At 46.3% G+C, this 104,617-nt stretch overlaps 5 protein-coding genes across 15 annotated transcripts; 3 read left to right on the plus strand and 2 right to left on the minus strand.

Annotated features, from left to right (window-relative positions):
* Positions 1-15,970: 15,970 nt before the first annotated feature.
* pcgf3 (polycomb group ring finger 3) lies at positions 15,971-50,264 on the minus strand. 6 transcript variants are annotated; one of them, XM_029252256.1, is made up of 10 exons: positions 50,138-50,264; positions 36,073-36,132; positions 29,171-29,288; positions 26,742-26,838; positions 23,716-23,771; positions 23,153-23,263; positions 21,497-21,585; positions 19,069-19,206; positions 17,164-17,244; positions 15,971-16,577 (listed from the first exon to the last, which is right to left on the minus strand). In XM_029252256.1, exons 2-10 carry the CDS (start codon positions 36,127-36,129, stop codon positions 16,530-16,532), a joined length of 795 nt encoding a protein of 264 aa, XP_029108089.1. In that variant the 5' UTR covers positions 36,130-36,132; positions 50,138-50,264; the 3' UTR covers positions 15,971-16,529. The 6 variants fall into 6 exon arrangements, with proteins under 6 accessions (XP_029108089.1, XP_029108090.1, XP_029108093.1 ...); XM_029252257.1 differs by lacking the exon at positions 36,073-36,132; XM_029252260.1 differs by lacking the exons at positions 36,073-36,132; positions 50,138-50,264 and adding an exon at positions 45,823-45,850.
* A 2,417-nt stretch (positions 50,265-52,681) lies between these two features.
* Positions 52,682-62,178, plus strand: slc49a3 (solute carrier family 49 member 3). 2 transcript variants are annotated; one of them, XM_018759526.2, is made up of 10 exons: positions 52,683-53,320; positions 56,473-56,631; positions 56,911-57,130; positions 57,465-57,541; positions 58,193-58,330; positions 58,702-58,818; positions 58,924-59,076; positions 59,170-59,327; positions 59,939-60,036; positions 60,687-62,178. In XM_018759526.2, exons 1-10 carry the CDS (start codon positions 53,078-53,080, stop codon positions 60,821-60,823), a joined length of 1,500 nt encoding a protein of 499 aa, XP_018615042.1. In that variant the 5' UTR covers positions 52,683-53,077; the 3' UTR covers positions 60,824-62,178. The 2 variants fall into 2 exon arrangements, with proteins under 2 accessions (XP_018615043.1, XP_018615042.1); XM_018759527.2 differs by lacking the exons at positions 58,702-58,818; positions 58,924-59,076 and having other exon boundaries at positions 52,682-53,320.
* Positions 62,179-62,374: 196 nt separating this feature from the next.
* ncbp1 (nuclear cap binding protein subunit 1) lies at positions 62,375-74,910 on the minus strand. 2 transcript variants are annotated; one of them, XM_029252539.1, is made up of 23 exons: positions 74,703-74,910; positions 74,296-74,384; positions 73,324-73,424; positions 72,522-72,678; positions 72,215-72,322; positions 70,822-70,943; positions 70,650-70,719; positions 69,507-69,722; positions 69,042-69,139; positions 68,817-68,880; positions 68,564-68,674; positions 68,358-68,422; positions 68,169-68,231; positions 67,844-67,918; positions 67,604-67,707; positions 67,332-67,454; positions 66,873-66,975; positions 66,602-66,695; positions 66,300-66,403; positions 66,084-66,198; positions 65,827-65,949; positions 65,303-65,416; positions 62,375-64,314 (listed from the first exon to the last, which is right to left on the minus strand). In XM_029252539.1, the coding sequence occupies exons 1-23, from the start codon at positions 74,734-74,736 to the stop codon at positions 64,201-64,203; spliced, it is 2,367 nt and encodes a 788-aa protein (XP_029108372.1). In that variant the 5' UTR covers positions 74,737-74,910; the 3' UTR covers positions 62,375-64,200. The 2 variants fall into 2 exon arrangements, with proteins under 2 accessions (XP_029108372.1, XP_029108371.1); XM_029252538.1 differs by having other exon boundaries at positions 65,827-65,952.
* A 65-nt stretch (positions 74,911-74,975) lies between these two features.
* Positions 74,976-80,662, plus strand: tstd2 (thiosulfate sulfurtransferase like domain containing 2). Its single transcript, XM_018759585.1, has 10 exons — positions 74,976-75,026; positions 76,065-76,252; positions 76,674-76,966; positions 77,121-77,229; positions 77,739-77,861; positions 78,115-78,220; positions 78,506-78,621; positions 78,890-79,048; positions 79,170-79,308; positions 80,140-80,662. The coding sequence occupies exons 2-10, from the start codon at positions 76,103-76,105 to the stop codon at positions 80,364-80,366; spliced, it is 1,422 nt and encodes a 473-aa protein (XP_018615101.1). The 5' UTR covers positions 74,976-75,026; positions 76,065-76,102; the 3' UTR covers positions 80,367-80,662.
* A 606-nt stretch (positions 80,663-81,268) lies between these two features.
* On the plus strand, positions 81,269-99,493 carry sec24b (SEC24 homolog B, COPII coat complex component). 4 transcript variants are annotated; one of them, XM_018759762.2, is made up of 24 exons: positions 81,269-81,510; positions 83,045-83,605; positions 86,109-86,264; positions 87,753-87,860; positions 89,854-89,934; positions 90,190-90,356; positions 90,543-90,727; positions 90,997-91,099; positions 91,228-91,354; positions 91,744-91,853; positions 92,074-92,186; positions 92,651-92,769; positions 93,032-93,087; positions 93,170-93,376; positions 94,372-94,495; positions 94,874-95,032; positions 95,235-95,408; positions 96,143-96,253; positions 97,024-97,199; positions 97,646-97,783; positions 98,016-98,123; positions 98,216-98,308; positions 98,392-98,495; positions 98,611-99,493. In XM_018759762.2, exons 1-24 carry the CDS (start codon positions 81,381-81,383, stop codon positions 98,723-98,725), a joined length of 3,525 nt encoding a protein of 1,174 aa, XP_018615278.1. In that variant the 5' UTR covers positions 81,269-81,380; the 3' UTR covers positions 98,726-99,493. The 4 variants fall into 4 exon arrangements, with proteins under 4 accessions (XP_018615278.1, XP_018615279.1, XP_018615280.1 ...); XM_018759763.2 differs by having other exon boundaries at positions 98,019-98,123; XM_018759764.2 differs by having other exon boundaries at positions 90,202-90,356.
* The last annotated feature ends 5,124 nt before the right edge of the window (positions 99,494-104,617 follow it).

The raw sequence follows: 104,617 nt of genomic DNA on the forward strand, positions 1-104,617 counted from the left end.
GGGTACAGGTGGTGAACTGAAGACGGAGAACACCGTAAATCTTAAAATCTCTCATTTGTTTAATTGTATTTGTCACGGAAATAGCAGTCGACAGCAACGTGGCGGCTCGGGTGTGCGCAGGCCTCTTGTCGCATTGTGTGTGATGAATGTTGCGGCGTATATAGGAGTGTGTGCAGCAGCATTATGAATGAGGCTCCTTCTCCTTTTATTGTAAGGAAATATGTTGCAGCGGCGGAATAAATACACACTGCGAAACGGAAAGAAACGCCGTCATTTTGCAGGTCCATTGAAGAGAGCCAGGCAGCTCGTTTCATGATGAACAGAAGAGCAGATCCTCTCCAGAAACTGCACTCAAGAAATATATTTTGTTTATTAGATAATGAAAGCATGCATTGCAGAAGAGAGTATGATATTCATATAGTGTTACTGCTCACTGTTATCCCTGTTATTTTCAGTCAGCCTGAACACAAATTCATTTAACTATCATAATTTTTTACATGTTTTTTCAGTTTTTTCCATCTTCCAGAGATAAAAGGCATGAATAAATCAGGCGAAAGCATCATTTTGAGTTGGGAAAAACAGAAAGTGGGGACAAGTGGGATGGTTGATAAAAATGCGGGTCACATTAATTAACCTTTAATTTGAGCCCTTGAAGTGAATAGTGAGAAACACGTTTGAGAGCTGGTGCTGTTTTAGCACGCGATAAAAACACAGACTTGTGGACGCTGAGATCAGTTACAGTTTTTCTGAAGGGAAATTAATGCTGCAGAAATTTACGTCTTTGGGATTATCAGACAGTTTGTTATCTTTCACAATCCTGTGTCTGCATCTAAACCTTTTTGTATGTTGTCGATGCACTTTGTTTACTCTGTTTTTTTTTTTAGGAAAAACAAATGTATGAATCTAGATTTGAATGTATTTTATAACACAGAGTTTGGAAAACAGGTGTCATACGGTTTGAATGTATCATTTCTTTTGCGGTCAGTATAAAATTATTCTTCAATCTCACCAGTCATTTCATTAACAACAAATTGTGGGACTATTTATTTATCGCTTTCTTAAGCCAATTCCTGTGTCCAAAGTGACTTACAGTGTTAAACCATTAGTTTTACAATGATTTCCCCATTTATGATGATGATTTAACTGTTCAGTCGAGGTCACTTTATGAATAATCATTCTCTATGCTGGGAATGTGGTGGTGCAGTGGGTTAGCCCGGGTCCTGCTCTCCAGTGGGTCTGGGGTTCGAGTCCCACTTGGGATGCCTTGTGACAGACTGGCGTCCCGTCCTGGGTGTGTCCCCTCCCCCTCCGACCTTATGCCCTGTGTTGCCGGGTTAGGCTCTGGCTCCCCGCGACCCTGAATGGGACAGGCGGTTCGGATGCTGACGTGACATTCTCCGTGCTTTAGGATCTTTGACCGCTCCTTCAATTCTTTCATGGGCATGTTCGTGTCGGCCTTGATTATGTCCAGCCATCATGTTCTTAAACGTCCTCTTCTTCTCATCCCACTAACTATGCCAATCATTAATGTTGTTTCCAAGGAATTAGCTCGCATGATATGACCAAAGTATGAGAGCCGCTGCTTGGTGATTTTGCCCTCCGGCGATATCTTTGCTTTGACTCGCTCTAGGATCGTCTTGTTTGTGACCTTTATGTCCATGGCATGCGCAGCATTCGCCTCCAACATCATAGTTCGAAAGCATCGATTTTCCTTCTGCCCACCTTCTTGAGTGTCCAGCTTTCACATGCGTACGTGGAGATCGGGAAAATGATTGCGCTGATTATTCGAATATTGCGTTGATTAATCGAATTCCCCATTTATACAACAGACTATTTTCTACTTTCTGAATTCAGGGTAAGGTCCTTGATCAAAGGCACTACAGCGGGAATGCCAGTTCGAACCCAGGACCGCCGAGCTACTGTACCGCACAAATAACGTATTGAGTTAAAGATTAAAATGGTACTTTTCCTGGTTCCTATTCCAGCCCCTTAGTGACTGATGTAGCCAAGGCTGATGCACCCAGCTGTGTTTCTCTAAAACAGCCCCCTTTCTACTTTTTACCGTAAAAGACTATGCAAAGGTCAAATACGAACGGTAGCCCCTCATTTGGCTCCTGAAGCAGAACATATTGTGTGTTGAATATTACTATTAAGTAAAGCTCTGAAGCTTTGATAAAATTAAGTAAATAAAATAAAATGAATAAAAATGGAGTATAATAAAATGAAGTAAAATGATGGGAAACAGACGTGTGTACTGTTCCTGGTTGAGAACGGTTGTGTTGGGCAGAGATGCAGCCCACCGAACTCAATACTTCAAAGAGGCGAGGTCAAAAATCCCCCGGCTATAGGCCAGCGGATCAAACGACCCAAATGTGCAAAAAGCACGGTCCAGGGAAGACGGGCACCGGGGTTCGAGACTTCAAAGAACGAGGTGTTGATAGAAAGGGAAAGAAAGCGCCCTAGCTAGTGCACAAAGTAGCTGGACCCTCAACTGACCGCTAATTGCACCGAAACCAGCTGGGGGACATAAAGACCTATTAGGTCCAGAAGTATGGACAGGTTTCTGCCAACTACACATACCTGTGGAATACACAGGAACGCTTCGGAATGATCCGGAAACACGCAGAACAATCAAAGTGAAGATGCATCACACAAATCTGAACCAGACAATACATTAATCACTTGTAATTTCCCAGGATAAACTCACTTTTTTGCAGGGAAAGGTTGAAATTTTTCCTTTTTGGAATAATTTCCACATTTATATGTTGCAAATGACATTAAAACTTGTCTTCAGCACCTGCGTGTGACTAAAAAGCACTAAACTTTCGAGAGAATTTAAAGTACTCCTGCCATTCTCAGTATATTAAATGAAACTTCTGGTTGCCAGTGACAAGAAACAATTATGACTGCTAACAGGTGCCCATTAACTGAAATTTGAAACCATTCTGAAGTTGACGGGAGAATAGCTTCTTTAAAAAAAACTTGCATTCAACTCAGTTCGGCTCGAATTATTTTGGTTCAGCACCCTTGTCAACAGGTTGTCTCAGAAGGCTCCGCACACAATAACAGACCTTTATTTCATAGCTGAGAGATACGCATTAAAAAAACAATATTGGGGAAAAAAACTAATGTGGAAGAAAGTAATATTGTCACGGAAGAACGGCTTTTCCTAAAATGTCCTAAAGGACGAAGTGATGCTACATGTAAAGTGCGCAAAGGAGCAGGTGGAGAAGCTCCAGGTGACGTTGTGCGGAAAATAAACACCTTAAACGTAATCCAAATCCAGGAGAAGCTAAAGCTGATGCTGCTTTTTGAAATTCCACTAGCAGTTAATGAGATGGAAGCGAAACGCATTAAGTATTCAGATGGGAATGCGGGGAAGGATTAAAAACGATGCAGAAACAGCAAACCCACAGCATTAGAAATGCCTTTACGAGTCATGTTTGCAGTTTCCTCCAGCACGGGATCACACGGCGACTCTTTTTCGTGACAGGCCTTTGCAACGAAATGCATCACGGAGGACCGTACTTCCTAAAAATAGAACGCATCTCTATTTTGTGTGCATATATTCGTCGTCAAGGTGCCTGCAGGTTCCCTATAAATGACCTAACCTAGCAATTCTCTAACAGCTTGGGTAATTTTGTAGGTGTTTTCATGTGTAAATACGTACAATGTTTACTCGTGAAAACAGCAAGCGTTGCATTAATTCTGCAGTTTAACAAGTATAACAGCATCTTCTGATCATTCACATCTCTCATTATTTTTGATTAACTTTCCCTGCTCTGTAAAATAATTGTTTGGATAAATGTATCTTTAATGTGTCATCTTTAATAGCCAAGCTGCAGTTAATGAAATGTCAACATAGTATGCATCAGATCACCTCTGGGGTTCATTAGTAATCTAAATTAAAAGGAGAAGAGAAAAAAAACTGTTTTCCCATCCTCATAATATGTATGTGAAGTACATGCACTCTGCTCCATGTTTAAATATGCTTGCATCCTCAGGAAAAAATAACAATGCAAGGCAGCACAGGGCCTAAAGGTGTTGACTCTCATCAGTTCCAGGGATGAACCTGCTGTTGTACCTCTGAGCTGTTTTCTTCTACTCAGGTACAAGTGTTGGAAATTACAGTATTTTCTTATTTTAAAAAGCTAAGTAATAACAATGTCGTATGGATATATGGGGGTATGAATTATACCCTTTTCGTGTGCATGTCTTTCTGGCCAAGACCACTGCTGTGGTCCACGGGAAGCAGCCAGGTCGAGTAAAGGCAGAGACCACCAGCTGCTTGTCTGGCAGGTGGGGGTGGCTGAGTCTACATCATCCATGCCATTTCCCTTCTCTCCCCACATCATGTTCACCTTGCCCCCACTGACAGACACAAAAAACGACATCCGCATGTCTCACTTCAGTCCTGCTTCCAGCCGCCAGAAACACCACCGGTGTCCCTTCCAGGGAAACATTAAGCAACAATACGCTTTGGCGGTAATCCTGCCAAATCCAGGCGGTGCACCTGAGTGAGCAGCCTGGTAAACAGCAACAGGCAGTGCATCTCTCTGGAGGCGACTCAAAGGTCTTTGTGAGTCCAAGACGAGATTAGGAGGGAAACTACGTAATGACATGAACTGGAAAATCATCATCGCCCGTGTGCAAGAGGAGTCGTGCTGTATCAAATGTGCAGCACACACTCATCGTGGACCTCACTGTAGGGCTCTTTTTAGAGCTTGTGGTAAATGACATTATAGCGCTACTTGTAGAACTCCTTGTAGGGCTTGTCGTAGACCTCAGTGTAGAGCTCATTGTAGACTTCAGTTTAGAGCTTGCAGTAGAGCTAATTATAGACCTTAGTATGGGTGTTATTGGGGACCTTGGGGTAGACCTCATTCTAGGGCTCATAGTAGACCTCATTGTCCCATTGTAGTCATGGCTCATTGTACCACTACTGGAGACCTTGGGGTAGACCTCATTGTCCCTTTGTAGTCATGGCTCACTGTACCACTATTGGAGACCTTGGGGTAGACCTCATTCTAGGGCTCATAGTAGACCTCATTGTCCCATTGTAGTCATGGCTCATTGTACCACTACTGGAGACCTTGGGGTAGACCTCATTGTCCCTTTGTAGTCATGGCTCACTGTACCACTATTGGAGACCTTGGGGTAGACCTCATTCTAGGGCTCATAGTAGACCTCATTGTCCCATTGTAGTCATGGCTTACTGTACCACTATTGGAGACCTTGGGGTAGACCTCATTCTAGGGCTCATAGTAGACCTCATTGTCCCATTGTAGTCATGGCTCACTGTACCACTCACTGCAACTCTCTCGGTTCCTTTAGAAATAGATTATTTTGGCTGTTTGACTTGTAGAGCTAAGAAGCCAAGCTCCTGTGAGACTGTAAAATAATATTCTGTGGGTTTTTTCTCTCATTCCTCATGTTGCACTGACTGTATTAAGAGCTGCAGCCAAAAAGGTGAAACACAGCCCATGATTCAGTGGCACCATTCCAAAGCCTTGGAATATTTGCAGCTTATTTTTTACTGACTTCTAAATTGAAAAAGTGACACTTAAATACATTAACATGTTACAGTCATAGCACAAACATCAGTACATTATAACATTACATAAGGATTTGAAACCTTAATCTTAATTGCATTTTTGGTTTCTGGTAAAGACGATAACAAAATTTTTACACTCTCCATCATGTGAAAAAACACACAGCTGCATAATAAGTTTGTCCATTTACTCTGCTCAGGCCACTTATCTTGTAACCATAGAAATTACATTTGCTCAGGCAGACCATTATGTGTGGGATATTCCGAGAAATCTTGAGTCAGTCCGCCACAGCTCACAAAACTTGTTTCCCAGGGCTGACCTTATGATTTTTCATATTCTAATAAAGACAAAATCTCACAAACAATTCGGGATTTTCATGAGGTATTTTGAGTCATATCTTAATAATTTATAACACTGGTGCCCATTCTCATGTCATACCATTAAAAGGAAACACAGACATTGATTTGCTTGGTTAACTTTCAACAACTTCTGTTTTAAAGTACAAGAGCAGGACCAGGTCACAACGTCTACATGCATGAATCCAGTATAGGAGGTTATCAAGGTTTGTCTAAGCATAACATCATATTCTGATTTCCTTGTCTATGGTGACAGTCTAGGACAAAGCAGGTTCACACACACCTTCACCTTTCTGAGTGGCAGAAACAGATTTTCACTTTCACAGAATCCTCAATGAGTTTCTGAGTAAGAAAGTGGAGGGTTCGCTGAAGGTGAGCTGAGTTCCAGCATCTTGTTGCTCATATGCTGGTAACTTTGTGTTCTTCCATGTTTTATTGCATGCTCATTGCATAAAAATGGTACTGTTTTCGTTCGGTACATTATAGCTATGATGTTCTGCAACATTCAAAAGGAAAACACATTCATTGTCTTCTATAAATGTCTCATTAGGAGTTTGCCCATGAGAGACCATACTTCCTTATGGAGAATTACATACCTCAAAACAAATGAAAACACGGAACATCCCTGACCTTTTTAGTTTTTATGATGAAATTTGTATTTGTACTTGTTAATTAAAAAGAGTCCATGAAAAAGTGAACATGCTAAATTATTAGAAGAATCCTTGCTCAAGAAATCTTTCCAGCAGTGTAAAAGTCTTTTTGATCTACAGTTGAAGAGCTTCTTACACATGAAAGACAGATAATGTAACTAGCTGTAAAAAATGTGATTTACAGCTGTCTTCCTATGAACAATATGTTATGCCAAAGCTATAAATCAGATGATCTCAGGAAAAAATGAAATATATAATAATCGGCATCTTTATAAGAAAGATTTGTTTGCAGTAGTTCATTGTATGGGAGAAAATTGGAGAATGCTGTTAATTCCCTGAAATGGTACTGTTATAACAAACAAAGCTGGAGAAAACTGTGGATGGATGGATGGATGATAGGGGTCTCGAATAAAATGAGGTTCTGGCATAGAACTGATTGCTCCAGGTTGGACCAGAAGTCTTAAATACCTGTAAAGTTAAGATTTTGTAGGACAGATTGGATGTGAAGGCCCCAAGGTGGGGTCTCATCCCATCTGATCAGTAGGAAAATGATAAGAGCAGAAAATTCATAATCTGAATCTTGTGATAGCAAGTCAGTGGTCTTCACCACTATGCTACCTGCTGAACATTAACTTAACAGGGGCAGCAGGTGCCGTAATAGTTGAAGCTGTCAAGCAGTTGAGAGGTCCCAGGTTCAAACCCCACTCCTGCTGTGGTACCCTTGATCAAGGAACTCACTGAACTGACACAGTAAAAATAACCCAGCTGCATAAAAAGGTAAATCAGTGTGAGTACCTTAGTGTACAAGCCTCACATTGTACATCACTTTGGAGAAAAGCATCAGAAAAATTAATAATAATTAAGTTAATTAATGTGAGGCTGAAAATTCATCATGTAAAATCATTTGTGAAATAGAATGCCACTCTGCACTGCATTCCCTTGCAGGTTACAAGCCGACTGCAGCGGTCCATGTTCTGCTTACCTAAAACCACATCTGATGGAATAAATTATGTTCGGAGTGCTCATTAGACTGCAACTCGAGGAAACCCCGACGCTCCACGCTTATTCAAAAAAACGTTGTGTAACCGAGGCCACTTCTTCATCAGACCACAGCAATTCATGCCCATTTTTATGTCAAATAAGAGTGACAGCTGCGCGGACCAATTGTGCCACATCACCGAGTCTTGCACCGCTCTCCCTGTTCAGAGGTAAGTGCTTTTGATGGCTGGTGAGTGCGGTGCTGGGATGCCACCCCCCACCTGCATCTCCGCCCACACACCAGAACTGCCTGTGAAATATTTGTGCCCCGGGCTCTGATGCTGAGCGGGGGTCCCCAGGGTCCCCGTGTGCTGGCGGGAAGAAGATTGACTGCTCAGCGTGGAGGTTCACATGTCACACATCCACTTGAAGAAGAGACCGCTCCCCCACCCCACCGGTGCCAGTGCAAGGCTGTCACCCCCCCATTGTGCTCCAGGGTGACCGCTCATCCTCCTCATCCCAGCACACCTGGATGATGGCGTTCTATGTTCACAGCAACCAATGACAACTGGTCGAAAAAACAGAAAGGGCCTGCTGTAAAACACTCCCCCATCCGCCGCCACAAGAGCAGCCCCTGGGGAGGAAGGCACCTCAGGCCCATCACACGTCTCACACTCACCTGATCTCCTTCTCCACGTCAGGCAGGCAGCACATACACGAAGGAGAACGTTTAACGAGGATGTACAACTCACCTTTCCTAATCTGTTCTCACCCGGGGTTGTATGCCAGCCTGTGGAGAACACGTGGACTGATTCCAGCAAACTAAACGACGAAAGCATCGCCGGGCCCAGTACCGTTTTTATTCCATTATTTGTCAGTACTATTGTACACACTGCAGCATCATTCCCTTTGTTTGACTTGCAAAAGCCATGCCGAGGAAAGTAAGCAATGATGATTCTGCAACTTTCTTCCGCATTAATAAAGTGATTTTTCTATCTATCGATCTACCCACCTACCTACCTGCCGGTCTATCACCTTCAGGTGCAGTACAGCTGCAGTCTTCAATGCCATTCCAATTATATTATAAATGAATACATAGCACGTTACCTTACAAGTGTGGAGCACAGCACTAACCATACACAGCAACATTTACATATGCAATGCGCCGCGTAATGGTTGGAGCTGTTGCCTTGCGCTCAACGCCCCCAGGTTTGATACCTTGTTCCTGCTGTAATTCCCTTGATGGTAAGTAGCATGGTGCTTACTCTGAATTGAAAAAATACTGAATTAAAAATGACATTATAAATGTCAGAAGCAAGCACAAACATATAAACATTCTTTAGCTCACCACTTACAAAGTGTATATGTGGATGTATACTGTATATATAGAGCTTATATATAAAATCTCCCAGGTGGGGAGGTGTGTGTGTCTTTCTGAAGCATGGGTCCTCCACCAGAGGCCTTGGAGTTTGAGGGTTCTGCGCAGTATCTTAGCTGCTCCTAGGACTGCACTTTTCTGGAGAGAAACTTCAGATGTTGTTCCCGGAATCTGCTGGAGCCACTTTCTCAGTTTAGGGGTCACAGTCCCGAGCGCTCCTATTACCACTGGGACCACTCTGGCTTGACTTCATCTTCCACATCCATTCCAGTTCTTCTTTCAAGCCCTTGGTACTTCTCATCTTCTAGTGCTCCTTATTTCTGATATTGCTGTCACTTGGGATTGCTACATACGTCACAATTATGCTACATTATGTGATGTAGCAATCCCAAGTGATGGTGATATACCTGCATATATATGCCCACATCTACAGACACACACACACTTTTTATGTTTGCTTTGACAAAGGTGTCACCTAAATAATAATTGCATAAGTTAACATGCAGCTTTTTATGGCTTAGAGGGGGTGCGGTGGTGCAGTGGGTTTGGCTGGGTCCTGCTCTCTGGTGGGTGTGGGGTTCGAGTCCCGCTTGGGTGCCTTGCGACGAACTGGCGTCCCGTGCTGGGTGTGTCCCCTCCCTCTCCAGCCTGGCGCCCTGTGTTGCCAGGTTAGGCGCCGGTTCGCTGCGACCCCACTTGGGATAAGCGGTTTTGGACAGTGTGTGTGTACCTACGGCTTTCAGATGACTAACCAAAAGATGCATTTTTTTTTTTCGTGTTCGACCCCGAGAATCCACGCGCTCTGCCCAACATATAATATTTCATACACCAAAAGATCTGTAGAACCTGCAACACGTCTGCGTGGTTTACGCCAGAGAGCCCCCCGGCTGCCCGCGGTCGACCTCGCGTGCCGAATCCGACGCCTTTAAGGCGGGGGGCAGGCGAGGCCTTGCAGCGCTTCCTTCTTCGCGGGCCATTCAGGGGACTGAGATGGAATGGAGGCCATGTTTCAGAAACACCTCGTTGCCTTTTTTTTTTTTCTCTGAAAGCAGAGGCTTTAAAGCAGAATGAGATTACGGCGTGCTGGAAGTAAACCAAATTACGGTCCCGGAGAGCTCGGCGTGCATCACTAAAAGCAAAGTTAGAGAGTAAATGATTTTAAATTAGAGTACATTGAATCAGGGGCTGCAGCATCCAACTGGAACAAAGGGCCTCTGGCCCATTGTCTACTTGCTCATGGTGCACCATTCTCTTGTACCATTTCAAACGTGCCTTAGAGGTGGTCTTCTTTCTCCAAGTTCAAATTCTGAATCACTGTTTCCAGAAATGAGAAGCCGCCCCCCCCCCCCCCCCCCCCCCCCGATCAACCGAATGGAGACGCTTTGTCAAAGGCAGAAGATGTATGGGGGGAAATATTATAAAACCATGGTGTTAATATTGAAAGCCTCATCGTTCAAAACATTTCTCGCATGATTACTTTTTTTTTTTTTTACGCATTCCATTACAGAGCATTATTATGATTATGTCGGCGGCGGAATCTCAGCTACAATATGCATGTGCGGGATTTTATGAAAATTGATTTTTTAATTTATGCCATAACTTTGAGAGGTTAAGTTACGGAGCAGCGTGCGTCAGCGCCTGGATTATTTATGTAAATACCGTCTCTCGAGTTGACGATCGAAACTCCGGTTCTGCAGAAAGTCGCAAGCGTCCTCGGTCCTGCTGCTCATTGATGGAAAGAGACAGCGGCGTAGCGAAGAACCTGAGGAGGAGCGTCGCACATTTGTTCCGACACCCGCTTCCTCTCACCTGCGAGTTGCTCGGTCGATGTTAGCGACCTGGCAGGACCGAATTCAAAGCAGGTGGGAGAGTAGTTCATTACCCTGCAGTGCCCCTGTTAAACGTCTGCTGCCTGTTGAAACCACTCAGAAAACTGTCACTTTAAAACATTCATGACAGTCTGGGAAACGGTGGCGCACTCCATATAAAAAGTGTGCGGGTTGCCGGGGTTACAGCAGGCCCCCGTTCGGGTTCGTCAATCATCCTTCGTTGTTTATGACACGGCAGAAATATTAAAAATTCAGATTCTTCTGGGCCAGAAGGTGGCACGGTGGTTAGAACCACTGGCTAACAGCTGGAGAACCTGCATTTGAGTCCCACCTCCTGCTGCAGTACCCTCGAACTGATACAGCAAAAATTTTAACCTTGCTGTATACATGGGCAAATCAGTGCACAAACATAGCCCGTGCACAAAGCTCACATTCTAAGTCACTTTGGGGAAAGGAGTCCGATTAAAATTAAAAAATGAGCCATCCAGTACCAAGAGTGAGCAAACGTTCATAACCTAGTCTTTCTGAGACACAACACAAAGGCAGATGATTCTTTTAAAGGCATTTATTAATGAAATACACACTCTTGAGATTTTCAATAAAATGCTTCCTTATTTGTCAAAAAAAAAAAAAAAAAAAAACAACCCAATTCTCTCATCTCGACTTAGTTTGGACTAAACTCTCATGGCAATGAAAACAAAAATATTTTTTTCTTATTACATGTGCAATAAATAATCATAATACAAATGAGAAAATACACTAAAGAAAATGACACTTCAATAAGTGTCCATGATAACAATAGCAACAAAAGAAAAACAACAATAATAATAATAATAATAATAATAATAATAATAATAATAACAATAATAATAATAATAAACTCACAACGTGGCACAAAAACACTTTGAAGGAAGAAGGAAAAAAAAATAATAATACCGAGAGAACCCCACCGACCTGACATCGGTGCAAATTAGAGTGATGTGAGACTGCCGTCAGCCCAAGGTCCGGGCCCAGGGAGGCAGCGTGTGACCTGAGACAACGGGGAACCCAAAGGAGCCTGGAGGTTTCGCCTGCAATGTGATGGCCATCTAAGCATATATTGCACATTTTTTTTTCTTCTCCCTCCCCCCCTCCCCGCCACCGCACCTAGACGAAATACACCAAAGCACGATGCCACATAAACTTTAAGACCTTCACCGAAAACTTGAGGACGCGTTCAAGGGTTTTTGTTTCACACAAGAGAGCAATTATGCAAAATATGATCACATTCACAGCAATACAGCAGGGCTAATAGAGAGCGCATGCCGAATGCAAGAAAGGGGAAAATTGAGGGTTGCAGTTATGTTTTATGGAAGGATCTCTGTCCAGTATGTTTGTGATTGCGGATGCAGCGGCTAATCCAAAGGGAATTACTACAAAGTGAAACGAAACGCACAGAAAAACAAGCCACGAAGCTCAGAGGATGACAGCAGGGAGATGGAAAAAAAGTGACCGAGATGGTTGAAACGCTGCACAGCCCCCTCTCCATGGGAACTCCCACCTGTCCTGGGGAAAAAATGGATGCCAGCAATTATACCCTGCGTGGCTGCTGGCGGGAGAGCTAGATGGTGCAGCTTGAAACCACCACAACCAGTCGACGCGAAAAACCGTCCACACGCCGATTTGGCATAGAGGCTCACAGTTAAAGCGCCACATGTCACACCTCTCATCTGCCAATCTGTGTCCCACGTCATTCATAACAGTAGCTTCAGTCAGAATGACACTTCCAGGCGCCCGGCTGCCAGGGAGGGGCACTGCTGCCCCCGAGACCTATATCACGATGGGCGCCACTTGCTCCGTTTCACACAATCAGAAACGCTGTCGCGCATGAGAAAGCACCTCTATGACAGCACGCGGACATCCAAAAAGTCAGTGCAAACAGCGGACTGGCGGGGACACCAATTCTGGCACAGAAAAAATCGAACATTTCACAAGGACCCGGTGTCCCAGTCTACGAGCAAGCACGGTCATGCTGGTGGTCACAGAACCTCACGCTCAGTAGATCTGTTCAGCTGTTTACGGATTGGGGGTTGGGGGGGGGGAGTCGGGACAACAAGAGAGCACAAACCAAGGCTGCCTGAAATGTCTTCCTTCTTCTCTCTGCCTCGTCGCCGGTTCAAAGCAATACACGGGCCTAGATCCTCTACAATAAAACGAGTTTCAAACAAATGCTACTCCCAGGTCACCGTTTAACACAGTCCCTGCCACATGATCCCAGGGAGCAACTGTGACGGTGCAGACGGACAGGACCGTTACGAGTTCTGCCTTCTGAGCCCTCGACCTCCGCCATGGTTTATTGTGCCAAGACGCTTCAGCGGCTCCAATAAAGAACACCACATCGACAGGTGACAAACAGCCAATCGGCACTCTGCGAAAACTCCTCCACCAACTGCCGAACCCCGCAAAATCTCAAGAGCTCCTTCGAAGTGCAACAACGCCCGGCCTCTCGAGGGATTCCCGTAATTTCTTCGATCCGTGTCTCCTGAACCTCCAGCCCCCCTCCGTGCCAATAAATCAGACCACCTAGGAGAGATTGAGGACATATTTTACAGAGAAGACAGGAGTACGGTTCCTTTACGCAGTCTGCTGCGGGGCTAAACGGTCGCAGATTTAAGGATAAACACGTCAGATACAGCTGAGAAATATTCCATTTCTACAGTTGAGTTTTTTTTTTTTTTGAGAAAGTAAAACTTGCTCTAATGATAAGCACTCCGACGCAAGGCTCCCGGTCTCATAAGGGCCACAGGGAAAACAAAGAGATCAAAAATACCCATGTCACTGTCATCATGAGGTGCAAAGTGTACGACGAAGCGAGACAAAGTGAGAACACTGAAGGTCTCCACGGTGATGACGTGTCAAAGATGTGGGTGGCAGCGAGGGGCCATCCGCACCGTTCGCGGTTAGCACCATCCTCGGATGTGGAGGCGTAGAAAAGCACCGAGCCGTCGCCGTGGCGGCGTCGCACCGAGAAGTGTCCCTCCCACCACCACCCAATGCGCCCCAGAGCTAAACACAAAGTGTTCCACACGCTGGAAAATGAGCCCAAAGAAACTCAAATACAACTTGTGCCTCCACTTAACTGTACCAGTTCATAAATGCCACATGACGGCTCAGCTATTATTGTTATTACCAATGTTAATAATAACCTCGACTGTCATTTTTATATATTGCATCAATGCAAAATGGCTATAAAAAGGTTACCAAGGAATCCCATTAGAAATGTGTAAAAGGCACTGAGCTCACAGGTAAACTCAGTAGTAAACCCACTTCGGGGGTGTCAAAGAGACTTCGTGTGGCTCTTCTCAGTGTACAGCAGCACGGCGGAGGGAAATAGTCACAGTTTGGGGCTTGTGGGGTAAGTCAGCATTTGGAAAGCACTCGGGATTGGGACCCTGCGCCTGGATCCCTGGACCGTTTTCGGCTCGACTGACCCTTTGCAACAGGATGTGAGAATAGCAAACAGCACCTATATGAGTTTCCAGAATATCTGTGGGCAGCAGCCATGCTTTAAATCATTTAAATTTAAAAAAAAAAAAAAACACACTCTTTCAATTTTTAAACCTGACTGTTCTGGAATATTCAGTAAGCAGAGCTGTTGTGAGAATAACGGGGCAAAGCAAGGAAAAAGGGTCCAAAAATCAGCCTGTTTACTCTGCTGAAACACCGTGGGATTCAATCAAAATGGTGTGGAGACTTTTTTAATAAACATTTCTCATCTGAAAGAGATCATTTTAAATAAAACACATTAATGCCCTGATGCACTGAAATAAGTTTCCAAGAAAATCTGTGCGAACCACCCCAAAATACTGTAAATCCAGATTACAGCATAAACATCGACATATGCACCTTGTTTGAAAAAATGCCCAATTTGTAGACTAAACAGTTTGATTCCATTGGAAATGTTTTTGTAAAAAAAAAAAAAAAAAAACTACCTTCAGTGATGTTTAATCCATTAAAATGACAGCTATGCTTGTTCCATCTCAGATCTGAACATATCACAATTCAAAAAGTAAATTTAAAACACAACGTTCATTTAATGCTGTATATGTGAAGTTAGGGATTAATTTTGGGTCTAATCCCTGCATATTACGGTGAATTATGGTAATTTCACATCAAGTTACATATACCAAAAACATTCATAAACAATTATCTGACTCCCAAAACAGTTTGTGAAACAGTCAATATAAAAATCCTGGAACATATTCCGGAAGCTTCATTTATGCAAAAAAGGAAAGAGAAACGGGTTTCATCCTTAATCTATATAATTTAATAATTTAAAACGACTTTCTACATAAGGCCTTATGCTTCTTTGAAATTCTTCAATATTTACATTCAGACAACGAGCCAAATAGATTGAAGAGAAAAGGTGGGGGGGCTGGGGGGGTGTTGAGCCTTTGTTACCTTCCGGAGCAGTGACTTCAGAAATTATGCTCAACGTGGAAATCACCTTGAAATACACGTTTGAGTGGTGTATGAGGAGAGGGGTACTAATGCTATGATAAGCCTCTTCCTACTGAGGCCTTGTGCATCGAGTGGGCGAAGCCACCATTCGCCCACAACCGAAACACCCGTGGAAACAAAGAGAAAAAAAAATTTTTTAAAAAAAGAGATGAGATGGAAAGAAAAGGGAATGAGAACTTCCTCCGAAATGTGAGATCGAAAAACCTCCAGCAAACACAGGTCTATTGGAAAACACGAGGCCAAACAGAAATGCATATACAATGAGCGAAAAAAAAAAAAGTGAAAATTGAGATATTCCTCAGATGATAATAATGCAAAATTATGACGGGGCACCTGAAGTACTTTCCATTTCTCTGAGTCGCTTCCAATAACACACAACTCATCACAGGACTCCGCACAGTCGTCGAACCCGCACACCGCTGATCATCTCCCCACTTTTACGGGTAAATAAGCCAATGAAATAAGTTCCGATCCATTTTTTACGTTTATCCAATAGTTTTCCTTTTCTTCCCACAACTATTTGCACGAAACTCTGATTATAGCACTTCTGGAAACCATACCTAAATCTTTCTCATACTTTCTTTTTTATATACAATATTGGTATATAGAACATAAATTACTACACAGAAATTCAGATTCGTCCTATTCACAATCGACTCAAACAAACCAAACCCCGAAAAACAAAAAAAAAAAAAAAAAAAACAAAAAAAAAAAAAAAATTCCCCAGAGACGATACAAAACTCGATAAACTGTTTAGAAATCGTGTTTATATATAACTATATATATGTACTTTCTGCGCTCCCAAGATGTGTGACCTGAAAGGAGTGGACTGTGGAGTGTGTGTGTCCGCCACCCCGCACCGCTGGTGTCACAACTCACGAAAACGCGACGGCAGGCGGGTTTGCAGGGGAGGTCAGAGGTCATGTCCGCAGGTACAGAAGCAGTGGCGCCCTGCCCACCGTCCTCCTCCTCCTGTCCAAGTGTAAACAGAGTACCAGTAGTGTCTGGGTTGCTTCACTAATCTCTCTTCTGTACAAAAGTATAAATATCTTTTCTCTCTCTCTTTTTCCAATGTTCACATGTGTAGGACTTAGCAGATCAAAAGGCTGCGTCTCAGGAACCCCCCCCTCCCCGGTTACAGGGGTGCCTCCTGGTGGCCGGGTGGTCTTCGGGTGAGCTGGTGGTCGACGTGGGGTCGCGTTAACGCCGGGACGGTGACATCGCCGCAGCAGGAGCTGAGCGTGACGCCCTGAACCTGGGGGGGGTCCTGCAGCTGCTCTGTCCCACTACAGCAAATCCATCTTGGGTCTGTAATGCAGGAGAAGTGGAGATTTCTGCACAGGAGAGAGGGGAAAAACATACAGGTGGTGTGTGTGCTTTCGTTTGGGAAACATGGAAATGAGCCACGCGTTTCAAACCTCCGTGCAAAAAAAAAAAAAAAAAAACATAAGTAAACCGAATTATAAAAGGCCCTGTAATTAACATTTGTTATTATTAATTAAAAATAACTATGTATCCATTATAATCAATAATTTTATTATTATTATGCGATGGACTGACATCCTGTGTAAAGCGAACAACTTCCCAACATATCTTGAATTAATCAATGAACGAGTGATAGTCATCATAATGACAATAATAATAACAACAAACTCATTACTGCTTTTTTTTGTTTATAAAATTATTATATCTACTCCGAGGTTTATTTTTGTAAAAATCAGCCCACAGTATAAGAGTTACATGACTGACTTAATTTTTGGAACATATGGCAAAGTGAGCGCCACTGAACAACATCACTGCGTCAATCAGTGCAAGTTTGGCTATAATAACCATATGGCTCTTAAATGTCTCAGGCAGCGTGTGCCATTTAACCGCCCCCTCGGCATTCTCGTTTGTAGTTATGGAGTGTCCAGTTATTACCTTAAATCTCCATCTTGTCACGACTACGAATTTCAGCGTGTGGTCCTTGCCCAGGATTTCTTCGTTGCATAAAATGTCCAGCTGATTAAAATAAAAGGGCAAAATTAAGAAAAAGGAAATGCGCAAAATGCCTGACAGAGACCATACTGAGCCAAACACGGGGGTATGAATCACACATTACTCGCCTATAGGAGCAAAACAAACAAACAAACAGACAGACCGAGGCAGGACAGATCGCACTTCAGAGGAATGACTTGAGTTCCTTTTCTCCGAGCTTCAAAAAACTATATTAGTCACGGCCAAAAGCGAAGAACGACGCCCAAAGCGGCGGCAGATCCTCTAATGTTCCTCGAGCACTTGGCTGTTTAACATCTCAGAAACATGCTTTATACATTTAGAAATATTTGAGTACGTCGACCAGTTTGCAAGCACAGTAACCCCTTGCAAAACCGTACTTCTTCAAAGGATCATCTCTCCATCAGCAATGGCTGGAGGGACATGGGGCCACCGCTCTTCTCCTCCCCAAGAGCCAGGTGTGCAAAGACACCTTCACGCTACAAACAGGTGGACTTTAGAAGCGGCCCCCGAAAACAGCCTCCTCAAGTCATCGGCGTGGCGTCCACGAGCATAGGGCAACCAGTTGGCGCAGCTCAAAGAGGCACTGATAACAACGATCGTGATTTTTGCGAAGAAAAACATCTGCACGTCTCCTGCAATGAAACACGGGATGGGGTCAGAGCCAGAGCCTAGTGTAGGAAGAGCGTTGAGCTCAAGCTGCTGGTCAACGTCCCCAACGCATCAACATATCGATAAAAACCCGGCCACGCTGAGCTAAAGGCCCGTTGCAAGAGCCAAAGGGTGTATAGTGTCATATACTGGGATTAGGCTGAATTTTCACCATGCTTTGGTGAGACGTTCAGTGTGGTCCACTTCAGCACCAGAGCAGGAAAAATTTCTAGGCAAAATCCTGAGTGCCAAAGAGAGCGAAAGAGGACAATAGGAATTCCGAACGGTTCCATCACAGTGCCCAACCGTGGTACTCTCCCTCAAGGAACTTACCCTGCACTGATCCAGTAAAAATTACCCAACTGTATAAATGAGACAATCAGTTGAAGCATCTCGTTGTACAAACCTTGCATGGTAAATGACTCTGGGGAAAGGAGTCTGACAAATAACACCAAAGCAATCAAGAGCAACATCGACCAAACGTTCAGTCAAATTTTGGAGAAAAACAGCAGATAAATAAATGAAGAAGAAAGTCCGGTACACTAAGGTGCGCGTTCACCTGTGGAAATACTTCCTATCGCGGACACAAACGCGGAGGAGCAGCAGCGGGCGCGGTCGTAACGAAAGCGCGTTCCGCGACACGAGACGAGGAGCGCGGCGACGGCGTCAACGACTTCCTGCGGATGGGCCGCGGCGCGACCGCAACGCCACGGCACTCTCCGCACGCCTCCTCTCCAAAATCCGCGCGCCCGTGATCAACACGGAGCCGAACGCCACGGGTTCATCCTACAGAGGAACGCCCACGCGCATATAATGAAGGAGATAATTTGTCGTGCTCCGCAGACACGCGGCGACTTGCCGCCATGTGGCTCTGAGAATCCCCGCGGAACACGAGAGAAGGTGGGAGGTGTTACAGGAGCTCATTTCCTGAAGAACAAATGGAGAAGGGCAAGCGGCCTCGGGGTGCCAGTGTACCGGGGCGAGAGGGGCGGGAGGGAGTGCCCTGCCCCGGGTTTGTGGACGAACCTCTGATTGACGGGGTACCGCTGTCAATCACAAGAGGTTGAGGATTTGGGCCAAATATAGAAATACGAATAAAGGTCGAGACCCCCCGCCGCGACACGCCGCGCCGCAATCGGTCCGCCGAGGTCCCGGAGGGGGCGGGTAGAGAAGCGGTACCTCGTTGAATGACGTCAGGTTGAGCTTCTTGGCGATGAACTTCTTGAGGTGCAGGACGGTGGCCTGGGCCGAGCAGCGGATCCACTTGCGCTTGAGGCCTCGCAGTTTGCTGCTGTTGCACTCGAGGCAGATGCTCACCTGCAGGAGGCACACGGGCCGGCGGGCCGCGATTAAGGACCGCGCGCGTCTCCCACGCGCCCAAGGTGGCGTTCTCAGCCGCCCGCGTCCTACATACAGTCTGTCCCGGGCGCTCGCAGCTCCCGCCCGCGCTGAAGTCCACCCACAGTTAGAGTTACACAATGTTTCCCCTGTTGCGTGTTTACAGTTGGCTGCTCGCACAGCCCTCGAAATTTTCAAGTCATTTTTTGGAAACTGCGCTCCATCTCGAGCAAGAGGGAGGGAAAACGGCCAGCGATCCCGATGAGGGGGAGGAAGGAGGCTGGTGCAAAAAAAATGTGGCGGTTCTTTCCAATTCTGCGTTTCCAAAAATATATTCTATGTTATGTAGTGACAGCGTTTTTAAACGCATTTGGGTTTCATTTTGCTTAATGATCGACAACTTTTTGACAAAAAAATAATTTTTTAAAATTCTCGAATATATGTGTGCGTGGATATGCATACATATATAAACATATGTGATTATCTATACATATAAAACACACATATACAACATATATAATAACATTATATTTACATATACGTTTCTATACACGCACACATACAGATGCTCCTCGACTTATGATGGTCCGACTTAGGATTTTTCGACTTTACGATGATGCGATAGCGATACGCATTCGGTAAAAAGCGTACTTCGGATTTTGAATCTCGATTTTTTTCCTGGGCAAGCGACGTGCGGCGCGATATGCGGCGCGATACTCTCTCGTGATGCTGGGCGGCAGCAGCAATCCGCATCTCCCAGTCTGCCACGCGGTCGCTATACAGATACGCCCCCGAATCTCCATCACGTCATAGAAAAGCCCATCTATGTCTCCTGCTACAGGTGAGGGGAAGAAGAGGAAGGCAATTACTCTCGAGGAGAAACTCAAGATAACTGCCCCGCATAAGGGGGCAAGCCCATAACGGCCATCGCACGTGTGCTAGGCTATGATGCTCAGTAGGTCAGGTGCATTAGATGCATTTCCGACTTATATTTTCGACATACGATGGGTTTCGCGGAAGGTAACCCCGTTGTAAGTCGGGGACCACTTGTACGTGTGTATATACATATGTATATAAATGAGGTAATATTGTGATGCTCTGAACCATCCCGTCATTCCAATATCTGGTCACCAAGGTCCAGCCAAGCGTGGCGCCGCACGCCTTCCTGGCTGACGGCCGAACGACTTTCTTCACCCCGCCGAGTCGCCGGGCCGTTTCTCCGCCGCTCAGCCTCTTTAGAAACCGACGGAGGCCGAGGGGAGAGCGATCTCACGTCGAGAGGAATTCATTATTTAAACAAGAGCTCTTTACGAGGGACATTTGAGTTAATGGCGGAACAGCCCGGCCAACAATGGCATCAAATTACCGAGCCGCACGCCTGCATTAGCCTAACTAAATTCATAAATGAATAATATAATTGCAAAGCAAGCAAATAAAGTCTGAATGCGAACCAGCACGGCGGGCTTCATTTTTACACCAAAAAACGTGCGGGGATGTGAAACACAAAAAGAAAAAGGGAAGATATAGCCACGTTACTGGTTCATGCCTCGTTCGACGTGACATCATTTACTCTTCGCCTCGCATGCAAACGAGCTCATGGACGCAGCGGCTTGAAATTCTCCCTCTTGGAATATTATCAAGATGAAACAAGATTGCAAAATCCAACGTTTTATTAATACAAATACCTGTTGCCCTTCAGATGGCTTCGGCGCTGTCCGGCAGCGAAACGGTCCATTTTAGCCTCGATCGGGGCTGCGGGGGTCGAACCGCCGTTTAAAAAGGTCCCTCGACACGAGGTCAACCGATCGCTGCCGTCTCATTGGCTCATTCCGTTTTCTCATTTTGTTGCATTTGGCCACCGTCTCCAGGCCAAGGTCACAGTGGGGGGGGGTTGTCAAGCAGACACAGTGGGGGGGCCACCCATCCGTGGAAGCAGGCCAGAATCCCCCCGTGCCCCCGCATCCTCTTCCATTATCAATAACCCAGCAGGTTGTTCATTACAGAGCGCTGCGCTGCGACTCGCACGATTAGGCCGCGTTTGCGAACAACGGAACCTCTGCATTAACGACGAGAGCCCGCGCTATCGATAACGTTCTGCACGAGCTCAAGAATTAAAAATTATTCCCAACAAATTAAATGCTAATCATCTGCTTACATGCATGCTGTTTATGGGATTAAAACTGACAAAACGTTTGAATAGCATGGAATTTGCAGGAAGCGTTTCTCAGAGTGTGTAAGTGTGTGTGTGTGTGTTTCCAGGGACAGGCACCTGTTCATCGCTCCTGTGGTAGTCATTGTCCTCCTCCTGCTTGTCCTCTGGAGACTCCTTATTGGCCCCATCCTCAGGCTTTACGTCCCCTGCGGCACAGGGACGAGAGATGCGGAAAGGTCAGGTGTCACTCTCAGACATGGTAAAAAAGGTCACTATGAGCTCCAGCCCAGCCTGGGAACTCAACAAAGTGCTGGAGGACAGTTTACCATGATACTGTGTACATCACACATGATACACCCTGGACTTAACCGCATCAAGAATACCGCAGGGCTGCACTGTACCCACACAAACACCAGATTATGACATGATTTCCAATTTCTGATAGCCGGTCGCAGGTTCGAGGGACAGCCCGATCCCTGATGGAGACCGAGGCAGCAAAATAACTTCTCAAAAGGTCATGTAATTTAATTCAATACCCTGAGCGCACTGCTTCGCTTAGCGTCGAGAGCAGAAAACCGGGGATCGAGTGGGAGGGGTCTGTTGGGGATCAGGTGGAGGGGGCCTGCTGGGAATTGTGTAGTAGAAGCCTGCTGTGGATCGAAGGGGAGGGGCTTGCGGCGGATCGAAGGGAGGGGCTTGCGGTGGATCGAGGGGGAGGGGCCTGCTGTTTGTGGCGTACGAGGGGCTTGACGCTGACGGCCTCATCTCTCTCGACAAAGACCACTCGTGTTCACGCGCGCTCGGCAGGCAGGGCATGTGGGGGCACAGCAACTTCAGCAGAGAGAGCCTCTCTAATCATCGCTGAAATACCTGCGAGCAAGAACACACATTTATGTCTAAGCAGGGAGTTTTGAGATTTTACTGAACAAAAGCAAAGGACGGAGTGATCTGGGGACACCACGAAGCACGATGCTGCAGATACCGTAACGCACCAGGAGATTTTAACCCCCCCAATTCTGCTCATCTACGCGAACACCGTGATCGCGAGTCTTATGACACCAATCCTGATATCACAACATAATGATATATCAAAATCGAACGTTCGATAGTGGATCAGCTGCTCAAGATAAGAAGAAAAAACATAATTTTTTGATAGCAACATAAAATGCACTTTTCCACTTGAGCACAATGACCTCCACTTAATTAGAGCACTTAAAGCAGGATCATCGTGCTGTTCGTGAACTTCCCACCAGCCCCGGCAAGTGCCATCAGCGGCGCTGTCCATCAGCGATAGGCCACTTCACACTAAACACCGGAAAGCGCGCATGTCAAGAGCGATCAACCGCGGGCCTCTGCCGTCATCCTCGGCACAAGTCCGCTGCATATTCTCATCCTGAAGGTACGGTACAAGAACGCCCCGCGGCACGGAGTAAACGAAGAAGACGTGTAGAGGTGTAGGAACCGTCCGTAACAAGCGGCGTGATAGACACAGCCTGTGAAACCTTGAACCCCAAACATCCTGCAGTCACCCAGGTGGAGAAGAGAGGACAGGAATAACACCAATTACCATGTGGGTCCAACAGGGTACAACCTGGGAGCACGCAAGTCTACAGGGGTATGGTCATGGTTTTTTAACATCAAGGCTACCAAGATGGGGGTAGTAGCCTGGTAAAGGAAAGTGAAGTGGGCTAAGGCCGGATTAGGGTTGGGCAAAGTGGAATTTGGGCGGGGCAAGGGCGGGGCAATGAGAAGACAAAGGCGGGGCAAAGGTACCGTTGTGTTGGCCATCGAGGTGCAACTTCGTATTACACAGCTCTCCCTTGGCGTCTCCGGGGACCTCCAAACCCAGCCTCTGGTAGAACTCCCTCTGCTTCTTCATCTCGGCTGCGGAAAAGAAAGCGAGAGAGAGAGAGCGCGTGAGCCACGCCGAACCCCTGACCCGAGGCCAAGACGGACATGGACGTCCAGTCACGTGGCCTAGAGACAGCGGACACAAATTTTCTGACAAGTGGAGAAAAAAAAAAAAAAAAACACAAGACGCCCACAGGAGAAAGCAGACGAGGCGAACACATTAAACGGCTCGGCCGCACATCGCCCCGTCTCCCAGCCAGGTGCCCGGTAACGCCGTGGAGTTGCGCGTGTCCACCCGTTAGCGTTACGCTACAAGCGCGAGCCAACCTCGGCAAGACGGGAGACGCAGAGAAGGGGACGGCGGCATTCCCTGTACGCCCTGCGCAATATAGTCATAGTCTTTTATAATAGTGGTCAAGCAGGACGGCACCAGCAGCGGAGAACCCCCCCAACCCCCGCTCCCCCACCCCCCTTCGAGGACATACCTTCCTGTAGGCCGGGGACCAGCTTATAGACGATATCCTGCATCGTTCGGTCATGGCTGCGGGAGGGGAGAGACAGAGAACACGGTGTTTGAGACGCGATGGATCTCGGTGCAACGCAGAAGAGTACTCTCAAAAGAGGACGAACACACGAGAGCATAACGCCACACCGACACCCACCCGTCTTGTCAGCGTTACCCCGTTATACTCAGTATTGCCACATTATGCTGTGGAGAAAAGCGACAGCGGAACGCAAAAATGTTAACGTACCCGTACTTATAAAGGCCAAGCTGTGCTTTAAGAGTGCGCCGCCGCCTCCTCTTGTTACAAACACCTGAGTTATGAGTTTTCCAAGATACATTTCCCTGTATGTTTAATTTTACCTGTATTGTCTCCATTTTTCCACGAGGATCCGTCAATAAGCGGTTTTTCCACCGAACTCATCAGAGTCAGACACTAGGGTCCACTTATTTGTTGACCAAAATAATAATATTTTCTAATTATAATTAATCATGTGGGAGGGGCCTGTTAGACATTGAGTGGGAGGAGCCTGTGAAGGACCCCCCTGGTTAATTTCTTCCCACGTGCTCTTCCTGTTTTCGGCCCACCTGCACACTCCTCTCGCCCGAACGGGAGCGCACGAGAAAGTTTCGCCCGTTTCTAGGGAGGCGACGCCCCTCGAGCCGAGCGCGGGCCTTCCGGACCGTTCCGAGAACGAGGAGCCTGCGACCGCGAGAAGGGCTCGTTGCGCCGCGGCAGCGTTGAACGCACACCGTTCCCATTTCGAGAGGTCGGCGGGGCCGCGGCAACACGGTGCCACCGTTACGCACGCAAGATTACTATTCCTGGTTGCCGAGTGGTTCATTTAAACGCCGCAGGATTTGGACCTCCGACAGCAAATTACTGTCCAGCCCTGCTCTTTATCACCCTACAAATTAAACAGATGAGCTCAGCTGCTGCTCCGCCTGCAGGGGGCGATCCACAAAAAAGTATGGCAACGCTGCCTCCGGGCAAGGGGCGGGGGGGGGGGTGTTAGTGTTGCCGTACATTTACGTTCTCATAATTAAACCTTTGCCTTCTCATATGGATTGAATGAAACGGTCTGTACCACTGTTACGGGGAGGATCGCTGTGCAGCAGTAACTGCGGCAGAAGCCGTTTCATTCAATTCACGCGAGAAGAAAAAGATTTAATAATCACCGCTGACTGCATCAATCTGTGCAACAGACTCTTTTGGGGGTTACGGAGGAGGGGCTACTAATATTATAACTGCCCCATGCTGGTTACACTGCTGCTTGGTTCTCTTCAGGTTTCTGAAATTTTTTCCCCCACTCAGTGATTCAAATGACACAAAATGCAAACAGTAAAGACTATCTGTTAATGTCTCTGTCAACATTATTATTACTACTATTATTATATAGCGTGCAAACGGTGGTTGGTGACACTGCGCCTTCTCGATAACAGCGAGCGCTTTGTGTAAAGTCCTTCATAGACAGAGTGCATGCTGGGAAGGCCATCATGTCGCACCCCACCCTCACACCCCCACACCCAGGGAAAGGGTGACAGTGAGCCAATTAAGCCCTCACCCGAGGGGGGCTCATGTTACCTTGTTACTCCTTCCTCACCTTCTCCGAGCACAGTGCGAGTAAGGCACTGTGTGTGTGTGTGTGTGTGTGTGTGTGTGTGTGTGTGTGTGTGTGTGTGTGTGTGTGTTCAGGTTTCCATTCCAACACACACCCCCTGGTTTAACCTGCTCCAGCTACTAGCAAACAATGATTTGTTTCATACCCACACCTCTAGGAATTAATAGAGCAAAAAGACCATCTCACTGTTATTGCTACTGCTATTATTAATATTAATAATTAATAAACATACACTGCTAGGTTTGTAATCTAACTTATTTCCAATGAGACTCCCCGTTCAGAACACAGGGTAACTTTTACTGTATCGAGTTCAGGGTGAGTACCTTGATCAAGGATACTACAGCAGGTGCGATTCGAACCTGGGTCCCTGGATTTTAAAGCAATGGATCTAAACGCTACGCCACCTGCTGATTTGCTTATGAAGTAGTGGATGCGGAGCCAATCGCTGCAGTCCTCATATGCACTAAATAATCGGGAGAAAAAGGATATATAGTGTATTTTTTAGTGAATTCCATTTACTAATTTGTTATAAGGAGCAGCTGGAACAAAGAGGAAGAGGCGGGTCATTATGGGATTCCTCGCCTCTTCCGGGGAGCCCCTCCGGGACCCGTGTCGTTGCGCGGCCGCAGATGTCCGACGGCCCAGTTCGAACCCCTGTTGACCTCGGTGAGCTGGCTGGTTAAGGCTGGGGGAAGGGCTTCCCGTGGGGAGGGACGGCGAACGTGGAAGGAGAGCCTGGAGCGCAGCTCTGATCGCATTAATCCCTCTGAGTGAAGAACTGCAGTGGTGTGTGTGTGTGTGTGTGTGTGTGTGTGTGACACGAAGGCGCCATTACTGCACCGGACAGCAGCCCATCGACAAGGACTTGTTCCCGAAATTAACGTCCAGCTAAACAATTCAGAAGAAGAGAGACAAAGGGACATGAGCATACGATGAGTATCGGGGACGAGGGACCGCGGTACCACCGCTGGGACTCGTTCCACCCTCCCCCCCGGGCCCCGTCACGGGGTAACGGTCGCACTTGGCGGCGCCGCTAATGACCGCCATGGCACCCCCAACAAAGCCTCCACTGTGCTGACGAATCAAAGCCTGGACATGTAGATAATAAGGCTCCAGAAGTTTCCGCACAACCTTTGAAGCGGGTTCAAACAGCCCTGCGTTGGCGGGGGATCGGGGGGGGTTGGTGCCACGCGGACGGCTTGCGGGGGGGGCGCGCCGAGTGGACGTTCCCTCCGAGAGCGGCTACCCGCCTCCGCTCAGGCCGCTCCGCCCACACAGGGACGAGCTCGCCGGGACGGGACGGCGGCCCGCGCTACCGGCGCCCCCTGCTGGCTGCTTCCCGAACTGCGGCCCGAAGCGTCGCCGCAGCCCGACCCGCGCCGCTCACCCGATGTACTGCAGGGGGTGGCTCTGATGGATGACGATCCGGCAGGTGGGACAGGTGTTGTTCTCCTCCAGGTACTTCACCAGGCAGCTCCTGCAGACTGCGGAGAAGACAGAGCAGCCGTGTGAGACGGGAGCCTGAGGGCCGAGCGACTCGAACCCTCGGCGGACGCAAGTCTCTTACTCGCGACCGCGTCGGCGGCCGGAGAAATCGCGCATTAATGGCCTCGTAATGACCTTTGACAGAGCAGCGAGCGGGAGAGAAGCAGTCCGCTCTAGAGACGTCTCGTGACGGAAACTCCTCGGCGCAGCGCCGGGAGGCAGCTGTCCATTCCTGACCCAAGAGCGCCGCCTACAGCCTAGTGACAGTACTGCAGGAAGGACCCTCTGCGGGTGTTTCGCAAGACGAGCCCAAGTTCTGGACTTATAGCGGGGTTCCAATCCAATAACAGGGCCTTAAGTCGCAAATCCCCTTATGCTGCATTATATAAAACATAAGGACGCATAACAATTAATATGTATAAATCCTATGTTGTATAACAGATCTCTGCTATATGTGTCACTAATTTCACACAATATTCATGTTAAAATAACACTAATACAGAAAAATACCATTACTTTACAGTATTTAAATTTTATTTTCAGTTCTCTTTCCCCTTTTCTATTCCACCCCATGACAGGATTCACTTTATCACTTGCTGACCATTTGAATGAGAAAATAATAATTGCAAATTAAACATTCGATAAATGAAACAGCGTTTTTGTCCACAAAACACAGTGTTAGTATTAGACAATATGACCAAACAAAAATAATATAATAAGGTAAATGAGACAGTTGTGGTAAGTCGAGGACCAGGTGTCTGGGATCTCGCTTTTTTTTCTTACCCATCCACTCATTAACAGTAACCACTTGTCCAGAACAGGGTCACGGTGGTCCAGAGCCTATCCTGGGTGCATAGGGTGAAGTAGGGTATACTGGATGGGGTGCCAGTCCATCACAGGGTAATCTCTCTCTCACACACACACACACACACACAGGAATGTTTGGACTTATAGATCTGGTGTATTACCAAAATAATTATTTCAATAATGAAATTACCAGCAGCTTCAGCTCAGTTTTGATAGTCGGAGGTTCGCAGCCTACCTAGATCTCAGGAGACAGGGCTAAACATAGAAGCAAGAACTCCAGTTCCACCCCAACATTCGAACCTGCTCCCTTCCCTCCCGTTTCCTGGGTTTGAGTGCCATACACACATCGAAGAGCACCACACTGATACACACAGTCAGAATCCAGCTGCGTGTTAAAACCAGAAACACTGACAGTTTGTATAAAACAATCCAGGAACACACACTGCGATGATGGTGTAATATAGACCATCTTTAACCACCCACCCACCCACACACACACACACACACACCCCTGCCATCATCACTTTGAGAGCACATCACTTCTGGAACGCCGGCTCCCCACACGCACCACTGCAGTTGATTCACAGCCACCAGGGGGCGCTATAGAGCACACGCGCCACACTGACCTCGACTGAACCGCCGCGTCCTTGGGATGGCGGCAGACGGGGACACGACGGCAAACCTCACGGGAAGAGGTCTCGCAGAGAGGGCGGAACAGAGGGACGGAAGGCGTGGCGACACGGCCGCGTTTGTTAAACGCACAGCGAGTCACCTTCGATACCCAGCTTTACACTGATTTACCCGAAAACAGAAGGTAGGTAGTATACCCTAATACATTTTAACTGCATCAATTCAGAGCAAGTAGCTTGAGTGCAGGTACTGCAGTAGGAAGAGGGGTCCGAAACAAGGTTCTTCAGCTCTGAATGCGAAAGCTCTAACCGCTGCGCCACCTGCTGGCCCAAACTGTGCGGTGCGTTCAGTGTCCCCAGTGCTCTTCCCCTCCCCCATGAGGTACAGTTACAGCTTTAACGGTTTTATTTTCCCTCCTGTATACGACTCTGCTCAGTATTGATACCTGCTGCGCGCCCTCCTCTATTTACACACTGACTTCTGCTGGGAAGAACTTTTCAAAACCACCAACTACATTTCTTTTTCTCAACGGCGGAATGAGAACATCCACAGCTTGTGTGTGTGTGTTTCGTTTCTTTCCATCTCTGGATATCAAAACCATTGCTATATTTTTAGACGGGGCCGTATATGACGAGCCTAACTACTTTAACCTTTGCTTACGCTCACGGGTATTTGTATTTTCCACATATCTTTTGACTGTGTCTATTTATTGTTCTCTCATATTTATTCCCACTTCTGTTCTGCTAATGCTAAAAGGCTCTGACGGGACACTTTCGGAACGGCGCTATATACAAAAGTACAGAATTTTAATGGGCCAAGTATGTAGCGCTCAACATGACCAAAATGAGTGCCTCTGTGTATCCACGGCAACGCAGGGACGCGACGGTCACTCACAGGTGTGCAGGCACTCGGTGACCGTGGTGGCGTCGATCAGGTAGCCCTCGCAGAGGCGGCAGGTGATGTGAGCGTTGATGTCCCACAGCTTGATCCTCCTAGTCAGCATCTCGGGGTTCTGCAGGGGCACAGGGACATGGGACGCATGAGACCAACCACCGCTGGGGGCAGCAGGGAGCAAAGTGACTTTACACACCACAGGAAGGCAGCACAGAGTACATAGGGGGCAGCTTGTAGTACATTTACATTTATTTATTTAGCAGATGCTTTTCTCCAAAGCGACTTCCAATGAACTCTAGGTAGTGTTATCAGCCCACACCCCTTATTCACCAAGGTAACTTACACTGCTAGATACACTACTTACACTGGGTCACTCATCCATACATCAGTGGAACACACACACACTCTCCCTGTCACTCACACACTATGGGGGAACCTGAACAACATGTCTTTTGACTGTGGGAGGAAACCAGAGCACCCGGAGGAAACCCACGCAGACACGGGGAGAACATGCAAACTCCACACAGACCAAGTGGGCATCGAACCCACGTCCTCTCACACCACCCAGGCGCTGTGAGTAAGTAGTGGTAGTAATGGTTCAAGCTATTGCCTTGTAATAGTGGAGGATTCAGGTTTGAATCCCAACCCCAGCTGCAGTACCCTTACTTACTCTGAATTGATCCAGTGAAAATTTCCCTGCAGTGAGAATGGATAAATCACTGTATGCAACTTAGTATTTTAAATTACTTTGGGGCAGCAGAGAGTGGTGAGACAGCCACTAGGGGGCAGCAGTGAGTAATGAGTCAACCACAAGGGGGCAATAGAGAGCACTGACAGCCACCCACAAAGGGGGCACTATTGAGCACTGAGAGTCAGCCATAAGGGGGTAATGGAGAGCAATGACAGTCGGCCACAAGGGGGCAATAAAGAGCAGTGACATTCGGCCATAAAGGGGCAACAGAGAGCAGTGACAGTTGGCCACAAGGGGGCAATAGAGCTCAGCAATTACGTTCAAATGTAACTGAAGCCTATGAATGTGGCATTTCATAAAACAATCTGCTTGTCCTCCAAACGTCCACCAGGGCGCTATCCGCGCTTATGTACGGAGGGGGCGGAGCTCCGGGATTAGCTGCGACCGGCGCCTCGTCCAGAAAGAGCGTCTCGCTAACAGCTCCTGACAGACAGGATTACGCTCCACACGATGCAGCAGCTGAGTTCATTACCACAAATCGCTCTCCTGCAGGTGCGTTTGGCAGGACTCCCAGGCAGAGAATAACGGCGCCCCGAGGCCTAACTCGTCATCCGTTGCGACTACTACGTTACCCGCTACTTCGACACCGAGAGGACCGGAGAGCGTAAGGCGCGACCAGAGGGCGTGACCTTGGACCCAAACCCGCCAATCTCGACGCTTAAACGAACCATAGTTTGCAGCGATCGCCATGGGAAAAATCAGGAGCGCTTCATGAAAATGATGCCGGCGTTCCGAGAAGGCAGATCACACCAGACCTGGCTGAGCTGGGGGTGGTCCGGCAGCCCCCTCTCAAGTGGGGTCAGCTCGCAGTTGGGTAAAGACAAGCGAGGGCGGGTCGGTCAAAGCCATCGCAGCCGGGGGATCAAACCAACAACCTTCCGTTTACAGGGTTGTGACCTCGATCTCCTTCTAAAAAAGAATAACCACACCGAGTGCCACTCGTCGCCAAGGTAAAGGTAAACAGCTGGACCTCGTGGAAAATTATTTCCAAGTAGTTATTCATTAATTAGCTGACACTTTACTCCAAGGCAATTGACAGTGATAAACTACCTACACTGATTTACCTCATTACAGAGCAGGGACATTTTTACTGTATCAATTTTGGGTAAGTACTTTGATCAAAGTTACTACAGAAAGAGGTGGGATCCGAACCCGGGTCCTTCAGCTGCAAGGCAGCCTCTCGACCTCACCGCCCATCTGAGCACCTCCCTTCCAGATGGCCCCACCCCCTCGCGATGAAAGCGCCCTTATTTACATAAATCCCAAGAGTCGCCGCGCCGGAGAACGCTGCTTTTTATTGCGCTTCTTCGGCCCCAATCGGGCACCCCATGTGTCCCGGCACTCTCGACGGAAAAGTCTAGAAGATGCGCGCAAAAGCGCCTCTCGCTAAGGGGCCTTACGCAGCGAGTCCAACGGCAACCCGCAATCACTGCGCAGTACTCGAAAACACAACACTTACGATTAAAACATATTAAACGTTCAATGAACTTAGCGGCGCATTATGTATGTGTCGTGTCGAATAATAATTAAGGCAGAAACACTCCTAGTGAATGTCTCAATTTTAATGAATTACTAGGCATCGTTTATTAATGTAGTTCAAATATGACTTATCTGCTTATTATAATGAAATATAGGTTTCATCGAAAGGCTCGTCACGCCCCAGCGCTGCCCCCGCGCTTCTCGTCATAATCGGCACCCTTGTGTGACGCTGCTCACCCACCGAGCAGAGACGTGGCAGTAATGACCCCCCCCCCCCCTCCAGACAGCACAGCGTTAGACCACCTTCATTCAACTCGCCTCCACAGTGTTTACAGCTCATGTCAGTGATCAATAAGGACAAGAGGAACGTTGAATTTGTCAAGAATTTAGGACTGAACAGGAGGTTGTGAAAATGACGTTCATTGTCAGTTATCCTCGAGTCGTATTGATTTTAACATTGCTCAAAGTCCATGCAAATACTGAATTTTCAGCATTTTTTTTTTTTTAATTAGAAATCCATCCCAGATTGATACTGAGCACAACCCGACAAATAAATCACGGGACGTCCGCGTCGTCGAGCTTTTGTCGTCATCTCCAGGCGGCGGAAGTGACTTTGGAATTACGAACAAATCGACGTGTGAACAGACATCCGGTCCCTGCTGCGTTTGTAAGAGGAGTCGCAGTACACTAATTCACCACAGTACTCTACTAAGACACAAGTCGGATGAGCTCATGTTGTGTCCGTGAGACACGAACGTTCGCAGCTGGCTGCGCACTGCATAACAGGAACTTACTATGATTTTTACCATACTGCCCCATTACGAATTCGCTCTGGAGCGCCGTGTTTCACGCCTCCGTCCCTGCTCCAACGCAGATTCCCCGGTGGTTTTCGGACCTCTCGATCTTCAGGAACCAGGGAACGCTCACGATCCGTTGAACGCCCTGCTTCAGAGATGCAGAGACGACAACGGCTGAACGGTTGCCATAACAACGCAACCTGTGACTGAGCCCGGTGTCTCGGGTTGGAAGAACCCCAGCGGAACACCGTGCGCTTGGGGATCTGCAACCGGTTCTGGTTCCGCTGAGCCGGACACTTCGACTCAAGGCGGGCACCAACCTTCTTCACTGCGTCCAACCGGCGCCCCATCTCCACATCCCAAATCGCCAAAGGAACGCGTGACCCCCCCGATCGTACCGCAACGCCTCCGACCTCCGCCGGACCACCTCGCAACATCTTTTTCTCAGGCATCGCAAGCTAGAGCGGTTAAGGATCGGGACTCGACCCCCCCGGAAAGCAGCAGATCCACAGCGTCAAGCGTTCCGTGACGTGACCGATTGCACGAATGGGCCACGTGTAAAAACGACAGAACGAACACAGTAACACCACTGTCCTCCAGTCGGAACGACCGTCGCTGCCGCTTGTAACGCAGCTGGACGCGGCGCGGCAGCGGACAAAAGATAAACGTCCGTTGTCTTGATGTCCGGCACCGAGCTCTTCTCGCGGCCAGCCCGCCGATGCCGGAACGTTCTCCCGCCGCAGCTGTGCTTGCTGGGAGCAGGCGGGGCCGGTTAAGGTGCGAGACGCAGAGCTGTGCGCGAGGGGGTCGGCCAACGGTCTACTACGCAACAGGGTAATTTTTACTGTACCGGTTCAGGGTAGGGTACTGCACCAGGGGGCGGGATACAAACCCAAGTCTTATGATTGAGACTTTCGAGTAAATTTTCAACAACTCTAACTACTACGCCACCTGCTGCTTGTTTTACTTTCACGGATGTGCTTTAAAATAGTATTAATTATCCTGGGTATAGTAATTAGGGTTATTATTATTATTATTGGATTAGGATTGTTATGTATTTGAGTTGGGCTGCCACCGGGGGCCAGTTTTTGTTTTTTTTTTTTTTTTTTTTTAATTTTTAAAAAAAAATGGGGGTTATGCAAGGAACTGAAATGCGCAGGTCCGTTTCACAAATTCATTTTGAGGAAGGCCATGCGATGTGACCTGTTTAAAAAAAAAAAAAAAAAAAAAAAAAAAAACCGTAAGACTTCTTTTATATTATTTTAAAATAAAAGTGACGTGTGGCTTGTGTCCAAGGAGTTTTTAAACAAGTACGGTTTTAGTGTTTTATGACAAATTTATCCTTCGCTCCGAGTTTCCCATGAGGAATTTGGGATCACGAGCTGTGCAGGGCGTACCGACAAAAGAGGTTTTAACGCATGACGGCTCTTTTGTGGGGATCCATTAAGCTATATTTAATAAAGTTACGCATGGCAAAAAGGGTGTATAATTCCAGGTGCGACGGATACGAACCTGGATGCTGCCAGCGGGACTCATTATAAGGCTGAGTGGATGACAGCGCGGTCAGCGCCCAGGACCGCGGGGCCTGCCGTTTAATCCTCCTGGTGCACTTTGTTTTCCTGCCCCGATTTAGCAGCTCTAGTCCCCACATCCCATCGGGGGGGGGTGCAGACGAGCGCTGGGGCCGAGTCGCTCAACCACATCTGATCCCAGCAAACCGTGTTTTGACTGACAGCAAGGAGAGCCAATGAGAGAGCGGGATTCCTCGCGCTCTGCAGACCGATAAGCCCGAGAAGCGTTATTGACGCAAAACATCACATTTCCACAGACACGCAGGCTAAGAGATGTGGATGAGTGTTAAATTTCACTAACTTACATACTACGTGTTTTTGGAATCTGACAGCTGGTAGTGTAGGTTAGGGTTGCTGCTTTTGGACCCGAAGGTCGCGGGTTCGAATCTCACCTCTAGCTTTAGTGTCCCTGAGCAAGGTACTCCAGTAACATTACCCAGCTGTAGAAATGGGTAAATAATTGTAAGATTGTTGCTGTAATGATTGGAAGTTACTTTGGAGAAAAGCATGAGCAAAATGAATAAAAGCAATGTGTTTCACTCTACGACCGGCAAGTTTCGCTTTAGGGTTTTCTGAATTAATTCGATAGCGATTAATAGAAACTGCGAGCGTGGGAACTTCGAAAGCAGATGGAGAATTAAAATGTAAACTCTAACGGATGAGCAACAGGCGGCCGCGGGTTGGGAATTGCTGGAGTGACCGGTCGACCAGTTCCCAGGCTGCACCGCAAAGAGGAAACGTGTCAACGTAAGCGATGCGGTGGAGGAACGGTGACTGACGACTGAAACACAGTATGGCGCTCATATGCCCCTCCGTGACAAACCACACAACCGTTCTTTTCATAAGTCAAACTACACGGGAAACCGTACACATAACCCCTAGTGCTTCATCCCATCCATCCATCCATCCATCCATCCATCCATCCATCCATCCATCCATCCATTTTCTTGCCCGCTTGTCCTTCTAGGGTTACAGCGGCAACAGGGAGAGCGGAGATGCCCAGCCACCCCTGTCCCCCGCAACTTCCTCCGGCTCGGCCCGGGGGATCCCGGCCACTCCCAGGCCGAGCGGGAGATACGATCCCTCCGGCGGGTCCCGGGCCGACCTCGGGGCCTCGTCCCGGTCGGCCGTGCCTAGCGTACCTCCAAAGGGAGGCGGCCGGGGGGCATCCTTACCAGATGCCCGAACCACCTCAACCGGCTCCTCTCGATGCGGAGGAGCAGCGGTTCTACTCCGAGTTCCTCCCGGACGGCCGAACTCCTCACCCTGTCACGGAGAGCGAGTCCCAGCACCCTGCGGAGAAAACTCGTTACAGCCGCTCGTATCCGCGATCTTATTCTTTCGGTCGTTACCCGGAGTTCACGGCCATAGGTGAGGGTGGGGACGTAGACCGACCGGTAAATAGAGAGCCTTGCCTTATGGCTCGGCTCCCTCTTCACCGTTACGGTCCGGTACGGCGACCGCATTACCGCCGTCGCTGCTCCCAGTCTGCGGCCGATCTCACGCTCCCTTCTCCCCTCATTCTTGATAGTGCTTCATCCCCATTATTATTGTTGTTATTTTTATTATTAACCATTATTTATCTGATCCATTGGAACAAAGCAAATTACAATGGTTGGTTTCTATATTATGTTACTTAGCATGATATACCCATGCAGGTGGCGCAGGGGGTTGGACCAGGTGCTGCTCTCCGGTGGGTCTGGGGTTCGAGTCCCACGGACTGGGGTCCCGTCCTGGGCGTGTCCCATCCTCCTCCAGCCTTACGCCCTGAGTTGCCGGGTTAGGCTCCGGCTCCCCGCGACCCCGTATGGGACAAGCGGTTCAGACAATGTACAGCTGGGTAATTTTAACTGCTCTGGGTCAAAGTCAGTTCCTCGATGAAGGTTACTACCATAGGAGGGGGATTTGAACCCAGGTGCTCCTATTTTAATGTGACAACCCTAGCCATTACTCCACCTACTGGTACAATTTTGTTTGTTCTCTCCCAGAAAAACTACCAGAGAGCGACACACCGAGTGAACCAAAGCTGAACCATGAGTCAGGGGGGTTGAGGGGGTCCGTAAATCGTACTAGTTTACGGCCGAGGCATCCGCCAGCGGACCGCCTCATCGCTGGGGGGGGAGGGCAGCCCACCCTCAACTTGGCGCCTTAAAGCTGGTTCGAGCTCACAGTCTGGAATGTTCCATGACCTCCTTTCTACAGCCAGATGGCATGAACACACAGCAAATGCATTTACTGCCTGCACTGCATTTTTACTATAGTAAGATACAGTCAAAATCTTGAAACAAAAAGGCTGCAAGTTACCATGTAACCCGGTGAGCACTGATTTGGGTTCCTGTAGGTCTCCTTGGACAAAGACATCAGCTAAAGGAATAAAACAAATATATAAATACAGAAAAAAGCAAACCAACAAACTTACTTCATAATTAAACAAGATTATTACTATTTCTTTCAGTTGGGCTGCAGCTGCAAATTATTATTATTTTTTTATTTTTTTTTTTAAGCGGGGTCATGCAGGAAACTGAAATATGCAGGTCTGTCTAGATTTTTAGCATGGCCATAAGAAATGACCTGTGACATTATTATTATTATTATTATTATTATTATTATTATTAATAACAATAATAAAAATTTATAAAATAATATATAAAAGGATTTTTTATTATTAAATTTAATATTATTATATATTATTATTATGTAAAGATAATAATAACAATAATAATAACAATGCTAATAATAATAATAATAAGAAGAAGAAGAAGAAGAAGAAGAAGAATAATAATGGATGTCATATGCATGGAAAGCATGGACTTTTAAGTTCTCCAGCACCCATATTATCCGAGCTGAGTTTTTGTTTTGGATTCACTTATCAATTAACAAATGTGCAGCTGCTCCATCAGAACCAACACTAGTTTGTTTAAGGGACTCAACAGACATTCATGTCACATAAATTGTGGTGCAGCTAGAAATGAACCACTAATGTCCCGTCCGCTCGGGAAACGGCTCCTGGGAGATGCGGGTTCGATACAGGAGGTGGTATAATTAACGCATCAGATGTCCCTGTGCGACCCCCCGCCTCCCCCAAGGGCCTATCAGATAGCCTCCCAGTAGGTGGTGTGGTCTTGCCCCGAGATGCATGGGGAAACACAGAGAGGGACACACACACACACACACACACACACACACACACACACACACACACACACACACACACACACAGAGAGAGAGCGCGCGCCGCTGCTGTCTCTTCCCTCGAACCCTTGAGCAAGAAAGCCAAAAGTGCATAAAAGCCAAAAAACAGAACTTCTGCCGCTCCAGATGATGAGAACACAGACTTCAACAAATCCACAAAGCAGCACGAACTCCGTTCACCTGGAGCAGCAAAGAAACCCGCCGACCTGCTCGGTCTAACCCGGTCGCAAGTGCAGTCAGCGTCCCGCAAGGTCAAGGATCACAGCTGGGGACAAAGCAGGATGAAAAGGGTCACTGGTTTCTTTAAACCGCGTTTTTACTCTGCGCTGCATTCAGCCGCCTCTGCTGCCGTCACGCCCAGAATAATTAAGAAGAAGAGTCACTTCTGAACCGCTCCCTAAGCACCCTTCCTCCCCCGGCCCACCTGACGCAGAGCTCCGAAAGCCAGGCTGCAGTTTGAGTGGCAAAGCCCAGCCCGATCCGGAGAGGACCACGTGGGATCGAGAGCCTCCGGAGCGTTCGCCAGACCCTAACCCTAAGCATCAGGGTCAACCAGGAGAACAGCGACCTTCAGCGACCTTCAACGACCAATGTACAACCACCGGTTCATTCATCCAACAGATTCTTTTCCAGGTTTGGAGAGAAGAGTGATTACAAATCCTACAGCGTGAGGGGAGGGGGGGGCCCTCATGGTCACAGATTACGGGTCAAAAGTGATTGTAAACATGGCCTGATTTGCAGAACAATTAGGCAGGTAATTAAAACTCGTTTCAAACATCGGCGTCATAATTGAGACGGAAAACCCGGACGTCACTCAGGCAGAGCCCCGACGGCACCGTTTTATTACTAAACACTGGACAAAAGATTAAAAACATTCAGCTTGAGTCTGATAGGAAGAACAAAGACTGCATCCCACCCTATTTGTTTTTACCAGCTATCCATACATTTTGCGGTGGTCCGGAGTCTATCCTGGAAGCACAGGGTGTGAACAGGGTACACCCTGGACAGGAACCGGGTCCATCACAGAGCAACCACACACACACACACACACACACACACACACACACACACACACACACACACACACTCGTTCACAAAGACATGCACAGACACACCCAAAGCAATTAGTCTCTACTTCAACTGAAACGCGTATCTGTCAGCTATGAGAGGAAACCAGAGCGCCCGGAGGAAACCTAAAACGTACGTAAAAAGACCGCGCGACCTCCGCAGACGGAGCCGGATTTGCACCCACATCCGAACCCACAACCCCGGAGGTGAAATCGTTCGTGAGAACTTGACTGAAATGAATTATTGACAAACAAAGTATACTGACGAGAGCCGATCTTCGGAAAACAGAAAAATGCGGTAAATCTACAGCAAACGCTGGCTTACAGTTGGACGCAAATCTGCGGCAGACATACGACGCTGATGCTAAATCTGCCGTCAGCGATGTCTCTATCGATAGAAGCTTCTGGAAACGGACAAAGCACGGGCATGGTGGGCACACGATGACACCGAAACAATGACATGAATTAAGGCAAATTAGCGGCGCGTTATCGAAGGCCCTCGGCGTCTGCGTCTTCGTGGGCATCCAAGTCCAAGTCCATACAAGTACGTAAATCGGCCGGAGCCCCCGCGGGTCTCGAACCCGAGCCAAACGGAGGGAAGCCCTCGCTGCGCCTCTGCCACAAGCACCATCCGCAGAACTGAGGGCAAAGCGTCCCTTCCGCTCGGCGCGCCGGTGCCATTTCCGCCGTAATTACCGCGGTGACGCCCCTGGGAAATACAACGTATCAGTTTACAGCGATCAGTCAGAAACAGCTCCGAGGTGCCAACGGGAATCAGCGTGAACTCGAACCGAAACCCTCAGCACCGCCTCGCTAAGGGGGGACACGAGCGAAACGTGAAACGGGGCCAGCAGGCGGCAGAGCGACTAGAGATGGACTTTGGTTCAAATCCCACTTCCTGCTGTACTACCCTTCATTAAGGTCCGTACCCTGAATTGACGTAGTAAAAAATACCCTGCTGTGCAAATGGCTAAGTGGCTTAACATTGTAAGTCGTTTCGGAGAAAAGCGGCAGATTAATCAGTCCTCTAAGTCCAAGGGCAGGGGCTCTGACCAGTACACCACCCGCTACTGATTCACTTTCAGTTGAGGAGGTTCAACGGTTCAACGAAAGACACTGAGTCTTAGACAGCGAAATCAAGAACCTGTTGAACGGGATCGAAAAAGCGAGAGTGCCGGCAGGAAACACAGGTGGAACAGGTTGGACCCGCATTCCCTGGTGGTGGGGGTTGGGGGTGTGGGGGGGTGTGTGTGTGTGTGTGTTTCCCGGCGGGGGAACGGAATCTACCAAATGGGTACCACTTTTCACCGCCACTTAAATTTACATTGAATTATTGATATGATACTTTTCTCCAAAGCGATTTACGTTGTAAATGCTACCCATTTATTCAGCACGGTAATTTTATTGCATCAATTAAGGGCAAAAATCTTCATCAACGGTACCACACTAAGGGAAGTGGGATTCAAACCCAGGCCCTTTCAATTCATGGCCTAAACCACATTACCCGTTACCCTTCCCTCAGTTGCAAAAATATTACTTACACGTTGGACATTCCAAATTCCCACTGTCTGAAAAATATACAGAGTGGCAAAGCAACGGTATCAGTACTACAGTCCATCACACTGGTATCAGGTACCGGGATTTACGTGCGCCACCCTGACTTCACCACACCCACTCTGTCGACACATGCTTACATTATATTTAATATTTACATTTATTTATCGCACACTTTTTTTTCCCAAAGCAACTCATTTATTTAATAATATAATTATTTACCCATTTATACAGCTGGGTAATTTTATTGGACCAATTAGGGTAAGTACCTTGCTCAAGGGTACTACAGCTGGAAGTGGGATTCGAAACAAAAAGTTTTGGGTCCAATGGCACAAGCTGTAACTACTACACTACCAGCTGTGCCCACCCACACACACACACACACAGTAGGCAGGACCACTCCCCTCTACCATTAATAATGGTTTCCTTCATTCATTCAAAAGCACATAGAGAATAAGATCGTTTATTTTACGCGGTAAACGGATCGTTCAAAACGAGAGCCCAAAATGCCCGTCAACGCGCTCTCTTACGGCACATGGCGGTCCCGTGTTTGCGGTCGACGCGTTTTGCAGCACCGGGGGTCGGAGCGCACGCTTAGGAAATCAATGGCCATTCAGCCGAGGGCTTTCACGGGGGTTCGCTGCGAAAACAGCGACGCGACAGACTGCGGAGCTGCTCGACTCGGAGAGCATTTGCCCGTCTTCACCCCCACGCTCCCCTAGAAAAGCCCAAACATCGACGGCCGGTTCTGTCCGCGGTCCAACTTCTGGGAGCCCACAAAGAGGCGCTTGTCTCTGGGACAGGCCCGGCTTTGTGGCGGGCCGCGAGGCGAGCGTCGAGGAGGCCTGCTGGTACCGGCCCGGTCCAAAAGCTCGGCTCTGGCGGTCGCCCAGGAAGGAGCCGGGTCTCGTTCCAAGGGTCACCCGGGTCACGATACCATCAACGAGGCTGAAGGTCTCCCCTTCGTCCCCAACAGCGAGGACCCCTCGTGGCCGGGGGTGCCTCTGCCTGCACTCGTTCGTACAACCTTTGGTAACCCTTGGTAACCCGGTACGGAAGCGGTTCCGAACCCACCGGTCACAACCCACCCGAGGTATCCCTGAAGGTCATGGGTTGGTCTCAAAAACAGAAATATTACTGTAATAAGGGGATTGCTTTAGTTCGCTGGGAAATTATGGAGGATTATTGATGTAGTATATATTCATAAATAACGTCCCAGCCTCATAGTCGTGTGCCAGGCAGGCTGCTGAGGAGCCTCTTCTCGCTCTGAGCCGAACGCGATGATATCGACGGAGCCGTAATTTTACTGAATTTAGAGGCCCGTCCACAAAGCGAGACTCAAATTGTGCGATAAAGTGTCTTTGTCATCTAAACTTGTCTTTCACTTCACCCAGTTAAAAAACCCTTTCAAAATCATCGTGCTGGTAATTAATTCAACGAAACTGTAAGAATAAAGGGAACGTATCGGAACGCGGCACACCGAAGCTCGACCTCGACGTCCCGACCGCGGCCACGGTCTCAAAGGCGACGGCGCTCACTCGTTTACTTTAAGGGACAAGTCAACTTTTCATCCAGGAACGGCCCCGCAATTTGGCGATTTCACTCTCTGCCTGTTGACGTTCAGTAGAAGCTCTCTTATCTGAAGGACGTGCGTCCAGAAAAAATGTTTTTTAGCCGTTAACAGCTGTGTCGTTCCACTGATCCCCTCCTGCCCTGCAGGACGGTCAGCCGTGGTCCACCTGGATTACCCACCACCCAGAGAGGTGCCTTCCTGGAGTCACAACCGCTAATCTCGGAAATAAAGGCACGACCCATCCCCAGGGTAAACAATCGTAGCGTCGCAGCTGAGCGGAAAAGCGCCCGCTCACAGCTCCAGGATACGCTCCCCAACACCGAGAGTGCCTGATCGCTCCTGACGCGCTCTGCTCCTCCACCTCTGGTCACGCTCACATCAGGTCCGAAACCAAAAGTTTGAAGGTTCTCGGGTTTGGCCTGCACGTGTCAGACGTAACTCCCTCCGTCCCTCAGGGGTGCTGAATCCTTCCCGGAATTCAGGATGGCACCTCTACGAGAGCCAGCTCTCTGCTGATCTCCTAAGAGCGACACACATTTGAGTCACAGCATCTGTCACGATCGCCTCCGTACTTCCCAACGATTTTATAAGCGGCTGTTCGCGTAACGCGTGCGGCGGTATAGAAGAAACTCGCCGTGCTCCTACCGTCGCGTCTGCGTCTGAAGCCCTTCATCTGAGCACTTCTGTTTACTCTGAGCTGTAGAGCACCCGGGAGAAGCGTCCGCTAAATTAATAAACGCAAATGCAACGCAGAGCTGTACGCTGGGGAGGAGGAGGAGGAGGTAAGGAAGGGTACATTGAGATGATGGTAATATTCGGGAGCAGAGCTCAACCTCTGGAACAGCTCTCAGCCCTGCATCAAACAGTCTGCTTAACCTCCACAGATCCAACAGCCGGTCCCACGACTCATCACCGTGTCGGTCTGATGCCGGAGACGATGGCCGCCGTCGGACGCGAAGGAGATCCGAGGTTGCGGCAAGAAGACGGAAACATAAGGGTGGGATATAGATGAAGAGGTGCAATCAATACACGGAGAAGTTTGATCCTGGGAACTGGATGTCGGCCTATTTGACATTCCGTCGGCATGCGCATGATTGCATAGTTGTCTGCGCGGGCAGGTTGCAGCAACCTCCTGAAAGTGTCACGCTCAGCTGCCTTTAGGAGCGCACAGCTGACTCACGAAACCCTGGTATACACCGGTAAAGAAGTCGAGGGGAGAACGATGAGGGACGTATCTGCTTTCTTGTACAGCTACAGTCTTCCACGAGGTTCGACCTCGACGAACCCCAAAGGATCCCCTAAAAGGGTCCGCGCGGTCCCACGGGTGGATCAACTCACAGGTTCCGAGATGAACAAACCCCCGTTGTTCGGTCTGCCGGTATCCAGTTTTTTCCACCAACTTGGTCCACGATTACTGACGGCGCTTCTCGCGAACCGGCCCGGATCTTCATTCGTCCGGTCCGCAACGGTCGTCCGTCCAACGCGGTAAACCGAGACCGCATCTGAAAAGCGCGCCACGCCAAGCAAGACCGTGAGACGCACTGCATTGTGGGAATCAGGAACCCACACTCTCGGTTGTGCTCCGGCACAGTGCGTGCGCATCCTCCGTGCTTTCGTTTCCTCTTTATTCATTTATCTGAACGTGACATACAGCCCGTGTCGAAAGGTTGCTTCGCGAAATAACATTTCTCAAATTATTTTATATGTAATGTTAACCGTTGCTTGTTCTACTTTAATGCGATGCACCAATTTCTCCTCATGATGTTCAGCATTATTTAGAGTTATTCCTGCTTGAACTTAGGATGAGTTTGGAAAAAATTTGATTTTTAACCAAAAGGACGGAAGGAATTAAAAATGGTTCAATATTTGGTCTGTTTTAGTAACGAATCAGGACTGGTTAATGGGGACTGAGCATTCTCGTCTCCAAAGCGAACATGTGATGGTCCAGGGGTCTTTTCCTCCGCAGGGCATAGGGGTCCGTTCCCGACGTCACAGTTCCTCGGCCGTCCGATCAAAACTTTCCACTGACAAAAACAGCAAGTCTCGGAATTCTCATTCGGTTAGCGCACAACTACGTTTAATTACCCTGTCGCCTAAAGCTTAGGAGCTAAATTAAATAAAATAAAATAAGCTTTTCCACCATGTTTTCTGGCAGCAGATAATTGGATTACGAGGCTAGAAATGGATCATCTTTCCGTACTTGTGACCCACATATTATACCACCAGGAACAATTATACAGATGAACACGGGATCACGTCCATTTACAACCTGTGCAACAGCCTGCAATATAATATAAGAGGTCAATGTCAGGGGTCGCTACATCGCCGGCTTTAGATGCTCAGAAACTGCAGCATCGCATTTCACAAGGACATCCTTCCGGAAGGCCACAAATATACCTCACCCCTCTCTTTGACCTAGGCAACACTAAAGGGCGTATACTCCGAAGAATCGTTAGGTGGAATTTAATTTCAGATTTAAAAATGTTGCGTACACAAGCGTGGTTGTAAAATGTGCCAAGTGTCCTTTTCCTAAACTACATCAGCTACTGGGCAAGAGTGTGTGCAGATACCCCTTCTTATTTTCCACCTCCAGTCGCACAACTAGGACGAAATTCAAAGTCAATTCTTTATCGGTTTCGGCCCTGATGTGGTGCGATGAGCTCCCTCTGTCCCTCAGAGCTGCTGAATCCCTTTCAACATTCAAGAAATACCCGAAATCCATCTCTTTCCAGACCCGCTTCGCTCCCGATCTGCTGAGAGTTACTGAAATATGTGTCAAGTCTTCTGTCACAATCACTTTTGTATTTCCAAGGAGACTCACCTCTACATGCAGCTACTTGTGTAGCTTGTACCGGCAAAAACAGCGGTGTTGGGTGCGCTTCGGTAAACCCGTGTCTGTACCTTTAGCTCTTCACCTGTTGTTGATGCACTTCTCTTTACTTTGCGGTGTGAGGCGCTTTGGAGGAAAGTGTCTGCTCAGTGAAAAAAATGGATGTGAAAATGTTTTGAGAGAAATATCCATCATTTCACACAGCATTTCTGTTCAAATTATTATTTTTTTTAAATAAATCCAAACAAGCTCAAATTCACATTTAAGGGTCTGAAAATGAAGCGGAAGGACACGTGTTTTAACGCAGGGGGAGGAAAAGGGGAACTTTCATCCACACTTTGCGGCCACGCTTTGGACAAGTACCAAACCTTCCCACCTGGTAACCATCAAAAACCGGGAAACACCACGTTGCGGATTCATCAGCCGCGGTTCCTTTTTCGAAACATGCCGAACAATTTGCTCGAGCTGGAGGGCAGACCCCCTTCAGACAGCGCTGACAAAACTAATTATTTGGGAGAACAAATTATTTATTTGTATACGAAGCCGCAGGTGGCATAGTGGCTACAGCTGCTGCCTTACGTGCAAAGAACCCAGGTTCAAATCCTACCTCCTGCAGCAGTACCCTTGATCAAGGTACTTACCCTGAATAGACACGGTAAAAATTACCCAGCTGCATAAATGCATAAATGGGAAAATATTTCAAATTAGCAGCATTTTAGGTCACTTTCAAGAAAACTGTCAAATAAATAAATAATAGCATAGTCACATTTATTTATTTATTTCTGTTCAGTATCAGTGGTTCTGATGGGTCAATGTGGACCAAAGTATTCATTACCTAGATTGACCTAAACCACCTCTCTGACATCTCAGGTTGTTTGTGGTTTAAAGGCCGCTATGAAAACACAGTGAGGCTACCAGGGCCGTGGTTTAGAACCAGTGTCCAACAGCAGTGAAACCACCACCTGGGGCCTTAAATCAGCGGCTGCAGGACGTGTTCTCCGGCTCTCTGGTATGTCATCGTGTCACCGGCAGAGCGGAGAGCGGGAGAACACATCGAGCCCTGGAGGACACGTGCCCAGAGGGCTAGCAAATGAGACCTGGAACAAAGAGGTCCCGGGGGGGGGGTCCATGGGTTATGAACAGCGCTTCTGAAAGAACCACAAGGTGCAGACAAATAGCACGAGGAGAACTGCTACAGCGGCAGTCAGAACCCAGAAACCCTGGGACCGCATACTGTCCGGTTCAGGGGCGGGTTACGAACCCATCGCTGTTACGCTCTGGTGTTAAAATGCTTCTCTGTAGTACGAATGCCGGAGCGAACCATGTGACGAACACCGCCGGTGTTCCGTGGGTGTAAACCGCCACGACGGTCCTGGACACCGAGGACACCGGCTGATGCCCCAGCCGCAACACCTAACGTGACAGGGGAAGGCGAATGTCAGACAAGATCACGGGCACAAGTCCCAGACGTCTGAGTACCCGGAAGGGGGTTTTGTCCCCCAAGTCAACCAACAGAGACACGGGTTCGAACTGATCGGCGACAAAGGCGGAATCCCGGCTCAGACACATCAATATAACGTGGGCAGCAGGTGGCGTACTGGCTTGGGACACTGTCTTACCCTGAAGGAAGCTGAGTTTAAATCCACCTCCTGCTGTAGCACCCATGACCAAAGCATTTGCCCTGAACAGAGTAAAAATTATGTTGCTGTACAAGTCGGTAAATCAGTGCAAGGAGGTTCACACGGTCTAACATTTTGGTGAAAAGCGTCAAGATATTAATTATATTGATGCAAAAGCGAACCCGTGCGCAACGCAGCCCCGCCAACTTGAAGCAATACCAGAAGTTACGAAGAACGCGACGCGACGCGCTGGCTCCGCGGCATTTCCAGAATTCGAACGAAATTCGACGAAGCGGCGAGGCGGAAATCTGTTCCGAGCTGTTGCGGCGGGGCGACTCCGCGAGGCGAAGCCTCGCCCACCCTGCGCGTTCCAGCCGACGTGCGGACGACGGTCCCTCGCCTTCACAATCGCTTCCTTGCATCATCTCGAAAGCGCCCGGCGAGCGCACAGGCCTTCGAGCTTGGCTTCTGCAAGCCCTCAGTGAGTTACACCCACAGGGGCGACACAATAAAATAAAATGAAATAAAATAAAATGAAAAGGGGTTGATCTATAAATAAACAGATAAAGAATTAGAAGCACATACATACATACATAATGACAGGCAAGTAAATCTGTTGGCATACAGATAAATAGATAATAGAGAAAAAGAAAGAGATAGATAAAGAGACAGAGGGACAGAGAAGACAAACAAGCGGTGTTTACTCCTCGAGACAGAGGAGGACCCACCCTCGGTACCGAGGCCAAATTCCGTTATCGCAGCCTAAAAGCGTGTAGGACAGGCCGCCACCACCGCATTCCAAAACCGGCGCAAACTGCGTTTCGGACCCGAGGCTCGCGGCCTCCGCGGTCGCCGTGGAGATGGTATGCGCAAAAGTCAGCTTTTCCTCCCCATGTTAAAAAAAAAAAAAAAAAAGTATTCATTCAGGTCGGAAAAATGCTTTCCAGAGCACGTGGACGGAGGGGGGAGGGGATGTTCGAGGTGCACGCGCGAACCCCGCTCGAGGCTTTGGCCACGGGGTGAAAACCCCGAAAGGATCTTGAAGGAAACAGAAAAGGAAAGAAGGTGCAAATGTATTGTTCCCAAACAAAGGACATAAAAATATGACTTTATGCAAGAGCAGAAGCACTGCTTGGTGTTCTTTTACACTTCGGTCATATTTATAGAAATCCAGGCCAACGTGCTTCATTCAGGGCCTGTGATCCTCACACACACACACGGCGCTGTGTTTAATTACTACACACAGGCTAAAGATGCAAACTGTCATACTTGGTGAGGGGGACATGAAGGCATTCATAACTGTATGCGCAAAGGGAGGTGCCCTGGAGCGGCCAGACGTCACCAATTTGGAGAGTAAGTATCGGGGGGCCTCCCGACGCGCCAGTTGGGCAACGATGCAAATGACGGTTACAAAAATCGCTGGGATTACATAGATCCTCGCACGAGACTCACGGCAAGACGGCGCGTCGCAAGCCCTGCTTCTCGGATAATTCGACTACACCTTGAACAACAGGTTGCCCCACTGTAAATGCTGTTATTACTATTACTTAATACTGTAATTTCTCATATGTCACACCTCTCAAAAGTAACTTGCCAAGCGACTTAAAATGATTTATCCATTTAAACAGCTCGGGAAATTTTTATTGCACTCATTGAGGACGAGGACCTTGATGAAAGAATACTAGAGCAGGAAGTGGGATTTGAACCCGTGTCTGTCTAGCGCAAGGCGGCAGCTCTAGCCACTGCGCCACCTGCAGCCCAAACACAGCTGGCGGCATGAAGAGAAACCCAACTACAAAACAGCGCGGCACAATGACCTTTCTCATAAACCGGCGCACCTTTCGAAACACTTGAAGAAGTCGGAACCGTGGCGACCGTCAGCGGATCGTACCGAGAGACGACGTGTCGTTTTTACACCTTGTCGACCTCTTGCATCATCACAGCATACTCATCCGACAGCGTTCCTCGAGCTGAACGTCCGTCAACGTCGGGATCATCGTCTGACCCCTATTATCGACACTCCGTCTGTTCGTCACATTTGTTGAAGGCAACCGGTTTAGGGCGGTCAGGGTGGAGAAGGGGTGAAAGGTCACCCTTAACTTTGGGATGAGGGAGGGCCGGTCAACCACACCGCAACCCCATCCCGCACTGAGTTGGTATCCTCATCAAAAGCGACTTACAGCTACAGGGTATTTACAGTGTTTCACCCATTTATACAGTTGGGTCATTTTTACTGCATCATCTAAGGCTAAGTACCTTGATCAAGTACAGTAGGATTTGACCCCAGGTCCTTCAACTGGAAGATGACGGCTTTAATGAGCCGAGAAGCGAAACGATGATAACGCCAACAAAGAAACAGCAGTAAGAGGATAAAGAGCTGTTTCGAACGGGTTCGGGGACCAAGCTGAGCATCAAACGGGACACTCAAGCCCAAATCTTGGACAGGGTCCCCTTAGAACCTCTTCTGCCCCCAACACTGATCACAAATGGGAGGGGGGGGGGGACTTTCCCTTCTCTCTGTCACATTGCTAAGTTACTGTTTGCCCCTCCCCTTAACATGTTACACACATTTCCTCTCTTTTCTGAGAAAATGAGACCCCCCAGACTGCAACCGTGATGGGGGGAGGGGGTCGCATCTAAAATTAGAATCGGCTGCGGTGCGAACAGGAACCCCGGACATTAACACGCCACGCGGGTCCAGTGCGATCAGCTAAACACTGAAAGAAATATATGAGTCTACAGTGAGCCATCTAGTTATGATTAAAATGTTACACATTGATATAACAACAATAAAGGAAGCAGAAGCAGCCGAATCATTTGAAAATATCAGAAGCGCCGTGTAACGCCACTCACGGTACTCATTCGAAGGTGTCCAGCAGGTGGAGCAGCGGTTAGAGCCGGCGCCTTCAAATTGAAAAACTCAGCTGGATTCCACCTTCTGCAGCTGTACCCCTTGATCATAGTACTTACCCTGAACTGATAGAGTAAAAATTATCTGGCTGAATAAATTTGCAAATAAATTTTAAGGAGCTTAATGCTGCGCCGTCAGTTGCTTTCGGAGAAGAGCGTCAACAAAGAGAATAAATGATAAGAGGAAAGGAATAAACAATAGTCAGCGATGTTCCGACCGCTTCCCAGCGATGATCTTAAAGTCAAATTCATCTCTGTTTCAGTAAAGCGACATTGTAAAGAGGTCTTATTTCTATGCGAGTTCTACACGTGTCCCGTGACGCCGTGGATGTCGAGCTTCCTTCTGGGTTCATCGGAGGCTGGGAGGAGAAAGTGAGAAGTGCCTCGGCAGAGCGGGACACCCCAGGGCCTCCCGTGCGTGATGTCACCTCAGCAAAAAGCCCACGCTTTCGGGGATGCAAAGTCAACAGCGTCCAAGTGGAAAATTATGTCTTGATTTCAAAAACACACTGCAGCCAATCGGCGGCGTTTTGGAGCGACCCGGGGTTTACGTCCCTAAGCGGGAGAGCAAAACTAGAGAGAGAGTGTGTGTGTGTGTGTGTGTGTGTGCGTGCACACAATCAAAGTAACAGCGCACGATGGGTGTGTAGCAGTCCCTCACCAGCACACACACTTTCACACTCCTCTGGTCTGGTGGTGTGTGAGGCTCAGAGCGAAGGTCGACCTTGGCTCTCCAACACCTGGCCGTTCATCAACAGGCAACCCGAGCAGCTCTCCATGTGTCCCTTTAACATGGTGTCACATCCTCAGGCTTCTCGCACACGTACACGCGACACACACTGCTTTTGGGGTGTGCAGGTTATTTTGCATCATTTCATGGCAGTGAGAGCAAGGGATTTCCAGGGTAAAGCTTGGTTTCGGATATCCACGCAGCTGAATGTCACTCGTGGTGGTGTGTGTGGCCAAGATCTCCACATGCCCACCTTCCAGCACCGCAGACTGCAGGAATACCCTGGTAAATACTACCTGATGGGGGGGGGTGATCACTTGTAGAAGCGATTTTAAGGAACTAAGGGCGGCCGCCCTCCTCGCACCCGGAACCAGGTGGGCTCCTAGAGCCCCAACTTTCTTTTGTCCCCCGTTAAGGGGCCCACACTCCCACGCACCCCCAACTTCCAGCTGCTGGGGGGTCCGTGCGTGCGCGCGCATCGGGGGCTGCTGGGACTGAGTCGGGGCTCAATGCGTGTGCATGTGGACACGGAGCCGAGTGTGAGCGCGCACGATCGCATTCCCACACTGCAGCACGAGCCCCCCAGGACACCCCCCCCAGGACGCCCCCCCAAAACTAAGTGCACTTCTGGGCCCCAAAAGGACGAGGCCGGTGTGGACGCGCAGGGCCCGGCGGTGTCGCCATACACATACTGATACTCTCACACACACACGCGCGCGCGCGCGCGCGCCATACAACAACACACACACAGACACACACACACACAGCGTGCAGCACATAGCGAGCGGAAAAGACACACACAATGGAGATCCGAACGCCACCCCGATCCCCGCGACCCGGCGGCGAGAACAGAACCCCCGTAGCCCTCGGGATCGCGACTGCCACAACACTGACCTGCTCGGGGGGACGACGGTCGGCTGGATATGGGCTCGGATCCGAGTTAAAGCTACTTTCTATAAAACAAAGAGGCGAAAATGTCCGGCCAGTGCCGAAAGACACCGAACGGGGAGTCGGGGAGAGCGGCCGCGCATGCGCAGACAGAGCGGTATCGGAGGAGGGAGGGGTGCGGGAAGGGAAGGGAAGGGTAGGTAGGAGGAGGGGGGTGAGGGAGACGAAACGCTTAGTAGTGTGTGTCTCGCGCCCGTCGCTCGTGTCCCGTCACACTTTACACTGCTTATTCCTCCCCTCAGTTACACTCTGTGTCACTTCATTCATTATGTTTTGTGACTGAATACGGTTTTCATATAGTGCCATTGACAAAGTGACAGCACATGTGTTCACAAGTGTCGAGAAAGGAAGGCGAAGGCTAAAAAAACTACACGGAAACAGTAACTATACTGACCGAGGAAAGAAAACATACAGACCAAGGACCTGGATGCTGGAAATTTCTCTTTATACATAATAAAGTATGATGATATGTTTATATTTACTTATTAAATAAATAAACACGTACAGGTTGCTGCTCCTTAGGCCGGTGCAGTTTAAGTGTGCGGTGTTCGCTCTTCGAGAAAGTCTGTACACCAGATGTTTTCTACTTACTGCGGAGTGTGTCTCACACACACACATTCTCCATTTAGACACTTTTCATGCCCCATTCATGCAAATGTACTGTGATCATGTGGCTTTCCTCTCAATAAAATACCATTTTAACGTTCCTAGAGCTGAGAAGAGTGTAGCTGCTGAAACCTTCGTTTAAAAAATATACAAGACATGCTTAGGCTCTTCAAAGTAACAACGATCAACGAGACAAATATATTTGCCTTTGAAAATGTCATTCTTTCTCTGGGGAATTTAGTTTATTTTGAATTTCTCAATGAAACAGCATCCTTTATAGTAAAATATTTCTTTCACTGGTGGGAAGACAGCACCTGGCAGTGAAACACAGCAGGGGAGCAAGTGAGGTAAAAAACACATTATATTATGGTAATCTTGGGTGAAACCTGAACAAATATTCCCTTAATGTACACGATCAAGGAGTCGGCTTCTTTGCGCTACGTTGATTGCAACGAATGGCGCTCGCGGTGTCTTTACAGCACAGCCCATCTGCATGTGTTACTGACCTCACCCTGAGGGCAAAGGTCCAGTCCTGGTAGGTACCACGGTACCTCCAAAACCCCGCCCCCAAGATTACAGTCACCTCAGATAGGAGGCCTGTCAGTGGGGGCTGAATGTAATGGACCCTTGAGTGAGCTGGCCATCTGCTTGGGAGAAAGAGGAATTCCATTTAACCTCTCTGTATTTGTGGTAAAATCATGGTCATTATGTGACAGGAGTGAGGTGCATAAGCGCTGTGTCCAGGTTCCGTGGGATGGTGGTGTTCTCTCCAACGGTTCCTTATTTATTCTTTTATCTGGCACTCTTCTCCGAAGCAACTTACAATGTGAGGTTTGTACACTCGGCTGCTTACACCGATTCACCCTTTTATACAGTCTGGTCATGTTTACTATATCGGTTTGGGTAAGGACCTTGATCAAGTGTACTACAGCAGGATTTGGACACAAGGCTTTCAGCTGCAAGAGGACAGCGCTAACCACTGGACCAACAGGAGGAACATTCTGGAGAGGCTCCTCTCCACTGTACACAGGTTGGGTTCAAATGGGTCATGTTACCATGGTCTTGTGTGACTTTCCATTTGGCACTATAATCATCTGTGAGTCACCACCTCAAAAGCTCGACAGGGCAGGGCTCATATCAGGTTAAGGCTGGACTCGAACCTACAGCCAAAAGAGGTGGTTCTTACTGCAAACAAGTCTACTGGTTACTGTCACCTTGTAATCTGCAAGTATCAGGTGTCATCAAAGGTGAAGGAGAAGGTGTCATCAAATATAAAAATTATATTAATAATGTTTAATAATCTCACACACACTTTCAGAACCGCTTGTCCCATACGGGGTCGCGGGGAACCGGAGCCTACCCGGCAACACAGGGCGTAAGGCCGGAGGGGGAGGGAACACACCCAGGACGGGACGCCAGTCCGTCGCAAGGCACCCCAAGAGGGACTCGAACCCCAGACCCACCGGAGAGCAGAACTGCGGTCCAACCCACTGCGCCCCCGGCGTTTAATAATCATTATTGGCTTATTCAAGGTGGTAAGAATACATTGTACTTTGATTGTACAGCTTTCTCATGCTGTATGAAAAAGGTAAATTATTGTAAAGTTCAAAGAGGGGTCGGATAAAAGTGAATCACAGCGACACCGGATTTGATTGTAATGATCAGTAAATTAATTAAGTAAAAGAAAACACGTGATCCAAGATGTACAGAGTGTAAGTCATTAGTATAGACGTTATGTCGTTTTTCGCTCTCTCGCACACACAACAAACATTAACTGAGCGAGAGCACGTATACAGTTGTTTTCTTTATTCTCCAATAAAAATGTACACTGCTTTTCAGTAGGACTTTTAATTATGCCATGTTTCTAATTGTTTTGTAACTTTATATATATGATGTATCTAAATAATGCAATGTATTATAATGTATTTATGAATTTTTTTAAAAAATCCTATGTATTTATTATCTTAATATATAATGCATAATATTATAAAGAAACAGAAGTCAAACCCCAGGCAGCGTGACTCTGTCACAGTCTGTGTCTTTAACGCGGGAGTGGTTGAGGCACCGGGGCGGTGTCCTCGTGATTCACGGGCTCTTGAGTGCTTATGAATTGTTTTGAGTGGTTACTGTAATACGCCGGTTGGATCTCGGAGAGCCGCTCAGTCAAATCGCCGGTTCCCTTTCCCTCGGGAAACACCGGGGACTCCGCGTCCCGCTGCTACTTCACCCGCAATCTGCCGGTTAGCGTTATTAGGGAAGCGCGCGCGAGTCGGAGGGATCATGGGAGAGCACCCAGGGACTTGCTCGGACGGAGTTCGGCTCATGTCCGAAACGCGTGCCGGAACCGATCAGGACGAGGACGGCGACGGCGACGACAACGATGATAACGATGATGATCATAAAGATGATGAAGACCGCCGGCGGGATGAGGAAGGTGTGCCGCACGCGCCGCAGTTCCAGGTGTTCCGGCGCAGGTGGTTCGTCCTGTCCGTGCTGTGTCTGCTGAACTGTTCCAACGCCATGGTAGGTGGGCGTTTCTTTTTTTTTTAACTTTTACGCACACGCAGGGCTTGAAGTTCAAGAAACGCGCTGGTCACGTGACTCACTCATGCAAATAAGTCCTGGGGAAAGTCTTCCTGTGTTACGGGCAGACCTCGCTCTAATATGCTTTGTAGCGCTGATGCTTACTATCTTTTCGAAGTCATATTATGTATCACAGTTATCATTAGTGTGACAATTTTATTTAAAAAAAAAAAAAAAAAAAAAAACCACACGTCCGGTGTCGTAAGGTGACGTAGGCGCTCCCCGTTCGAACACCACCTGTAGGTACTTACCGAAATTGAGCCAGTAAAATTTCCCAGCGATATATAAATCATGCCATGGGTAAATCATTTTAAAGTTATTTTTCTCCAATTGTGAATCGTCTCCGACAAAGTTGACAGCTAAATAGGCTAATAATAATGCTCTTTCGTAAGGAAAATTCGAGACGCTGCCAGAGCAGTTGGCAAAAATGTGTGTAAAATAAGCAGGCTGCGAAAGTCCATTATTTCTTATTTCTTTGCGGGCTCCCCTGGGGTTCGTGTGGACAGCATCTCCGTTTAAAAAGACTGCGAGGGTCCAAGTGTGAGAAATCCCTATGAATGCTCATCCAACACTGACACCTTGCTGTATGTCCAGAGCTTCAGTTTAGGTAGTTAGGGTTGTGTGTGTGTGTTCATCACTGGAAGACCAGCAGCAGCGGAGCAAGGATGTCCTGCTGGACACGTGAAACCCCTCGACACCCCGTGTCAGATTCTGTCATCACAGTTACAATAATTTCCACAGCTCTCTGCCCAACAGTTCCTTAGTAGTTCTACATAGAGCCTCCCTGGGACCCTGCAGCTCCATCACCTGCACACCAGGTCATCCTCAATATACTCAAAACACACGGCTCCCCGTGGAGACGTCCGGAAACAACGCTCTGACGGGGGGATCCTCGTTTCCTGGATGTCCTGGAGTCGTGCGAAGTGGACCACTTTCTTTACAAACTGTCCTGCAAGATTCATCCATACTGAGGATGAACATCTTCCTGGTGGAACCACACAAGAGCCCACCTCTTACTGGATTATTCTACATTATTACTTACATATTCGTATAGCTCATGTTTTTCTCCAAAGCAAATTAGTGTTAGGTTTGTATACTAAGAGACTTAGAACTATTAACCCATTTATACACTGGAGTAATTTTTACTGGATTAGTACCTTAATTAGGGGGGCGCAGTGGGTTGGACCAGGTCCTGCTCTTTGGTGGGTCTGGGGTTCGAGTCCCGCTTGGGGTGCCTTGCGGCAGACTGGCGTCCCGTCCTGGGTGTGTCCCCTCCCCCTTCGGCCTTGCGCCCTGAGTTGCCGGGTTAGGCTCCGGTTCCCCGCGACCCCGTATGGGACTAGCAGTTCAGAAAATGTGTGTGTGTGTGTGTGTGTGTGTGTGGTACCTTGATCAATGGTACTATGGCAGAGTGGACTTCAAATCTGGTTTCTTTGATTATAAGTCAACAGCTGAATCCGACATAATGAGAGGCTCGCTGTTGCTGTATCCTCTTTCCCTTAATCCATGGATTGTATAGAAACTGCTAGAAGCCTGGTGCTGTTCACTGACATTGTGTCATGTTGGGAAGAGGACGCTCCCCAAAGCCTGTGTTCCAGCATCTTATCCAAGTACATCACCCCATTCCGTCTTCCTGCAGAAAACCCACCGTTTTACGGCTCCTGGAAGCTCCCCATGTGTTTTGAACATCGAGGGTGAGAACGAAGCCACCTGGGAGATGATCAGCACAAGAGAATGCTGGATTTCTAAATGATGGCCTCAAAGCGTCATTTTCAAATGACATAATCTTTTATTGCACGTTCAGCAAAAATTATGAAATACAGATGTGGTGCGGAGGAGAGGCAGATCACACGTGAGATGAGGCGTCCAGAGAAGATGTGGTGAATGAGAGATTGGAGTAGAAATGAGGTCATCAGTCAGGTGGCGGAAACCACAGTGCGGCACCATGATATTATCATCCGCAGTTCTCCGCTGCATCAGCTCTGCTCCGCAAACTCAAAATTTCTGCCTCTTCCTGCTGGTTGTAGTTACGTTTCCTTTTTCAGAGGGGGATGTTGGGTGTCGTGAATAATTCTGTTTTTTCTAGGCTCACATTTGTTTTGGGCTTAGTCGATGCCGGAACACCTCCCCAGTGCCTCGTGCCAAAGGTTATTCTCCATACATTGATAAATTTTATCTCCCTACACAAAATGAGAAGTGCTCTCACCCACAGGGTCAGCTGAGAAACACTCAACTTTTCTGCTGACTGGTGTTCATTCTCCATCTTTCTGCCTGTCAGAGTCATGTGATTGTCAAGGAAGATGTTTCACTTCCTTCCCCTTCTCTCTGGCAGGGCCAGATTGTGCCGTGGCTCAATGGAAAGATCTCAGCACAGAAATTACCATCATTTCAAAGTGGGAAGCTGCATAGAAAATTTAACTGCTAATTAAATTACCTCCTCGTTGACAAGATGTCATGATGAACATCAGAGATGGTTACCTGAATATCGGAACACTGTTTTGTCTACACCCAAAGGAACAATGTCAGTCTATTGATTAGTTATTGATTGGACCTAACAATGAGTTGCCATCTATGTTGAGGTTGTGTTTTTTCCCATGTTCTCATAGACTGAAGGTTGTTTTGCTGTTTGAGTTTGTCTATTTTGGTTCCTACCCTGTGTCCAATGTTGATGGGATTGGTCTCCCAAGGCCTTTAGTGGGTGAGCTGGTTCTGATGATCCTTTATCAATAACCACTTGTTCAGGGTGGACCCACAGTAGTTCTGTCCTGGAGCCATAGGGTGTGAGGCAGGGTACACTGGACAGGATGCCAGTCCATCACAGGGCAATCTCTCACACACTTACACACACTAAGGGCTATCTAGAGCCACCAATCCATCTTGAACACATCTTTGAATTGTGGGAGGAAACCAGAGTACCTAGAGGAAACCCACACAAACACAACAAGAATGTGTAAACTCCACACAGACTGAGCCGGATTTGAACCCACGCCACACTCACAGCCCAGGAGCTCTGAGCCACCATGCAGCCCACAGTAGTTAAGATCTCTCATCGGCTAACATTAGCAGGGCTTTGCCTGTGTTTGAATCCACAGCTGTGGCTGAGTTTTGCTCCGGTGGCAGATCAGACAGCCCAGTATCTGCGGGTCTCTGTGGACCAGGTCAACTGGCTCTCCATCGTCTACATGGTGGTGGCCATCCCTGTGAGCTTCATGACCACGTGGATGTTGGACACATGGGGACTGCGTGTTTCGGTAGGCTGGGGTCTCGGGGGGGGATGAGAAATTGATACCGATGGCTAAAACGGATAGATGTCGAGAACAAATGAGAAACGTCATGTAAAAAGGTGGTAATTGTGGTGTCTCAAGCAAGGCTACCGTGTTGTTCCTAGGGTAGAGCATATCTGTTAAATGCGGATTAAATATCCATAATTTCCTTATGCTCAGCAGTGTCCATCTTGCTGGTTCTGTATGGGAAATTAGAAAGGGGTGCAGAAGGAGCTCTTGAGTGATCACCGTTCCCCCTCTGCACAGCTCGTCCTGGGTTCCTGGCTCAACATGGTGGGGGGCATCCTGCGCTACATAAGCATCCTGAAGCCAGTGCCAGCGGTCATGTGGGGCTTCCCTGTGCTCATGTTCGGCCAGACCCTGTGTGCTCTGGCCCAACCGCTGGTCATCTTCTCCCCCACAAAGCTGGCTGCACTCTGGTTCCCAGTGCACCAGAGGGCCACCGCCAACATGCTCGCCTCCATGGGTGAGTCCATGAGCGCCGTCCTCCTGGACTCCCCGGGGTCAAGGGTCAAGGAAGGCGGTTGCTAGAAATAAGGGATATTTGGCATGGTGCCGGGTGGCCAGCAGCCTTCAGTCATAACATGAAATGAAAGGGAAAAGTGTCAGGTAGTGGAGAAATAAAGCATGTCAGAATCATGTGACAATGAAGAGAGTCCATCAGAGTCATCGCTATAGTCTGCTTGCTTATTCTGCAGTTGTCCATGTGCTCCAAAGTCGCTCTTTCAGAACGCGAGGCTCTATAATCACTGACTCTTAAAGAGGGTAATTTGATTGACGTTTTTCCTTCTGATCCGCAGCCAACCCCGTGGGACTGCTGTGTGCCAACATCCTCTCTCCCCTCATAGTTGAGAGCACCAACAACCTGCCGCTCATGGTAAGGCGGCAGGAAAGGGGTTCAAGGTCCAGCACTGGGCTGCGCTGCTACGCGCCACTCAGGGCTTCACATTAATTTTTGGTGTCTGGTCAACTGCAGAACAAGTGCTTTTTACATTTTAGCTGCCCCATCAAATTTTGCAGCCAACCAGTTTTGGAACATACCGGAATGACCAAAAGAAACAAATCTCGAGGTACAGATATGTGTAAATTGTAATGAAAGCGAGGCAATTGGGTTTTTTATGTGAAAGGAAGCGTACTTACAAAAAAGACTGTAACACAAAGAAATAACCTAAAATAACAAGATTTTGGGACTTCTTTGCATTATTTTTTTGACAAATTTGGACACATTCTAGTTTTGCAGTATATTTCTGGATACTTCTTCACATCATCATCAGTTTAGCTGATCCGTCTCTCCAAAGTGACTTACGGTGTTACGTTTGTACACTAACCTATTCATACAGCAGGGTAATTTTTACTGTATCAGTTCAGAGTAAGCGTCTCAACCAAGGTACTACGGAGTAAGTTGCTGTAGTTGTGAGTCTGGACAAAACTAAAAGAAGATGCTAAGAAAGACTGGACACCGCAACCTTGTGACCACCCTCTGAAATCCACCGTACGCCTCACTTGCTGTGTCTCTTTTGCTCCGCAGCTGGGAATTTATGCCGTACCAGCGGCCGTCGCTTGTCTCCTAGCAACGCTGGGTATCCAGAGGAGCGTTCCCCCGTCACCTCCCTCTGCCAGCGCCGAGACCTCCACTTCGGAGCCCTTCTTCCAGGGAATGAAGCTGGTGAGGAGTCTGGGGTAACGTGTCACACAGCAGGCAGGAGGTGGCATAGTGGTTAGATCCATTACTTTTGGATGCAGGACCCTGAATTGTTACACTAAAAATTACTTTGCTGTATAAATGGGTGGATCGGTGAGAGCAGCTGAGGATTCCAAGTTGTCTTGAAGAAAAGCATCCAGATAAATGATCTTTGCACACATCCCTCTATCACTGGCCGCTTGGCAAAATATGTCCTTGCTGGTTGAACTGTGACATCATGCTCCTTGGTAAGGCGAAAGACCCCGGTAACCCAGCGCCGTGTGACGGTCTGTGTTTGGTGTGGCCGTGACCCCCCCTGTCCATTGTCCTTCCCTGTCCGTCCCCTTGCTGTCCAGCTGCTCAGGAACCGGCCGTACATGATTCTGCTGCTGTGCTTTGGTGGCGGGACCGGCGCCTTCACCGCCTTCTCCACGCTCCTGGAGCAGATCCTGTGCGTTAAGGGATACACAGACGTGAGTCCCCCGTCCCTCACACGCGTGCTGGGGCTCGGTTTTGGTTCCTGAGGCGACCGACAGTGGTTCATGCTCCATATTCTGGGTTTTGGCCTCCCGCTCCAGGACTTTGCAGGACTGTGTGGGGCGCTCTTCATTTTCTGCGGTGTGCTGGGCGCTGCGATCGTGGGGCTCTGCGTAGACCGAACAAAGCAGTTCACCGAGGCCACCAAGGTCAACATGTCCCTGTCGGCGCTGGCGCTGACCGCGTTCGCAGTGGTGAGCGGCGGCGACCGAGGGAGACTCTGAAATGTAGGCAAAGGATGTTTTGGTTTGGATGCAGTGGCCCCCTTCCTTTGCTCCGTCCTCCAGGTATCCCAGATGCAGGACCAGAGGGTCGCTGTGGCAACCGTCTGCTCGCTCCTCGGCTTCTTCGGCTTTGCCGTGTATCCGATTGCCATGGAGCTGTCGGTCGAGTGTTCCTACCCTGTCGGGGAGGCATCTTCTTCTGGTCTGATCTTCGTATCTGGGTACATCACGTTCCGCCTGAATAGCGTTCCCCTCTGAGCACCAGCTGCTGTTTTTATAGACATTGTCTGACAGTGACCATGATCCCACATGGACCAAGTGGCTATTTAGGGATTTACTTTATTTGTTTAGCTGATGCCTTTCTTCAAAAAGACGTACAGTGATCTGTCATTCACATATCTGGTTATTTATCCATCCATCCATCGTGTATGAATTTGTTTGACAATGATTGAATATTTCATAATGGTAAGAATTCAAGACCATTCATTTAGGTGAAGAACCGAATGATTTCAAAAAAATTATATTCTATTATTAGTATGAGCTCCAGCAAGTGATGTAGTGGATTGAACTGCCCAGTTGTATAAATGGGCAAATCACTGTAAGTAGCTTAGCGTACAAACCTAACATTTTAAGCTAAATGAATGATGATGATGATAATTTCCTGAGATGGTGAAGTAAGTAAACAGGGTGAATACCTCAGGTAAGTCAGGGGTACTTAATGACCCTGCTGGTTTTTAATCATTTATTGCTTTCCAATATAGCTCTGTTAATATTCCACATCTTGACCTTCTCCGAAAATCTTGAACTTCTTTGAATTTAAATGACTCATCAGACAGGTCCAGTCCATCATCTACACGATGGTCCTCCAGGCTTTGACCCAGGAGTTGGCAGATTCCCCCTTTTCCACCTGTGAGGCCTTGAGCTGGAGAGGTACAAAGGGTCCCTGGGGAGGGGGATTCATTGGGGGGGGCGGGGGGGGACAGGAATGGGGGACAGGGCACTTCAGTGGGAAATGCATGCAGGCCAAGTGCAACAGAGCTGATGGAGACAGGGTTCCAGAGCAGTGCAGACCATGATGGAATAAGTATAGTGCCAAACAGAGCCATGCCATGTTACGCCATGCGGGCTAATCGTTAAGGACACACCTCCTCCTATTAAGTTGTTTCCGATGAGTTGGTTGCACCGCGAACTGAGACCTCTGCTGATCGGACTTATTTTCTGTGTGATTAGTGGGCAGCTCTGCTTATATTCTTCTCGTAAGGAACGTGCTGTGGCTCGCTAGCGTAAACCAGTAGCCCCTTCTCCGGAGTGGCTGCTAAAAATACCCCCATGCGTCTGTCAGGGAGATGTAGGTTCTTAGCATCATCGACTTCCCGCGCTGACGACGGGGGATGCTGCAGGGTTGTCTCTGTCCCGCACAGAGCGGCCCTTCTGTTCACAGGCTCTAGCTGACAGACAAACAGCGACCGTGTCTTGGTGGGGTTTCGGGAAATCTGAATGGTAAATGCTGAACTGCCCACGCGGGGGCCGCAGTCTTAGGGTTCATTCGCCGATGTTTCCCCTTTACACCCGCCTCGCAGTTCCTGTGCTGGTGATGGCCGGTCTCTGCAGCCTGGGCTCCTGCTGCTTCCTGCTCCTCTTCCGCACGGACTACAGGAGGCTCCGCGCCGAGGGGACCAATGAACAGGGACCGCAATACGGCCTTCTGACTGCCTGATCGCCATGGTGACACTCTGGCGTGAGACGAAAGGCCGTAGCGTAACCTGAACATCTAACAGGGCACATGGACCGGTTAGTGATACACACTCCTCTGTCGTCAAGTGGCAAAGTTTATACTCTGATTCACAGGAAGGAACTTGACCATAAACTTAAAGGTTTCCCACATCTCGCAAGGTTGCCTTTTTGTTTGTTTATAATTCTGGACCATGAACATGATACGAAAATCCGGGTACCGTCAGCCTTCATTTATTACTTTTTACTTACTTTACTTAATTAATTACTTACTTTTTCCAGCAGGGAATTGAGATTTTTTTCTTTTTCTCTTCATGAGTGTGTGTGTGTTTGAGTCCCTGCTCTTCGGTACTCCAGGGTGCTGCACGGAAAATACAACCTGTCAGAGTTCCCCAATAGGAAGCCTGTGTACTAAATAAGTTGAAGAACTGAGCAGCAACCTTGAAAGTGAAATATGCATCCGTCAGTGTTTTGTGTGCCATGCTGTTTCTCCTTTGAAGTAAAAAATTCCTGTGTTATTTTATGTTATACATTACATGTTATGTATGTTTTGTAGAATAGAAATGGACAAGCATTGGGCATGAACATCAGGGATATGGGGATGGGCGAGGCAAATGTTTTTTGCACTTTATGCTGTGAAAATGGCTATAAAATATGTCCAGATGTGGTTGTTTCAGGGCGAGTAGTTTTTTCCCCCCCAAAGAGGCTTTTACAGAACAGGGTAATGCAATTTACTTGGTATTATTTTTGTGGTGTGTACCGAAGATAGCAAATGGCACTGTGAGCTGTACAAAAATGAAGATAAGGTGCATGAAGAGAGTTTTTGCATCTGGTTCATTTAGGAAATTTAGTTTGGTAAAATCAGGACCGATTGGTTAAGAAAACTACTGTTGTATTACGATGGACACATCTCAGCAGGATGCCTTCATCAGCACACATATATGTTCATATTTTCCAAAGGGTTCTGAGTACCCAAGCCCTTAAACCCCCCCCTTATACTAAGAGACATCTGTTTTTTTCCCCCAAAATATGTTTGATTGTTAAAAAGCATTTTCAGTACAGATACAGAAGTCAATACCAAATGAGGGAAGGTGAAAAATGATTAAAGTGTTATTTCTAAACTTTAAATTCTTACCTGAAACACCAAATGTTACTCAAATATTTTAAGTTTACTTGAAAGCCACCTGGAGCTACTGCATTATGCAAATATTAAAGTTAATATTGAACACTTCAATCACAGGACTGAAAAACACTGACAAAACTTTATTATTGTGCATCATTGTCTTCTACGCAGACCTCAGCCAGAAACTGAGCTGCTAAAACAGCTCTCAACAAGTCAAGCAGTTCTTCAAAACAAATTATTGACATTTGACTTAATTTATACAAAGTAATTAAGAATTTCTGTAAAATATTTGTCAATAAATGTTTTTCTAATACACAGTGTAATGGGTGTGTGCTTTTCTTCACAAAAAAAAAAAAAAAAAAAGGAATATTTCTAGTAAACAGAAAAAAGCTGTTTTTACCACTTCCTGTTTAGTTGTGACACAAACTCAGAATTTAGAGAGATGAATAATGGTGACAGGTGGCTGTGCGTCTTTACCAGGGTTTTACTTCAGCTCTGTTCTTCCACGTCTCCTTTTCAGCTTCAGGTCCCACAGCTATATCTGACCACCAGCTCTTTGTTGGCAGTGCCCTGTGTGTGGGCTGCAACCTTTCCCCACCCAGAAAGGAGGCATACAGCCCTTGTTGAAGAAAGCAAATCGACTGTAGTCTGTACTTTGGTAACTGGCTATGGCTTGGATGGTATGAATCCAGCCACCTATCCTCCCCCATACAATATTATGGTTAACAAAATGAAAGTAAGAAACTACATATGATGGAATACACTACAGTGCTGTAACCAACTCACCTCCCCCCAAAAATAAAGCAGATCTGAATTAAGAGGTCTTACTGCTTTAGTCCTATTTCCAGTGGTTTTAGAAGATCATTCACTCATTCAAACCCAATCTGTGTCCAAAATGATTTATTTGCATGTGCAAGCTGGTTATAATGTTATTGCAGGTTTATAACTAACATTTAGAAGGCAGGTTAGACATGTAAGGCCTCATCATGTTGAGCAAGTTTCTCATTAGTGCAGATATTAAGACAATGACTGCTGGGTAAACCCATTCAGTTCAGTGGGATAGCAATGCGTCTACAGCCAGTGAACACTTTGTGGAACAGACCAAGACAGCCCTATAGAAGTCTAGAAATGTCTTAAAAGGAAGATGAGACTAAGTTACTAAAAAGGCAAATTGTTACAAGGGCAGGGAGAAAAAAGAGAAGAGGTACAAAAAATAGAGTAGCATAAAGATGGCTGTTGCTGTGTGTCTCGAGACTATGACAGGTATGCCATGGGTATTCGCTCCTTTTCTTCTTCCACTGGCATCCTGGAGCTGCCTATATCATGTTCAGTACTGGTTACGGCCTACAAGACAGTCAAAGGATATGTACCCTGATGCCTACAGGACTTGATCATTCTCTACACCCCAGTAAAGTGTACTCCTCCATCTCTGACCACTTCATGGACACATTCACAAGGGGTCTAAAATCAAGAGTCTGTTGATTCTTGGTTTTAACCCCGGTGTGGTGGAACATACTCCTCCTCTTCCACAGAGCCACTGAATCCCTCCCAGGTATTCAAGAAGGGTCTCAAACCCATCTCTACGAGACCATTTCTCTCCTGATCGCCTGTCAGCTACATAAGTCTTTGAACACCATGTGCTTTGTTTATCTATGTACTGTATTTGCTATTTGATACTTTTAGTTGTGGCTGAAACTCAAAAAGACCAGAAAGATGCACATACTCCATTAAAAAAAAAAAAAAACACTCCAGTCTATTTCATCACTAGCACAAAGGCAATGACAGTTTAGAAAAGACTTTAAACAACACACACGAATCCACCTTGCTGGGAAAGATGCATATCATCGCACTTTATTTTAGTTCCGCAGTTTAACTCAAATAAAACTTTTAAAACATACTACATTTTGAAAGTCTACCCATTTATAAAGAACAAAAGTACTAGTCTTCGTTGGAACGGGGAAATGAACACACTGGTTAGAAAAATCCAGTTTCAAACAACAATGGGGATTCTGCAAAGCGTCCAGCTACAAAACCAAAGTAAATTGTATTCCAAATTTATGCATCTATGATATTGCTTTGAAAAATGCCAACCCCAGTTTTTCCTTCTTTTTAAGTTAAGACCTGTTATGGCGCATAAAAAAATAAAAAATGAATGCCTGCCATCTAATAGAAATCTTGATACAAGAAATTCCTCCTTTTCTGTGGTGGACTGGGTTCTCCATCTACCTGGGGGGTGGTGATCATGCCTGTAGGGAGCAGAACTGCTGGTACACTGCAAGGATATGATGATCCAGCTCTGCGGTGAACAACAGGTTCTCCAGGGTTCCCATGTACTGCTGGATGGTTGCGTGGTGCTGTACATGTACAGGAAGCTGTGATCAGTTACTCAAATGGCACACATTCTCCATAAATATGCAGGTATCTGCTCAATAAACCAAGTATTTACTTTGAGCTAAAAAGTACACTGGCTCCTTGTGACATGACCAGTGTTATAGATGTATTAAGTCAATTTTCAAAGATGGAAAGTTCCTAGTTTATTTGTAATTACCTTTTCTTTGCTTACCTATTTTTTAAAACTCTGTAGTGGAGCAAATGCAACTTGTTTATGCACAATAGATAGTAGTAACACACATCCGAAGAAAACAGGAGTGTAAAACAGAGTTAATCCAACTAACTCCAACATTTGTTTTTTTTTTTTTTTTTTAACTGCTTGCGCTTCGTGTTCCTGAGGACTGCTGTGGTTAGTAAAAAGATAAGTAACATCTTTGTATTTTTTGTCATTTTAAATTACTTTCAATTTTAATGTATCTTAAAGCTAATAAATATATTAAAAGACACACCCTGCAGGAGTCGAATGCCACTTCATTCTCCAGTAATTAAACAATTAAGATGAGGGATTCCAGACCTGACCAGTAAATAAACTATTATTCACCGTTTACGGATTGTTACTTAATAGCAAAACAAGATAAATTATCATCACAGAAAGTCCCTGTTGTGTCATAAGGAGAGGAGCCAGTGTACTTCTGAGTGATATTACACATTAGCATTAAATCTGAGAAAATACACATCAAATATATGATTCCAAAGCATAAATCTAGTAAAAGTGAGAAATTCTGCCCAGAAGATGGAGTCAACCAGTTAAGATGTCCTAAAAAAGGGATTAGTCAAAGAAATTAATGAAAATATGCAAGTAAGAACTTGGCAATACTATACGTGAGCCAACAAAGTGGATAAGGTTTAAATGAGGGCATTCGTGTTCTTCTCCCCCGCTCTGGTAAGCAGCCCCGACTATGCATGGCACAGTATGCTGGTTGTCTTGTTAGAGTAACGGACGAGAGGTACCATGAGGAAGATCTGCTGCAGTCTCTCGATGCAGTTCTTGTACCAGGGTGTGTTGAGGTCTGTGCCGCCCGTCTCGCAGCGTGCCAGATGCTCCGTCAGCATCATAATGAAGCGCTGCTCAGAAGAAGCAGAAAGGGGCATCTTAGAGTCCAAAAACATACCCATACATCCTCAAAGATAAAGGACCACCTCATAAATTATGCCATTAGTTGGGATTAATATTGATATGTGAAAAACTCTTGTAATTCTTATTACCCTGGCTTTACACGGTTTCATTTATTCTCTGAATACGAGTCTCCTCATTACCTTTAATTTACCCAGGGATTTTACTGTTGTTGATACTGATAATTACGGCTTCTAGTCCCTTACATATTTCTTTGTAGCTTCCTGATCAAAGCTCATTTTCATAGATAAAAACTTTCATTTCACCCAAGTGGCTGTCCGCTTGCTCCTTTCCTCAAAGGATGACCTAGTTTGGTCCTGGGAGCAAACAAAGTGAACGTGGACCACAGGGCTCTGCTGACCTGGAAGATGACAAGAAAGAGGTTCTTCTGCTCGCTCTGTGCAGACTCAACCTTCTCCTGCAGCCGTTCAATCTGCTCCTCCAGCTGGCTGTCCTCCTCCATGTCTTCCTCATCCCCGCTGTCCTTCTACAGCAAATTATATGCATGCATTCAACAGCCACTACCAATTTGCCAAAATTATACCAGTTCCTTCAGAAGCCTCTAGGGGGCACAACACCTGCATGGGGCCCAATATTATAAAAGCAAGGTCTGAATACCTTCTGATGCTGCTTCTCCAACTTCTCTTTGGAATCCTCCAGCTCCTTCTGAATCTTCTGAACATGCTTGTTCATCTTCCTGATGGTGGAATGCAGAATTTCCCACACGTAGAACCTGTTGAGCAAAAACGACTAAGGAAAAGTTTCTCCTTCTGAAGCAGATCTTTTTTTCCCCATCAATAATGCTGTCAGAGGTGCATTCAGTGATGGACTCACCTAGTGAATTCATGAGTCATGTCTTGAGAGAAGATCCAGTTCGCCACAGCCACGCAGTCTACAATCTGGGTGCGGATCATCTTGTCCACAAGTACAGAAATCATCTGTTCAAGAGATTGCACTAGATTAAGTTGTGCTTGAAAGGGAAGACTGTATTTTACTACTACAATTTAGAGGTATGGTTTTATATTCAGCGTTTAGAGGTGAAATCTGACTCTGCATTACTTAATCTGAGGAACATAAAGAAAAAGTTACAGCCCGCTACGGCTTTTCATCTCATTTCATATTGCCGCCTTCTGCACCTGTGGGTGGTTCTTCCACACGTCGCACACCACCCGTAAGATGTGCAGCTTGCCCTCATCACTCTCCGTCAGGGTCTTGAGCACTTCATGAAACCTGCAGGTAGTAGCAGCAACCCTGTTTGTCATGTGCTCATCGATCATCAACAGGGAAAAGAACGGGTTGCCACATAAGGTGACAAATGCACAATAAAATGAAGAGCCGCTTTTTGGTTATTAAGCTATTAGCACAACACAAGCATTAAAAGACTAAGCAACTGATCAGTGGACTTACTTTGCCAAGGCGCTGAAAGAATGACTGAAGGACTTGGCAGCCAAACTGAGCAGAGTTTGTAGAAACACATCTATCTTGAGGGGGTTAAAGCTCTCACCCTCATCTGAAGGAAAAGAGGAGACCTGTGTAAGAACAAGATGCACCCTGCAGGGGTCGAGTGCCACTTTGCCCTCGAGAAATGTAACAATGAGGGGTTTCTAAACCCAAGGCACTCTGACATGGTTGCCAAAACATTTAGAGGCATATTTCCATTGTTAGAACATATCACCTATTTCATAAGTATCAGAGGTCAACATGCTGATCCTGTACAATAAATCACTGCAACACTTTTAGAAGCAAGAATGCTAATCAGTGCCAATGCTATGAATATGCATGACTGTCACTCAAGTGCCCTGCATTTTTGCATCATATTTTAAACAGACTCTCGCAGGAAGAGAGCCTTTTCTCGGCTGGACGAACCATCATCATCCTCGTGGTTGGGGTTTGGTACATCCTTCAGGAGAGTCAGGATCTCCTCGTTGGAGGCTCGGTTTTTAATGGCATTGCCGACAGTGATAGCTGCATTGTAGCCAGGCAATGTACCTATGGAACATGCCAAGGTTCTGGAGGTCAGAGCAGACCTTAATATATGTTATAATAAATATGTCAAAATACAGGATTTACAGAGCTAATACATGTCATTTCTATTATGACAAATTAAGACTTTTTGATCAGTGAAATTCCATACTTACTGCTATTTTCATCTTCATATTTATATATAAAAAGAGGATTGGCTGGGATCAGAGGAGCAAAAGAAGGTGGTACAATGTCCACTATCCGCTGGTGGTAAGAAAGCCTGCAATGAAGACACAATCAGCTAGATTTCAGACCATTTCACCCCAAATGGGCAGAACATGAGCTGAAAGAGGGTGTTTCTTTGCAGTACATTGAGTTGTGTGCTTCCAAACTGAGTTTGTTAATCAGACTGGTACCTCATGCACTTCTCTAGAACTTCCCTGACAAATTTCGCCTTCGGTTTTTCAGGATCTGCTGTCAAACAGTCAGCCCTGGAGCAAAAAACAGACAATTAAAATAAGAAAACATTTCTGCCAGGCAGTGACATTGGCAGCTACGGTAAAGCAACATTTGAGTCACTGGCTTTTTTTAATATTACAAAATGCAATTTGCATATTTTAGTATTTTAGTTACCAGTTTTAACACATCATAGAAATGAATAGACTAAAGAAATGTTTCAATTATTTGCCTGAAAAAAAGCTCAGAAAGTAGTTTGAACTTAAGGGCTATTTCTGCTCTTACCAATCATCCCAGCTCCACCTAAACTGAAAATTGCTCAGATGGTGGGAAAACCAGTTGACAAGCCTATAAGCAACAACAGAGGTGACAAATGAATAAAACATTCACACAGTCAGAAAAAAAAATTTTGGTTGATGCGTTGAAATAAACATGAATCTTGTGCCTATCCAGCCCAACATTTCATAGGCATACCGGTCTACACAGGTGATGTTCATGGTGTCCAGACGCATGTACATCATCTCTGTGGCTTGAGCCAGCTAGTAGAAAATAGTTAAGGATGACCTGCTACAGAAGAGACACACTGAAACTGTGTTTAAAAAAACAGTAAATGCCATGGAGGGGCCTGCTCGCTGGCCTCTGGAGACTAGGAATGTCAGGGTTCAGACAGCCAAGGATACGACTTGGGGCAGGGAACCCGGCTGCAGCTTGCACAATTCAATGAGCAGGGTGGTGTACATGACTTCCACATGAGGGGGACAGGGCAGCTGGAAGAGTTCCCCAAAAATGACCTGGCCAGAAGGAAAGGTGCACATTCCAGTGGGCGGTGGGAGACCACATTGATTCTCAACACAAAATCCTTCCACTACAGCTGGAAACAACTAATGAGATGCTTTTGGACATACATCCAAATTGGTGCCCTCTTTCACCTACCTCCACAATGTGATAGTTCAGGGGGATCTTGCTTTTGCCTGGATAGCTCAGGAGCTGAGCAGCACTGCAGTAAAAATACAAAAAAGCATGCTCCTTCAGTTACACTTGTTAAATTATTAATTATTATTTAACTGGCACCTTTATTCAATGTGACTTACAATCTTACAATATATTTTCCCATTTAACAATTCATCAAAGTCCATCAGAGGGCAACAGGTGGCTCACCATGTCTTCCTTTCTTTCCAGTGGGTCCGGATGATGCAATGGAGGTTCTCCTCGATAACGAACCTCTCAACGGAGTGACTTCCAGGCATTACGGGGCCCTGGGAAAGGGTCGGCCCATGTCAGTTACAGGCACATGCAGAGAAAATAACAAGTACAAAGACTGTCAACCTGCATGCACCATACTATGTTAAATAAACACAATGAATACCTGTGTCATGGGAACACTGAAAAATCTTGGTAGTCTTACTATTACTACTTTATCGCAAGGACCATAACTCAGATTCAGTTGTAAATCTGGTCATCTGACATCTGAAAATTTAGCAGAAAAACTGGCAGAAAGAATACAGACATAAGAATTATTTCTCCTGGCTAGTTTTTTTGTCAGCATGTCTAGGAAACTACCCAGCTAACAGGGATAACATTGCTTTGTGACCCTCTACCACCCCAGTCGGTTGTGCAGCACACCTCAGGGGCGTCCGTGTAGTCAAACATTCGGAAGATGACATGGGGCATCGGGTAGACGGCACTGTCCGAGTGAGGTGGTGGTGTGAAGGGGGGCAGGTTGTGCTGCAGTGCCTCGCACAAAACGCTGTCGAAGGCGACATAGGGCCGCAGGATGTGGCGCTCCTGCCAGCGATCCTTCTTCAGCTTTTGAATCTGGGCCCATAGACAGTCCAGGTACTGCAGGGGAGAACGGTGATGAGGTCTTACTTTCAGCATCACGCATGATTACAAATAAGGTACCATTTCACAAACGCCTCACAGCTGAAGGCTGACACACACACTACATAATCCACCTGGGCTGTGTGACTGGCAATGAACATGAACCAGAGAATTACCAGTTAATTCCATGAACACTCTAGCATAGTTAAAGACAGGCAATACTAAAATACTAAATCCGTAGTTTTATTTTTTAAAATCAATATTGATCTTATCAATGTTTATTAAAAAAGTCCTCCAATACCCCAAAGTGCATTTTGGGTGAAGTGGTGTGTGTGTGTGTGTGTGTGTGTGTGTGTGTGTGTGTGTGTGAGAGAGAGAGATTCTCCTGTGTTGGACTGATGTTCCATCCAGGGTGGAACTTGCCTCACACACTATGCTTTTGATATAGACTCCAGATCACCGTAAGAACCTTCACTGGACAAGTGGTTATTAAAAATGAATGAATAAATCAATTAAATATGCCTTTGCTTCTGGACTAGATCAAAAGCAGCACTTTCTGGCAATCCAATCAAGTACTGAAAAAAAATCCTTACTTCATTCATGTCTACTTCATTATGACAGAGGAAGTTTAATTAAAGATCCCTCTTATCGGTTTGTAAATAAAAGTAATGTCTCACAACACGCAGAATTTCATCTGCTCAGTAACAGCAGATGAAACACTTAATTAAGTGGAACCTGACGCAGGGCACCGCTGGGCCGCTCAATAATATCAGTTCCCACGTAGCGCTAACATGCTCATTGCTCTCTTTCGCAGTGTGCGTTCACCATTAGGATAGAGGATTTATTTTGAAATCCTAACATAATGAAGACGCGTGTGCCTCCTTGTGGAGGGAAATAAAGCATAGGGTCCTGAGGAATGAAAGAGCTTGAGATTTCACTTCCTACCTCCTCCTGTGGATGGGGCTTCTCCGCTGACCATATCTGCAGCATCGCGACGTGGGTCTTTTGCCGTCTCCTGAACCAAAGACACGTGGCTGTTACTGCACCCACCCTAGACGGACAGTATTTAGACAACTGCTTAAGGAACAAAAGAGAATGAACGCGGCAATCAACGTACTTCAGGTAGCCATCGATCTGGCTGAGCAGTCGATCCATCTCAACATCCTTCTTCTCATAAAGCTCCTTCCCCACCCAAGGCAGCGAGGACAGGACGGCATAGACGTACCAGTCGCAGCGCACCTGCAGTGCAGAACGTTTGGTCAAAGACTGGTGTGGGATCTTACTGTCATTCTTAAGTATGCCAATTCCTCCTGTTACGAATTGTCAAGTTACATATTTTTAAGCTGCTAAAATGTTTTAGTTTATTCATTTTTAATTGTATTTTCTTTAGTCTTCCATTTAATAAAATGTGTCTGTAGCAAAGCAAACACAAGCTGTGCTCACCCAGTGAGGCACAAATGGCATTAAAAAAATACCCAATCAAGACAGGGACCTTCTTAGATCTATTCATTTAGCTAATACTTTTCTACAAAGCAACTTACAATGTTAAGGTTACAATTATTATTAATTACAAACTTACCACTATTTACTCATTTATACACCTGGGTTTTTTTTTTTTTTACTGGAGAAATTTAGGGTAAGTACCTTGCCCAAGGGTACTATAACCGGAGGTGGGGACCAAACCTGCAACTTTTGGATCCAGAAGCAGTAGCTCTAACCACTACGCTACCGGCTGTCCCGATGAAATGAAATGACAATGAAACTCCTTTCAGCTCATACCTGGTGCACCTGAGCGCTAGCAATCAGTAACAAGAAGAAGGTGGGACATGGTGCATAAACGGGACAAATCAGTCAAAAATCTGTACTGATTAAGTTTGTAATTTAAAATTAGTTTATCACAGTATAAAGTCAAATTTTATTATTAGAAGGTACTGCTTATGTATTCGTCCCATCCTGGGTGTGTCCTCTTTCCCTCTAGTCTTGTGCCCCGTGTGCCAGGTTAGGCTCCGGTTCGCCACAACCCCGCTTGATGGGACAAGCGGCTTCAGGCAACGTGTGTGTGCGTGCGTATTTATGTATTATAGCTATATCCAAGACTTTTACAGAACCAAATGTGAAAATAAACCCAGGGACGTCTGCTTTTACTGCTTATGAGTTAGTCGTAAAAAGTGACTGAGGTCATGAAAAACATTTATTCATTTAGCTGACGCTTTCTCCAAAGTGACTTAGAATGTTAAGTCATTTAAAATGATTTATCCATTTACACAGCTGGGTATTTTTACTGGAGCAGTTTAGGGGAAGTACCTTGCTTACACCTAGTACAGTAGGTGAGATTTGAACTGGCAACCTTCAAATCCAAAGGCAGCTGAGTTAAGAATAAGCATCTCACCCCAATTGCATTCATCAGCTAGGAAGCCAGTGAATTGTACACCTTACATACAGCTGCATGTAAAAGTACAATCATTATTAATTATATCTTGCTTCAATCACTTCATATGGTTTCTGATCACCTGTGGAACGTCATCTTCCTGGGTGACGCACACAAAGTTCTCAAACAAGGCCACCACGGAGGGCGCAGCAATCACATGGCAGTTCACTAGGTCGCAGAGGAAACGAACCTTGGAGAAAAGACAGGAAGAAAACGGCGCTCATTACCAAGCATCAGTGAAACTGGCTACACCTGGAAATACCTCTACTCCTGTCAGTGAACGAAAACTTCTAGGCACCAAAACCAATTTGATAGAATGTTCAGAATTTGAAAGCAAGCTAAGAAAGAATTTCTCAGTTGAGATATTGCCACTATTAAATGATGCATACCAGATATACAGCTTCACTGAAGAAGTTGGACTTGAGCGTCTCTTTGAGCTGTCGTATCATGGCCTCGACAAACTCGCCGCCAAAGTTGTAGTTGCGCGCGTTGAGCAGACCCACGAGCGTCGTGTAAATCGTCAGTTTCTCCGGGAGCACCCTGGCCCTGTGGACATCACCGCTTGAAGTTAGTCTACACCATGTTTCTGACACATCCACGAGGGTCGTGGAGTGGTTAAAGAGGAACAATATCAATAACCGTGCACCAAACTTTGAATACAGTCAACTGGATATTATGTAGTGCTGTAAAAGAAATGAAAAAGGATGACATTGTGCATGTGCCAGGTATCAGTGAGTGGACACTGAACACCATTACAGACATTCCTCTAAATATTAGACAGCTGTAATGCAGCAACAAGCTTGCACACTTTCAATATTTTCATGTGGTTTACCAATTTATTTCAAATAAATTATATTTTTGGTAGGTTTCTCTCATTTTGGCTGTGTAATGAGTTTTTGTGATTACTGTATTTTATGTGCTACTCCAACCCCTTTCCCTCACTGAAATTTATTTGTACTATGCAAATGTGTAATTTTAAAAAAAAAAAAAATGCAACATCACAGCAGAACTGACTTTTCTCAAAATGTATCAAAAATGTATCAACTCAAAAGCAATACTCATCAATATCCAACATCACAATACTAGAGAACACTGTTCAGAAAAAACTGTCCACCCTGGACTGAATAAATCAGCATGAGATACACAAAAATATAAGAAAAAAAATCTGCAAATATATAAGGAGTAACATACACGGAACACAAGATGCGCAGGATTTTGTTTTTGTAGTTGGGCAAGTCTGCCTCCAAGACGCCAGCAAGGCCTTCCAGGTTGCTTTCGAGGGAGGATGTGCTCTGTAGACGATCAGCAAGCAGAAATTAAACAAATGACTGACTGAGGTCATCATACACTGGACACGCCATGATGAGGAGATTAAATTCTGCCAAAAAGACAGGTATGACTGGAAAAGAGAAGAGGAGAGCAGCAACCAGATGGCAGGACTCTCAATGACAATGGACAGAGCCTTTTCAACACTGAGGACACAGATGGACAAAACTCGATATATGTTGACGCTGAGTTGAAAGAGTCGCCTTTATAGCACTTAACATTCAGTTTACATTTATTCACTTAGCAGACGCTTTTCTCCAAAGCGACTTCCAATGAACTCTACGTAGTGTCATCAGCCCACAAACCTTATTCACCAAGGTGACTTACACTGCTAGATACACTACTTATAAGGGGTCACTCATCCATACATCAGTGGAACACACTCTCTCTGTGTCACACACACTATGGGGGAACCTGAACAGCATGTCTTTGGACTGTGGGAGGAAACCAGAGCACTCCAACACAGACACAGGGAGACGTTGCGAACTCCTCGCAGACTGAGCGGGGGTCGAGCCCACGTCCTCTCGCAACACCCGGGCGCTGCGAGGCAGAGGCTACTCATTGTGCCACCGTGCCGCCCAACGAAAGACCGAGGGCAAAACAAAACTAACGCGGAACACGATCCACGCAACCCAAGAGCGACGATCGTGCAAGATGTCCAACTCGTTAGTTGTGGTCACTGGTAAGTGAGAGCTCTGGGTTGTTGGCTTTCGGAGCGTCCGCCTGCGACAGCCACTGGCTGGATGACCAGGCCATACTATAGTCTATGGACAGGTGGACACCAGTTCGTCCCCCTCATGACGCGTCCGCCCCCCCCTGCCCGCCCCGGTCCTCCACCTTCTCTCCCACTCTGCAGATGAGCGACTCCAGGCGGTCCTCGATCTCCACGGGCTCCGACGTGCGCCGCCGTTTGTGGGGCTGACCTCCTGCGAACACAAAAGACAAGTGAACACCTGCTGTCAACTCACAAACTCGTTTAGGAGGGCTGCGGAAAATGGCGCGCAAAGCTGTGCCTCTCTGTGACTTGTTTTGTTGTGTCGCGCGGGGCTCACGACACGTGCTGCATCCCTTCAGACAGACCGGTGCCAACAGTCGCGCGGCCCTGGCCCAGTTCGCGCAACGGACCATTTTTAATAAAATGATTTGAGCGAAATCGAGGCTGCGAGCTCCGGCCGTGACGGGAAGCGCCAGCGCTGCGCTGCGCGAGCGAGCCGCGGCGGCGGCGGCGGCGCGCCCGACCTCACCGTCGTTCTCGTCCGCGTGTCGTCTCCTCGACATGTTCGCGTAGCCGGGGCACTGGAAGTAAGCAGAACCGCAACGCGAACGGTAGCGTCCAAGCGGGTCGTATCAGTCGCGCGCACTTCCGAGAGCGCCGCAGGCAAAAAAAATACCGCAGTGTGATGGAAAGAGTTGTGTGTAACCGGGAGGTGAGATTGTTGCAGGAAATCACTTCCGGGGTCATAGCACCGGAAACCGGCACCTTCGTGCGCGGTCATTTTCCTAGTTTTTCCGGGGCAGCCCGTGTACAGGGGGCGGGGGCTGTGTTCAGTGTTTCAAGCTCCTGGATGGTAATAAAAATATGCATGTTAAAGTTATACAGTGAGAGTCACAAACTGACGTAGTCTGAAGGTTAACGATGTAGCTACGGATAAATAATGCTGTTTGGTATCAGTAGAGAGAGTCGCGCAGGAAACCTTCACGACCTCGTTGTCAAGTCAAGTGATTGTCAATCATGCCATGGCATCACGGTTTATGTAATTATTTTAGTGATATTTCATCATGCAGTTAATTTTTTGCCTTTCATAAAACTAACCCTTTTTGGGCAAAATCGTCAGCTAAATGCAATAATTATTAAATAATAATAAATAAAAGCGGCGAACTTGTAGTCAATCCAAACTCACTTTGATTCTGACATCGAATGTTTTTATTATTGTTGTGGTGCTAATAATAACGCGTGCGTGAAATTCCAAGTTCTTCGTTTGTCTTATACTAATCGATTACAAGTAGTTGCGGGTGGCACAGCGAGTTAGTGCTGTTGTTGTCTTGTCTGCGTGGTGCGAGAGGACATGGGTTCGATATCTACTCAGGCTGTGTGGAGTTTGGATGTTCTCTGGATGGCTTGCACAAGTTAGCTTAATGTAGTTTTTTTTCTTTTAAATACAACAGATAAAGTAGTACACATTCATGGAGCACGTACATGATCAGCATCTGAGTGAAAGAGAGAGATAATTCCATCAGATTTGAGCCAGATCTGAGAACCTTTGGCCTTTTGATTTTGGATCTCTCGTGTGTAGGATCACCAAGCGGCCCAACGTGCAGGAGCATAGCAGTCTGGCTGGACTGTGTGGGGAGATCTGGTTTGTAGGTATCCAGATCCATTGGTGGTCCCAGTAGGCCATAACCAGAGTCTTGAACTTGACATTGGCAGCTAGAGGAAGCCGATGGAGAGAGACGACAAGGGGAGATATATTGTTTGAGTAATCACAAACAGACCGCTTTTAATTGATGATATTGCCGAGATCAGTCTGCAACCACGGTAAAATATCGAAGACACAAAGTGTATTGCTTTGACTAATGAGCATTGCTTTGGTTATGTTTGTTTACAGAAATCCGGAAATCCAGGTTGCACATCTTCACATTCAACATGTCAGCTGATGGTGTGGAAGAGAAGGGTGCCGAGGGTGTGGAGTTTGTCCACCTGGATGTAGAAGGCCTTGCACACTGTGCCTCTAAGAGAGGGAAACCCACACTATCAACAGCTCTGCGCAAATATTACACCCATGAAAAGAAGAAGGTGAATTGATTGGGCAGAAAGAGCAGCATCTGTCTGCATTCAGAAATTACATTTATTAGTTTAGCTGATGCTTTTTTCCAAAGCAACTTACACTGTTGAGGTTATAATTATTTACCCATTCATACAGCTGGGTAATTTTACCAGAGTATTTTTAGGGTAATTACCTTGCTCAAGGGTACTACAGCAAGAGGTAAGGCTTGAACCTGCAAACTTTGGGTCCAAAGGCAATAGCTCTAACCATTACACTACCAGCTGGATAATTTTATGGGAGCAACTGAGGGTAAGAATCTTGCATAAGGATACTACTGCTAGAAGTGGGGATTGAACCCACAACCTATAGAGCCAAAGGTAGTAAGGCTAACCACTACACTACCAGCTGTCCCTATATGAGTGTTTAACAAGTACCTGTTTGCTCCTATAGGCTTTTGCAACGTTTGTCACTTCCAGGAAGGTTGTCATGCCAGCTGGAGAAGTACCTCTCAAACAGTGGCACTGCTGTGATCAGATTTTCACAAACTCAGCCTCTGTCCACAAACACGTTGCCAGGATTCATGATGCTGAGATCTCGCAGCATGCCGAAAGTGCCTTGGAGGCTGTCCTGGAGAGTGCCGAAAATGAAGTTATAACACAAGGCGCCTTAGATAAGGAGAAAACGCTGGATGTGTCCTGCTGGATACCGAATACCAGCCACCTTCGTGAAGAGCAACTGGTCGAGTATGAGATATACATTTCCGCTACAGATCTTTTTAGTGAGAACACTGATTGTCTAGGTTTTCAGCTTGTCTCAGGCCACTGTTTCCTAATTTGTTGTATGCAAAATCGTTATTCCTTTACACTCTCTGTGCTCTTGTCTTTCTCTCTTGGCCAGAGGCCCAAGCGAAGTCCTGTTGTATTACTGCTACTGTCCATTGCAAGACCCCCAGCTCATCTGTTCTTGGCAGAAGGTGCTGTGTGAAAATCTGCATCTGACAGGCAAGGTGGTGACAAGGTTTCTGATTGTCTTTTCTTCATTAAATCTTATGCATTATTATTTTTATTTATTTTTTTATGTAGCTGATCATTTTCTTCAAAGTAACTTTCACTACTTGTACTGCTTTACCCCTTTATATAGCAGTCTTAACTTTTACTGTATGAGTTTAGGGTAAGGACCTTGCTCAAGACTACTATATTATCTACATTTACATTTACATTTACATTTATTCACTTAGCAGATGCTTTTCTCCAAAGTGACTTACAATGGGTGCTATGTAGTGTTATATCTACGTGCTGGACCTGTGTGACTTAAGCGGTTCATTAAGCTTTATCAGATTGGTACGAGAAACTTAACGATCTAGATAAAATGTAGTAGAACTCAGTACTTCATCGACCACCAGAGTAAAGTTGGTGAAGATTAACACAGGGAAATTGATCTGCTCAGGAATAGCTGGATACTCTCTAAATTATGGCGTTTGTCCACTCAGACCAGGTTCTCCTTGCTCTCCTACAGGTTCGGGTGGCGACTGAGGGGATAAATGGAACTTTGGGGGGTACCAAACTGGCCACTGCTTTGTACATTGAAGCAATGCTTTCACATCCATGCTTCAGTACTATGGTGCAGGAAGACTTCAAGGTAAAGACTCCCTTATGGGAACAGCTCATATACAGTCCTGTTTATTACATTTTAACAGTTTTTCAGCTATATGGTCGACTTCTGTAATTAAACTTTTTTTTTACAGCATAAGATAGCATTCATCAGTTCAATTTACCAAGTACATAATTATGGATTTTGACTTGCTCTAATATAAGCTGTCACTTTCAATGAGTTTTGTTTCTGTAACATTAATCTAAATGAAAACAGTGCTGTTTTTCTGATGTCCCAACAGAGGAGTGAGGGAAATGCAGGCTGTTTTGCTGACTTGAGGATGGGGGTTTACAGGGAAATTGTCCCCATGGGTGTTGATCCAGACGTCCTGTCTTATCGAAAGGCAGGTGAGAGTGTGTGTGAACCACATTAATTTTTTTTAAGAAATCGTGAATATGCTCTTGAATATACGGCTCAGACTATTAATAATGACTTAAATATCCCAAAGCATGCATGGTGATGGAGTAAGGTGTCCCAGATGCCAAAACACCTCAGTATTTTTATACATGCAAATATGAACATTCGTTTCTGTTCAATTTATTTTTATAGAACACTTCTCATCAGGATGACACATAGCTCAGAGAGTCAAACAGCAAAAGGAAATTGTACAATACAGATGTTTCTTTTCTTAGGAATACACTTGGAACCAGAAGAATTTCACAAGGAAGTAGAACTGTTTTTATCTAAAGGTGATTCATGCACAGACACTATTCTGCTGGACTGCCGAAACTTCTATGAAAGTAAAATTGTGAGTATTAAACATAAATTATACGTATTTCTTTTCTTGATTAGTGTCACCTTGTTTGTTACAAAGTATGCTTTATTTTTGAAGGAATATATAAATATATCTTTCAATAATAACTGCAGGTTTTCCTTTCAAATTGTCAGTGAGTCTTTAATGTTGTTTATCTGTTAATTCATAATAAAATTATTCAGCATTTCAGTGTTGTCTATGTCAGAACCATGTGTATGTGGTATAAAAAGGTAAAATGACAATGTCAGTATTTTTCCCTCAGGGGCAGTTCAACAAATGTTTGGCCCCTGACATTCGGAAATTCAGCTACTTCCCTGACTACGTGGACAAGAACCTAGAGCTGTTCCGGGACAAGAAAGTTCTGATGTACTGTACTGGTGGCATTCGCTGCGAGCGAGGTTCTGCTTACCTCTGCTCAAAGGTGAGAGAACTTTTCTAACTGTTTCAGTATTTCATAGTACTGTTATGTAAACATCCTTACACACTGTAACATTTAACAGCTAGGTGCACATTATATGAACATTGCTGCTTATTTTCCCCAGGAGGTGTGTAAGGAAGTGTATCAGCTAAAGGGAGGCATTCATAAGTACCTGGAGCAATACCCTAATGGCTTCTATCGGGGGAAGCTGTTTGTGTTTGACGAACGCTATGCAATCGCCTTCAATGGTGACATCATCTCAGGTGCGTTCCTTGGCAAAGCTGCATATTCAGCACAGAATCTCTCGCCTTTGTGTGGTTTTGAGTAGATATTTGCATCGGCTCTTCATTTTGTTCCTAGAAAGAATCCTCATGTAGATGGCAGATTAGGAAATTGTCACAGGATGACACCATTTCTTTTACATTAACATTTATTCATTTAGCTGATTTCTCCAAAGCAACTTACAATGTTAAGGTTACAATTATTTACACAGCTGGGTAATTTTAGGGTAAGTACCTTGCTCAAGGGTACTACAGCCAGAGGGGGATCAAACCTGCAACCTTTGGATCCAAAGGCAATAACGCTTAACTGCTACACTACCAGCTGTGTGACTTTTAACAGTTCTTAGTTCAGTGTTGCATTTGAATCGTGTGGAAGGAATCCTGTTCCTCATAATCAAACCCAGGAAGTAGTGATGGAACTTTTGCCATGGAGTTGGCTATAAAACTGCAGATATGCTTGTATGAAAGAAAAGTGTCCCTAACATAAATGTCAAAATAAGTTGGATAATCAAACATTTGAAAATTCGGAAACTTTCATGTTAATATTAATGTTTTTATTTATCCATTATCTGACACTTTTCTCAAAGGTGACTTACATTTTTAGGTTTGTATAATAAGATATCTATTACAGTGATTTACCCATTTATATATAGGGGAATTTTTTATTGTATCTATCCAGTGTAAGAACCTTGGCCAAGGGTACAAAAATGGGAGGTGGGATTCAAATTGAGGAAGTTCAGATTGCAAGGGAGCATCTCTTACCAAAGTGCAACCTGTTGTCCTTCTCACCTGTGCTCCTTCCATCTCATGCAGAGTGCAGGTACTGCTCTGCCCCGTGGGACCGCTACCAGCTCTGCTCCACACACTTCTGCTACCAACTAGTGCTGTCCTGCCCCTCCTGTCGTGCTCAAGGCCTCACCTCCTGCTGCCCCACCTGCCAGGCCAAGGGCCAGGAGTGCGAGCAGGGTACCCCACTGGAAAAGAAGGAGGAATGTGAGTGTACAGCCTTGAGGCTGCGGATCCCCCAGGATGTTCTCTGACAAACGCTATCCCGAGACCCCTTCCCTACACGCGCTGCCAGCACACATCTGAAAGGAAGAGTGTGTGTATGCGTGCGCTGTCCTGCTCTCACTGTGAACAGTGGACCACTTGAGAAGGAGACATTTTAACCAACTGGCACATCACGCTGACATAAAAAAAGTCAGTTTTAACTGTCCTTTTAAACTCTTTTATACTCTTATGCTCCTCTTTGGGTTGTGATAAATTCTAATGGTGTCTTGCATTACTTCTGAAATCAATGGAAAAATAAATCTGAATACTTTTAAGGCAAAGTTGGAGCACCCTCTTAATAAAATGTTGCTATGTGTGTCCATGTCTATTTTCTTGTATCGAAAGCAGCGGGTGATTTAGCGCACACACTGGAACGCAAGGCTCCCTGTGCTCCTGTTTGTCCCAGCGCGTACAGTACAGGCTGCTGTCCAAACCCGGCCCCAGAGAGCGGACCCTGCGCCACACAACAAGTGGTGCACCAGGAGGAACCTACTGCTGCCTTTCATCCGCAATCAGACATAAAATAAAGGAAAATAAAGACAGGAAGGCAATTTCAGAGCACCACTTACAAATTTAAATCTCCAGGTAGAAAGCTAAGACCCGAAACACCTGTTATGTAAAGAGTAAAAAGATCATAAGGACAGTTCAGTTACATACATCATGGTGGATCTAATAAAAATACAGAATATAAAATTATGGTAGACATGGATGTAGTACAGCAATAGTAAGTATGCGGTATATAGATTAATTGGTCACATGTGGTATGTATAGTGGAATATAGCGCTGGCGGGACGCTGTAGCTTCGTCCCGCGTGCACGGACGGGTGGCGTCGCGCACCTTGCCAACCTCACGAGCCCCAGCGGCGGCGGCGGCGGCGGCGGCGCGAGTGTCGTGTTAATCTTCTCGGCAGGCGGACGGTGGCCGTGGTGGCTGCGCTAAGCAGCCATTTATTTTCATTAACCGACAAACTCCCGGCGGTTCCCGGCACTTCGCTCATCGTATGAATGTCTTTTTATGAACTCGGAGGGTCGGATATAGGGATGTCCGCGCCGGGGTACCCGGGTTTCGGCTCCTCTGTCGGGCACGGCGTGGGCTCGGCACCGCAAGGAGGAGTAGCAGCGCCGCTTCAAGCGGGTAAGAAACGCCGAGGCTTCAAGGCCTATCCCGAGCTTTCCCTGCAGGGTCCCTGGGGGTGGTGAGGAAATCATGGAGGTCAGTTTTGGGTGAATTCGTCCCCGCATGGAGAAAAATAACATTCCGGTCAAACCCCTAAGTACGGAGATTAAAGACTTATCCTGGGATGAACCGGTTGGGAAAGGGGGAGGGCGGCTGGATTGGTGGAGCTCGACTTGGCATGAGGAGTACCGCCTGCTAGTCGTTGCAGTAGGAAAGGCTGGGGATATCGGAGGCCTATGGGCTGACCCGGTCGGCTGCGCTCAACGGAGGGATTGGTGCGATTTCAGTGAAGTGTTTTTTAATCTTTAAAAAGACACACCAAGCGGCAACATGAACCACGGTTTTGTAATAATCTGTTTAACGCCTTATATCCGCAGCCAGCAGAATTAGCAGAATTGGCAGCCTTGTTGCTTGTTTAGCGGATGGCCGGTTAACTAATGCTAATTCAGGCCAGGGGAATCCCAGAAACTGGCACTAACTTACACCTTTGGGTTTGTGTACTAATTTAATGTTCTCTTCGGTTAGTAGTGTATATTATTGTGAGGTTTGTCGTCATCTGTAACCTGCCACCTGACCTGGGCATCAGACTCAGAGTCGCTTTTATTATTGCTAATAATTCTTGAGTGTTTTCACACTGAACTCTGGTTACACTGACTGTAATAAACACCCCGAATGTTAATCACGCAGTTTATCATTGATTTCTGAGGTCTTTTACTACAGGGCTAATCAGATTATTCACATTTCACCCACCCCTCGAAATCTCACAATCGACATTATCTTAATCATCAGAAGTGTCGACGCTGTTATTAACGATCCTCATCTTCATCAATCAATACAGTTTATCACGGTCATAAATACATGATCAGAACCCGTTATCATAATCTTCTTCATCATCTGTAGCATCAGTCACATCATCAGCCACATAGTCGTCATAATTATCAACAGGAGCCAAGGAGTTGTAAAGAGAGCATTTTTTGCCAAGGATCACACAGCCCATAATACTGAACATTGTAATCAGTACTAATCATAACATGTCTCACAGTTAATGATTCCCCTGAATTTGTCACCTAGCTTTGTGGTCATACATTCAGTATTTGAAAGTAAATAATTAAATGCTTTTAACTCTAATATTGGTCATGCATCTGCATAGATGATTCTTCAAAAGGTTTTTTTTTTTTAAAAAAGAAAAAGCTAAGGCTGTCTATTTTTGCACTTTAAACAAGATCTGATTGTTTGCCTTAAAGTGTCACTTTGAATTGGGTGATATATGTAGTTTTAGTACAGTTTTTTGGCTTGCAGTAAGAAAAACTCATTCAACAATGTTGGCTACTAAACACCTCTCTTAACTTGTGTCCATGTTGTACTGCAATTTATACCAAAGCTGCTGTGAAATTTTGTTTTTATGGCCATGATTAAATTTGGGATTAGTGCTACACTGTTCAACTTGTTGTGCTTCACTTTTGTAATGAAATGTAATGGGATCTCATTTCAGGTCCAGGACAGACGTATCCCACCACGTATCCTGCTGCAGGTTACTACAGCAACCCACCACAAAGCTACCCCACAATGTCAAACCCCTGTGCTCCAGCCTCCAGCAAAGCTCCTGTAATGAACAGCCAGTATCACCCCAGTTACTATCACAACAGCCACCCTCATACAGCGCACTCAAATGCTGTGCCAGGCCATGCCAACTATGGAGGGGCCCTGGTTCAAGCTCCGCCTCTTCAGCCTTACAGCACTGCTGCTCCGCCTACTTCTGCTGCTGTCCATGCAAATCAGCACTCTCAGCCATTCCAGCAGCACCCAGGTTATCTGGGTGCCTACTATGGACCGTACACAGCCTCTCAGGGCCCTTCACACTACCCAGTTGTGTCCTACCCCTCTGCTGCAGGGGGTGGTCAGTACAACATGCAGCCTTCTTCACAGGCTTCGCTGCAGCAGGTCTCTCGTGGAAATGGCACCCTGCCTGCTTCAACTTCGACAACAGCTCCTTCCAGCTATGGTGCACTCCCAGCTGGCCCTTCGGTGGCAGTTAATGGGCAGGTTAACACAGGTATGCTTCCTTGAGAGTGGATTTTTCTGCCTGTGTCATGTTTGATCTTTGCGTAGACATTTGCTGTGCATATTTAATTCACTTTGTAGGTGCTTTTTTTTCCAAAGCAATCTTAGAAACAATACAGATGTGCATTACACTTACAGACGAAAGATCTAGATGCAGATGCGTGATTCACAAAGTACAAACAACATGTTTTGTTTCACAATATAAACCAGCGTTCATGGGTGGCATGGTGGCACAGTGAGTAGCGCTGCTGTCTCACAGCATCTGGGTGATGCGAGAGGACGTGGGTTCGATCCCTGCTCAGTCTGTGTGGAGTTTGCATGTTCTCCCAGTGTCTGCGTGGGTTTCCTCCCACAGTCCAAACACATGCTGTTCAGGTTCACCCATATTGTTTGAATGACAGGGAGAGTGTGTTCCACTGATGTATGGATGAGTGACCCATTGTAAGTAGTATATCTAGCAGTGTAAGTCACCTTGATGAATAAGGTGTGTGGGCTGATAACACTACATAGAGTTCGTTGAAAGTCGCTTTGGAGAAAAGCATCTGCTAAGTAATGTACATACATGAACAGCTTCACATATATATTTTTTTAAATATATAAGGTAGTACACTTTTATGGAGCACCTAGGTGACTGGGGAGAAGTGAGTCCAGAATAGATTTTGAGTTTTGAGACCCTTCTTGAATGTTGAGAGACATTCAGCAGTTGTGTGTTAAAGACAGAGGTCATTCTGCCACATTGGAGCTAGAACCAAAAACCTTTGGGATTTTGTTTTTGGAACTTTTTTGTATGTGGCCACCAGAGATGGAGAAGTATAGCAGTCTGGTTGGACTGTAGCAAGTGATCAGGTCCTGTAGTTATCAGGAGACAGATCCATTGATGATCTTATAGGCCATAACCAGAGTTTTAAACATGTGGGCAGCTACAGGAAGCCAGTTGGAGAGAGCCAAGGAGGGAAGATGCGAGGGAATGTTTTGAGAAGTCAAACACAACTCATACAGTGGCATTCTATATCACCTAGAGAGGTCTGATGGCAGAGACCGAAGGATGAGACAAAAGAGTTGAATAAGTCCAGATGAAATGTCACCCAGCCCTTCACCTGAAGTGTGCCACCCTCCCTGCTTCACAGTGAGATAAGGGAAGATCCCACAAATAATATTCAGGATATGTCTCCTGGACTGGGTTATAGATTTGATACACTGAGGGAAGCACAACTTAAGTTGATTGTTATTCCCAGGTCTTAACCGGTGAAGCAGATGAAATGAGCAAGTTGTTCAGTTTGATAGAGAGTTCCTGACAGGACAGACCAGCTGGGAGGTAAAGGTTCTATGTTTTGGAAATGTTGAGTTGTAGGTGGTGTAGAAATGTCAGAGAGGCAAGCAGCAATATGTGAGGAAACATCTGTAGCTCCAGGGGGAAAAGAGAGGAAGAGCAACTGTCAGCCTAGCAGTGATAGGAGAATCTCTGCAAGGTAATGACAGAGCCAAGGGAAAAGGTACAGATGGAAAAGAGTAGTGGACCCAGCACAGAACCCTGTAGAACACCAGTTGAGACAGGTTGAGGGGGTGACCAGGAGCAACACCAAACCAATTTGTAAGATCTACAAGATACCATTTCACTGTCATTCGTTTTAAGCAAAGCTGTCCAAGATTGGAGAGTGAAATCAGGTGGCTGAAAATGTCAAATGTTACAGACAGATGTAGACATACAGGTTGTCCCCGATTTACGATTTTTTTCGACTTTACGATGGTGAGCTGGCGATAGACTTTCAGTAGAAACCATACTTTGAGTCCCCCCCCCGGGCAAGCGACATGCGGTGCAATACTCATGATGCTGGGCAGCGGCAGTGATCCGCATCTCCTAGTCTGTCACGCAGAAGTTTATATTAAATGCATTTTTGACTTATGATGGGTTTTGTGGAATGTAACTTCATTGTAAATCGGGGACCACCTGTATTCCTATTCTGAGCATATTCCTAATTTTGCGTAACCATGGACCTTATGCCTTGGTGCTGGTGGTAATTGGGGAATAAGTGTTGGTGACAGACTCAAAAACATGAAAAATGAGGCGCACACCAGCTTGGGAGGAGTCAATGCGGGTATGTACCTTCCACGCATGTACATTTTCTCCCACTGGCTGCAGCCCACATCAAGCAAAAGATGATGCTTGGAGAACAGCTTTTTTTTGCCTCACACACAAATTAATTTTGCTCCACACAGATCTGCCGGGTTGTTGTAGATTGTGGTGTGATTGAGGAGGGGGAAACTCCAGTTATTTCACCTATCTCAGGCAACACAGGACAGTTGTGTTCCCTTAGCTCTCTTGCCACCAATAACTAGTGCAGTATGCTGTAGATTTAAACCCAGATCCCTGACATACAGTACGTGGAGGTTTAACCTGCGTGGCTAGGCAAATCTGAGAGCTCTCTACTAGGGGACCAGCTTACCTGAGAAAGTCAGGGGATGAAAAAATATGTTTTAATCTCTCTCCCCTGCAGTTTCACTTCCTGCTCTTCAGCGCTATGACCAAAATCGGCCAGCCTCAGCCCATCCTTATACAGGAGTCCAGTCTGATGCTGGAGGACCTGCCAGCGATAGACCACCTTCTCTTCCCCCCTCCACCTCAGTCCATTCCTCTCCTAGTCATCGGCAAGGTAAGACCATACCACAGTGCTCCACAGTAAGCTTCAATTGGAAACTGGGAGCAGTCTTTCAGGAACTGTGTCTCAGATGTAGTCGTTTCCACCCCAGGCTTTACATTTTTAAATATTCTACTTTTTAATGGAACTGCCTGGTGTTTAACAGTTTTAATGTCAGATCTGTTACCCGTTTCAAGTATTAGCTTTAAGGGGTACAATTTAGGACTTTTTCAGCAGTAATAATAACAAAACAGCTAAAAAATTGAATGTACAGTCTGTCCGTGTCCAGTGAAGGTTTGGAATGGAAACCTGTGCGTGCTACTCATGAGGCCTCGGGAGCCATAGCTGTAACTTGGCTGTATTGCCAATTAGTGTCACAGGAGGGATTTCACAGGAGGCGGCCAGTCTGAAACCAGATTGAAAATATGAAAAAATTATTCCCTTACAATGTTGTATGGTTTGTATTTTCTTTTTTCTTTTTATTGTTAGCCTTAAGCATATGCGGCAGTCTTGGGGGGTAGATCCCATTCTGTGTCTTAAAAACCTTTTATATTTTTTTTTTTTTTTTACATAGTGTATTTTCACATAACCCAAAGAGCTCCAGTTTTAGAATCCAAATCTCAAGTAAATGTTGTATTCAATAGGAACACCAGGTCAGGTGCTGGGATGGTGTTAGGCTCAAAAATGTTGCATTGTGAATGATTGATTGACACGTGGTTTATTCTCAGATGAAAGTCAACTGTTTAAATACATGCTTTTGTCATTGTTGGATTAATCCAACAAGTATTCTGTCCTGTTGTGTGTTTCTTCTGTTTATCCCCTTTTATCACCTTCAGGCCATGTATTTTTTCCTTGTAAAAATGTAGTTCTTTTTTATTTCATGTAACACCAAAAGATGTTTTTAAGAATTTAAGGTAAAATGATGTAACCTTGCAATTGATCGATTTATGAAACATGTTTAATCTACAAATAGCAAGTAGTGAAAAGCAAAACTTGCTGATTGGAAATGCAGTATAACATTGGCAATATGCAGACTTTCATAAAGAAATGTTGTAATACAGTTTAGGGGAGTAGAAGTTTGAATGGTTTGCCTTGATTTTTATTTTTAATGTATTTCTTCCATTATCATGAAATATAATTTACAAAATTTGATGCAACAGTAGCTTTGCATCCTGTACTTAATTCACTTCAGAAAACTTGTGCAATAAGATGCTGAAACTGACAGAAGTGGCAAATGAAACTCAGAAGTACAGCCAGGGGTCTTCAGTAGTGCAACAGACTCAGAGATATGGTATCAACTGGAGTGATTTTCACTACTGTTTCACTACAGTCGCTCACTGAAACCAAGAATATATCGACCGCACAGGTGGTTCTAGTGCCTGATAGTGGACCGCAGCAGTAGCACCGCCCTACCGTAGGCCCTGAAACGCAGCCCGTGGCTCGTTCACCTCTGATCCTTCCCATGTTCCCACCTGATGGCAGTTTGTACTTCTCCACCTGCAGGCACACTGCGTGGATATGTCGCTAATAGCGGGGTTAGCTCTGCCACTGCCGCCCCCTCATCATCGAGCTCCGATGATGACGACGAGGAGGAGGAGGATGAGGAAGCAGGTCTGCTTTTACTTGCTCCATGTCACCACCAGCTCCAGCATCACCCTTTCCCCTCAGTCAGCTTGACTTCCGCTGTTACCTGGAAACAGTTTTCAGTTTACTTCCCGCTGTTTACATTTTAGGTCCATCTCGCTTGACTCTTTCACCTCCTCCAAACTCCGTCCCCAAGACCTTGCGTCCCCTACCTCACCCTCCCCATTAATTCCAACCTTCTTTCATTCCCTGTCATCATCACCTTCCAGACCCTTACCCCCCAGATTTTTATTCCACAAGGGAAAAACTTATTCTGAAATAAGATATGCTTTCATGCAATTAGGAGGTCCTAGGTTCCAGTCCCTTCACATGCTCTACCCATGAGCAAGGAGCCGACCCTGTATTGTTCCATTAAAAAATTACCCAGCTGTGTAAGTGGGTAAACAAATGTGGAAACTGCTTGAAACAAAACTTTATGTAAGTTTAAAAGTTAAAAAAAGGTATGTTTGAACTGCTTTAAGAGGCAATAATGGAAGAACATGGCAACAAAATTAAAGAAATCAACGGAGCAGAATTCACACACATTAATGAGGAAGGAAAACCTATAACTAAAGAGCTTTGTTGTCAGTAAGAATGCAGAAGTGCCTTCATGGTTATTTTGAAATATTTTTCCTTCACTGGTTTGGTTACTTTCATCTGATTAAGTGGTCTGCTTTGTGGCAATATTTTTCTGTATGAATTTGATCATGAAGGCTGAAAAAATTAGTGAATAAATGATTCTTAGAAAGTAATAGATTCTTACGAATGAGTTAGTGAGAAAAGTTGAGATGTGTTTGACAGGTTTTTGATGCTCATATGACACGTCACTGAGCTTGTGTTATTGTCCTGGGCCTTTGGTCTGGTCATTGGTATTTGGATTTAGTTTGCTCTTTTATAAATGTGTGTATAGAACAATTATTTTTCTGATGCCTTGGTACTCTTCATATTTACAGTAGTGGAAGTAATCTTGGTTCTGCTGTTCTTCTTTGCTGTCCTGCAAAGTGTCTGTGCCTTGTTTCCTTTCCACCTGTCTTCATGGACAGAAGGGTTGTGCCTTTCTGCCTTTTTGGCAAATTTGTTAATGCTGGACCCTCTATATCTGCCACTGTGTCTCATAGTGGCTAAATGCGAGGAACGGTCTGCTTCGTCTTTCCAACTGGGTGTTTGTCTTTTTTCTGATCCTCTTCTTGCCCACATTCTGCCTTGCCTTGAATCCCAACTTTCCTCTTACAAAAGACCTCCACCCCTTACAGCTCCCACTTCTGTTTAACAAGGTTTTAAATATAGCCACTCCAGCTACTTGGTGCTAATGAGTGTGAAGCTTGTCGCTGGGGAAGGACAGTTGTGTGTTCTGCTTTCCAGTGAGCGTTACTGCCTTGATTATAGTTCTCTCATGTGCCCATGTGGCCTCGTGGGTGAACTGTCACTATCCCGTTTGTACACTTCCTGGAAACAGTGACTCAGGTACTGGCACAGGGGTGGGCTCCGCTAAATTGCTTGGAGCACACCCTCCCCCTCAGCATAACAGATTGCCCCCTTCACATCATGATTCTCATTTTACCTACAGGGGGAGAGAGATGAGGTAAAAAGCCCCCGGGTGAGTTATTTGTGGCTTTAACTGTGTTTCACAGCCAGTGCTGTTAATCTGATACACAATGAGATTTAGGCTGGGATAATGGTGCTCACCTGGGGAAATCTGTGCTATCTTGGTACGCACTCGTATCTCTGTCGCCCTGGGATTAGCTGACCCAGTTTAGACCCCATCCCCCCACCCTGTGTGCAGACCAAAAGGGTTCCTGATGCGTTTTCAGCGGCAGTGTCTCTGCTGAAGCTGCTCGAAGTATGCGTTGGCCTGTCTCTAGTTCTTATTTGGAAGTGCACCCCCCCAATGCGCAGCACCACCCCTAGTGGCTGTGTGACACTGCAGGATGGGCTTGACCACTTTGGAACCAATAGATTCTCTCTTCTCCTCTCCCCCCAGGTGTGGATAGCTCCTCCAGCGGCAGCAGTGCCTCTCCCGTCCCCAACAACTACGATTCCTTGGAGGGTGGAAGCTACCCAGGTACTCCCAATTTCTGACAGATGACATCTGACCCCTACTGTGAAATGTTCTTCAGAAAGATAAGCCTTTAAAACTGATGTTCTTTGATACACCAAACCATCGCTCATGATCAGTCTTCCACTGGTTTGTTGAGATCCAGGATTGTCCTGTCACTGGTTATGATAATATGTATTATCTCATATATGTATATGTGTGTGTGTGTGTGTGTGTGTGTGTGTGTGTGTGTGTGTGATTTTTCTCCACCCTTCTAAAAAGATACCCCTTCAGTTCCTCCAGCCACTGACTCTTCGAAAGCAGCCCCACCTTTTGGCTTTGGGTATCCCAACCTCCAGCCAGCCTATCAGCAAAGTCCAGCCAGCAGAAATGACTCCACCCCATCCTACAGTGGATTCAATCCACCTGGGTACCAGCAGTTCTCACAGGTAAGGTGTTGTGTAATAACTTATTTAAAACTCACTTCCTCTTTGTTCAGGAAACAGTGTTCTTCTCTACTGTTACAAACTAATCAATGTTCAGTGATTGCTTGTGGTTTGGGGGATTGTCCTCTTATCTGCTGCTCTCACGCTCTGCCTTGCCTTATGCTTTGCCCTCTGCCACTATCTGCGCAGCCCTTTCCCACCATGTCCCAGTTGTCGGCAGCATTGGGGGGAATCGGCGGCGTGTCCGAGCTGGAGGTGGAGGGACTGCGGCCAGTGAACCTGCTGCAGGAAAGGAACATCCTACCGCCTGGGCCTGTGCCGCCTCCAGAGCCTAACCTAAGCACGGACTTGCGGAAGGTCAACTGCAGCTCAGAGTGAGTGTGTGTGTGCGCTTCTGCATTTTTGCAAACGCACCTGCACTAACAACCTCAAGAATCCCAGCTGCTGCAACAGTTCACTCTCTAGACCGTAGACAGCCTTGCCTACCTACAGATTCCTCACTTTGTGTGCAGGTGTGACATAGTTACTGTAACCCCATAAATGTAGTCATAAAGCTCTGCTTCTGCTTTTTCCCTCACATTTGTGACATGTGCATGGTTTGGGGCTGTGAACGACTGCTGAGCTTGCTCTCGTTTCTCCCCAGCACTTTCCGATGCACCTTGACCAACATTCCCCAGACCCAGGCGCTGTTGAACAAGGCCAAGCTTCCCCTAGGCTTGCTTCTACACCCTTTCAGAGACCTCACGGTAACTACATTGTTACTTTTGTTCCACCACATAATTTACAGCCCAGTTGCAGTAGCCACATGTGCTTTGAGGTGTCATCTTGGGCTCACATGTTCTAATACAGCCAATTTTCACATTCCGCTCTGCAGCAACTACCGGTTATAACATCAAACACCATTGTGCGCTGTCGCACCTGCCGGACCTACATCAACCCGTTTGTATCTTTTTTGGACCAGAAGCGCTGGAAGTGTAACCTGTGTTACAGGGTCAATGACGGTCAGTGTTTGTTTTATAACACTGTGCATGTAGTTTGTTCTTTCATTTGAAAGGAAGGAATGAGAAAGGAAACATGGAATATTCTGACACCAGCTATGAACAATCTCCTTAGATCCAGCCATTCATTTTGTCCACAAATATTTTCTAACTCTGTCTACAAAATTGTAAATGTTGGAATACTGAGTCTTCATGCACTTTATTGAGAATATTGTAGGCTTTTAAATTATACCACACATTTCGGGGGGGCTTGAACTTCCTATAAATGAATAATTTTTTGCTGGGTCTCAGAAAGCTATAAATACAAAGAACTCACCCTTTCATAACCCGATACACTGATATATGGCAAGTGACAATTAACTGTTAACTTTGTTTGTTTTCCCCTTTGCCAGTTCCTGACGAATTCATGTACAACCCAGTGACCCGCTCATATGGAGAACCACACAAGAGGCCAGAGGTGCAGAATTCCACAGTGGAGTTCATCGCTTCCTCAGATTACATGGTAAGTGGTCCTATTGCACACGGTGCACAGAGAGCATTTCCTTATCCGTTCAGGTTACACTTGTGGTTGACTGAGGTTAGCTGGCATACAGGTGTGTGCTGTATGACCTGCTTCCCATCTGGTGCTCGTGGTAGTTCTGTTGGTGGTGGTGCGTGTCAGTGTTGAGTGAGGAGCTTGGCTATCAGCTCTCACATCTTTGTGCACCTTTCTCTTTCGACAGCTTCGCCCTCCTCAGCCTGCAGTCTACCTGTTCGTTCTCGATGTGTCCCACAATGCAGTAGAAACTGGCTACCTGAACATCTTCTGTCAATCCTTACTAGAGAACCTTGACAAGTAAGTGACAGGCCTATAAGATTGTCTGGTATTCACTGTGGAAATAAAAGGATTGGTGAAATGAAGCTGGGTGTCAGTAAATTTTAGAAAAAAAAAAAAAATTCTTTAGAAAAGAGCCATATATTTTCCATTGGTCATTTAACAACCCACACATGGTTTATTTCCAAGTACAGTTTGAGCTGAACTTTTCACATCAGCATTAGGAGTTTTGAAATATTAAGAATGTTAAAAACTGTTTATCTTGACTGTGTGGGGAAAACCTCCCTTTTGAAAAATGTCTATTTTTCCTTCCTGGCTGAGCAGAGTGAGCTGTTCTGTCTGTAAGTCTGGGCTGCTTCCGTGACGGCCTTTTCTCAATCGCCTGTCTGAGGGTTGGGTGACCACAGTGAGGGATGATGTGGCTGTAAAATGCAAAGCCATTGCTGCTGAATGTTCAACCCCCACCTCTTTGGTCCCTCTTCCAGGTTGCCAGGGGACACACGTACACGGGTGGGATTTGTCACATTCGACAGCACCATCCACTTCTACAACTTGCAGGATGGCCTCTCCCAGCCGCAGATGTTGGTGGTGTCTGACATTGATGGTACATCCATCTGCTCAAGCCACCCTTTGTCCCCTTCTTGCTTATGAGGCTTTTTTTTTAAATCCTAGCTGAGTTTCCATGTTTTATAGATGAAAGACGGATCTGCACATATTTTAGATGAGTAAATCTCGGGTACCGCAGCTTTACATAGCTATAATTTGATGGTTGTATTTCAGTACAATATTCGTGCTGTGTTGTATTTGTGCACATGAGCAGAAAAGATTTAAATTTACTGTTATTGTTGATGTATGCTTTTATTCAGATGTCTTCATCCCAACTCCCGACAGTCTGATGGTCAACCTAAAGGAAAGCAAGGAGGTGAGTTGATCTGTGATCTTATTTTTTTGGACTGTGCTATCTATGGCAACCCATCTCACCGATCTTTTCTTTCTCTGGGTAGCTGGTGAAGGACCTTCTGAACACCCTGCCCGCTATGTTCACCCACACCAGGGAGACCCATAGTGCCCTGGGCCCCGCCCTGCAAGCTGCCTACAAGCTCATGTCCCCCACAGGGGGCCGTGTATCAGTCTTCCAGACTCAGCTTCCCACACTGGGTGCTGGCCTTTTGCAGTCCCGCGAAGACCCCAACCAGAGATCCAGCACCAAGGTATGGACCCAGCTGCACTTTGGAATTTGACACACCTCTGAAAGTATTTCTCTGTTAGTGGTGTATCATGAGATTGAGGCTCATTGTCAAGTGGTTAAAGACATTGACTTGCACCCGTCACGACCCTACCTTTATGCTCTTGTGAAGACATTTTTATTAAATTGCTCCAGAAAGATACTCAGCTGAAGCTACAGCTAAGCAAGATAATAGCACTACGCTGGCTTCTTACCTCATGAACACAGTTGGGACAAGGTGTCTGTTTTTAACTTGAATTGTGTGTAACACTTAAGGCATTTACCATTGTCACTCTCTCTATAAGACCTTAACAAGTACTTTACGTACAGCTTAGGTTTTATGAGTAAAATATTGGTTCTTTCTGTTGTAAATAAATTTATGTTGTAAGGCTAATATTTTTATTAGCTTCCAGCTATAAATTCAAACAAGTTTGAACTTTTATTTTCATTAATTTATCTCCAAAAACTTTTAATGCACATTGTTTACCAATTCATCCCATAAATATGCACTGTTTGTCAATTTATTACTGATCGTTAGAACTCGGGAACACTGGACAGGAGCTGTACTAGAAATGAGTAGATCTAAAGTGGTCCCAACTTAATTTTCTGTTTGTCTGTTTTCCTGCCAAATAATAGCTCGGTATGGAAACACAGGCCACATTCACTCAGCAAAAGATCAGTGAAGAAAATTAAATTAAAAGTAAAGTAGAAAATGTTTGTGTGTTTGAAAACTTGCAACTTGACCATCAGTGCACTAATATTATTATACCCATCTATTGTTGGCACAATTGTGGTGTTGACCACAAAAATGATGTTCATACATCTTGTTTTCATTTGTTCCCCTCATACTGCCCACAGACTGTCTGAAATGAGAATGAAGTTGCTTTGTGGTTAAGTGAGGTATAGCGCACGAGTCCCAGACAGCAATAATGTAAACAGTGTGGTCTGTGGTTGCTGAGGTCCATCCTCTCCTGGTCGCAGGGCGTACAGCACTTGGGCCCAGCGACCGACTTCTACAAGAAGCTGGCGCTAGACTGTTCGGGCCAACAGATCGCTGTGGACCTCTTCCTCCTGAGCTCCCAGTACTCGGACCTGGCCTCGCTAGGTGAGAGGAAAGCTGTTCTCTTTGCTGGTACCTTGTAAAAATCTTCACAGCATTAAATTAGTTTATGTGGAGAATGGTAAACCTGAGCATGGTCTTCAGAATGGGAATTAAAAAAAATAGAATTGAGTGGGTTTGTGTCTTTGTCTACATATTAGTAACCTGGGACAGTTTGTTACAAATATAGCTGTGGGTATGTGATGATGGACATTACTGGCAGTTATCATATAAGTACACACTTGGTGGAGTGGTTTCGTTTCCCTGTTTGTTGGGGAAATTCTGCTCCACTCAACCATTCTCCTTGCCCATGGAACACCTACCCACAGCCCAGATCAAACAATGATGTGATGTGTTTCTGAGTTAGCGCTTCTCTCTGTCCAGCCTGCATGTCCAAGTATTCGGCCGGAAGCATCTACTACTACCCAGCATTCCACCGCATCCATAACCTGCCCCTGCTGGGAAAGTTCCAGAAGGACCTGCAGCGATACCTGACCAGGAAGATTGGATTTGAGGCTGTGATGAGGATAAGGTGTACAAAAGGTTAGTCCCTGCGGTGTCTCTGGCTGCTATCCCTTTGCTGCTCACCTTTTAATAGATCTGAGTTTTGGTATAGATAGAAATTAATGGAATGGAAAAATTACCATTTTACAATGATTTAGCTTTCATAGTTGTGTGTTTATGACCTGTTGGATCAAAGTGAAAGTCACCCTGCCTTAACTTAAATGCTGTGGCTGTTTCACAGGCTTGTCCATCCACACCTTCCATGGGAACTTCTTTGTCCGCTCAACTGACCTGCTGTCACTGGCAAACGTCAACCCTGACTCTGGGTTTGCGGTACAGATGTCGATAGATGAGAGCCTGGCCGACACTTCGCTGGCGTGCTTCCAGGCAGCGCTGCTGTACACCTCCAGCAAAGGTTAGAGACACCATTCATTTGCAGCGCTGTCATGATGTAGACCCTTGTGCCTACTGACCTGGAATGCTCATGATTTGTGGTATGAAGTAAAGACTGATTTCATTGCCTGTATGAAAGCTGGCTGGTGCTGATATCCTTTGTTTACCTGCATGTCATTGCCTTTAATTTGCCTTGGAAAAAAGTACCTGCTAAACAGAATAAGAAATTAAACATAAATGTAGCTTCCTGGGTACAGAACATCAGCCCTAACTTGACAGAAAATTAACAAAATTGGTTTAATGATGGAACTCGTAGCTTGTGCGCTGTGAGTTTTTGGTTATGGGTTTGAATCAAGCTGTCTGTGTGGTTTGCTTGTTCACAGTGTGTTTACGTGGGTTTCCTCCCACAGTCTAAAGGTGTTCTGGGTAAAGTGGTGACTCTAATTCGCCCTTAGTGTGTGTCCGTGAGTTAACGAGTATGTGTTTGCCCATGATGGAGTGGTGTCCCATCTGCACTTTATCTCACACCCTATGCTCCCAGCATGGGCTTCAGGCCACTGTGATCCTGTGGTGGAAAAGTGTTTATTACTGATTCGTGGATAGATGCTTTGATGATAATGAGCTAACATGAGTGTCTTGAGAACGACTGGCTCATGTTTGACAGTCCTCCTGGATCAAGTTGTAAGTTTCTCCACCTAACATAATTCCAGACATGTTTCACCTTGTGGCCCCTGATCTGGTCTTCCCTTTCTGCAGGAAAGAGGAGAATTCGAGTGCACACACTGTGTTTGCCAGTTGTGAGCCAGCTAAGCGATGTGTTTGCTGGGGCTGACATACAGGCCATCACCTGCCTACTAGCAAACATGGGTGAGTGGCAACAGGGGGTGCCGCCTTGTCCCTGAGACCCATAGTAGACGCTGGCCCTCTTCAACTGGAATAGTGTAACATTTTATTAATTTAGCTGATGCTTTTTTTCCAAAGTGACCTACAATTTTAAGGTACTTAGTTATTTGCCTATTTAAACAGCTGGGTAACTGTAGTCGAAAAATTTAGGGTAAGCACTTTGCTCAAGGGTACTAAAGCTGAAAGTGGGAATCGAACCTGTGACCTTTGGGTCCTAAGGTAGGGGCTCTAACCACGATGCTACCAGCTGTCTTAAAACAAGGCTCCGTGTACTGGTCCTGGCAGAACCTTGTTTGCTGCTTTCTGTTCAGAATAAGCTTATGTTTCATTAGACTGAATTAATTATATTTTTACTGTATTTTACTTATATTGTATTTAAAGATAGTTGTTTAGGTCATTATTTTTTTTACAAGAAGGAATGCACTACTGGTGGTAGTGAAAACGAATAACTTTATTTAAAATTTGTTTGCCCTGATAACGGCAAATTGGTATATTACTCAAATAATTTTCATTAAATACTGATTTAATCAAATTAAAGTATTACATTAAGGGAATGAACAATGAATTTGTTGGCCTGTTTTGTAATATTTCTACTAGAGACAGTATTTGTCGACACATTTTTGCCTTATCTTAATGTAAAAGATTTGTGTTACAATTGCTATGAGTGTATTGGTCTGAGTGCATTGCACGTGCAGGGACATGTGGTCAGTTCTAACGGGGGTCTCTCTCTTTAGCTATCGACCGCGCCATATCCTCCAGCTTGTCGGATGCACGGGATGCCCTGGTCAATGCTGTGGTGGACTCACTGACCGCATATCGGAATGGAGTTTCAGGCCTGCAACCTGCGGGTCTCACAGCTCCCGCCGCACTGCGTCTCTTCCCGTTATACGTGCTGGCGCTGCTCAAACAGGTGAGGTGCCTCCTGGTGGCAGAGCTCTGTGTGGACTGTGTCCCTGTTACTGTGGGACAGCCTAGTGGTGTTATTGGAGACTTTTGTGTGTTTTTGTTTACACAGAGTCATCACTTCTACTGTGTTCAGTGTGGTATCTCAGCGCTGCTCCCAAGTCTTTCCGTGGCAGTTTGTGTTTCCTACAGACCCTTAACTGTCTCGTAGAGCCCGTCGTCAACTTTGCTGGAGCCAGTTGCCCCTCTCTCCTTGGTCCCAGTGTTTAAAAGTATCCGTGTTGTGTTTAAATGTTGAATTCCAGCCAGGTTTCTTTTGTTTTTGTTTTGTCTTGTATAATGACCGTACAACACCCAAAAACCCCTTCCCCCCCGTTTACGATGACAGTGTTCTCCTAGTTATGGTCCTTTTTTCGCCAAAACACCCTGACCACCGCTCTCCTTGGCCTACAGAAAGCCCTGCGCACTGGAACCAGCACTCGTCTGGACGACCGTGTCTTTGCCATGTGTGAGTTCAAGAGCCAGCCACTGCGTCACATTATGCGCATGGTGCATCCAGATCTGTTTCGCGTTGACAACTTTTCTGAACAGGTGCGCGCCCCCCCCCCCCCGCTGGCCCCAGCACTACAGCTCCCACAAGGCCACAACATACTGCTTTGTGTTTGCTTTTTATGCTGTAGTTGTATGTGAGTGCAAAAGTTAGTGTTTGATCATGTGTAACCGTAGAGTTACTGATTAGTTATATGAAAAATATTAAATTTTTTGTCTTATGGAAATTAATAACAGATCACCCCAATGCCGGTCTCTTTTTTTTTTGCACCAGCAGGGGGCACTCCACCTGAACAACTGTGTGGTCCCCCAGCCCCAGCTGCTCCAGCTGACAGCAGAGAAGCTGACTAGAGAGGGAGCTTTTCTCATGGACTGTGGCAGTGTGAGTGCTGGCTTCCCCACCCAGACAAGAGCATGCACACACTCCTCCATGTGGGAATACCCACAGTGACCACCTCCCACTCTCTCCTCCAGGTGCTGTACTTGTGGGTGGGGAAGTCCTGCAGTGAGCTATTCATAAGGGATGTTCTTGGCTGCCCCAACCACACCTCCATTCCACAGAATATGGTAAGGAAGCTCCTCTCTCTGCTTTGTGTAGCGTAGTGAGAGGTCAGTGCTTTTATTACAGTTTCTCATTTATTCATCATCAGACTCAGATCCCTGATTTAGACAACCCTTATTCGGAAAGGATGAGAACTTTCCTCAACTGGCTGCAGGAGTCGCGCCCCTTCTGGCCAGTGCTTTATGTTGTGAAGTAAGTGCTTCTCTAGAGAAGTGCCTGCTGAACTTCAATTTCATTTTCAAATTAAATGTCTTTCGTTTGCCTCATTACCATAACAGTGAGGTGTTTGATGTTCTTCTGCTCATAGGGATGATGCTTCTGCCAAGATCAGCTTCTTCCAGCACTTGGTGGAGGACCGCACGGAATCGGCCTTCTCCTACTACGAGTTCCTCCTCCACATCCAGCAGCAGATGTCCAAGTAGGCAGGTCTCAGCATGCTGCTCCCATGGCAGACAGGAAGTAAGCGCTGGCACACCTTTAGCAGGACACCTGCAGCTCCACCTCCACCTGACTTTGTAGGGTAGGGCTACAGAGGTGATAGCAGCTGGTGTGTCACCTGGTGTGGATTGGGGCATGGCTCTGTGAGCCCCATAAGAAGATCATGATGTTGATGAGGAAGAACTGAGAGGATATACGGCGTTCTAGAAAGTGTCTTTATCCCGCCTCCTTCTCACTGCGGTCAAGGAGAGCGCTTCCCCATTTCGCAGCTCCTGGTTCCCTCACCTGCTCTGTTGTCCTCTTCTTCATCCTTCATACACACAAATGGATCTGCAGAGGGGGCAAAATGGTGAATGAGTGTAGGATCATCCAGTTTTGATGCAACGAACTGTCAGCCAATGGGGAGAGCCATCTTGCATGTCGTTCTGCGTCGTCCCAGTGTTCCCCTCCGTCACCACCCACACTACACATTCCTGACATGTCAGTCGTCATGTGTTATGGAACATGCATTTGATGTTTCTGTGCTCTTGACTGTGGTGGACTTTACCCCAGCAAGAGTAAATGGTGCCCCCTCTAGATCCCCCTTTCCCACCCACTCCAGCCTGTGTGATCAGACACCTCTTAAGTTGATGTAACATCTTCCTCTTTTTTTGGGCAATAACAGCAGTCGTTCTCCACTTTGTAATTCTCTTGCACATCTTTTATGTAAGGTTATTTATGATCCGCTTATTAAATAAAACAAAAGTATTTTCCTTGGTGGTGTTTATTTGAACTACTTGCAGAACTGGGCATGTGTAGATTGGCGTCTTTTTCCATTAGTGTGTTTGCACAAGTGTGACACTAGAGGGGGATATGAAACACCACTATGCAGTTGAGCAATCGAAAAGGCAAGGTGGCCCATGTGCTAGAAGCTGTTCTAATTCTAAACTGATTCTTGGGCTTCATCTGAGCGGGTTACATGTTTGTCATAGTTGGGTAAAGAATGAAATTCACACACAAAGGGGTTTAAGTGAAGGAGTCATTCAAACCCATTGACTGTACAGACCACTGTGTGGTGCTGGGTTTTTACTGCAAATAACTTGCTTTCACTGCGCTTCTCATTAAAATGGCTCAGCAAAGATGTCTTAACAGCTCAGCTGGAAAAACCGCGTACAGAGGGGGTCTGTAACGGCCGGGCTTGCAAACGGCGGCATTTTTTTCTGTAGCTTTGCACCGTGGTTTTTCTGCTGCTGTTGCCATCAGCTGATGTCAAGAATAATATTATGCCAGTCTCCTAAATGGAATGTTGATGGAGTTCCAGATCTCATTCAGATCCCCACTCTGCCTCTCAGGTCATCCTTGGAGAATATATTACAGCCCAGTCATTGCCAAGCCGTGTGAGGTATCCTAGCAATCAAACGCATTATGAGCCATTTACCCTGGTATCTGCGAGGTGTCAAAACAGGAAGTGAACACTATAGTAGCGTCGTATTGGTACTCAACGCCATTTACTTGGTGTTAAAGTGCAAAGTGAAACTTTATAAACTGACTATCTTTTAGTTGCTGAATACACCAAAAAGAACCATCAGAATTCCCCGCAGGGGGGTTGTCTCTCCCATGTGATCATGTTACTGCTGAAAGGACAATTATAGGTCCTGTTATTTGCAGTGCCAACAGCTGATATAAATCTGGCCGTGCCCTCAGTACTAACAGATCTTTTTTGTACTATCTGTTGTTGTGTTACACATGTCCCCTCTCCTCCTGCTTAGCAGCCAGACAACAAAAAGGAGAAACAAGCTGGTATCCTGACTCCAGACCCGATGAGCTAGTGTAAAATATGTCCCCTTGCTGTTTATCAACTTTGTAAGGACCTCTGGTCTAAGTATTGATTCTGGTTATGTAATCACTATTTACATAAGAATGCGGTGGGGGGTTGTCCAAAAACAGATTATAGTGTTCTTAGAGCAAAATTGAACAATTCTTCATCACGGTACTGAAATTATGTAGCCTTCCGATTATTCATGACACACACGTCTGCTTTGGCGCTACTTTATATTGAGACTTCAACTTCCTCTCCTCGTCATAATCCAAACCGCAAGTCAGAATTTCTTACTGTGCAAAGGCCTAAATTGTATGTTATAATGCTTTATAGAGCATTCGACTGGCATCATGTTGAGAAATTAAGCATGTAATTGTTGTGCTTTTGGTTTTAAGTGGTTTTTGCAGTCGGGGGGGTGCGGTGGCGCAGTGGTTTGACCGGGTCCCGCTCTCTAGTGGGTCTGGGGTTCGTGTCCCGCTTGGAGTACCTTGCGGCGGACTGGCGTCCCGTCCTGGGTGTGTCCCCTCCCCCTCCTGCCTTACACCCTGTGTTGCTGGGTACGCTCCGGTTCCCCCCGACCCCGTATGGGACAAGCGGTTCAGCAAGTGTGTGTGTGTGTGTGTGTGTGTGTGTGTGTGTGTGTGTGTGTGTGTGTGTGTGTGTGTGTGTGGTTTTTGCAGTGCAGCTTGAAAGTATGTGAACCTCCTGTGTCCCTTGTTTGATAGTGAAATTATTATTTAATGAGAATCGGTCATTCTCATCTGACGTAATAGGTGTGTAATGACCAATTCCATATGTTGCTTTCGAAGAAATCGTGTGTAGTAGGAACGTGGAAATAGTGCAGGTGTAAACATAAGTGAACTCCAAGTTGCATTGGTTGAACCAAGTAGGTAAGTAGAATCAGGTGTGTAAATAATAATCATAACTTAGAAGTTTGATTTAAAATTTAGATTTTGTTAGTTTATGAATAATGACCATCCCTACAGGGTTCACATACTTTTATCTGCACTGTATTGACTTTAATTCCGTTACGAGATTCTTTTCTCAGAAAAATATGCACTGAGTTTTATTTATCTGACACACCTGACTCCTTACAGTCCGATACAGACTGAGGGCAATTTCTCGTTCTTCAATTTACCTGAAATATGTCTTTGGATTGTGGGAGGAACCCCACGAAAACATGGTAAGAACGTGCAAATTCCACACAGGCTGAGCTGGATTTGAACCCACATCCCGTTGTACAGTCCAGGACCTTTTGAGCTGCTTAATTGAGTGTCTAAGGACAGGAAACGACCTCCAGGTGTGGAAGTGGCCTTTCAAGTTCAGTTCTCTTAATTAGTTAAGTAGAAAATACCTCCCCATGGGCTGCTGTTTATTACTGAGTATGTGCATCGTGATCAGAAACACACATTCAGTAACTCCTTCCCAACATGGAGGCAAAAAAAAAAATCCCTCCAGGTGACTGTTGTACCTCATCGAAATAGTTTTTCTTTGTAATTTCTTTATATTTATCCCTCCCCTCCAGTTATTGATAAACATTGCTGCCTGCTGTGCCAACCGGGGATGTTTCTTTATCCAGAAGTACATAAAACGTGGTCCCACCTCATGTTCCTCTGTGAGCTGATCACAGCATCTTACCTCCTCCCATTGCGACCCATTTATCTCAACAATCTAGATGTCGGGAAAGGCTTCAAGCAACCTGGGCAGCGGCAGGGTGACTCCCTGTGGGCTCCAATCCAAGAGACGAGTTCTCGGCGATGCGTCAGCACTCCCTCTCCCACAAACAGTGCAGTCAAAAAACTTCTCCAGAACAACTGCTTTTTAATTACTGTGCAGTAATGATCAGTGATGCATTTTTACATAAGTGAGCAATAAGAACATTAGGATAATGGTAAATTGAGTTAACAGAAACCATATCTCAGGGGGCCGCGGTGGTGCAACGGGTTTGGTCGGGGCTTGCTCTGTGGTGGGTCTGGGGTTCGAGTCCTGCTTGGGGTGCTTTGCGGCGGACTGGCTTCCCGTCCTGGGTGTCTCCCCTCCCCCTTCAGCCTTGCACACTGTGTTGCCAGGTTGGGCTCCGGTTCACTTCGATCCCACTTGGGACAAGTGGTTGTAGACGTGTGTGTGCGTGTGGGATACAACCTGGTTGGAGCCACAGGGCAATCGTACAAACTCATTCACTGCTGTACACACTAAGGGCTGTTTACGGTCACCAATTCACCTCAAACTCAGGAGCCGTGAGGCACCAGGGCTACCTGCTGGGCTACCTGTGAGTGCAAAAATCATAGAATAGTGATAAATCACTGACCCCCTACTTCATTGGTGTGTTTTGTTAGAGATGAGTCCTCTCTGACTTTCAGTATTTTACAGATCTTGTATATTATTGTATTGATAGATTGTAACATTGAACGTGACATAGGTCTGGTAATTATTACTGATGTAACACACTGTAATTGTGATAAATGCGTTTAATATGAGGAACTACAGTGGCTCTTCATGTGTTGCAGTCACAGCCAAACATGAAGAGCAAATGAAATAAGTTCAGAGATGCTTGACCGCTGTAGTGTGTTCTTTATCACACACACAAACACAGGCATGCAGTGTATCAGCATAGTATTGTCTCAGGTGTTTCTCTGCATGGTTGAGCTCTCATCTTACACCACGTGTGCATTGGCTCAGCTGCCTCTCAACCCGGTGCCCAGTGTGTTCACCTGACATTTTATACTTTACTGCTGATGGATCACATTCATGGTGTCACCAGCCCACTATGGCCTTTCTCCCGTGTTTTCTTCCACCCACTCTGTGTTTGACAACTCGCATTGAAGCACCCCCTCCTTCCAGTCAGCCCCTCCATTTCCTGCTGCACCCACTCCGCTGTAACTCGCTTCTGATATTTCCATTTGCATGATGTCACGCAGCCATTTGTTTTGCCATGGTGCATGACTACATTTTCCCATCTTGAAATCCCCCATTTTTATGTTTCTCTTCAAGTTCCAGTGTTACATCTGATGCCGATCGGTGCTCTTTCTGTAGCATTTCGCCACTTAATCTACAGTAAGCCTGTGGTCACACACATCTTCCCTTTGACTAATTCTAACGATTTGGCTTAAGTACTTGAGTATTTTATCCTATGTAGTTATTGCTTTGAGTGTATGGAATAAGACCTGCTTGCAATAGGATGAGAAATATATAAAGTATCCATAACCACTTGTCCACTTCAGGATTGTGGGGGCCTAGAGTCTGGATGGGAGACGGGATACATTGTGGACAGGACAACAGTCGCTCAAAAGAGCAATCACACACTAAGGGCAATTTAGAGGCACCGTTTCACCTAAAACAGATGCATCTGAACCCAAGTCCAAAGCCACAACCCAAGAGCTTTGAGGCATCGGAACCACCCGCTGCACCAGTGTGATAACCTAAAACATATAACTGACCAAAACTAAAATATAATAAAGGATGTTTTAAGTCCCAGGGGATTGTGGTTATAAATTATGCAGTGAAAACCACTGGCTTTTCCACTGCAGAGGAAAGTGCGGCGGCCACAGTTACCTGAAAGAGTGTTACTGGAACAGACCCAGGGATCTTTGAAATGAGGGATTATGGGGGATTAATGGAGCTGCTCTCTTTGCACGGCCGGGGTGGAGTTTGTGTTTGTTGGCCCAGAGCTCCCTTTCTGAGCTTTTGAACATCTGCTGCCGGAGAGTCCCACAAAGCCGACGCCTCCTCCAACACCACCCCTTTGTTTACACAAGTACCGACGAAGGCTTTTCCGATACACTCCTCATTACTGCAGCCTCTTCTGAAGACAAACGCTTGAAATTCAGAGAGCTGCAATGAAAAATATTATTTATTCAGCTTCCCAACATCCGTCTCTGGGGGGGATAGGGCTGATTTTGATGAGTGCTTCTTCTGAAGCTTTAACTTCTGAACTTGAACCATATGCTGAATAACTTTAGAGGGCGTTCCGAGGTTAAGCTGGCAGTAAGTTTGAGGCAGAGCATAGCTATGTATCATAGGGGGTTGCTTGTTCATAAATACACATTTCTTGTCCCTGGAGATGTAAAGTTCTTCCTGA

The sequence above is a fragment of the Scleropages formosus genome, chromosome 5, assembly GCF_900964775.1.
Source record: "Scleropages formosus chromosome 5, fSclFor1.1, whole genome shotgun sequence".
Classification (NCBI taxonomy): domain Eukaryota; kingdom Metazoa; phylum Chordata; class Actinopteri; order Osteoglossiformes; family Osteoglossidae; genus Scleropages; species Scleropages formosus.

Excerpts from the sequence above, each read along its gene's own strand:
- sec24b (XM_018759762.2), top strand. The coding sequence starts at position 81,381 with ATGTCTTTTTATGAACTCGGAGGGTCGGATATAGGGATGTCCGCGCCG. Across the intron at positions 83,606-86,108 it reads TAATGGGCAGGTTAACACAG|TTTCACTTCCTGCTCTTCAG; the intron begins GTATGCTTCCTT and ends TCTCCCCTGCAG. Across the intron at positions 98,496-98,610 it reads CCAGTGCTTTATGTTGTGAA|GGATGATGCTTCTGCCAAGA; the intron begins GTAAGTGCTTCT and ends TTCTGCTCATAG.
- ncbp1 (XM_029252538.1), bottom strand. The coding sequence starts at position 74,736 with ATGTCGAGGAGACGACACGCGGACGAGAACGACG. Across the intron at positions 68,232-68,357 it reads AACATCACCTGTGTAGACCG|GCTTGTCAACTGGTTTTCCC; the intron begins GTATGCCTATGA and ends TGTTGCTTATAG. Across the intron at positions 66,696-66,872 it reads TCTTTCAGCGCCTTGGCAAA|GTTTCATGAAGTGCTCAAGA; the intron begins GTAAGTCCACTG and ends TACTACCTGCAG.
- pcgf3 (XM_029252256.1), bottom strand. The coding sequence starts at position 36,129 with ATGTCTTTGTCCAAGGAGACCTACAGGAACCCAAATCAGTGCTCACCG. Across the intron at positions 26,839-29,170 it reads CACCGAGTGCCTGCACACCT|TCTGCAGGAGCTGCCTGGTG; the intron begins GTGAGTGACCGT and ends TCTTCTCCGCAG. Across the intron at positions 21,586-23,152 it reads CCTCGATGGCCAACACAACG|GGGACGTAAAGCCTGAGGAT; the intron begins GTACCTTTGCCC and ends CCTGTGCCGCAG.
- slc49a3 (XM_018759526.2), top strand. The coding sequence starts at position 53,078 with ATGGGAGAGCACCCAGGGACTTGCTCGGACGGAGTTCGGCTCATGTCC. Across the intron at positions 58,819-58,923 it reads GCGTTAAGGGATACACAGAC|GACTTTGCAGGACTGTGTGG; the intron begins GTGAGTCCCCCG and ends CTCCCGCTCCAG. Across the intron at positions 59,077-59,169 it reads CGCTGACCGCGTTCGCAGTG|GTATCCCAGATGCAGGACCA; the intron begins GTGAGCGGCGGC and ends TCCGTCCTCCAG.
- tstd2 (XM_018759585.1), top strand. The coding sequence starts at position 76,103 with ATGTCAGCTGATGGTGTGGAAGAGAAGGGTGCCGAGGGTGTGGAGTTT. Across the intron at positions 77,862-78,114 it reads TGGTGCAGGAAGACTTCAAG|AGGAGTGAGGGAAATGCAGG; the intron begins GTAAAGACTCCC and ends ATGTCCCAACAG. Across the intron at positions 78,622-78,889 it reads ACTTCTATGAAAGTAAAATT|GGGCAGTTCAACAAATGTTT; the intron begins GTGAGTATTAAA and ends TTTTTCCCTCAG.